Source organism: Setaria italica, chromosome V (assembly GCF_000263155.2).
Source record: "Setaria italica strain Yugu1 chromosome V, Setaria_italica_v2.0, whole genome shotgun sequence".
In the NCBI taxonomy this organism is placed as follows: Eukaryota; Viridiplantae; Streptophyta; class Magnoliopsida; order Poales; family Poaceae; genus Setaria; species Setaria italica.
In genome coordinates this window covers 46091705-46205011 of record NC_028454.1, presented here as the reverse complement: position 1 = coordinate 46205011, position 113307 = coordinate 46091705, and the positions used below count along the sequence as shown (strand labels likewise).

The window sequence follows — 113307 nt, the reverse complement described above, 5'->3', positions numbered from 1 at the left end:
ACGGACGGCGCTTAAGTGAGGGCCATGATCATTGCTTGTATACAGGATGTGCATGGTGATACACATCACAACATGTATGTACTACCTTCTATATTAACAAGAGAAGATACATGTAATTACAACCATATATGGTGTGCTTTAGGGTATATTTTAACGACTCATGTATACGGAGTATAATTTAGATAGAGATTTATAGGTTACTTTATGTTATTTTTTTAACAAATGTAGATGCGAGTAATTTTGATGCAACTTCGGGGTTATTATTGTACATTATTTTTTATAACGACATAGCTGGCAACTTAGATGAAGATTAGAGGGGTTATTTTAAAGTATTTTTACAATGAAACAAATGGGTATTTTTTTAGAAAAAAACATAACAAATCCAATCTAATGAATTGATAACCAGATATTTCCGACTTTGCGAGAGAATTTCTACTTAGTTTGACTACGCACAATTGTAGAGCCAGGTTGACTGTGGAGCCTTTACAAGGTCGACTGCTTAAGGCCTGTGGCCTTTCTAACACCATTTCCATCACAAATGACAGCATATACAAAAAGTGACTGCAATTTGGACGTGCACGTGTTTGCTCCATGTGTTGTTGTAGTGCAGCAATACGGCTGTCGTACCCTATACTACAGAAAGTAAAGCCACCGTACAGACCGTGCGTACGCACGCATGCATGCGCGCCATATGCGTGCGTGGACATACATACCGCCATTACTGTAGGCGCTGAAGCTCGAACAGTAGAGGATGCACTGCAGTGGCTCGGACAGCCATTATTAGTTTGCGCTTCCATAAACGGGGAGAAGAGGACCGTGTAATTCTCTCATCAGTCTCCTAGCAATGGCACCAATGGCTAGCAAGGACTCTGCCAGGCCGGATCCGAAGATACTGTAACAGGATAGCTAGACGAGTGATCTATCGATGGGAGAGGTCGCTACCCTGGAGGCAGAGGCAGGCCAGTGGTGGCGTGGCGTCCCTTTCAGGGAGAGCTCGCGCGCGCCGGACGCGGTGAGAGACCTCTCGGCTCGGCGTCGCTGTCGCTTGCCAGCCAAGATGACGACCCATCTCGGAGCCGGAGCGGAAAGGGACGCCGGACATGGCGAGTGAATCGGGGGAGCTCGCACATGTCGAGCCTTGTGATTTATTTGGGCATGCTTAATACTAATCTTATCATGGTGTCAAGTGATTCCTATTTACCTTGACATCTCTACGACGGGGGCTGCAGGGTGATGGCGAAAAGCTGCAGGATAACAGTTGGTTTGACCAATGGCTGTAACTTGAATTGGAGCCTGGCTATGCCTTTTTGTGGTGGTGTCAAGTAGTGAGTGACTACAAACATTTGTCTGGATGCAAGTTCCCATGTCAAGGTTGAAGGATGGATGGATCTCATCTCATCTTGGGGTGGCCAGTGGCGGCCTGGCCGACTGGCAGACAGACAGACAGGCGGTGAAGACACGGACAAGACGCTGCCTGCGCATCTGATGCTGGCTCCGCGGATCCATTTGCAGTCGGTGCGAGATTATGATGTTTATGCTATGCCTTCGTAGCGTCCATCCCTGCTGCTGCTGGAGAGAGAGGAGGTGCATCGTCGTGCATGCCCGCTGTGTGCTATTTTTTTTTTTATGGAAACAGGAGGGGCGCACCTCCTGCTGGTTAATATATTGCAAATAAAGAGAGTGTACAGGAAAACAAAAAGAGCCACCACAAAAGAAGGAGAAAAGAAAAAACTAGGCAGCTAACATCAAAGGAAGAAAGAGAGGTAAGAAGAAAGATTACAGAGAGTTTAGCTATAGTTCCATTAAATTCAAAAGGCTGGGCTTTGCTCTTAAGAGCACTAGAAAGAACTCCAAAATGAAATTCCTCCTACAAGATGCAACTGTAGGGATGATATTATTGAGGATCCAGTTGTTTTTTGTTGTCCATATATTCCAGGCCACTAGGATGATTATTTCCATGAAGAAAGGAACTCCCCGTTGCTGATCCTTTTGATTGTCTGCAGAATTGGTCTTGTAGATATTATTGTCACTCCCATGGAAGTCCAGCATGCCTTGGCAAAATTATAGCGAATAAATAGGTGCGTTGCAGTTTCTGGTCTTTGCAAGATACAAAGATCACACGTGTAGGAATCCAGGACCATTCTTTTCCTTCTAAGGGGGTGTTTGGATACCCCCTCCTAAACTTTGGTGCCTATCACATCGGATGTTTGGATACTAATTAGGAGTATTAAACATAGTCTAATTACAAAACTAATTGCACAGATGGAGTCTAATTCGCGAGACGAATCTATTAAGTCTAATTAGTGATAATGTGGTGCTACAGTAACCATTTGCTAATGATGGATTAATTAGCCTTAATAGATTTGTCTCGCGAATTAGACTCCATCTGTCCAATTAGTTTTGTAATTAGCTCATGTTTAGTCCTCCTAATTAGCATCCGAACATCCGATGTGACCCTGCTAAAGTTTAGCACCTCGTACCCAAACACTCCCCGAGTAAATCTCTAGTGCTCACTCGATCCTTGACGAGTAATTAGAAAAAACCTTGTGCTTCATCTGACATTGTGATTTTCAAAACCAGCGAAATACTAGGTGAGTGCTTCTGTGTCCAATTATTGCTTTGTAGACTTTTGTTGTTGAAAATAACTCATTTCTCCAACTGTAACTCCATAAATCTTTGCCGATTGTTTTCCAGAATAAGGGAGGGATCCTGAAATTGCTTGATGTGCTTGGATTGATAATGGGAGGTGGAAATTTAATGATGGGGCCGACTGCACTAACACTTGTTTGAGGGTGATGTTTATGTTTTTGGCAAATGAAAAAAGTTTAGGATATTGCCCCCATCTTCACAAGAAGCCCTGCCCCTGCTGGTCAGATCAGAGCATTGGACCGCAACGATCGATATCCATCTCTCCTCTGCGGTACGTAGTGTCCTGGTCCAGACTCTCCGTAGCTGATGGAGCTACTCGTAGTTTAATCTGAAAACATTCCCCCGGATTGAAAGCGTGTATAAGAAAGGAAGGAAGGAACGGGGTACAGGGCGGCCGTGCCGGCCGGGGCCGGGCAGGTCTCTCCTCCGGGCTCCGGCCGGCTAGCTAGCCTGCGTGTTCACTTGTCAGCATGCAGAGCTACTAGCTAGCTAGCTAGCTAGCCGCTAGTAGAGCTTGCAGGTCGTACCGTACCTGCGCTGCACGGGAGAAACATGACATAACTACACGACTGGCTACTCACCTCAGATCATTTAGGTGGCCAACTAATTGCGCCACAGTGCCTAATGTCTCCGGCCGGATCCGTGTCTTAACTCCAAGATCCAGCTATGTAGCCGCAACTGCAAGTGCCAGGACGATCGATTCGATGGAGAGGCCCATGCCCATGGCGCCATAGACGACAGGGACAGATGCAGACAAGCAAGCCGGAATGAAGCTGCTAGCTGCCTAACCAATTACAACTAGTAGTACTATACGATCGATCATCGGCTAAATTAACCTTGGGCAAATTAAGCAGAGCATGGCATGGCACTGGACCATCGCGATCGCTGCCCAGCTGCCGCCGTCGCCTTCGACGACGGTGTGGTGTGCAGTGGTGTGAGAGACGGAGACACGTACCTGGGAGCTGGAACTTGTATGTATCCGATGGGATCGACCGATCAGTCAGCAGCTAGCAACTTGACGACCCATGTGGTCTTTGCTTACAATCGCGTGATCCATCGGCATCACGCATCAAAAACCATCCTTTTCGATCAAAGGCTTAAGGCCATGGCATGGATTTCAATTCAGACAGCGAGCTTCAACTTCAGTAGTAACTCGTAACAAGGCACACATGTATGAGGAGATCCTTGCAATCCAGCTTGCAGAGCCTTGCAACAACCTGCTGCTGCTTATAGACATCCAAGACGAGACCTTTGATCATCGAGCGGTCTGAGTGAGGCCACGCCGCGGGCGTTCCCTGCAGGGACGAGAAGTAAGCAAATGGACAAGCGACATGTGCCGCCCGTCGCTCCAGGCCCCGACCGGTGCAACTGTTGGGGGCGTTTAATTTGGAGCGGCTCGCCGGCGGGGCCGGGGCGGAGGACGACGCCGACCGTCGTCCCGGCGAGATATACATGCCGAGCGGAATCGGACAAGCTCATCTGTTGGGTCCTGCACGCGCCAAGGAAGGATGCCAAATAAAGGCGAAGTTCGGGCACCTGCTGGCTGCTGCGCGACTTCCGGACCCATCCAAGAGCCGGGCCCGGCCGGGCGGTCACCGGCGTGTGCGATCTAGCAAGCGCCCAGCGGTGAACTGATCGATATACACGCGCGGATCGGGGTGAGGTCGATCGGGTCGACGTGACGACGCTGCGAACTCTCTCGTCCCTGCGCGTCATCAGGGTCCGTGCACCTTGGCACCGAAAGATGACCTGCTCCGCTACTATCGATCCATGATCTCACCTCGGCCACCGCCCTCCTTACCGACTTAACCTTTTACATTTTCATTCCACGAATAAATATAAATTTTAATTTGGTCTCTCTAAACTAAATATGCATGTTTGAATTAATAATATCTTAATACTCCCTCCGTATCACGCCGCCAAGTCAAATCAAAACAGGTTAAAATACTTGTCGTCCTAGTTCAACGCGTGGTTTGCCATCTTTACCCCTCTCTTCTCCTCTTCTCGCCACGGCCTCCAACGTTGCCCCACCCTATCCTTGATGGGCGACGCTGCTGGCCCTGCTGCCGTCGACGATCACCCCTGCTCCACGGCCGCCCACCCTGTACTGTTGTAGCTGCACATCCACCATGCTCATCCGCCCCTGCCGCCTGCATCGCCGACCTCTAGATTGACTGCTTCTGTATGGACCCACCCATCTCTGACCTTGGCCTTGCACTGCAGTTCCACGTCATGTCCCCTAGGTTTCATCTTCTCGCTCCACTACTATACAACCCATTGCAGAGAATTAATCGACATTACAATTCATTGAGCATAGGCTGCAACATGTTGAGCTCTCCTGCATTGGCCGCCGTCGCCAAACTCGATGACTCCCCTTGCATGACGTGGAGTGGCTTCCTGGTGACAACCACTCTATATTTTTCGATGCCAGCATGAGCTCGTTGTCGACATGAGGTGGTGTCATTTGTTTCGTAGAACTCTTGCGTTGTTGTAGTCATGGGGACAAGTGGCGGGACTTCGCTTCGGAAATAGATGGGGATGAGTTCATAGGGGCAAAATCATAAACTCCAGCTTTCCTTAATTTCTGCTAAGTGGTTGGAAACATCAAGTATCATTAAGGAGCACTTACTTAGATGTTAGGATTTGAACCTATGTAAATGGGATGTCGTACCGACTGCTGACATAACTTTTCATAGCAGGGTTAAACATTAAAAACGTGTTTAGTTCATGAAGATGCAATGTAATTATTTGTACTTTCTTAAAAGAAGGTATCGTAGTAGTAATAATTAAACTAAGGAGAGTGATGGATCAGGTGATGTATGGTAATGATGGTTTTCGGACATCACAGGACACAGGGTGCAAGAGTGCCCACCGAATCTGACTGCGTTAATCATGCCCACGTACCCGCGTAATGTTTTCTGCTGTTGCCAAGCGTGTAGTGTGTACTGGCTAACTGGCGTGCATGGAGAGCCTGCAAGTCATGTGCCACGAGTTAATTCCAAGGACTCTTCTCCATCAGCATCAAAAGTGCAATGTAGCATCGTTGGCTCGTTGCGTTTGACACCGTTCGCTTTCATGGACCATATGTAGTACTTACGGTCGCGCCATGGTAATTCCCATTGTTAACTGCTGCCAGTTTTTCCTACCACGCAGCGCCTTGGAAGCATGATGTGTAAAGCCATTAGAACAGCTCCAACCCACCTCCTATTTTTGACCTCCTATTGCACCTACATGAGAGTCTCTCATCCAATTTCTCTCTCCTACTTCACAATGAACTCCAACAACCCCTCATACTTGCTCTCATATAGTCAATTCTCTCATTTTTTAAATATCAAATAACTACCACCAAACATGACTAATCAAATTCCAGTTGCTTGCATCAAATACGTTCACCCATCTATTCATCTTGCTCCCTGCATTGCAAGATCCAGGCATATATGAATAAAATTGCAAAATCCAAATGCCCTGTCTTCCTTTTTCTTGCCGCCGCTAGCAGCTGTAGTGCAAACAGCTTGGGCCAGAGCGCATGCGGGCGGGCAGCCGGCCGGGCACACGCAGGAGAGCGGCAACAGGCGTGAGGCGGCCGCTGAGCTCCCTCACCTCCACGACGCCCTTCCCTTCCCCGGTGAGAGTTGCTCTTGGGTGGGACGAGAGGTGGGTTGGAGTTGCTCTTAGGTGTTTTGCTTGCGTCAGCCAGCTAGCTAGCTTACTGGTCAGCTGATCCACATTATTGCTTAATCTTCTTAAGTGTTCACTGTATAGGTTAGACTAAAATCTTGTTTATTTTTCTCGAGAATAAAAGTCCTCTCTATTCTGAGTCGTCGTCGTCCAGGCAATTAGCCATGTCTCATAATAACCTGTGCCGCACAATGTTGAATTCGTTGAGAGTTGAAATTAAAGGCCTGGATCCCCTCTTGTTCACTGATCTTCAAATAAACTACGCACATAGAGGAGACTTTTTCGGTCCTTCACAGACTCATCTGTAGATGACCTGAATGTACGTATTGCTGGTAAGACACTTTCTCAATGCTGCTTCCTGCTCCCATACGTACATTGATTTTTTTGGTCTCCATAGAAGGGAGAAAACAAAATCAGAGCCTACCTTTTTACTGGTTCATCGGCCGGCCGGCCGGGACGACCACCAGAAACTTCGAACGGAGACAAGTTTTTTTGCTCTCGCTCAACTAAGCTGCTGACTCCAGTGCCTCACCTGCAGCTTCAGGTCATCGTTCTTGCGTGCAAGCATCGCCGACCTCTCGCACGCTTGCAATGTACCCAGTACGCTTGCAATGTGAGTTTAACTCCCCAATGCACAGTAGGACTGTTAAGTGTTAAGCATCGGGCACTACTTTTTCAGCATTTTGTTTTTGCAAGCAAAGGGGCCTCAAATAGGACTGTTAGGTGCTACTTCTCCATCTAGTTTCATGGTTGGCTAATTTAATTTTAATTTTTTTTCCAATTAACGTGTTAAAAAGTTACTAACCTGTAGAGCTTACCACATGTAAGAGCATGTGCAAATAATTTGCGCCTTATTTGTCCGGAGATGCTTCTCCAACTTGTCGGATGGTGATCTGACAAGACAGTTTGAGTGGGAATAATTAGGTCAAGATGACGTTGAGGCACCATAGGTAGAAGTTATCCACTGCCTTTTCATTTCTACCGGCCGCCCCGGCCTGCTTACTTTGAAATGCAAGAATTTTCTCAGGAAGCATGATAGTGAGTTCAAATCCCGCAGGAATCCTTCAAAGAAATCTCACGTTACAAATAGGTCCTAGCTAGCTAGGTTACTGATCTCTGTAAACGTGAAACCTAACTAAGACTTTAAGCTAACCTATGTGCCTAATAATGTTAGTTAATTTAGTTAATTATGGCCTATCCATAATTTGTATAGTTTTGATAAGGATACTATATACGCCTCAGGGATTTTTTTTTATCTTTGGAACGTTAGTCAGGTAGGATGTACTAGACCTGTGCATTTTACAGGTCGGGTTGGGCTCGGACTGGGCTGAAAAAAGCCCGGTTCATTTCGGTCCGAACAATATGTGCCCACGGCAGTTCCATGAGCGGTTGAGTTTTTAGACCGGGCTCCGACTTTCCGTTCTGTTTTAGCTGAAAAATAAATGGAATTAGTTGTTTGGTCGAGCTCGGGCTAGCATGAATTTTTTCTAGTTTGGTTTTCGCTGATCACCCCTAGCACGACAGCTAGCGTGGGTGGGGCAAAACCCACCGGGCCCGTGGGCTGGGCTGGGCTCAAAGTGCTCATGCCTGGTATGTGTCCTAAAGTAAATTAAGGAAATGCTTCTAAATTCTAATTGAATAGCAAAAATTTAGGTTTAGCCACAAATTATGCTTCGGATGCAAGCTTCAAAACATGTTCGATGTTAGTTCCATACAATTATTGAGTTTAAAATTAAAAGAAGTTTCAATATAATATTCATGTACACGTGTATTTTGACTTATAGTGGAAATCTTAAGCAACATTTTTACTCAATTAATTTTCAATCAGCTTCAAAGACACTTTTTATCACAAAAATCAACAATTCGACCAGTTGTGGCTTGTGTCGGTTCAGACCAGTGGAAGTTTTCAAAGTTTGTGATTAATAAATCACCCCAGCTTGAAAAGGACAAGATTATATGCTCCATCGAATCTATTGTCCAGATTTGTTACTCTAAAGTTTCGTTAAAATAACTAACTGCGTACAACTACCCAACAACTAGCTACAACAAGATCGGTGAATAATTTAGCCAATTAAGTACCATCAAGCAAAGAATAGAGTTTTAAGATGCTAATCAACATCTTAATTTATACAGCTCAGTTATCATATTATTAAGGTATTTGTATTTACCACATTTTATTCCATAAGATAGAATTTCATCTTGCGTACGCGACTACATACATCGAACTTGACTCTTAGACTTCTAACTCAAATATTCATCCTACAGAATAAACAATAAGTCGTAGAAAAATGTCAATTATTATTGTGAATTATAACATGAATGGATTAGGACAGCTCCATTGATTAATTACAACTTATGCAGTGTTTCTGTAGTAGCTGCGACTCCACACTTTCAATTGTTTTCAATCAATAACTATATAGATGCTTGCCATGCCACTTGCTGTTGTTGATGGGAGTTTTGTCTGATATTTGTTCCCATGTTCTTTATCTCCAAAGAGCAATCTGCTCGAACTATATTAATTGTAGCGATCAAAGAATATACTCACACCGTTATCTGCACCTTTTCTTATCTAATCCAATCCTGGCGAAAGAATGAAAAGGGGGAGGAAAAGAAGGAAAAGAAAATGATAGAACTGAAAGTCAATAGGGCAACATAAAGAACATGTAACTTTTGCAACCAACGAATCGTTATTATAAACCGAAAAGGTAATTAACAAAGATCTCTTGCTAATACTTTATGTTCTCCCTAATCATCACCTAATAATGTTTGGCATCATCATTTGGGATTAACAAACACATGGCGAGGAATCTTGTCCAATTAGTCAACAGAAAGAATGATCGCTGATAGCAGCTTATGTGTACAGGGAAAGCGCCTTCAGTACTATTTCCCAACCCCCTTTAGTATCAGTTGTGCAATCGGTATTGCTACTTGGTACTAAAGGAATATTAAAAAATAAATAAAGAAAGAAATCAGAGTGCCGGAGCCCCGGCCGCACCCCGCCGCCGTCCGCCCGAGCGCCAGAGCTCTGACCGCACAGCACTTGAGCCCCGCACCATAGAGAGAGGGAAGGAAGGAGGCGGCGTACCTACACTACTCAGCCACCTCCACCGCTCCTCAGCCCGCCGGTTGCCGCCGCCGTCGGATCTGATGGAAAGGTGGACACTACTCCCAGATCCACGCGCTCCTTGCTCCGCCACGCCTGCTGACGATCCGCCGCCGCACCCTCCCACCGGAGCTTCGCCGCTCCTTGCTCCGCCACGCCCTGCCGACGCTCCGCCATCTTGCCACGCCCTCCCTTCTTGTCTCCGCCGGTCCTTGCCCTGTCACCGCTGCTCGCCACATGTAAGAGGTGAGGGGCGAGCGGAGGGAGGAGGAGAGGGGCGATGACAATAGGGGCGGCGAGGGGATCGATCTATGTGGGGGAGAGAGGGAGGGGATTCAGCTGGGGAGAGAGGGGATTTGGTGGGGAGAAGAAGAGAGAGAGGCGCAGGTGAGAGGCCGGATGAGGGGAACGAGCGGATAAGTACGTGTGGGGAGGAGAGTGAGCGTGGGGTGAGAGAGAAAAGGGGGGCTGACGTGTGAGGGGAGGTACCCCTTTAGTACCGGGTAGAGGTTTAAATGGTATTAATGGGTGACCTTTATACCGGGTGAAGCCTCCACCTGGTACTAAGGGGGTCACAGGCTGACCTTTAATATCGAGCCAAAATGCAACTGGTACCGAGCCTAGGAATGAATGCTGAGTCGCCTACAACCATATCCCCTGCATCGTATACACATACACACCTATCTGAAATTCTGAATAGATAGATGCTGTCTTCCTTGTCATGTTGCACGGAAGGTAAAGGGCATGCCTGGGCCGATACGCTACTTGAAAGCTTGCAGGCGTGCATTCTTTTTTGGGGAAGCTAGGTGGGACGCAATTATCATCAAATCATTTTATTGGCAGGGCGTCACTCTTTTGCACATATTTTTCTGCCTAGTAATTTGACTTACTACAAATTCTAATGATATCATGTACTACTATTTGTTTAATTCAAATAGTTTGATAGTTTGGAATAATTGTGATGTTCCACCCACTAGCTAGCAATAACTTGTTCACAACGGCTTCCCATTTTTTGCAATATAATAGCGACGCACAATATATACATGCATGTGTCGTAGCTTGAACCATGCATATATGCATAAAAATAGTCTATATCTTGTTCCTTCTAAGCAAGCAAGCATGGCTTTCTCTAGTATTATGCTGCATTTAGCAAAAAAAAAAAGGATACAAAACCCACACAAATCACAGTATATCACTCTCACAGGCTCACAGCATGTCTTGCTGCAACAGAACAGTGGGGTTTCTTCAAATCTAATAGACCCACAGCTGTGTCCGGTCAGAGCAGATACTTCAATCACATACTGGTAGTACTTGATTTGTGACATTCACCGGTCAAACTGTCAAAGCAAGCAGCTGTCTTAATTTTCTTCACACGCTACTGAATTATTTCCGGGGCCCTGAATTGTAGTAGACATGTACGGTGACTCCCTCCCTCTCTCTCTCTCTCTCTCCAGGATGCGATGCAATGCAATGCAATTTTAAACGCACCATACTGAAGTAGTAGAGTTGTAGGAAGCAATTATTTATGCCCCCAGGCGGGCCGGACAGCCACCCACATTGCCCTCCTTCCTCCATACATACACCTCAAACCCCTCCCTGCGAGACAGCCTCCAAAAAAATCTGGAGCACATACAGTAACAGTAGCCCAGGCCACCACCTCCAGCTCTGGAGAGAGAAAAGGAGGAGAAAAAGGAGGGGACAATAACTCGATTGGGAGAAAGAGAGAGATAGAGAGAGAGACATACAAGTGAAGGGAGGAGGGAGAAGAGAAGTGGTCACAGACAGAAGAGAAGATCAAAAGAGATCGGGAGATGCAGCGCGAGTTCGAGCAGCTGCAGCAGGAGCACAGCCAAGAAAGCAGCAGCTGCAACCGCTTCCACTACCCTGACTCCCTCTCTCTCTCAGGCTGAGGAGAAGCTGCTCCGTCCGTGCTGGCCTCCGTCCCTCTCTGATCCGCCGTCTAATTCTTCGGCAGCTCCACCACCCTAGCTTAGCACTCGCAGCAATTGAAGGCTAGCTAGCTCGGGGCGCGCGGCGGCCGGCCATGGAGGACACCCTCAAGTCGCTGTCCATGGACTACCTCAACCTGCTCATCAACGGGCAGGCCTTCAGCGACGTCACGTTCAACGTGGAGGGCCGCCTCGTGCACGCGCACCGCTGCATCCTCGCCGCGCGCAGCCTCTTCTTCCGCAAGTTCTTCTGCGGCGGCGCCGCCGCCGACCAGGCCGCCGCCGCCGCCGCGCCGCCCGGAGCGCTGCTGCTGGACCACCTCAGCCCGCGCTCCCCGTCTGGCGCCTCCGCCTCCTCCCCGCGCGGCGCCGGCGTCTCCGCGGCAGCGGCGGCCGCGCCGGGCGCCGTGATACCGGTGAACTCGGTGAGCTACGAGGTGTTCATGCTGCTGCTGCAGTTCCTGTACAGCGGGCAGGTGTCCCTGGTGCCGCAGAAGGGGGAGCCCCGGCCGGGCTGCGGCGAGCGCGGGTGCTGGCACACCCACTGCGCCGCCGCCGTCGACCTCGCGCTCGACACCCTCGCCGCCGCCCGCTCCTTCGGCGTCGAGGAGCTCGCCCTCCTCACCCAGGTAATTGCGGTTGTTCTTCTTCATTGTTTCCGTCGTTGCTCTTGAAAGGGAAGAAAGAAATATAAAAAAGAAAAAACAATTTCTTGTTGCTTTTTTATCTGTCGCCACTGCTTAGCTTGCTGGGGAATTGAGGAAGGAAGGAAAGGATTGCGGGGATCAAGATGGGAGTTGGGGTTGGTTATGTTGGGATTGCCAAGCATTCTGCAGCATTGATTTGATCTCTGTACCCCTCCCTGCTTCTGCTTTTTAAATGAAGTGAAGGATGACTATGAGTTGCAGCTGCTGTGCAGGCAGTGGTCATCGTCGCCGTCGCCGCCAGCAGCAGCCTGCGCACGCGTGCGTACCTGCAGCTTCTTGCTTTCTTTCTTTCTCTCTTTGTCCATCTCCATCCATCTTTCTGTCCGTCCATCCGTCGGCCTGCTGCTGCTGCTGCCGCGCTCGCATCGCATCCTTTCGTCCTCCTCCCTGTTTGCTTGCTTTCTCCTTTCTCTCGCCCTTAGGGTTCGTTACACGGAAATTTCTCTTTTCCTTTCCGCTACTGTAGGCGCATCGCCCTCCCATGTTCGTCTTCTTTATCAGGAGCATTTCTATCTCTCCTACTAATGCCATTGCTTGCTGCCGCACTTCTTTCCCTCTCTTTTATGGTCACGCACTGTTGCCGCGCAAGCAGCACAGATCGATACGATAGAGATGGCTTTCCGTAGCGCAAACTGTGCAATTAGCTAGCACTCCCGTCAGGAAAAAGGAAACTAAAGATCCCTCTTTTCCCACTGATTTGCAGTTTTTTTGTCTAGGGTTTCGTCATGCTGGGTCTAGCGTTGCTTGTTTAATTCCTCTGGTTTCCCCCAGAACTTTGCTCCCCCAATCAGCACCATGATGCTCCCATACTGTTGCACCCCTTCTCTATATTTTATGCACAGGGCCAATCCACTATGCTTATCCGATTCTCTCACTCTCCCCTTTATATTCCACCGCATGCTGTGCTCCATGCCTGTGTGCTTTTGCAATGCGCTAGCTACTCACAGTGAAAGCCAGCAGCAAGGTCACTCGCACTGAAGAATTTGGTGGTTATTGCGCTTGCAGAAGCAGCTGGCCGGAATGGTGGAGAAGGCCTCGATCGAGGACGTGATGAAGGTGCTGATGGCGTCGCGGAAGCAGGACCTGCACCAGCTCTGGACCACCTGCTCCCACCTCGTCGCCAAGTCCGGCCTCCCGCCGGAGGTGCTCGCCAAGCACCTCCCCATCGACGTCGTCGCCAAGATCGACGAGCTCCGCCTCAAGACCTCCATGTCCCGCCGCTCGCCGTTCCTGGCGCACCACCACCCGCACCACGCGGCAGGCATCGAGGCCTCCTCCGCCGGCGAGCTCGACGACCACCACAAGATCCGCCGCATGCGCCGCGCCCTCGACTCCTCCGACGTCGAGCTCGTCAAGCTCATGGTCATGGGCGAGGGCCTCAACCTCGACGAGGCGCTCGCGCTGCACTACGCCGTCGAGAACTGCAGCCGGGAGGTCGTCAAGGCGCTCCTCGAGCTCGGCGCCGCCGACGTCAACCACCCCGCCGGCCCAGCCGGCAAGACGCCGCTGCACGTCGCCGCCGAGATGGTGTGCCCCGACATGGTCGCCGTGCTGCTCGACCACCACGCCGACCCCAACGTGCGCACCGTCGAGGGCGTCACGCCGCTCGACATCCTCCGCACGCTCACCTCCGACTTCCTCTTCAAGGGCGCCGTGCCGGGCCTCGCGCACATCGAGCCCAACAAGCTCCGGCTGTGCCTCGAGCTCGTGCAGTCGGCGGCCATGGTCATGTCCCGGGAGGACGCTCACACCGCCACCGCGGCGGTCAACGCCGCGCCGATGTACGGCGAGCCTTCCGGGGGCGCCGGGGGGGCCGTGTACAATGCGAGCGGCACCAACTCAAGCATGGTGAATCTGAGCTTGGACAACAGAATGGTGTATCTGAACCTAGGGATGGACGCGCAGTTCGGCAAGATGGGCGACGGCGGCGACGGCGATGACGGCGGGAGCAGAGGGCAAGGAGGCCCGTCGTCTTTGTTCTCCCCGCATGGCTACCATTGACAAGCCGGAGCGTGCAGCTGCTCTACTATCTCCTTGTAAGCTTAGAACTAATTAAATTACATGCTATTCATATCCACATTACAGGAGATGATGAGAATCCTTTTGCCCTATCATCCTCTGACTCTTAGTAGAGATTTAGAGAGGGACCATGCATGCAAATGATGCATCACAAGAGTATCTTGGTGAGTTAATCTTTCGGTTGTCTTGTAGTTCTATTGGTGGGGTGTTGTTTTGGAAGTCTTAAGAGGTGTTAAGTAAGAGGTAAAACTGTTTTTGTTGATGGGTCATGTGCATTGGTTATGCATAGAAAAGAATGCTATAACTTGACTTATTAGCTTTACAGTATCTTAATTTGTCTCAACCATACATCTTTCAATCCAATCCTTCAAAAGTCGCACAAGATTGGGCCATTCAATTATCATGTGGTGTTTGACTTCCAGATCAGATCCATTCATGAAATATTTTCTTTCTTTTTCTAAGAGCCATGCATGCATATCCCCTGTTTTTTTCCCCTTAAAAATTTCAACAACATTTTAGCCAATATAAAAAGGTTGTGACAATAAACCTTACTTGTGTATACATTTAACCACATTAATAGGGAGCTACTGTCTCTACTTTTTTGTGTATGTCTGTTTCCTGTAAATGAGTGAACATGCATGTAAAGTAAAGGAAGCTTTTTATGACAAGCAGCCGAAAATCCCATTGCTGCTTTCAACTGTTTGGAGATTGTTGTCTTTTGGAGTTATTTGCGGGGTGAAATATTTTTGTGGGTATTTGGCGCGATGGGGGTAGCTCGCCGGGGCCGGGGGTACGCAAACACGAGCATGTGGGGGATATGAAGAGGGAGACAACGAGAATCTAACTTGAGCTGTGAATGATGGAAGCGATCGATGCCGGTCAATGTTTTAACCCCACAACCCCTCCCCGTTTGTTCTTATTGCAATTCTGGTCTCCTTCCATGCATGTTACCACTTGCAATAACCTGTTTGAAAGACAGCTATGGGGACTTCAATTTCTCCTATTGCAACTCCTTTTTCTCTTTTGTTTATCTTTTGTCGATCTTGGTGTTGGTTCCCTCTGTTTTTGGAGGTATACGGGTTCCTCTCTCTCCTTGATCAACAGTGTGTGAGAGAGAGTGACATGCATCTTGGCCAATGGCAACTTTTGACCCAGGGATATCAGCTTATTCGTTAGAAGAATGAATAAAATTATATGTCCGGGTTATTTTTAAGATGAATTGTTTTAGATGAATGGTGAATAAAATTACCTCAGCTGCACCGGGGAGAGAAGTGAGAGCAGAGGTGCAGTGTGTTCCCTCTTTTGCGCCATCTCTCCTTGATCAACAGTGCATGACTATTGCATGTATTGATTATGGAGACTCTCCGACCCCTCCCTCTGTTGTTTCTCTCTCTAGTCTATTGCAACGCTAGCTTTCCACGAGACATGGCCTATCTATCTTTATGGCCCAATAGTGCCTGGGCTCACACGCTGCTAGGAAAATAGTGGGGTTTGCACAGCTGTGGACAAACGGATCCCTTGTCTTGCATGTTGCATGAGCGCAACACTGAGTGTGACTACACACACCATGCATCCGTGTTACATGCGCATGCTGCCGCTGCTCTCTCTCTCTCTCTCTCTCTCTCTCTCTCTCTCTCTCAATGTGTGACTGTGTGAATAACAAAGAGAGATCCCCCCGACCCTGTTGTTCCTGTACGTGTGGCCTCCTCCCTTTAATTTGGCTCCCACCTTTACTTTCCATTTGTGTTACTGGTTTGTCTCTTCACAATGTAAAAGCTCTCTGCAGCTGGGTGTTCCTGTTACTTCATTATTTGATTCTGTAGCGAGCCAGGTAAGTTTTGCATGCGTGTTAATTTGACCCCCTCCTGCATCCTCCAGAAATTAACAGTTTATTTAGACCAAGAGATGTTACGTGTGCAAACTGCGTACGTTGTAAGATGCTGCACATCTGTATTATCATATAGCATTCCTTGTCTATTGTAGTATTGATCTGTGGTTTGTTAGGGTACGGGTGTTTTGTGTGTACTAATGCATGAATAAAAAAGCCCATAGGCATGTGCATAGGTTCACAAAACAAAATCAGATTCATTCATTCTTAACACTATTCTAATTTGTATCCTAGCAGCTTGCTGCTATAAGATATATAGCACAAAGGGGGCTATCAGCATCAACTAAGATAGTGTGATGGAGAATCTGCGAGAAAGGATTATCTTGGTTTATTACCTTTCTTAACTTAAAATTTATCTTGAACTTTTCCTTATTTTGGACTTTCTACTGGTTCATTGTGTGACCTGTCTGCATTTGAGAACACCGTTATTTTGTTTCTTTGTTATAGATATTGTAGGTTTTCAGTCCCTACTTGCCACTTGGTGACTTGTGAGGTTATATAAAAATTTTTATAATCTCAACTTGCATGTGCTGCATAACTGACTTGAACATTTTTTTTTGGGTTTGTGCATATTTGAATATACTACTGTATGATATGTTTATCTGGTGGTGGATGTGTCTCTAAGTAGATATCAAATGTTATCCTGAAAAGATACAAATGCATGTGGCTAGATAGCACAAAAGAAATGGCGTGTTCATATCGCTTGAGTATGTTTCTCATGTATACTTCTTAATTATTTGATAATATAATTTACTATTCAGTACATTTTTATGTAGAAATCTTGCATTTTAAAAGGGCCTATAAACTAATATTGCCCCATGTTAATCCTGATTTTACAATCCTTGGCATTTCATCGACTTAAAATAATAATGTTATCATGTTTATGGCTTGTATGTCATTGTACTAAAACCACATAACTTCATAATTACAAATTATTATTACTTTTAACATGTGATGATCATATGTGTATAGTAGGAAGAGACCATATCAGTTGGCATTATAGATACATCAACCATGTTAACATTTGTGTTGGGCAATTGTTTCACGCATGTTGTCTACCATATTAGTCCAACTTCATGAAACATCTAAATTATTGTGCTATTTGTCCACATGTATGGCCGTCCAATAGCGTACTATTTTCTTTGTATTTTAGTATGGTCTCTACAATCCTCTAGTGTGTTGGTGTTTTTTTTTTTTTTTTTTGGGGGGGGGGGGGGGGGGGGGGGTAATGGTAGATGCAGGTCATCTAGAAACATGCATTTGGGTTGCTTGGGTTAGTTCATCGCAATGTTATAGAATGGTTAGAAGTAGGCATGTGGGTTTGGCTTAGCTAGTTTTCATTATGGGTACTATACAAGCAGGTGTATTGAGGTGCTTGTAACAATAGAGGTGGGCAATTTAGGAGCAACTATTGGGGTTACATTGGGTAGTGTTTATATTAATGGGTGCGGTGGATAATTTACAAGATGGTTTGTGAAAATTAGATTAGTACCATTGGTAATAGTTACCATGGCATGCGTCTATTTAGTGCTTCTCTAAATAAGTGCTCGCAAAGCTAAAATATTGAAATTGAATATGACATCTCATTTGAATACGCAATTTCTAGCTAATGTACGATAGCGAAATCTAAGTGAGAAGTATTTTATATGTATTGCTTTTTGGAAGAATCTAATAATAACCATGTAGCAGTGGATGCACGTCAGCTTAGGTTACCGGTGGATTGTCCCGCGGTTGTTATCTTTGTACCTTAGCCCCACCGTACTGCAAATGGGTTCATCAGATCATGTTCATATCAGGTGAGCGGTTTCTTAGGGCACATTTGGATGCTACGTACCCTCTGCCTACCCTGCTTAGGACTGCGCGCTAAACCAGATTGGCTGGCCAAATTTTGGCGACGAAATAATCGGTCACTGACCCATTGTGTGCATGGGCTGAAAAATGAATTGCACATTAGTGGCCTGGCAGCCATCTGTGTGATCCAAACGCACTCCTAAACTTGAAGATTAAGCAGTGAGCCGGCCCGCCAGCCAGAAGAGGCCTACGTACACATGTCGAAGCGGCCCACCAGGGCTCAGAGGCCCACGTATCTTTCCTTTTTGTACCATGAAGGCCCACATATGGTTTTTCGCTGGCTCAGAGATTGCTGTAAATAACTGGTGTCTTCTTCTACAGCATCCATCCTGCCACCCGTTCAAAAATTCCATCCCGCCGCTGCCATTGCTAGCTCGCCATCTCTCTATCAACCTTTTTTTTTTACGAGGAGACATCTCTTTTTATCTCAGCTGCTACATCAACATGGGATGGCACACAGAGCTTTCTCTCACCTCTCTACAGATCATCAAATAAAAAAAGAATGTGATTCAGCAGGTCCCCATTGTTGCTGCACTCTTCACCATCCATAAACGGGAGGGTTGAAACTCAAAGAATTCAGAATTAGTAACAGCCAACGGCCAATGGACAAAGGACCGGAGGAAAACATGGTACACATTTTTTTAAAGAAAAACCATGGTAAAAAATGGTAAACCACCACTATCATGCTTCTTCTAAATCACTCGTCAGTGCAGCACACTGGCGGAGACAGTGTTCTTTGTTTTTGCTCTCGGCCTCCCGGACGGTGAACGCAACGCAAGCCGGAGAAAGCACTGAGGCCTCCAGGCTCCAGCAGGTGGCAGGTGCTGACGTGGAAGAGCTGAATTGCATGTACAGGTTAATGGACTCCTGCAACTGGAAAATATTGGTAGTACTCCCATCTCTGGAAAAAAAAAACACTAAACGACAACATTTGCATCTATCACTTCTTAGTGGGAAGAAGGTATATGTGCCAAAGACTCGGCATTAAACAATGTCAGTGCAAATTCTTCCGGAGAGAATATGTAATTGTCAGATACATCAAACACCACACTTGAACTAGTGGTTGAAAAACTTCAGTTGTGAATATAATACAGCGATTTTTTCGGATACGGCGAATCTTTCGCTAGATTTACCTTTGAGACTTGTGTTTTATTTTGTATATGTATCTTCTTTCGGTACTTATTGTTCGAAACTTCATTCTTTCCCCACCTTCTTTATATCGTATAACCATAGGACCAAAATGGCAATCAAGTTGTAGCCTAAGAGTCTGTTTGGAGAGGAGGTGCTAAACTTTAGCACCCCACTTTTAGCCCCTTTTTAGCACATGGGTTCCCAAACAGGGGTGCTAAAGGGTGTGTGCTAAAGTTTAGCACTCCTATTTTCTTTAGCACATCCAAGGGATGCTAAAAGTTACTAAACATGCTAAAAGTGGTCCCCTATCCACGATTTCCCACCATTGCCCCTCTTCCCCTCCTGCAGCGCTCACTTCTCCCGCAGCCGCCCCTCCCGCAACTCCCATCCCGCCGCCATCCCCTCCTGCTACCATCCCCTCCAGTCAAGCGTCGCGCCAGCCCCAGCCGCCGAGGGCCCCTCCGGCTCCTCCGCGTCCGCCGCACCACCGCCAGGCTCTCTGCCAGCCCCCCAGGTGCGCGGCGCGGCGACTGCACGCACACCTACGGCGACGGCATTCGCCCGGAGAACGATAACAACCTCCGCCCGCTGCTCACGTTCAGGCGCCTGCTGGTGCTGCTGCTGCCGCGCGGCATCCGTTGCATCCAAAGGTGCCGCGGCGGAGGCGGAGGCGGCGGCTCGCGTGGGGGATCTGACGAGGGAGAAGGGGATCGGCCGACCCAGCGGTGGGAGCTCGTTGTCCCCGCCGAGGGAGCCGTGCCTGCGGCGGTGCTGGCGCACAACCACGGCGTCGACGTTGTCGTTGCCACTGCCCCTACCCACGCTGGCGGGCGCGGCCGTGCACCAGCACCAGTAGCCACCGGTATAATTGGCGATTTTGAGTGGGATGATAGATGAATCGATTACGGGAATTCTGTTGGAGCTTGGGATTGGAGTTTCAAAGTTATGGCTCTTGGTTTGGTTGTTTCACTGGAGTATAATTGGCGATTTTGCTGATGGAAATATGATGGAGGGATTGAGCAAAGGCAGTTCATGTTGACATTCTGCTGCTGCTGCTACTCAGTGCATATTAGAAGAATTATATGTAACAGACTGGCAAAAGTTAAAATATTTGAGGCAGCTGTTGTGGCATTTGCAGTGCATATTCCAGTGGTAAGTTTATGCCAGAGAGTTGGCGCAAAAAAAAAACGCTAGAGGGAGAGGGCAGTGCGCGCGCCAAGGAGGAGGGAAAGGAGGGGGTACTGTTATCATTTATTTGCCACAAAAATACTAAAGTTTAGCACACTATCCAAACAGTCCAAGGTGAAGATGCTAAAGTTTAGCATCAGATTTCCAAAACAGGGCCTAACTAGCGTGACCGTTCCAGTTAAAAGCACTAGCCTAACATGTGCTCCTGTACAGGTTGGAATTTAAGAAGCATAGTATTACATTTTTACATTAAAAAATTAGATCTCATAGCTAACCGTCGAAAATTGTTTATATGTCCGATAGCATTGTCGTTGTCGGTGGCCAGTTATAGTTTGTTATGTTTTGGTCAAAGTATAGAATTTGCGATTGTGCTGAAGTTTCACCAAATTCTGTCCAAAATTGTCAAATCGCATCCAAAAGTTTTCGAACCAGAGTGAGGTCTGTAAAACAATCTCACTGGTGGTAAAGAAATAATAAGTCCTAAACAGAACGAAACAAAAGCTATCTTAGTGAAAACTCTTGATATGGTATAGTTGGGAAGGATCAAATATAATTCAGCAAGACCCCAATCCTCTCGCTATTTACCCGTGCACATCGATGTGACGATGGTGAAACCAAGGCGTACATGCTCAGATCGCAGCCGCTCACGATTAACTTGGATGTACTAACTCCACGACAGAACGCTTAATCCTTTGATCTGCAACTTGCAATGAAAGAACAACGTTGAAATGAAGCCGAAGCAACGGCGTGCCCGGAACAAAGTGGAATCCACTCTCTGGTGGATCCACAGGAACGGCTGCTGCTGGGAATCGTTGGAAAAACTTTTTATGATGTGGTGTGAACAGGCAAAGGTTGATGAGCTTTCGCATCTGATCTTTTGATCTCCGTTCTGGAAGGAACCTGATTCCCGGTGATCTGAACATCTCATACACGTCAAACTTTGTTTCCTCCAATCGAAGGTTAGAAAGAAAACAAAAAAAGGAAGCTTTAAGAGGTGCCACTTGGAACTTTGTTTCCTCCAATCCTCCGTGCTCCGGCCGCCGTCGGCGCGAGCTCAGCCACGAAATTCAACCCACCGCCGGCTAGCCTTTTCTACACCCGCGCGTGTCCCTCTTCTCTGTTCAACAAACTTTGATTCGATTGCCGTGCAAATGCGCAGCCTTCTTCCTTCCGATTACGTACACGAACACAAGAAATGAAGGAAACAATAATAGTAGCCACACTTTATCGGTTTCGTCAAAGCTACATGGGTCGTGTTCATCAAACAGGGAGGGAATTGGCGATTTGTCAATCCGTGGCTGCGCGCTGGAAAGGCCGGGACACCCTTTGCCACCCTCTGCTCTCCATGTGTTAGAGGATTCGTCACAGGTCTTATCTGTAAGAGAAAGACCAGGGCGGCAAGGAAGGCACCAGCAACCAACACACTGCCCTGCAGCAAAGGCTATATAAGGGGCAGCTTGTCTCGTTGAGATCCCAACCAAGACAGCCACCTTTACCTACGAGTTGTAGAATGTGCATCATCCTGCTCTAGAGTCTTCAGAAGCAAGAAAGGATGGAGAACAACAGCAACAGCCAGCCGCCTCCACCACCAGGTCAGGTTTCTGAATCACTTATATGGGCTATGGCCAACACAGGAGGCTACAGTTTCTTGGGCACCTAGCTTGTTGTCTCTGGCTTGATTGGTTCTGAACTCGTTCGTCGTGCCATGCTTGGACGCATATATGCAGGCTACCCGACCGCGTCAGGTGCAGAGCAGCAGGGAGGGCGGAAGGGGCGCCGGGGGAAGACGACCTCTCGCGGAGAGAAAGGATTCATCGAAGGATGGTAATCTGTCAACTGATTAAAAAATTAAAACTTTACGATAGTAGTCGAAATCTTTTGGAGTTTTACATGCAGTTGATCTCTCCGATTAAAACTTACTACTTGATGTTTTGATTTCAGCATCGCGGCGCTGTGCTGCTGCTGGATCTGCGAGATGTGCTGCGACTGATAAGCCGCCGGCCTTCACCGTGCTGCATACAGAGCGTCCATTCTGAAAGCAGAGGCCTCCGCTTTCAGAAGGGAGGCGTCGCGTCGTGTTGATCTACTTACGATTCCAGCTGTTGCTTGATGTTTGCGTAGGGAGCGAGCTTATTAATAACTGAAGAAGACGACGATGCATCATCAGTGTCTCTGTGTTGTGCTCCAGTAGTAGTACTTGTACCTCCACACCACACCCTGTATGCTACCGTTGCTTGTATTGAAGGTGCCGGTCTCTTCTTCCCAACATTAAGATAACCCAGGTTCATTAATACCACCAAAAAATAAGTTTAAGTATTGGTTCATTATTACCCAGTTAGAGCAACTAAGTAAGAACTACCCTACATTAAGATCCTACATTAAGATAATCCAGGTTGAACAAGGTGCTAGGCACACCTTAAATAGGACCCATCATATTTATATACTTAAAGTGCATAGCATATGTGTATTGAACATGAAAGTAAAGGTGGTTTGTATAGGATCAAATTGTGATTAAGGGCATGACTTGCTTTCCTGAACTTGCTCTTGCTGCTCAAAGTCTTCAAAGTCTTGCTCTTCGAATCCCTCGAACTGCGATCCTTCTATGCGCACCACACAAGTACATACAAGCAAACAAAGGGCTAGAATAAGAAAACATTACATCAAGCAGTAGCAACAAAGATAAAACTAATCTATGCATCAACACGAACTCATAGGCGCAAGCATCGTTTAAAACGGATTTAAAACGCTAAAGATATGAACTAAACAAGGTTCAAGGGTTTAATTGCGAGAAAACTAAATTCAAGAGGTTATACTTAAAGAAATCGAGGGCTAAAACCTAATTAAACATATAAACCGAAGGGCTAACATGCAAAAAGACCAAACAGGATGGCCGGTAAAACAGAAGAAAAAGGACTTAGATTGAAATACTTTTGAATTGGATGTATTTCAGGTGCGAAAAGAGAAAATAGCGAGGGCCTTTTTGCAAAAGCAGCGCAAGCGGCACGGGTTGACTGTATTGACCCGGTTCAGATCGGATCCGGGCTGTCGGCGCCCAATCGGACGACTGTGATCGACTGGAAGAAGACGGGCGGCAGCGGCGGGCAGCTGCCTCACCGGAATCGAGCGTAGCTCTAGTGACAGTTCATGATTCTTAACGGGGACAGGCTCGGGACGAAGCTGGCGGCGTGACGAACCGATCTAGGTGGTTCGCACGGTGGCTGAGGTGACGACAGCGTGAGGCGACTCGGCGGAGCGGCTCAGCAGAGCGGCGGTTCTCTGGCGAGCTCATGCGTGCGAAAAAGAGCACGGGATCTACACGAGTGGCTTCCTTACATCCTCGCGGTGCTCCGGGCGGTGATCTCGTCGCCGAGAAGGTGGCGGGTGTGCCCTTGTGCTCGAGCTTAGGCGGCGGCGGTGCTAAAGCTCAAGGCGGCGGGCGCTAGGGTTTGGTGGGGGCTTCGGGGTCTGTAGGCGGCGTGGTTTTATAGCCTGGGGGCTTGGCTTAGCGTGCGGGTCCAAGGACGGAGGCGGGGGCACGCATAGGGGCGGCACATACTCGAGCTCGAGTCCGGCTCGGGCGCGGCGTGGCGGAACGAGAGGGGTGACGAGTGGGCGCCAGGCATCAGCGGGAGAGGTGGACGCGGCCGGTGCGGTGAGGGGCTAAGGCGGGAGTGGGCCGGCGGAGATGGGCCAGCCAGGAGGAGGCAACTGGGCCAAGCTGGGTCCGCGTGGCTTGTGAGGTGCTACTGATGGCTTCGGAAAGAAGAACAGGCCAAAAGAGAAAAGAAAGGAGAAAAGAGAAAGAAAAAAGAAAAAAATTCCTATTATTTGAAAAGGAATTCAAACATGAATTCAAATACAAATTTAAATTCAAACAACCAAAATCAATGCACCAGTATGAATGCAACAATGAACTCCTATGATTCATTAACTTATTTTAGAAAAGATTTAAATATCTAAGAAATTAAATAAAATCTTAGATAATTCTTAAATCCTTAAACACAATCAATTAAATTTTAGTAAATTCTAACAAATTTTATTAATTTGCAAAAGTTTGAAAATTAGGGTGCTATACCTCATGGGCCGTTTGTTCGTACAAATTGGGCTGTATACAACTGGGCCTCAGCAAATGCTGCGGGCTAGGTGGATCACGCGTATGACGGGTCAGATTTCTCCAGCATTTCGGATTTCGCCAGGGCCATGTTGGGCCAGGCCGTTTGTTCGTACAAATTGGGCTGCATACAACCGGGCTTCAGCACATGCCGTGGGCTAGGTGGACCACGTACGCGGACGGTGTGACGGGCAGGAATTTTTTTTTATTTTTTTTATTTTAGTATTTTGTAAAAATATATAGTCAAACAAAAAAATTGCAAAACTAGACTGTTGTCGCCGGCTAGGTCGGCAGAAGGACCTTCCCGCCGGTCCAGGCAGCGGTTGGGCCGGCGGAAGGACTTACCGCCAGCCCAACCGGCGACAAGGGGTAGACCCCTCCGCACCACACTTTCAAAAAAATCATAATTAATTAATATCAACTCGGATGGAGATAAACTTTATACTACAACTTTGTAGTTAAATTTTTTTAATTTGATGTTATATTGGTGCCCAAATAATCGACACAAGTTTCAGATCTAAAATTCAATTTTTAGATCTGAAATTGGGCAGCACACTTTCAAAAAATGATAACTAATTCATATGAGCTCAGATAGAAATAAGCTTTATATGAAAATTGTAGCCCCAGACGATATTTACAACTTTGTAGTTCAAAATGTTTTCATCTGGAGCCATTTAATTGCTGAAATAATCGATATAAGTTTCAGATCTAAAAATTGAATTTTAGATATGAAACTTGTGTCAATTATTTGAGAAAAATAAAAAAAAATTAACTAACAAGATGCAGATCTCGTTGAGATCTACAATTTTCATATAAAGTTTATCTCTATCCGAATTAATATGAATTAGTTATGATTTTTTGAAAGTGTGGTGCGGAGGGTCTTCGCTGGCCCAACCGCCACCTGGGCTGACGATAAGACCCTTCCACCGGTCCAGCCGGCGATAATAGTCTAGTTTTGCAATTTTTTTGTTTGACTATATATTTTTACAAAATGCTAAAATAAAAAATATAAAAATAAAAAAGGGATTCTTCCAGCATTTCGGTAGTAGATAGATGGTCTGTTGGGCTGGAAGGCGTTTTCTTCTGCTGGCGTTGGGCCTAACGTGAAACCAGGCCTAGTCAAAAAAAAAAAACTGATCGGCTGACCTAGCAGGTACCTGTGCTACCACATTACAACATCAACTGGAGCCTTTTGCCTTTGACGGTGGTCCAGTCAGCACTCAGCACCGACGACTCGACGAGCTCTCTCTGACTTCCTTTTCTCAAGAACCGGTCAAAGGCAAAACGCGTACGCAGCTATGGCCGCGAAAGCGAATGACACCTTGCCAAATCCGCCGTCACGATCGCGACGTGCTAGCAGTTGTGTTCCTTGGCAAACGAACACACGAAAAGGGGTAAAAAAATTGCTAATCTCCACGAAATTAAATGAAGATGGAATCATTTGATAAAATTTGAGCAAGTTTGGTGAGGCTTCAGCTCCTTCTAAAATGAGAGGGGTTGGAGGATTTTTTTAAGCTCGAACTTCTCCATATAAAATGGCTTCGGCTCCTCAGTACTTCTCCATATAAAATAGTTTCGGTTCCTCGGTACTCTAGAAGTGGAACTATTTTTATTATCAGAAGTGGAACTATTTTTAACGAGGAGAACCGGAGTTGGAACCTACTCCTTTATCTCTGCTGCATGGTCGCTATCGCTATTTGGCTAGGTGAAACAGCACGGCCTCATTTCTGACCGCGTCTGCGTGGAGGCCCGGGAGGGACAGCGAGTGTTACGGCCAGGTCGTCTCCTCCCCTCCTCCGCCCATGGACGACTTGACCTCTTCGCCGTCTCCACCACTGCCCCCGCGCTCCCACCCCCACGCTCTTCCCTCCCGCGACGCGCGCGGGCGGTTCCCACAAAGCTACCACCCACCCCTATACACAGCGGTTGCTGCCACTGCCGGCCGCTCTTGCTCTTCTGCTGCTTCTCGGCGCGCTGCCTGCGTACTGCGATGCAGAGGGCGGCGGTCGACGTCGAGGACCTCCTGGTCCGCGTCAAGAACGGAGAAGACGCCGACCTCGCCGCCGTCGCGCGGGAGGTGGCCGCGCTCGCCGAGGAGGGCAGGCTCGGGGAGGACGACGACGAGGACGGCCTCCTCGTGCCGGCCCTGCTCGCGCGGCTCGCTGCCGCGGGGACCGCCGAGGCCAGGGTCAGCGTAATGGCCGCGCTGAGGCGGCTCGCGGGATGCGTTGCCGGCGAGAGCAAGGTGAGACTGACACCAGCTCGATTTTGCTCTCCTCTTTCATCTGCCTGCGCACACTTTGTGTTCGATGCTATGCTCCCGTAACTCCCGACGAGTAGTTTGCTAGTGCTTCGATTGGTAAGCTGGATCATAGCTCTATACCTGCATTTCGCAGTGTTTTAACCTTTACCAAGCTGCATTTTGTGCCACTAGGTTTCGGGAATGGCATGCTGTGTTGCAGCTCATATGATGCTCGAATCGAATTATGCTCAACACGTTCATTGTGTACTGCGCTTTGAGATTTTTCTGCTAGCCTTAGTTTGATCATATTTGCTCCATGGCGCTGCAGGAGAGGTTGGCAAGCATTGAGGCGCTTTCAAGCGTTGTTCGTTCCTTGTCGAGAGACATCGATGAGAGAAGCGAAGCGATTGCAGTGCTGTTGGATCTGTCAGACATCCCACAAGTTCGCCAGAGGATCGGCAGGATCAAAGGATGTATCGTAATGCTGGTCACGTTGAGGAATGCACATGAATCAGGCACCAACGATGATGCAGAGAAGCTGCTGCACATCTTGTCGTCCAACCCACAAAATGTGCTGTTGATGGCAGAGGCTGGTTATTTTCGACCTATGATAGAGTACCTAAAAGAAGGTATTAACCCCTGCACCATGCTTCAACCTGACACTTTTCAGCATATATCTCTAATAATAAGCATCTAGAATTAGGCATTCGAAATATCCCATTTCATACAAAGCACTCCAAAAGGTGAAGAAATTTGGCCTCTGATAAGAACAATAACCACTTGGAAAAAAATGGAAGAGAGCGAGAAGGTTATAGCACGAGGGTACAGGCTAACTCCTAGTTCACTTGTCAAATTTATCTACCAAGAGTTTGGTTCCTGTCAGTCCTTTTGACCTCTTCTTCACCAGACTACAATACTTTGCACAAATTCTCAAAGCAACTTATAAATTGGAGTACCATGTTTAGTGAAACTTTCTTCACTCTATCTAACCATATGATCAACTACATTATTCTCCTATTTACTTTGCAGGTTCTGACATGAACAAGGTCCTAATGGCTACTGCTATTTCAAAGATGTTCCTATCTGAGCAGATGAAATCTTCCCTCGGTGAAGATGGAGCTGTTGAACCCCTTGTGCAAATGTTTAAATATGGAAATCTTGAAGCCAAGCACTCAGCCTTAGGTGCCATACGTAATCTTTCTAGTTCTCTACAAAATGCAGAGCTTTTGATAAATTCTGGAATAACAGGACCACTGCTCCAGCTCCTTTTCTCTGTGACATCAGCGCTCATGACCCTCAGAGAGCCAGCCTCAGCTATACTTGCAGCTATAGCGCAGTCTGAACGTATTCTACTTTATAAAGATGTAGCCCCTCAGATGCTGTCACTTCTTAATTTGTCGAGTCCAGTAATTCAGCTTCATCTTCTAAGGGCCCTAATTAGTATTTCTGGGCACAATAATGCTAAAAGGGCCAGAAGTAAAATTAGACAAAATGGAGGGGTACAACTGCTTCTGCCGTTCCTAACAGAGAAGAATGTGGATATCAAAATTGCTGCTCTGAATTTAACATTCCATCTATCGAAAGATCCTTCGCAAGAATTGGCTGAACAGTTCAGGGAGACCCATCTAGATATTTTGGTAAAGATCATCTCTTCACCTACTTCTCGAGATGAGAAGGCTGCAGCGGTTGGTATCCTAAGCAACCTCCCATTGACAGACAAGAAGATAACTGAGATTTTGACACGAGCGAACTTGCTTCCTATTCTGATCATCTTATGTGAAGCAAACATCACAGCTTCTAGGACACCTCAAAGGTCGTGGTTACTCGAGGGTATTGCTGGTGTATTTATGCGGTTCACAGTTACCTGGGATAAGAAACTACAGAGCTTAGCAGTTGGATGTGGGGTGGTTCCTTGCCTCATCAAATTGCTTTCAGAAGGATCAGTAGATGCCAAGTCCAAAGCAGCAACATCCTTGGCTCAATTGTCAGAGAGTACAATGACATTGCGTAAGTCAAAATCGCCAAGGTGGCTTTGTGTTCCTCCATCAGCTGAATCCTACTGTATAGTTCACAGCTGCCAGTGCACTGTCAAAAGCACTTTCTGCTTGGTAAAAGCCGGCGCCGTCAATCCTCTGTTGCGAATGCTGGAAGGCGAAGAGCGTGAAGCAGACGTAGCAGTGTTGGAAGCACTGGCTACCCTTATGCAGGATGAGATTTGGGAAAATGGTAGCAGGGTGATAGAAAGGGCATCAGGTATCCATGCTCTGCTGAGAGTAGCTGAAGCGGGCGACTTGAGTTCCCAGGAGAAGGCGATATGGATGCTGGAGAGGATTTTCCGGCTTGACGATCACAGGGAGCGCTACGGCGAAATCGCGCAGGCTTTGCTCATTGATCTGGCTCAGAAAGGAGACCCTTCCCTGAAACCGATGATCGGCAAGATACTGGCTCACCTTGAGCTGCTGCAAACACAGTCTAGCTACTTTTAAGCGCTGAGATGTTGATGCAGTGACACCGGTGGGAACTGGCACGAGTAGCCAGGCACTGGCAGAGTGCTGTTAATTATACCGGGCAATGACATCTGATGTCTTGAAGAAAGATGGTCAATCTGCAGGGAACGATTTCTCGAAGCAAAGGCTACGTTGAGCTGATGTGAACAGGTTCCAAGTGTCGCATCTTACTACTTCATCAGAAACTTTCCTTCAGGACCTCACCAGATCGTGCGCTGTGAAGTGTGAATAGCTGTAGCTTCAGTGTATGTCGTTTATAGCAGATTGGGCGAAAACTGAAAAGGTACTGTTGTTCTTCTTGTAGATCCAACGAATTTCGCTTGAACGAGGAAGAATAGAAGATGTAGGTTGTGTAGTTAGCCATGTGTTGTCTGTCACTCCTCGTTCGTCTGTAAAGTGTAAAGTGGTTGCAGATGGAGTATAGCAACAAATTACCATTGTTGTGCAGCTAACTTGTTCAACAGCGAAAAATGTTAAAAGTTGCCATTCACCTGTGAGATGTTTGCGACACGTCGTGATCGTGATGGTGCGTCCACCAGCATAATATTCGCATAGAAACACTTTGATTTTTTGAAAGATAGACACTTTGATGATTTGATGAGCCGAACACCTGTCACCTGCTACCTCTGGAGTTGATCCTCGTGGTAGCGTACCCTACCCGTGTCCTATGAATCCGGTGGGTGGCAGCCGGCGAGCCAGATTTGCAGGAGCCACAAGGCGACGAAATCCGTTTGCATTTTTACCATAAAACCCCCGCTGGGTCGTCAGAAATCTCACGTCGGCCCCTGCCAGTCCCACAGACCACCAGAGTCCACCAAGCCCCGCTCCGGCGCTCCCCAAACTCATCTCCCTCGCAATGGCCGCGCCGCCTCTCCAGCCCGTGCCAACCCCCGCGGCCTCGAACGGGGACGCGTTCCGCTTGGGGTTCATCGGCGCGGGCAACCTGGCCGAGAGCATCGCCCGCGGCGTCGCGGCGTCGGGCGTCCTCCCGGCCTCCGCCATCCGCACCGCGCCCCACCGCCGCCCCGAGCGCGGCGCGGCCTTCGCCTCCATAGGCGCGTGCCTGCTCGACACCAACACCCAGGTTTCTCATTTTCTTATCCGTATTCCATCCCTTTACTCTTGATTGCGCTTATACTTCTTAATCCATCATCACTGTAAAGTCCCAACTCTTAGAACTTTACGCGAATTTTAACCCCTTGTTAGGTTGTCGATGAGAGCGATGTGATTGTCATCTCCGTGAAGCCCCAGATCGGTAAGTAGCACCATGCCCGTATTTCTCGGAGATGTTGTTTTCAGGGGGTGAAAGTAGTTGATTGCTCCGTGTACCATCCGTTGCCGTGTCGTACCTGTTCCCGTGATATTTGTTTTCTGCTTCTATTCATTATTTTGATACTATGCGCACATTGAATTGCAGTAAAGCAGGTTCTACTTGAACTGAAGCCACTGCTGTCGGATGAAAAACTTCTGGTGTCTATTGCTGCCGGCATCAAGATGAAAGATTTGCAGGTCAGCATGCTTTTCGAAATCCTCTCGTCTCAGTCAACTTGATTTATATGGATGCATTTTTTATACATCGGTATTCCATTTTACCAGGAACTAACTGATGACATGTGTTGTAAATGGATAGTTCAGTACATAAAGCCCCTGCTTATGCCCATTCCCAATCTCTTGACCCTACCTGAATAAAATGGATGAGTTATGTTCTGGATCAGTCACACTAGTTTCTTCCTGAGTTTATATTTGCAAGGCTCTGTTTCCTGGAATTTCAAATTCATAGATGTATTTTGTTTCTTTTTTCTGAACTTGGATTATTTTTTTGGACTCGATGGGCGTATTTCATGATCAGAATTTTCCAAGAAAGAATTGTCATACAAATCTATGATTTGCAGTACATAGAATTAATTTGTATGGCTATATTGGATATATTGGTGTTCAAAATAATTTCTTAATAGACCTAATTGAGCTTATAATCAATAGTGCTCATTTTAACTTTCAGTTGATTAGTAGTTATTGCTTCATCTTCCGGTATCTCAAATTCTTAATATGACCATTGCTACTAACACTACAAAGGAACTGCTTACCCCTATCAGTATTTAAGCTGCGCTATCTCAGTACTAATATAGTTGTTTTATCTAGGTCAACATGTTGTATGCTATGCTGGAATACTATATCCTAAGGCCCTACACCGCTCTCTTTTCATTTCAGGATTGGTCTGGTCAGCGGAGAATTATTAGAGTAATGCCCAACACCCCTTCAGCTGTAGGACAAGCTGCATCAGGTAGCATTTTCTGACAACCCACCAGACACCTTTTCCAGTATAGTTAGGTTTGTACATTTTTAACCTATCAACCATAGGTGAAATGTAGTATGCGTCTTGGATGAATGAAATTTGCTAGGCAGCATCTATCATGAAAGGGATGCTTTGTATGCTTAATAGTTCCGGTTATAGCAAATTTGGCTTCAGGACGCTTCCACCGAAATTTTTGAATACTTTTTTAGTGCTAATAGATGGAATTACCAGGGAAGCTAACAAGATGCAACAGTTTCTGATGTCTTTGCTTCTCCTCAGTGATGTGTTTGGGAGAGATGGCTACTCAGAAAGATGAAAATCGTGTAAAAAGTTTATTCAGTGCCATCGGAAAAGTTTGGACAGCTGAAGAGAAATATTTTGATGCTGTAACTGGCCTGAGGTATGTAGCTGATTATGTATACATGTGATCAGTTCGAGAATGAAGCTGAACTTCCTTCTTTTTAATACAGTGGTAGTGGCCCGGCCTACATTTTCTTAGCAATAGAGGCCATGGCTGATGGTGGAGTCGCTGCTGGGCTTCCTCGGGACCTTGCTCTTGGTCTTGCATCTCAAACGGTGAGTGTCCATTCCATTAAGATTGGCTGTGATCTATTCTTTGCATATGATTCTAAGTAGGGACCCCCTACTTCTAAGTCACAAGGCTCCTGATGTTTTTATTTTGCCTCAGTAATTTGAGTTCCTTTATGCTTTATATATTCAATTTCATCCACCATTGCCTTTTGTTCTATAGTGGTTTCTGTTTATCGTCTGCACTTTCTCATTTACCATTTTCATCTATTATCTGCTATTAGGTTCTTGGTGCTGCAACCATGGTGAGCCAGACAGGAAAACATCCGGGTCAACTGAAGGATCAGGTCACTTCTCCAGCAGGGACTACTATAGCTGGGGTTCAGGAGCTCGAGAAGGGTGCATTCCGTGGAACGCTGATCAGTGCTGTTGTTGCTGCCGCAAAGCGTTGCCGTGAGCTGTCCTAGATTAGGTTGAAATTCATTTTGCCGGATCTCAACGGTTGCATTTTGTTGATATATTCGCGTTGGACGGCTAGGTGTGAATTGTTGGGATAATAATTTCTTAGCAGCTTTAGAGCGGCCGAGGTGTAATCGGTTAAACATGTTTCGCAGAATCAGGTGGCATACAGTTAATTATCTGTTTCCTTGCTAAAATACAAAGCCTGCCTTCAATTTTAAAAACTACTAGAGGTTGTTTTGGCTTTTCAATTTTTTTCCCATTAAGGGCATTGCCCGAATTTCATTACTCCAGAAAGTAACGAAATTACAAAGTTTTGTTCAACCAACCGGAAGTTCAGAAAGTAAAAGCAACATGTTAACTGACACCAGGAGATCACAACACTCAGGGCCTGTCACCTGGGCACCAACAGCTACAGGTTTTGTCAAACCAACACCTATCTGAAACCGGGAACAAAAGGAAGCCTACATACACCAACATCACTAAGCTTAACAGGTTTCCACTTGTTTTGTGGAATGTAGCTTCCAATGGGGGGACTCTGTTCTTCATCTACTGTATCAGCACCACTCCATTGTCTTCCGGCGTGGCCTCCAGAGGATGAAAGTGAAGCGCCGCATCCTTCAGAGCATCCGCTCCTGCCTCCAGATTCTCCTTGTCATCTAGTTTTTGCATACCTGCCCGATAAGAAAGAAGAAGCCAGTTGCATACCTGCCCAATACGATAAGAAAGAAGAAGCCAGACATATAGTCTCAGTAGGAGATTTAATGAGTTTTTTCTCAAGCAAGTTTTGTTTCTGGAAGTCCATAGAGCCCAGCAAATGGCTGCTAAACCAACCATATAATGTTGCTTGAACCGAGGCAAAGTGTTTCTCACCCAAATCCAATATTGATCAAGAGAGGATGGTCTACAATTAGTTCCTAAGACCATGGCAATTATGCTCCAAACATATCTAGCTAAGGAGCAATAAAAAAAGAGATGGTTTACATTCTCATCATCAGAGCAGAAACTACATCTCTTATCATCCTGCCAATTCCTATTTAGCAGGTTATCTTTGGTTAAAATGGCGTTTTGCTGGACCAGCGACATAAAATTTTTGATTTTCAGCGGTAATTTAGCCTTCCAGGTTTGTTTATGCGGCACTTCTATTTCAGAACTATACATATGTTTATACATAGATTTCACCGAGAAAATTCCAGATTTCTCCCAGCTCCATTTCGGGGAATCCTTTTCATTTGATAAGGCCCATCCCGTTAAAATATCTCTCAAGCTTCTAAACTGTGTTTTGACTTTTCTATGTCTAGATACATAATAATATCTATGAACCTAGAAAAGTCAAAACAATCTATAATTTGGAACGGAGGGAGTAGCAAAGCTTCTTGTCAGGAACAAGAGAGGGAAAATTGAATCAAACAATACATTTCTTTTAGTAGTTTTTCACAGGCCACAGAAGTTTATCACTATCGATGTACATACATAAGCAGACACGAAGTTGCACATCAACAAGAGTTTTAAACTACAGATTTTAAAAGCACAGCATATTGCATCTGCTCAATAGTCTTGAAACAGTTATTAAACTGGATTACAAAGTTAAGACAAGACTTGACAAGGTTTTCACGGTAACCTGACATTACACATCTCATAGTCATAGTCCCCTAGTACTATACAAATACAATCAACTTTTTATGCCTTTGGCTACGACAGAACAATTCACATGTAATTGCGAGAATACCGTCGATCTTCAGGAGCCCACTTATCTTCATATCTTCCAAGCGAGTATCCCGCAGCAGGTACATCAGCAAGATGTAGAGGATCGGGTTCTATGCCATAATCAGTCAGTGGTCGGTGCTCAAGAACCTTATCGTGTTCAACAACAAAATCTGGAATTTCAACCACCCCCTTCCTTATATCCACCCAGAGATATTCTAGACGACTAATGTACTTGATTTTCCAATACAACCTGCAACAGAATAATTAACAGAGGTCAGGAAGGTGTATCCAAGGTGAAACATCATAGCCACCTGTACACAACAGGTCAAAAAAACCAATCTAATTCATAAAAGAGCAAGCGATGAGATAACTGAGAGCAGTGCAATGTTTATTCACAGTTCATGTGGCACAACAGGAACAAGTTGTCCTATTCTACTATTCTAGCAGCTGGCGACTACATTTAAAGCTTCTATTCATAAGTTTATCTTATCACCTAAAGGAAAATGAATAGCATGAATATGTAATGTGTATGAGTATGACAATTTATACTTAGGGTTTAGGATACAGCAGGAGGATTACATTCAGTCTTGTGACATCCTTGTTTTGTTTGCTACTTCAAACTAGTAGTGCATGAGATCTATACAAAAGAGTACTCACCCTCCACTTAAGAATAGCCTGCCAAGTGTGGCAATGGCCAGCCTGGAGCGAAGTCCGGGATGCAAGAAGTAGAAAACTTGAAGCCGTTCCTTGTATTCAGGTGGGAGCTCCTCATAAATCGTCCTCAAGATTGACATCCCAGGGTTATTGTCATCTGACTGCACAGTACTGTGAATGTACAAGATGCAGAATGGACCCTCTGGTAATTCAGTGCGGAGCTTGAAGAACACATACTTCTTCAGGCGTTCACCATCAATTACTGGAGCTGGAAATCCAAATTCCAAAGTAAATGACACGTTAGCATTGACAATATAATGAGAAGAATCTGGAGACAAATATCATGGTAAGCTTGTAGCAGCAAAGCTTGTCGTCCTTTTAGTAGTAATAGCAAAGGAATAAAACGATCAGGTCTACTGCTATCCTTGTGGCACTAACATCAAGCTATTCCGCAAACAGTTACAGCATAAAATGATTAGAACAAAAAAATATAACTCCCGGCGGCGGAGGAACTTCAGTACAACAGAATAAGCTACAGCCTCAATCAAACTTTTCATTTAATACATGTAGAAAATATTTAGATGTTCTGCTGGAACTCTAATAAATTTATGATCACTTGAATCAAATGATCTACGTATCGGATCTTGGTGAAGAGCTAGCACTGGCATGCATTGAGTAGAAGTTAATTCGTACATAGTTCTGAATCTATAACAACAGTCCATCATCAAACCATTTTTAGGTGAAATAAGAATCACATCTAGCAAGTAGTCCACTTGATAGTTCATGCCCAATTACACCTCAACGCAGCTATAAATTTTCGGCCAAGACGAGATCTAGTTTGAACGAATCGTTACTGGAAAGTTCACACCTAAACCATCAAGCGCGTCATGTATTTGTATCCCCAATCACTAACTGACTAGCTGACAAAAACCCAAAGAGAGCGGGTGAAGGACTGTAAAGGGGGCGGTTGATGAAAAAGATGGGGGATGATTCGCGCACCCGGGAAGAACTTGCCGACGACGCGGACGATGGTTCGGCCGGCCCGGTCGGTGCCCTGGACAAGCACGACCTGGAGCTCCTCGAGGTCGGAGAAGCAGGCGTCGGCATCTGAGAGGTCGGGGAGGCAGTCATGCCACTCCTCGCGGTCGGCGGGGGTGAGGAGCGCGGCGCCGGCGTCGGTCGCGAAGTCGGAGCCCAGCACGAGGACGGAGAAGTCGCCCCCACCGCCACCGGAGCCCGACGCCATCGGTTGGTTGGCAGCCAGCCGCTCCGACTCGGCAAGCCGGCCGTCGACGGACAGCTGGGCTGTGGTTAAACTCGAGCAGACACCGCAGGCCTTAATTTTTTGCGGGGCCGTGACGCGATTTCGGTGGGGTCGGGCTTGCTAGGCCCATCCTTTATTTATGGGCCGCAACTCGGTTTGTGTGCTGGGTGGGTCGGATTTGAAGGCTGCCTTGAAAATAAAAAAAAGGCTGCGGCGGGTGATCGGTCCGAACCGCGACGCGGTTTGTGGGGCGGGTGGGTCATTGAAAGTGTAAGAGCAGCCGCAGTGAGTCGAGGTTTCATTTTTCTGTTTCCTCGTCAGGACAGGCATCGGAGGTTAGCGCACTGCAGGACGCGATGCTCAAACTAAAAAAAGCTAGCATCGATGATTGCAAGTATAGATTATAATTTCCATCGGCAGCTGTACCGCTGCTTTACCTGCTCACGGTCCAAAACAGGAGATGGAAACAAACGTCTGAAGTTTCTGAACCTTGTGCGTTTCTGCAATTTTGGCCGATTTGCCTCACATTTGAGTCTGGTTCATTTCTGCAATATAGGCCAATCTGCCTCAAATCTGAACCTTTTGCATCTCTGCAATTCCGGCCAGTCTGCCTCAAATCATAACCTGGTGCATTTCTTCAATATAGGCCAATGTACCTCGTATCTGAAGCTTGTGCATCTCTGCAGTTTCATTCAAACTGCCTCAAATCTGAACATGGTGCACTTCTGCCACAGCTAGAGGGCAATGGTCCGTTACAGGTAGATGCAGTGGAAATTGGTCAGCATTAGCTCATCATTACCTGCATGCCATCACACCACGCGGAAATCAAGGGAACGGATTTTCTCTGCCTACAAGTATCATCCCATCGGCCCGCCAATTGACCAGAGTGACCGCAGAACGCGCCCGGGCTGTAGATGCCAATGGCCCTTTGCTCATTCCGTCCCCTTGTCCTCCTCCTCACTATCTTCCTCGCCGCCTTCGCCGTATCCACACGCGCAACGGCCGACGGTAAGGCGCCGGCGCCGCCACCGGCGGACAGCATGTTCCTCCGGGCTTGCTGTGCCAACACGACGAACGCGTCCGCCTGCTACGACTCCCTCATCCCGTTGGCGGGATCCTTCCACGGCAACCGTGTCCGCGTCGCCCGCGCCGCCGCCGTCCTCGCGTTCGCGCGGCTCCGCGGCTTCCACGACGAGCTGCGCCGCCTCCAGCCGCGCGCCGGCGCCGGGAGAGTCGTGGACATGGCGCTGCAGTTCTGCGCGACGTCCGCCGAGGTGTGCCTCGGCAGTGAGGGAGACTCGCTGGCCGAGCTCCGGCGTCTCGAGACGGCCGCCGGCCGGAGAAGAGGGGAGCAGGCGGAGTGGGATCTGTACAACGCTAGATTATACGTCGGTGGGATAGGGCCCTGCGCCACGTTGTGCGTCGATGATTTGGCGAGCATCGGGGACGCGGTGCTCGCGTCGCCGGTAGGCAAGAAGGTGGTGGCCTGGGCCGCACCCGTGCTCCTCTACGGGGATATTGCAGCGGACCTTGTCGATTCCATAAAGTTGGGAATGTGACGCCATGTCGCACCCTAATGTGTGTTTGTTCTGAATAATCCATCTCCGGCTGAAATGCAATTTGTCTGGTGAGTGGTGACCGTGCCCAGTCGCTCAAGGATCAGGGCTATTTCCTGGAGGGTTCGTACGTTCAGATGAGGTGGTCTTCTGCACGATAATAATAACAAGCTGCAGATAAAAGCAGACAAGCAGTCACCACTGCGTCAAGAAAAGTGCTGGCCTCTTGTCGCTTTGTTTCAACAATCCCCTGGTGGCAGCTTCCTCGCTTAAACCAAAACTGTCAGTTTATCGCTCACGGGTCATGAGATTTGATGGAATTTCAACACTTGCTCTTTTACTTCTGAACGTTGATTGCCTCCTGAAACATTGTATCTTTCTGTGTCCCAGACGCCACTGGCAGCTATGTTACACGGATACAGATACGGTATCCATATTGGACCGATACGGATACGTGGATACGGCGTTTTTCTAAAAATCCTGATACGCGGATGCATTTCATTTTTTAATAAATAACAATAATGCATAATGAAATCGATGAAATCGGTAAAAAAAAATCTTTCATCAACGAATTCGGAACAACTATATCATGAAGCAAGCAATTCAGTCATACTAGTTAAGATTTTGCAAGCCTGACAGATCCTGCTCGCCGTTGACTAACCGTGTGTCCACTGAACTACTGGATCACCCGCTTTCGCCGCCGCGGATGTCTGCTGCCGAGTGCGCCAGGTGCAGTTGGGCAGACATTTCAAGAGGATCAGAATGGGGAGGAGGCTGTGTCATTTTTCTGAACTATCAATCATGTTGGCAAGAAGAGGAAAAGGATCTAGGAGACTGCCAGATTACGAATGCATATGATACTGTTCTTGTCGACTTTATTTTCAGTTTAACCTAGGATCATGTTGCTCGTTATGTCAATCATGGAGGAGTATTAGCTTCCTGTTATCTATAGTTTTAGACTACTCCCTTCAGTTCAAAATACCTACTATCTTTAAAGTACATGTTGTCGTACGACTTTCTAGCTATCTAATTTTACCCCTCCAAGTCCTTGTATGTAGTATCAATTAATATGCAAACTTCAGAAACGATTTGATGAGGATAAAATGGTCATTTCTTCCTACCTACTAAGACTGAACGGCAAACTATTTTGAACCAGAGGGAGAGGGAGTATCTGATGGGTTCACAGTTCATGATGTTCCCCGTGTCTCGGAATTATGAAATAGTAATTTTATTTGAACCATAAGCAGGAGTTGTGCCTATGAGAAGGAAGAAATTGATACAAGCAACACCTAGAAAAGGGGTGTGCAAAAACTGACAAATTAAAGGGCTACAGGGAAGAGAGAGCTCCAGTTTTATGTCTGGTCGGTGCTCGGTGGAACTCTAGCTACCACCCCAAAATGCAGTGTGAATTATCCTATGCTCCTGCCGCGTTTACGAAAAATGTTGTAACTCGACAACTATAGCTTTGGTCGGTTGAGTCGTGTAGGCAATCAGCATTTAGAGATTGAGAAGTTAACGCTGCATCTGCACATGTTCCGGCCAGTTCTACGTTGCCGTGCCCGTGATCCTTTGAACAATGTCGCCGTGACCGTGAGCCTATATATACGTGACCGCGCAGATCGTCCAGTCCGGGCAGTTCAGAGAAACCGGAAGCAATCAAACCTGCAGCCTCAGCCTCTGCAGTGTAGCATCACAAGCCCCCAAAGGGCATAAAGCCGGACGGGTTCAGAAGCTGCGATGGCAAACCAGACCGTCGACGTGGTGGTGGCCGCGGATGGCAGCGGCAACTACACCACCGTGGCCGCTTCCATCGCCGCCGCGCCGGCGAACAGCGACAAGAGGCACGTGATCCGCATCAAGCGGGGCGTGTACAAGGAGTTCGTCGTCGTGGGCCAGGAGAAGCGCAACGTCGTCCTCGTCGGCGACGGCATGGACGCCACGGTGATCTCGGGCAGCCGATGCTGCGCGGACGGCTACGACACACCACGCACTGCGGTTCTGAGTGAGTACGGTTCGGTTTGATCAAGGAAAGTTGTGCCTGATCAAACGCTAAAATGTTTGTTGCAAATTTCGATCTCCCTGCACGCAGGCGTTCAAGGGAACGGCTTCATCGCCCGTGACCTCTGCATCGAGAACACGGCCGGCCCGAGGAAAGAGAATGGGCAGGCGGTGGCGCTCCTGTCGCAGTCGGATCAATCCGTGCTGTACAAATGCGCGTTGCGCGGCTACCAGGACACGCTGTGGTGCGCGCGTCCGTCCTCGAAGCAGCTCTACCGGGAGTGCACGATCTCCGGCACCGTCGACTTCATCTTCGGCGACGCCGCAGCCGTCTTCCAGAGCTGCACCCTCCTGGCGCGCCTGCCGATCCTGGGGCAGGAGAACACGATCACGGCGCAGGGGCGAGTCAGGGCCGGCGACGCCGGCGGCTTCTGCTTGCAGTCCTGCACCGTGGCGGCCGACGAGGATCTCGCCGCCAGGGGAGCCGTGGTGCAGACGTACCTCGGCCGGCCGTGGAAGCCGTTCTCGCGCGTGGTGTTCATGCAGGGCACCATCTCCGACGTCGTGGACCCCAGGGGGTGGCTGCCGTGGGAGCGCCAAGTCCCCCCTGACACGCTCTACTACGGCGAGTACGGGAACGAGGGACCTGGTGCCGCGGTGGGTGGCCGGGTGAACTGGCGCGGCGTCCACTCCAACCTTGACGCGTCCGAGGCATGCTCCTACACCGTGGAGAGGTTCATCAAGGGGAACGATTGGCTGCCGAGTACTGGGGTGGAGTACAAGCCGGGGCTCTGACCGCGATTAGGCGCGTATGCGTATCAGTTTACCAGTCACACCTGTTTATACTCCAAAGTTGTGCTTAGTTGTATATACTCCAAAGTAAGTTGTGTTTAGCTTTTATATACTCCAAAATTGTGTTTAGCTTGTATATAAGTTTAGCTGTCCCCAAGGAATTTACTTTGTGTTCCCAAAAGTTCGTGTTGCTGCTCTGATAGTACATAAGATAATAAGTTGGTGTTCATTTACTAGCTTTATCAGGTAATTTTATTAATTGAGGGCAAACTGCCATGTACTCAATTTGTTCGGTTCAATTGCTGATCCAAAGAGCAAAATAAAGATGGCAACGGGCACAGAATGCCCGCATGCCCGCGGGCATGGAACCTGGTGGGCAAGGATACGAGCACCACTTCTTGCTCGTGGGCACGGGCATGGGCACAATCCTAAACTCAGAGGATAGTTCTTCGCGGGCAAAGAAATTTGTTATCCTCGCCCGCGTATCCGCCAGACCCACTCCACAGATCTGACATGTGGGACCTACAAGCAAAGCAAATATGTATATATACACAATTCTAAGGTTTCTTCCTGATTCAATCCACACCACACCCCACCCATCCACCCCAATCCCCGTCGCCGCCCCTTCATCTCGGTCTCTCGGAGACTTGGATTCTCGCCTCACGCTGCACTCAGCCGGCAGCCGCCCTCGCCGCCTCGAGCCGTCACGCGGGCAAGGCCACGACCACGAGGGGTGCCCCTGCGTGACCGCCGTCACCCATCCAAGCCGTCCCCCCTCCCTCGTCCCTATCCGGCCGCCCGCCCCTAACGCCTAAGCCTTGTGACCATGACCCTCCCTGTCTCCGTCGAGCTATTCTTCGGCCGGCAGCTTTCCTCCATTCAAGCAGCGTCCCCTGCTCCTTGGCGGACGGCCAGATCTACTTGTGCCTCTGTCTGCGCCAGCTGCCAAATATAGGTAATTTCTTGCCATTCACTTCAATGGTTCAACTAATTTTGTTTTGTAGACAAGATTGGGTGTAGGGTTCTTGCAAGCTAGAGTGTTGATTTGTGTCGTTTGTTGACATGCAGTTGCAATGGCAACCCCCAGTATCTCCCGAGTGCAAGCTTCTCATGGGACTAGTGCCTCCGGTCCTCTTGTGGCTGCAGATGCTAATGTTGATAGAGAGGTTCTTGACGTATCTGAGGGAGAAGATGATGAAGAAATTGATGTTCTGTTATCGTCGAACAATGTATGTTTGGCTGGTTGCATCTCGTCTCTCGTATGCATGTGAAACAAATAATCTGTGAACTGTTTTCTTTTTGAGGAAACATGAGGGGCATGCCCCTGTTGAAAATAAATTAAAAGAAGCAATAGCTCAAGAAAGGTACAGCTTAGTTTAAGGGTTGGAAGGAAACAAAAGGAAAGAAAAGAAACATCCAAGTAGGCAGCAAAGCAAAAGGAAGCGGCAAGAATTACAAAGCGTTGAGCCAATCTTCCATTGGCTGCAAAAGGCTGGGACACGCTCTGTGCTTGAGCAAACCAAATGCTGAAACGAAGATAGCTTTGCATTTCTGAACTAAGGGATCAGCTGCATTGAACATCCAGTCATTTCTAGTTGCCCATATGCTCCACATCAATAAGATTACGATTTCCATAAAGAAGGGCTTTGCGAATCTTTGTTTGATCTGTTTGACAATCCTCAGAATTGACCTTGTTGGAGTGAAACTAATCCCTATGGAGTTCCAGCATGCTTTTGCAAAGTTGCATCTAAAGAAGAGGTGTGCTGCTGTTTCACTTCGTTGAAGAATACATAACTCACAGGTGTATGAATCCAGGTTCATATTTTTTCCATCTTAGTAAATCCCTTATACTAAGTCTATCTTTAAAGAGTAGCCAACGGAATACTTTGTGCTTCATTTGACATCTTGACTTCCAAATCAATCAATATGCTGAATGCACAATTCTTTATCCCATTAAGTTTTTATACACTTTGGCTGTGGAGAACTCCTCATTTTCCCATATGTATGACCACTGGTCTTGCTCTGAACTTGGCTGTGTCTCATTGATGTGCTGTTGGAGGATTCCAAATTGTGTATGCGCTTATGTTGTTAGGGGCAAGTCAAAGTTTTGTATGAATTGTGATGTGCTCAGGGCTCCTGAGGGTGATATTCTGATCTTTGGCAAAAGATAGAAGCTCTAGGTATGCTTGTGATGGTATTTCACCATTCCAGAGGTCCTTCCAGAGAAGAATCGTTGATCCATCAACCACTATGACTGTTGCCAACCCTTTGTATTTATCGACTAGTTTGACAATATCCTTCCACTAGAAAGAACCTTTGTTCTGCTGCCCCGGCAACTTACCATTCCTGTAATAGTTTTCCCATACTAGTTTGACCCATGGAATGTCCAAGTTATTGTAGAACTTGTGAAGAAATTTGAGTAGCAGCGCCTCATTGTGGGTACCAATGTTTACCACTCCTAGCCCCCCTTGTTTTTTGATACACATACCATTGGCCAAGCAGCCTTTGAGTGTTTTTTAGAAGTTATATCACCTCCTCACCATAAACAGTGCTTCCTAAGCTGATCGAGCTGTTTTATCACTCCTTTATGTAATTTCAAGGTGAAGGCATAGAAGACTGCCGAAGAGGAGAAAACCGAGTTCACCATCTCTAGTTCCCTCCCTAGCTCAGGAACATGGAAGTGGAACCTAATTTCTTTTCGATCTTCTGGATGAGTGGTAAGAAGTGCTCCATCTTGGGTTTAGTGGTTCCAAGGGGTAGTCCCAAGTAGGTGAAAGGTAGTGAACCCTTCTGACATTCAAAACAAAAGTCTCTGCTAGACTCTGCAATTTGGTTTCAGAGATGTTTAGTGGGACCATCACAGACTTTCCATAATTAACTTTGAGGCCTGTTGATACTGCAAAGTTGTGTAGTAGGTGTTTGAGGTGTAGGAGTTGTCGTGGGCATGCTTCCATGATGAGCAGTGTATCATCTGCATATTGGATGATGGGGAAATCTGCTCTGCTCGTTGAGGTATTGGTAAGTTGAAGTTGACTAAATCCTTTTCTCTATTTACAATAGTTTGAAGGAGGTCAGCTGCTAGAACAAACAAGAGTTGGTGATAATGGGTCTCCTTGTCTAACACCACGTTTGCAATGAAAAACCTTCCCTGACACCCCATTTAGCAGGACCGATGATGTGCCCGTCTGGAGGATGGCTGTTATCCAAGAGATCCACTTGCTGCCAAACCTTTGTGCTTCATAATCTCCAGGATTGCTTTATGCTTAATTTTATCGAATGACTTTTCGAAGTCTAACTTTAGGATTACCATCTCTCTTTTAGATGATTTGCAGATATGGAGGTATTCAAATGCCCAGGCTAGACAGTCATGAATTATCCTTGTTATCAATGTGTGAACTGTTGAGTGACTATGTTTAATGTTATCAATGTGAACAATTTGTTGTGAATCTATATCTTCATATCTCTTGTAATGCACTATGGTTTATATATATGCTCAACCTGGATGAAATGCCCACAGATGGAGGGCGCGGGTGTGGTTTGTTGCCCGTGGTGGGTGGAGGGCGCGGGCGCGGGCGAGAGATTTATCTGGCAGGCCGAGCGTAAGAAGGTAGTATCCGCAGGCACCACGCCTGTTGCCATCTTTACTCACGGGTTGGCAGTAAGAAGAAAATGAGTTATTTTTCTACTTTTTAACTGCTAGCGGGCCCTACAGAGATCAATGCTTTCAACACTATGATAGCGTTTGGTTCAGCATTTTGTAACGTAATTAGATTACGGAGGACCGATACCGATACCGTTAAATGTGTTTGGTTTGCCGTAGTCAGTAATCAATTACCGTGTAATCAGATACTGGCTTGCACAAGTTCGATCCCGCCAGTCCATCGCTGTAATTGCTTCACGATGCCGATGCCACTAGCAGACTCGACAAAGTCTCTAACACTTGCTCGTGTTCCACCATCTTCCTCCCGTGATGAGCAGCTCCGCCCTCTCGTCATTCCATGCGGAAGAACTATGCTAACAGCCTGCGCACTGCCAAGGAATCGTCCCTCCGGCCCTCTGATTCTCCAATTTCATTTGTCACTCGTGGTCGGCGCGGGAAATGGCCACCCCCCGCACCCAATCCCCCTCCCTCGCCTCCCTGTTTTGGAGAAAGGAGAAGCTTTTTCCCCTTCAACCCCCTTCCTTCCCTCCTTTTTTCACCCGACCCCCCTCTCTTCAGAATTTGGACTGCGGGTTGATTCCATAAAAGTTGAGGGACTTTTTTTGTATAATGACCATGACGTACGAAAAAAATTGGGGACAAACCTTACTTGCTTTAATATTAGGTAGAGATACGCGCATCACATGTCCTCAACTAGCAAGGGACAAATAATGCCTTGAACGGTGTTGGGGATCACCCGAAAAGACGGTCACCCTCGAGGTCGCTTGAATTGGTGTTTCCTGCACAGCCCTATGAAACACTTAACCTCGGGAGGAGCTCCGTAGCTTCGGACGGGAAATGCGGCACTGAGAAGCAATTCCGGCCTGAAGTCAAGACGCACTAACCATTCTTTAAACTGAGCACTTCCAACTTCAGGCACCAAAAGCTAACCGCGAGTGCCAAGTTGCTTGCTATCTTTGCCGGACCGCACCTTCGTGACAGGGAGCGAAGCGCAAGGTTAGGCGTATCTCGGTCATGAGGCCAAGGCAATCTGGACTCCCAAAGTTGAGTTGATCTCAAGTACGAGGCGACGGCTTTGGATGCGAGATCAAGTGGTGTGATGGCGTTGAAGCGCTCAAGGCGGAATTCGCAGAGCCTTGTGAGAGCGCAATTCACGGAGCTATCGGGCGGCGTGAGAAGCGTGACCTCCAAATGACCTTTGTGTAAAGCATATTCTGGTAATGTATTGGTTGAGTAAGGGTGTTTGCGGAATGTAAAATGCCCTCCGGGACACTATAAAAGGGGAGTCCTACCTCGTTGTAAATTTTGCGTTCACTGTTGAATGAAAAGACGGTTCAAGTATCATTCCTGCTCCGTTGTGTCCTAACCTCGCCAGAGTTTGAGATACAACGATTAGAAAGATGGGAGAGGTTAGGGGTTGACTAAAAATGGCATACGCGATTTTGGTGGGCCCCGTTGTGTAGTGGGCGGCCGAAAGGCCTTGAGCTCGCGTCGTGGTTGGTTTTTTTTTTAAAAAAAAAGGGACCTGCTTGGGTTGTTGGAAAACCCCTCCCGCGGAGACTAGCTAGGCCCATCCTTTTTTTATGGGCCGGGACTCGGTTTTATGTGGTGGGATTTCCTTGAAAGGAAACGAGGCTCTGTCGCGTGGTCCCGCTTGATGGGGCGAGAGGTCTCCACTCAAAAAAGCACGATGCGGTTGTGTGGTGGGTGCGGGGATGCGGGGGATTCGCAAGAGGCGATAAAAAACAAACCATCAGCCGAATGGGTGCTGCGGGATAGTTAAATCAGTATCATGAGTTAATAGAGGAGTGGTACGGTTAACGAGCACAACAAATAGAATATAGATTCACAACATGCATACAAAATATGACAAAATTGATGACATCACTCGAATGCAAAACAGTCTACAAACCAAAAAAACTCTATAAATTTTAAATCGTATATTCAAATTAATTTTTGGTTACACTAATGGATTGCAAACAAAAAAAAATCTACAGACCCAACTTCGGGACGGAAAAAAAAGTTCGAAATCAACTGCAGCACACGTGATATATAGCCATGACGGATTTGAAGGCGTCCTTCGAAAGGAAACGGGAACGAGAAAAATATGACTGTGGCAGCGGTGGACAGAAGTCAAGAAGCATTTTTGGGCCGAGTCGCGACGCGGTTTGTGTGGTGGGTTTTGAAGAAAAAGGAAAAGAGCACAAGAAAAATTGGCTGCGGCTGTGGACAAGAAGCGTTGGGCCGAGCCGCGACGCGGTTCGTGTGGGGGAGGGAGGGAGGGATTTCAAGGCGTTGGACAAGAAGCATGAAAAGAAAAGATGGATGCGGCGGTGGACAAGAAGCATTGGGCCGTCCTTTTAGTTTGGGCTGGTTTTCTCTCTGCTTTTGTTTTGGACAAGAAGAGCAGCCGGCTGTGATCTCGACACTACCCAAAAAAAAAAAAGTGGAGCAGAAATAGCAAATGAATGGAAAGTGTCACAGTGGCAGAACCGCAGCAGTCCAGCACCTACAATAGGCTACAGTGGCAGCTGCACTTCCAGGAAAAGAAAAGAAAAGAGAAGAAAAGAAAAGAGGAGTCCATTTCGGATAGGGAATCCTCGCCGCATGTCAAAAGAGGGTATAGTGGTATAGCACGAGCACCAGCAGGCAGCCTCGCGTCCTGCCACGTTTTGGCATAACTAGCAGCGCTTTCCGGCTGCCGACGAACGAATCCATCCTCTTTCCTCCATCTGCCGGGTAGAGATCAGTCTCCAGAAAAACTTGTGTTGCCGATAGCCCGGCTGCTTTGGTGACAAGACAAGATGGCAGATTATTTTAGATCGATAAGCGTACGGTCAGAAGCTGGAACCGTACGCTTGCCTTGTCACAACAAGAGCAAGAGCCTAGTAGGATTATCAAGTGAAAAGCGAGCTTATTTCGTGCGCGCCTCGCAGTCATGGTCTCTTTACAGCAGATAAAAGAGAGCGTTTCCCTCAAGCGTGACTGCAGTCCAAGAATCACAGCAAGAAAGAAAGATCGTGTCATGCGTGACGCGATGCTGCGTAAGCCATTCGTTCTCTCTGGGCGATTCCGTGAAAGTTCCGACAAGGCGACCTTTGGCCGGTGTCTTCCGACACGTTGAAATTCTGGGGCCAAAGTCCAAGCCGCTGTTTTGTTTTTTCCAAATGTCCAAAGCTGTTGAATCAATACAGATGGAGAGGTTTCAGAGCGTCCAAACATGGGAATACACGGTCCAATGAAACGATGGAGTTCTTCAGTCCACCCAAACCGTTTACACATAAAAGTCAGAGGCGAGATGCCTCTCCACACTAGCTACACACCATGCTCGCCGTCATCACCCATCATTCCATCAACGACCTTTACGTAACTCGTAAGGTATCAATTCACGTTCATGTAGTGGCACTTGGTGTTTTTCTTTTTGCTTTTTTCTTGCCAAATGCAATCGTTGTTCCTGAATGTAACCAACGACAACTTCATGGTGGATGCCATCAAATGTTTGCGTTCCTAGGAAAGTTTATGCATTTCATCATCCAAAAACGGAGAGGGCACACTCACTATGAACAAAACAACGCATCACCGACTCGGTCCGACCTCAACACAAAATCTAACGCGACACCACCGCCCTACTAATTACTAAACAACAAGGACCAAAATAATACGTGACAAGTACGTGACGAGCACCTGACGCGAATACCACGACCGGATCTACGTCTCCTTCCCACAAAATACGGGAAGGACTACAGGGCGCCACCGCCACCGCCGACGCCGACGGCGCGCCGTGTCGGTGCGTCGTCGTCGTCTGGGTCAGTCGAAGCGGCGGCCGCGCCATGCGGAGACGGAGAAGATGGCGCGGTCCTGCCAGCACAGGAAGAAGGACCCCTTCTCCTCGCGCACCTTGAAGCCGTCGCAGCCGAGCCCCTGCGCCGCCCGCCGCGCCTGCAGCAGCGCGTAGTAGCTCATCGGCACGCGGCCGAACCCGGCGCCCTCCATCCGCGCCGCCCACCGGTCCAGCCTCTCGTGCCGCTCCCGCCGTTCGACGCCGTCGCAGGCCACGATGTTCTTGATCTCCTCCCCGAGGAGCCACCGCTCGACGCGCGCGCGCTCCACCGACCCGCGCGCCGCCACCACCTCCAGGCAGTCGAACAGCGCCGCGTAGTAGTTGAGCGCCTCCACGAACCGCTCCGTCAGCGCCGCCGCGTTGTGGCTCGCCTCCTGCTCCGTCAACACCATCAGCTTGGGCGACAGGCCCCACAGCGCGCCCAGGAACGCGTCCGCGCGCGACGTCGACGGGGACAGCCCGGACTCCGGGCTGCGCCGCTCTGTTTTATTGCTACTATTATTGTCCTTGCCGGCTCCGGCGGCGGAGTCGTCGTCGGAGGCGAGGAGGCAGTGCAGCTGGAGGCTGGAGGTGATGGCCAGCGCCTCGCCGGTCTTCACGCGGAGGGACTCCACGTCGAGCGCGTCCAGCCGGCAGACCACGGGGTTGAACTGGAACGGCACGTCCAGGCGCTCGGCCTCTTTGGTGAGCGCCATGGCCGTCTGGGCGAGCACGTCCTTGTGCTCATGGACGGCTGTGAGGCGGAGGTGCGGCGGGCCCTCGGGGCGCGCGGCGAGGAGGTGGAGGAGCTCCAGCCACTGGGTGGCGTCGGCGCCGCCGAGGTCGATGACGTGCACGATCTTCTCCGACTCCATCGCCTCGAGGATGCACTGGTTCGCGGCGGCGCCGGCGATGCGGAGGAACGGGCAGAGGTCGAGGAAGTGCCTGCGCGCGGCGGCGAGCTCGGCCGCGGCGGGCGCGGCGCGGGGCAGGAGCAGCGCCCGGCACAGGCCCGGCCACGCCCGGAGCGCGCGCCGCGCCAGCGCCTCCGCGAAGGCGGCCGCTACGCGCTGCATGGCGTCGCCGTCGGGCGCGGCGAGCGAGGCGATGTGCTCGAGCGCGGCGTTGGCGGCGTCGAGGCGGCCCGCGGCGGCCGCCGCGGCGCAGTTGAGGAGGAGGTGGATGAGGCAGAGGCCGCGCTCGTCGGAGCGGAGCTCACGGAGCAGCCAGGGCGGCGTCGGGGCGGCCGCGGCGGCCGGGTGGAGCGGCATGGCGGAGAAGTTGTGGAGCGGGGACGATGTGACCGACGACGAGGAGCCTTCGTCCTGGACCATCAGCCTCGGCAACTTTATCGAGCAGCAGGCAGAGCAAAGGTTCGGGCTTTGTTGGTGTTTCTTGTGGATTTATACGACCGAAATGGTATGGCTGAGGAACATTTGATGGGTGGCTGGCTGGCTGGCGCTGAGGTTTCTCGTCTCCTGACAGGAACGGCAGCGCCAAGGCCAAGAGGGTAAAGTCAGTGGGAGTAGGCGAATGCGACCTGCCAAAGCCTGCAAGCAGCCCTGCATGCAGAGAAACGGTGTGAGGAAGGAGACAGAGCAAGAAATTAGGGGGGAATCCACCAATAATAATCCAAGCGCAACAAACCAGATTTTTGGATTGGTATGGATTGAGCAACGAAATGAAACTCTTTTTTTTGAAATAAACGAAATGAAACTCTACAGTATCGTATACGGGCATATATGATATATCCACACACACACGCAGCACAACGCAGCGAGAAAGAACAGGAGGCAGGGAAGAAGAAGCGCCAAAGCGGAAAGGCCAAGCAGGTGGCAACAAGCAGGAACTGCTCGGGAAACAAAAATACAAGCCGGGGAAGGGGAAGAGGACAAAGGGAAATCACTGGTGGTGGGCAGCAGGCGTAGCAGGGGCGCCATTTATTTCTGCACTCCTCGTGAGATCAGGCAGAGCGGCAGCGATAGCTTTATCGTATTGTATTTACAACATGCTCATCAGCTCCATGGGAGCCCATGGCTGGCTCAGAAGCAGAAGCAGAAGCGAACACAAGAGAAGAGGGGAATGCTTTGCTTGCTCACCTCGGGTCGGGAGTCTTGCACGCGCCGCGGCCGCTCGCCCTTGCAGTTGCAGGAGAGGAGAAGAGGAGGGGACGAGAACGAGGCGCCGGCAGCAGCAGCAGGGGAGACGGAGGGGAGGACGAAGGCAGGTGGACGACGACAAAAAGCGAGGGGTTTTGTCGGCACCCGCGCGAGCCCACGCCGGTCTGGCCTCGACCTGACGACCTCGCCTCGATTTTGTTCACCACCCGCGCGAGCACCCCCTTCTATTCTCCTCAATCTACGTGGACGCACTCGCCCGCTACGCCACAAAACAAAACCGCTTTTGTTCTTTTCTCAAGCAAACGCCTCCTCCGAGTCCCTCTCCTAAACCCTGGCCGGATCCTCTTGCAGCCTGGTGAGGTGGGCATGATTCTCGTTCCTGAGGCGATGCGTGCTCACCTCTTCTGCTTCATCTTATGGCCGGCGTCTTCGATTATGCTTGTACAGCTGTACTACTCTACCTCTGCTCACACATGACTGACACATCCAAAAAAATGCTTTGCCAATTGCTAGAGGATCGATGAAAAATATCAATTTTTGTATGAGAAAGTATTTTTTTTCCCTTTGCCTACCATGAATCTTGCTATTCCGGAACGGGATATGGCTGGAGGTGAAAAAGTAAAAGAAAAAAAGGAAAAACGTGATGGCCCATCCCATGCGTAGTCATAGCGTATACTTCCTCCGTCCCAAAAAGAATTCAACTCTCGCTTCTTGAGAAGTCAAACAATTTTAATTTAACTAATTTTTTAAAAATAATACTAACATTTATGGTACAAAATAAAATAAGTACCATTAGATTAATTATAGAATCTATTTTCATACTAAATCTATTAGATTTAAAGGCGTAGATGTTTCGTAATTTTTTACAAATTTGATCAAAATTAAAATTATTTGATTTCTCGGGAAGCGGGACGGAGTGAGTAGCAGGCGTAGCTTTTGGCGTGACATATTAAATTGGGAAACCCCACGGCCCTCGTTATTCCTCCAACGCCGCAACACGACGGCGGCGCCGCAACAAAACAAAACGCCCACTTCTTCTCCGGGCCTCCCCCGCTTGTTCTTGTATCTTTCCTGCCCCGTCCGGGCTTGCCGCTGGCTTTATTCCCTAGTACTCGTATTTCCCTTCTCTCCGTGTGGCTGCAGCTTTCACTGTTTCACAATACCCTTCATTTCCTTTTTTTTTCTTTTCCTGCGGATAACATTGGTTTCATGAACAGAACAACAAGAGAAAAGACAAAGCGCATGTATGTAATTTAGAAAGAAACTACTTTTTTTTTGGCTGAGAGAGAGAAGTAAGTCACTAGCGTTCAAGATGGGCCAGCGTGCACGGACTAGAATAAATGCTTTTGGCGATGCGTTTGAAGCTATAGACAAGGGGAGCAGGCAAAGCTGAACACCAAGGATTGGCAGGAGGGGGAGGAGGAATGGAGTATACAGTACAGCATGTATGACAGCATGAGTGAGGATGTGAGGTGCACGCGAGCAGGGCGGGCGGAGTTGAATGCGGCTGCCGGGGTGCGTCCAAATGCGGCACTCCAAACAAAATGAGCCATCCACGTCCACGTCCACCCGCGGCCAAAATGAGCCTCCATCGAGAGGAGGGAGGGTGGCGGAGGAGGGCAATGATGCGGTTGAGCTCGGCAAAGCTCCAGCATGCAGCGAGGGGGGGCCGTCGCGTAGCTCGTCGGCGTGGCGTGCGGGCCTGCTGCCTATTAAAAGACGAGACGAGACGACCGTGGGACTAGGATGGGCAGCCGCGGGTGCGCTGCCGTCGGCCGCTCGCTAGTGGTGGTGGAGTGGAGGCGCCGGTCGCGCACCAGCACCGGACGGCCACACCACCTCGGTCGAGACGAAGACGATGATACCCCCCCTCCGGCCCGGCCATCATCCCCATAGAGGTAGAGACGATTGTCGCCGTCGCCGCCTCAGATTCTGTGCGTCCGTTGCGTCGCGTCAATGCACCTGCAGCTGCAGCCTCATCTTGGGTTGGGCTCTGCCTGTCGCTGCCATGCAGCGCATCCACTGCTTTCCTTTCTTCCTCGACGAAATCGCTACCTTGGCGTGCTGTACGAGGTCGCTTGCTGCATTCCTCACTCAGTACGACTAGTAGTTTGGATATCAGCTGCTAAACTTTAATAATGTCAGGTCGAATGTTTATATTCTAATTAGGAACATTAAATATGAGCTAATTATAAAACTAATCGTAGAACTCCTGTGCTAATTTGCCTGTGCTAATTTGCGAGACGAATCTATTAACCCTAATTAATCCATCATTAGCAAATGGTTACCGTAACACCACATTGTCAAATCATGAACTAATTAGACTTAATAGATTCGTCTCACAAATTATCCTAGCACCTGTGCTCTTTATCGTACCGGCTTCGTTACTGAGCCGTACCTGTATGGTACCACCGTACCACTCACTCGTCACCCAGCCTCTCCCTGCCATACCTGTGCGCCAAACAAGATGTGCAGACTCTCTCTCTCTCTGCCTGCCGCTGTATTTAATGGTTGGCCCTAATACGTCTCGACCATCCAGTGCGAGCCACACTTAGCATCTGCTAAACCGCAGTGCTGTAGGTAAATTTCGTGACCAAATATCCACTCGTGTTCTATTCTTCTCCCATACATGCGCGCAGGCCCTTTTGGGAGGCCATATGATGATAGCAAACAGCACGAGGCATACCTGATCAAAGTTAGAGAAGTTTGACTTAGATAAAGTTAGAATGACTTACGACGATTTGGAGCAGAGCGAGTACCAAGTAGCTAGATTGATGCAGCCTTTCAGCCTAAATCATGTCCATGTGCGCACCTAACACTACTTTCATCAGATCAGCTTGGGTGAAGCCGTAAATAAGATACGAAGCTAAAAGAAGGGCACAACGCCATCCGTGCCTTGTGAGTTGTGACTCGTCAAAGCAAGCAAAGCGCTCCCTAGATAAAAACCGCAATGCTGGGCAGGCAAACGACAACAGACACGTGGTCAAAGTTTGAGGAATTTAACTTACGATAAATCTAATGGGCTACGATTTGAAGCGAAGCGAGTGCTAAATAGCTAGACAACTGTTGCCTTATGAGGCTAGCTGGGTCATGTCCATGTGCGCCTCTCCCCCGCAAAATCTAACACCCATCGAGTTCCATTTCGTAAAAGAGAAGGGCATGGCACGATGCATCCATGCATGCGCTGTGACTCTTCAAAGCTAGCTACGGCCTAAATGGGTGGGTGGGCAAATCGCACCACCCTAGATGCAAGGTTGCTTGTAGGTCAATCAAGGAGCTGCTACTGAAATCTCATATGCATGCATGTGGTTACAACTTAAGAACGGTCCTGGGCTCAATTATAGATCGACCCTTTGTTTCGGTTCACAAAAGCTAAGGACTCCATCCGTAGCAATTTTTGTGTTGGTTCTAATAAGTCATCCACTTTTATATCTTTGTTTGACAAACAATATCTCTAATGATAATTTATTCAAACAGAAAAAAGCTACAGGTTGTGCCAATGCATTATTAGCTGTGAATACGTATTCATTTGACTAGCTAGTAAGAATGGTAATCCATACACTGCCATGTCTGGCTGCACGGAAGCATAACACCCGGGCGGCTCTAGCTGCTATGTATATAGGAGAGTTTTTGAAGCTGGCCGTGCGCCGGCGTTCTTGCCGCGAACGCGACTTTTTGGTGCGTCGTTCGCAGCTGCTACGGAGTAGTGGTTACCATCAAAGTCGCGGCAAAAAGTCAGATGAGAAAGCGTCAAGAAACCAATACAGAATTTATTCACGTGGAATATACAGTGCTTTAGGAGAAGGACGTACGCTTAGTCCTATCCAATTTCTAGTCTGCTGCGCTGTCCGCCGTCCGTCGATCGGCATCAATGTGGAAGCGGTGCTTGTCCTGTTGTTAATTATCCACGGTAGCTCATCCGTATCTTCGTCTTCGTATACTTCCTCCATTTTAAATTGTAAATTGTAGATCATTTATAGATATTATTTATTATGCATATAGATATACGCATATCTGATATAAAAAAAACTAGTACTACATAGCTATAAAAGAAAACACAAACACAAACGAGCTAAAAAACACACAAATGACTGAATGAGCTGGCTGATGGAACAAGAGCGAGAGCTATAGGCAGAGGCATGCGTGTGTGAGTTGCTGCACCTGCGCACCGACGGATGTACGGAGGATCGGTTGGGAGTGGGTGCCAAAGGTTGCGACTTGCGCGTGTACCACTTCGTTCGCAACACGTGGGCACGGAGATTTTTAACTTATCGGTGAAGACACACGACCACGGACTGGTGGCCGGTGCCGGAGCAAAGCTGTGGGCAGAATAGCCAGGCCAGGTGGAGGCGCTGGTGAAAGGACGGGCCAGATTTTCTCCCACATCACGTTTGCACTAGCTTGCACCAACGGCAACGGGTAGCAAGTAGATCGAGGATCGAGACTAGGGGTGTTTGATAGTAGTGTTGCATGAAAGAGTAGTGTTGCATGAAAGACTAGGGGTGTTTGATACTAGATGCTAAACTTTAGCAGTGTCATATTGGATATTCGGATGCTATTTAGAAAAACTAAACATAAGTTAATTATAAAACTAATTGCAGAATCCTGGGTTAATTCGCGAGACGAATCTATTAAGCCTAATTAATCCATCATTAGTAAATGGTTACTGTAGCACAACAGTATCAAATCCTGAACTAATTAGATTTAATAGATTTGTCTCGCGAATTAGACTCCATCTGTGCAATTAATTTTATAATCTGCCTATGTTTAATATTCCTAATTAATATCAAACATCTGATGTGACATGTGCTAGACTTTAACGGGTAGTATAAAAAACGCGTTGTCATCATTCTACCTTCTTCAGACTCACCAGCAAACTGAGCCTCCAAAAGTTGCTGGAAATCGTTAGAATGTTTTGGTACAAGCCATTTCATTATTCAAAAGTTTGTTTCGGTACAAAGAGAAACCCTGCACTGCTGGCCTGCTACGCATAGGTACCTTCGTGGCTGCCTTGCCCTTGCGTGCATATATAATCGGTCTAAATTCTTGGCTAACACAACACCACGCACAACCGCCACATGTTAGCTAGGGAGAGTACACAGACACGGTTGCCTTTTTTTTCTCTCCATTTGTTAAGCCTCCCTAGCTAGGAATCTTGTTTCCTAGTGGAATTGAACTCTTTTCTAATCCAGTTCCTACATGCGCTGCTGCACTGTATCATACTTTGAATATTGAGCAGCTTAACTTTAGCTTCCCCTTGCATTGGTCTTCTCTTAATGCGCGCCGATTTTTTTTCCTGTCATTTCGTGCGCGACTGAGGTGTCTGATTTTGACCATACCGGAGTAATGAATGACGACTTGAATTTTTGAAGCCAAACTTGTCCTTATTGCAAGCTGGCGGACGGGTCCAAAGCATCGCGTCGTTGGAACCCAAGATCTTGGATTTTTCTTCCATGAAAGACAAGGTATCAAGCTACCACCTGAACTGTTGATCGATGCCGCAATGGTTTTTTTTTTTCTCAAATAGTTTTTTCTTCAAAATGTTTAATAAGACAAAGAAAAAAAAATATGAGTCTCTGATCTCTTGTGGGTAGGTTCTAGAAAAGGTGCCACGAGTTTGTGATGAGCAAGACCATTACTTATTCAGCTATTCGTCGATTTATCACTACAATAAAGATATTGGCAACTCATGATAGAGTACAGCAACACATTACTTTTTTACATGACTTTACTCTTGACATTTGACACTACATTGAAGGGCACCCTCTAGTAGTCCAGGGATTTATCATTTTACCACCAATAAACAGCGTATTGTTCATGATTAACATAGAAATGGAAATGCATGTCAATATATTACTAATGTTTTCCTTTACACTAATCCTACCACTATAGTTACCTCCATTTCTCTCCATAAAAGAAATACGATTCACTATGGTCACCAATACATATTACCTTAAATACTATTTCAATGCACACAAATTGCAATTCTTAACAATTTGTAGTTTTCTACTAATTGTTCATCCAAAAGAAAATATTAACCATATGACATATATACTTTTACTACATACATTTATATTGAAAATGGTCATTTAAAACCAATTGGACAGGGGACTGCAATACCGACTCATCAGCGTGTAATAAGCTCATCAATATGATTGACCGTTGTACATGTTAGTATTAATGAAGCAACTAACAATTCTACTATATACTAGAAATAAGAAAGCTGCATGACGTTATGACCTTGCAAGACGCTCCTCCACACGGATCTCTCTCACAAACTTACGCACTCCCTGCGGCGTGGCACCATCGCCGGCACTGGCGCCGGCCTCGTCGGAGGAGGAGTTCGTGGCATCACGGTCGTCGCAGAAGATGCGAACCAATTTGCGGACCAACTGTTACGCCAGGCGCGCCAGCATGGATATTTTCAGCCGCCAGCTCCTGCTTGACCTTCCGCTGCCTCGCCGCCGCCGCAATCGCTGCTGCCTTGTGGGTTGCTTCCACCAGACTGATCGTTGACATGTGAGAGATATAGGGGAGTTGTTGAGATAAGGAAGGAGAGAAGGTATGTATCTCTTCCGCAAATTTTAGGATCCGCTATTTAATTTTTGGATTTGGCAAACAACCCAATCATTAAGGATATCTCTTCATTAATAAATTGCCATTTGTTCCGAGATATTTCTCTCCTCGCAAAATCTTCCCTCTGTTGGTTTTTTTGCACGTTTTCAAATACAAATTTGGGAAGAAAAATGTATAAATCATAAATTTAGTCAATACAAGGGCCACATGTAAGAGTTGTGTTGCATAAAAAAAATATAAGTCCGTTCAGTTTGAAGATTCAGAAAATAATTACAATCCTTTACATTTTAGTATTAATGAAGCAACTAACCATCCTATTATATTATATACTAGAAATAATAGCTATATTATATACTAGAAATAATAGCTGCAGGATGACTGCTGATAGGTTCAAACTAGGCAAGTGAAAAATACCCGACCCTTAGTTTATTTGTTTGTCAGCGCACAAACCATCCCTATCCACATCAAATTAACTCATTTACTCATCTCACTCTGCCACTTAAGCAAGGTAGTGTGGCTGGACTTACATGTAGATCCTGCATTAAGAGTTGGATCCTAAACTTAAACCTCCCATTTAATATGTGGATCTCACATAGACTAGAACTAAACTCGTGGGTTAAACCATACGAACCAAAAAAACACATCTCAACCCACCCTAACAGCCTAACTCATCTTTTTTGTAAACCCAATACACCCAACCCATCAGATACTACACTCATTTGGGCCATCCAATCACGACTCACCCTTGTAAAACCCATTCCAACCAGCCTCATTAGCGGGGCCAGTTGCAACCAACGAACCAGAAGATCCAAGCCTAATAAGTTTGCACCCGTCGGCGGCCGCTCGGCACCACTTGCACGCTCCCATCTCTCGCCATTATTCTCTCCCGGTGAAGAACAAACAAGCCAGCAAGAACGCTTCGCGAGGAAGAAATACACGTCACCTACTGCTAGTGCTAGCAACAAGAGGAGGCATGGCAAGGGAGTGAGGTCAGGTCAGGCGAAGCGAACAAGACGGATAGAGAGAGCGGCCGCATCCGTAGATATGGATGGATGGATGGATGGATGGATGGATGGGGGTAGCATTAGCAATAGCGAGCAAGTAGAGCGGTAGCAGCCAGCAGGCGTGCACGCCAGCAGCCGTGGGCTGTGGCGTTGTCGCGGCGCGCGCTTTTGGCCACCCGGGGGGGCGTCGGCACCCGCGTGTCCGCAAACCGATTCTTTGGACGCATAGAAACAGGCCAAGCCGTCGCCACCGCCCACCGCCACCTGACCTGGGTTGGTTTGGTTGGCTGCGGGCTGCCTGGTCTCCGGACGCGACCGCTCGCTTGTTCCTTGTGGACGCAAACGGATGGATGCCGGGAATTAAACAAACGGATAGGAACAAGCGCAAGCAAGCAAAGGCCCGAGCCAGATGCCGACGGTTATCGTCTGGCTTGGACTTTGATGCTGCCAACGCCGTGCCGTGCGTGGTTTGGTTCCGGGCGCAGCGCGGCGACAAGCGGAAGCGGAGGTGACGGTGGGGGAGTGGGCGCGCCGTGGCGTGGGGGCTCGGTTTGTTTGGACGCGTCCCGCTCCCTGCGCCAACTGCCAAGCCAAGCTTTGTCTGGCTTCGGTTGGGAGGAACCGGGTGGATGGCGGGGCGACGGGGGCGTGCATCAGCTGCGTCTATCCGTGGCGCTACGGGACGCCCGCGTCCGCTTGGCGCCACTCGCCCAAGCGGTATGGCGTGCCATTTTCTCCCCCTCTTTTCTAGCGACACCCGCTTGTCCACTTCTGCTCCTGCCATTTCTACTCCAGTACTCTTGTCTCTGGCTCCTAGAGTCCGTTCCTGGTTATACCAACTACCATTAGATTGTCATTTTGTATTGCTAATGATCTATCAAGTACTTATTGGGTATATGAAAGTCTCCCTCGGATTAAGAAATTCTGACGCCCGCCCGCCCCGCGAGAGGGATGAGAGAACGGAACCTGATTCTGGTGCAGGCCGCATCAGGCGATGATGTTGGCATCCGTTGCCACTTGCCAGCCGGGTCCTAGCGATTGCGCGAGATCTCCCAGCACAGCAACCATCCTTTCCGGAACAAGTTCCCTGAGAACAAAGACCAACGGCAGGCACCGCGCCGTGAGATCCACGCATGAATGAATCAAAAGTTACCCAAATCACACTGTTACCTGATCATAGCAGGAGAGCCTCAGCCAAAGCTGACCAAACAAGCATCAAACACCGACCAGACACGGCGCCCACCATGAATTGTTCCCGGCACATGGATGAACCTGTTACTCTGTAGGCAGCTATGCGTGGTCCGTAGCTGCAATCTTTATGCTCCCTGTCGACTTCCATTCAAACAAAGCCGAGGCAACACCAGACATCGCATGATCCAAGCAACTGAGTAAGAGATATTTATGAGATACTAAATCACCTCATCCCGTGATAATCCCATATCTTACAATCTAGAGACCACAGCCAAGTACTCTAAACAGGACGCGAAACTAAGCTAAGACTTTTCTTAGTAGCGACTGACTACATTACATACTCTGAAACTCAGTGTTCGATGGCACCATTTGCTTCAGAACATGAAAGCCATGCAGCAGGTAAATAGCTAAGGGAGCTAGTGAGCTATACACAAAAGATGGAAAACCAATCACCAAGACGGTGATACAAAAGCCAGTTACGCCAGTCTGAAACTATTTCTGAATATTTCGTCCACCGCCACAGAAAAGCTCGAAGATGCTTCGGCTTGCTCCTGCATCCACCACCTCGCTCTTGTTTTTCAACATCGCCTCTTGGGTAGGGGTATCACCGTCCTACAACATTGTAAATGTAATTTTGAGTTAATAGAAATGTGTTAGTATTTTTGCGATACACAGTACTGGAACACAAAGAATATGGACTATAGTACAGAGATTTGTTCCGAGTAACTGTTCTGACTGTGAATGAAAACAAAAGCAAAGAAAGAAGGGAGAGGGCGTACAAGTATGTAGTATGCCTGTGCCAGTAAGAAGGGAGTTGGATAGTGCTCTATAACAGCTAGTGCAGCTTCTTCTGTTACTTGTGGCACCTGCATTGCATGCATATTCGATTATGATAGTTTTTTGCATTCAACTATGGCATTAAATGAACCAGCCGAATAAAGTTCATGAAGGGGGCAAATACTGCTCAGTTACCTGCATAAGTTGAAGGGCAAATATTTGGCTCACTGTTGTCTTCTTAAGATCACAGCACTTCCTCTCAAATTCATCATAGGTTGGGCAAACAGGAGAAGTTTTAGCATGAATTGAGAAGTTTGCATCATAGTATTCCATTATCGAACGTGTAAGATGGCCATATCTCCTCTGAGTATCAGCATACCCACTGGTTCTCTGAACATCAAATCCGTCAAGAATCTCAGTAGTGAAACAGCTGAAAATAAATAGTAGTGATCAATTAAAAAGATATAAATCTGGCACAGCACTTTGGTAGTTAACAAGTATAGACATCACATATTAGTGAGAAAAAATAACAGTAAAATTTCAACAAAGGGATAGATGTGCTAGTGTTCAGCACAACATTGTGACTTGAGCAGTATACATACGCTGTTTTAATCCTCTTTGTTGCATTTGGACTGTTTGGATCACCTTCGACAAGATATATCATCTTCCTTAACCCGCATCTCTACAAAGATGCAACATATGAAAGTATCGCATCATGTCGTGGCTAAAATAAACAAGATATGTTAAAGGAACTTGGTAAGCACTCCAGGTCCATTAACATGAATGAAAAACACAATTTGTCTGTGAAAAGAATCACAGTATACAGACTCATGCTGAAATCACCATAAACTATATCATATTATTGCCTAGGATGAATATACTTTATGCTTTTAAATGCAAGAGAACTAAGAATAAAAAGTAACCTCCTTAAAGGTTAGAATAGGGCCACATGGGACTCGCCAATGGCATTCGACAGGTGCAAAGATGCAAACGCCTTGAAATGGAGCACTCCTCGTTTAATTCAACACTTCTTTAGGTTCACAAATGCATATAGTTGCTGAATGACTGCCACATTTGCCTCCAAAATCATGACAGTAAACACATACATGATTCAAACATACAATATAATTGCAGCATATGTAATTCAATAATTCATTGATGAACAGAACAACACCTTTTAATCCCAAGCAACTTGGGTAGGCTAGAGATGAAACCCAACATGAGCCACCAACAAAAAGGAAAAACTTAACAGTCCAAGCTGAAGGTACAAATAAGGAAGATGGGAGTGAAGGTTCAAGGCTTTGTAACAACTGAAGCAGATGAAAGTTCGGAAGGTACCTTCAGCCTTAATTTCTGATCTCTGTATCTGTTGTCTTCAATTGAGCCATCAAAATCCGAAATCTCTTTCCTTTCAACAATGAAATCAAGAACATACTCCGTGCGATCCTTTCTATGACGAGCAATCCAAATACCATCTCCCACAGGTAACTTTCTAACCTGGATGACAAGGTTGAAACTGAGAAATCAACGACACTTTCTCTAGCACATTACACAAACAGATCAGTCAAGCATTACACGTCAACCTTTTTTTATGTTGGAAAAGAAAAAAATTACAACATTCATAACAAAATTAAAATCCAATGAGTTGCAAAATTGTCCAGGATGCGATATTAGACACTGATGCCACCTGCCACATTGACACAAGGAACAAGCACTGTAGGCTGAAAGCATCCGAGCAATTGGGACAGACAAAAACTGAACCAAGTCATCTTGTTATTTCTACAATTTTTTCCTTTATTTTATGCCATTTGCCTTCTCATTTTAATCAAATTCTATTTATTTTTCAGAGTTTTTGTTAATTGTCAGAGATCATTGAAACTGATGAAACTAGGATTCCAATGGCATGTTTTTGAAACAAACTATGTAGTAGAGAAATAAATGTGAGGGAAGGACAACGTAGTGGCACACAATTTAATGTCATATAAGAGATATCCTTAATTAGTAGAACTATATCCCTATTTTCATGTCTATGGCAGAGATAAAGTAGGATATGATGATGAAGATTGTGCATAACTCTGATTCCTACTAACCTCGACAGGTACGTGGATCTGTGATCGAATGATATCAGCAATTTTTGAACGAGACCTGCACAAAAAGGTGACAAACATGAGAACCAAATTCCATGCATAGCAAATACATCGAATAAAACTCCAATAACAAGACGTTCAAAAGTTATTGCAGTCATAATAGTATTGTCATATCCACCTATGGATAAAGATTATCGAAAAAGGGAATAAAAAATTACCGTTTTTTACCTAATAATCTGTGAACCCATGGGATTCAAGTCACATATTAGAGTTGTGAAAAATAGTAGGTAAATCACACCGGCCATACCAACCTTGCCGTGATGATTTGAATAGATTTTGAAATATGTGCTGCAAATGGCCTCTTTTCTTTTAGTATTATGCATTGGTTGAGATATCCCAACTAAATACCAAAGATAACTACAAATCTACAATAGTAGGTACAAAATTTCTTTGCGAGTGGGATATGATGATACAGACCCGAATTTTTCACGATTATCCAATATGAACACAACTTCATAAGCTTCAAGAAATTTTTCATTGGATTGACGAGGTGGCATAGCTAGTATAGGGTCGTCTGTGAATGCAGTACCCTTGTCTAGCATATTGAATTCAGCACCCTGCTTGTAGAAGATAAACAATATCACAATAAGAAATATTAAGTAGGGGGAAAAACTATGATGAGAGTTTTTGCATCAAAAGTCAAGCATACCAATACCATTGTACTAGAAGATTGCAGGTTGAATATTTGTTGGGATGGAAGAGGAGAAATAGAAGCTGAGTAATCTGGCCATCCACAATCAGTAGTTGGTCCATTGCCTGAAAAGAAATGTAGGAATCAACTGAGAACTATCTAAAGCAAGCATAGTGATATCAAGAAAACAGAACTTGCAGGTTTTCAATTTTGGTGGATCACCCCTTTCAGTAATTCTTGAGAACCCACAACTAGCAGCAGAATGAACTGTAATGCAGCGGAACAAAAATGCAAACATTGTTCTATGAGAACTTATGCAATATTAACAGAAAATTGACAAACACCTTTAAGAAGACTGTCTTTTCTACAAGGTTCTTCTGAATTTTTTCTATAAGATTCTTCTGAATCTGAATCTGAATCTGAATCACAGCAAATGCTTCCTTCAGCACAGTAATTCTGCAAATGATAAGAGAAACCATGAGTTAGAAATGTATCACAGCATCTAGCACAATGGAAGAAAATATGCCAAAGTAGGGTTTCCCCTACTGTATCAGTTCCAAAAAAGAAAGGATGCCAGTAAATTGAAGAAATACCTGCTCAAATTATGCATTATTTTTAATATTATATTTAAATTACAAGTGTGAGTAAATCTCCAATAATAGTATCATAGGGATGTATTGCAACTAACAGAAGCTCCTTATAAATTGGAAAACTTTTGATCAAGGTACAACTAGCAGGCTATAGCGCCGATTTAGCAGAGCTATGGCGTTTTATAGGCAGTGGCACTACGATACGGCATATAATGCTGATATTGCTGCTAAGATCGATATTGCGGGAATTAGCGCCGCTAAAATGCGTAGCAACCTGTAGCGATTAGCGACGCTATGGTCGGGTGGGCAGCTGCAGGCCAAAATTCAATTGCGAGCCAATTTCCAGCAACTGTTAGGCCCAATTCCAGCCCAAAGCATTGAATAGAAATGCTGGCTCTATCCTGACACCCTAGCCCTAGACATTCCCCTCATCCCCGACCAAAAATTCGTCGTCGGCGGCAGCTACTTCGCCTGAGAGAGAGCAGTGTCTGGCAGGTGCTTCGCCGTGGTTTGAGCCTGACCCCAGCAGCTACTTCAACTCAGCATCTCAGCAGGACGGCCCTCTCAGTCCCTCCCTAAGTGCTTATGCAATATGCTGCTGCATTATATTTTCCTGTATCCCTGTTACTTTGTTATGCATGTGCGTGACTGTGTCTATGTGAGACATTGAAACTGTGTTTATGTCATATATGTGATATGTGTGTGGACTGTGAAACTGTGGATTTGATCATTTGAACTGTGCACTGTGAAATTGTCAACTGTTATGGTCTTGTAGGCATGTACTCTTATCTGGTTGAACAAGTGGTGCTGTGAAAATGGTCACATACAGATGTTATGGCCATATTCTGCCTGTTTTTTTTTTTTTGGCAACCAGCTAAATGGTATAGTGCTACTATAGCACCCATAGTGTTTTTGCAGGGCCTCCGCTAAAGTTTCATAGCCCGTGTTTTTGTAACTTGCTTTTGATTGAATATAGGAATAGCTCTTTGGCCAAAAGAATTTAAACAATTGAAGTTAATTTTACTTGTCATGTTATTGTTGAACCTACAAATATTCTGGTGGACCATGTAAGTATGCAGAGTAAATTGACTACATAAAAGGCTATGCGCTTTGAAATAATGCATAACATAAAGCCTGGCTCTGCTATTGAAGTTTGAAAACTGAAAATCACTTTTATTTGTGTCAGGCCAGGAGCCAAGACTGAATAGTATAAAATATAAAATTAGGAAACCTCATAAAGATAACAACTCAATAAGACTATCAAACCACACCATTGTGTCTTTCATCATACCTAAACATCGAGAAGATTCTGCGAAATGGTTCGTATGGCTATCTTAAAATTGTTAGCATGGAAAAAAAAACAGTGTTAGAAAAGGGTAGGCCTTACAGTAGTTTGAATTTGACTTGCAGCAGATGCACTGTGAGAACTGTTTATCAGTAAAGGTCCTGCAGAATCATCTAATCCAGACCGTGAAAGGCAATCACGAGCAGTGCTTTCCCCTTCTTTAGTTAACAAGTACCTACAAAATTCACCAAGCCAACACCAAGCTATGCTTAACATCTCAGAAGAATGTTGATGCTTGATGGTAAAAAATAAAACTAGAACAGAAGATACATGACATACAGATTGAATAAACTACAAGAGACAATTTTCCTGTTGTTGCCCAGGATGAAACACAGAAGGAAACGATCAGTGCACCAGAGGGAGATAACTAAAAGACCAAGATAGGTGAGAATGGGATCCATTTTGTGACTTAATTGGTAGGTCTCAAAATCATCACAAAATGATGCTGGGCGTGCACAAGACTGTTAGACACATGTTGCACAACCATATTGTGGGCTCTACAGGTGGCAAAGGGCTATCAAATAGGTTAATCGACCTCTGCTATCTCTATCTCGATAGAGTCGATGCTATAATGGAGTAATTAACCTTAACAGACATCTTCCCGTAACATTTTCAGGAGATTAGAGAATATTAGGCAGCCTAGCTAATGTACATGATAAAATCAAACAGCAAACAGCCAATATATCTGCTAGCATACAACATCACTTTACTGTGTTAACATATCAAGTTTCCTCACAACAAATAAGAAAAAAAAAACGCAAGTGCATTGATGTGATAATTTCTAGCCCTTGCCCATTGGGAGCAATCTGGTGGCTTCTTAAACATTGCTTTAACAGTGTGAACATTCTTCGGATGAAAAAGCTTGATAGCACCAATATCCATCAATCCTTTAGCCCATCCAATCATCAAATTATCCTTTTAGAAACCTCTTATTAAAGAAAATGTTACTATTTATAGTTGGCGTTGATGCCATAGTGCAATATAATGCAGCACCTAATTGCAGAGACCGTACACCTATGTTACATACTCACAAGTCACAAGTTCTGGGGCCTGTTTTTCTACTACAGCGTCTCTTAAATATGAGGGTCGATGTGTGATCTTCTGTATAGGCAAGTACTTGTTTTGCCAAAGAAAAAAAAATGTGGAATAGGTGCATAGAGCACACAACATTGCTCCACCATTGGCAACGATTAACCGTTTGTAACAACATTCGCAAAATCCAACAAGTCTTCATCAAAGAAAAAAAAGGGTCATATGTTAACACAGGCATGGAATTTTGAGACTATTGTCTTACTCTGCTGGGCTACGCCTCTTGATGACAAGTCCTTTAGAGAGCAATGTCTTCATGCAGCTCCAGCCAGTGTACCAGTCCTTCCCAAAACTCTGTTTTGCTTTACTTTTATTTGGACTGCTCAAAATAGGATGCAGTTACTTAATAATGCACCAAAAATAGTAGGTGCTATCTATAACAGCATGAATTTACTGCAAAACAGTACCCAATCGCGTCTTGCGACAGACCACTGGCTTCGGCAGCATCGATGAGCTCTTGTTTCATCATAAATTCTTTCCCTCCCATCTTTTCCCTGTACGGAAAATCAATTGTTATATTCTCTTGATATTTTCCTGAAAGTGGACTTTATGAGCATAGGGCCAGCTACCCACCCTATGACGTGGCACACTCTCAGCCATCGGATCGGCACCGGAGGGCTGAGATTGAGCCACATCACTTGAGAGAGTGGGTGGGCAGTTGCCCCTATGTTCACAAAGTATTTAACCTTCCTTGAAAACTATGACTATTTGGTCTATGAAAAATATACTTTTCTTTCATGGGAAAAAAGGAGGTCAAATATTGAAATATATCCCAGAGTAATCGTACCTATGGAGTGTGATCAGTATTGCGTAAGCAGCAGTGTTCTTCCTTGGCAAATAACATTTTGGTCCTCTTGTTTTCTTTCCTGCAAGAATAAACTACACTTTTGAAACTTCACAGAAGAATATGAATGGGTAGCCTAAGAGGAGGATTTAAAATCAACCATATAAACAATTACACCCTTTCCTGCAACTTTACCTTTTACGGAAGATAAGTCCTGACTGGAGTTTGCAAAGAACCCTTCCATAAGCCTTATGATCCATTGCCCCACACCCCTGAATAATGTAGAACACAACATAGATTAATACATTAAGATGCAATGCTATATCGAAAAATGCCATATGATACAGCAAAAGTTCAAATTATACTCCTAATGTAGCATAAGTGAGAGATCAAGCATTTCAGACCTATATCATTATATATAACATTAACTTGCAAAAACTTCAACCTTCAGAAAATGGTGACCTACAAATCGACTATGTTTACAGGGGGAATCAAATCACATTGTACGATACACATTGTGGCCTAACAAAGATTACAGTGTCATTGAACATTCCAAACGCAATTTGTACATTACAGCCCAAGATGTGAAGATAACCAGTGGGGTCCTGAGATGTTGGAAACAAGCAGAACTGGGATGAGCCCCTAGTTCCGATTAGCAAAATGAGCACCCCTGCCTACCAAAATTACAAACCGATTCATGCGACTTACAGAATTCAACTGTTAGGACCAGGGATGAGACCCTGATTTGGTTAGCTAAATGTATGCACCAGCATGGCAAAATTACAAAGTAAATCACAAGTCTCGCAGCATCCACTATTAGGCACCAGAAACAACAACATACAATACAACAGAGTTCTCTATCCAATGTCAGTTCGAAATGAAACATCCTCACCAACACAAGGCATCCGCTCAGCACGAAACAAAATCAGTCAAATCCTTGCCTTAATGCAGCATTTCACCCCATCAATTGGAGGGCAGGGAGAGGGGGACACAAGCAGAGAAAGGACTTACTTGATCTTCGAGAAGTCCCTGAGGGTTCGAATGGGGTCCTTGGCGGCGCATAGGCTTCGATTGGCCCTGGCGATCGCGAGGTAGTTGTTCTCCGAGAGTCCGTCCGGTTCCTGCATCAACCTCCGCCACTTCTCCAGAAAGTAGCGGGACAATGCCTCGTTCTCCGGGTGCTCCACCTTGAGTTGCTTCGGCATCGGCAGCGCCGGCTTCGGCTGCTTCGGCGCCGGCGGCCGCATCAGCGAGGGATTGGGGCTTGCGGTGGAGGGGGAGGGGGTCGCCGGGTTGCGGGGATTTTGGAGGGTGAGGCTAGGGTTTGGGGTTTCGAAGTGGGGAGGAGGAAGAGCCCGCCATTGGGGGTGGGGTTTGAGGGATTTTTGAGTTTTGCTGTCGGGTGCTTTGAAATTCGAAGTTATGAGTTCCCGTCCCCCCGGGTAACATTTTGCCGGAATTGCCCTCGAGTGCTCGGATCGTCGCAACGCTGGGCTGGTCTGGCCTGCCCTGTTCCAGCCGAGCAGGCCTAGTTGCGCTCACGGTGTGCTTCAAGCCCAATATTGTTAAACAAGGCGAGTTGGGCTCCATGCGTTCGTTTTTTTTTTTTACTTCTTCGGTTCTTCCACGCTCAGAATAAAAAGAGACATCCCAGGAGCTAGCTGAGTCGCTGAGAGAAAGAGGTTCAGAGAGCACAAACATTTTTTTTTTGTCAGGAAAGAAAATTAACATTACGCCTTCATGGATGTTGGGTTTTCAATCATATGTCTGCTGCCACCTAGTGGTATGATTACATCTTGTACAACCTGAAGCCACAGCACAAACTCGGAAAGGATCAGTGTTCGGTCGAACCATTTGGCGTCTGAACATGAACGCCGCCTTGCGATCAAATATCAGATAAACAAGGGAGCTAGTGAGCTACGCGTACAAAACATGACCCGTGATCACCAAGATGGTGACATGCAAAAGCCAGTTAAGTTGGGTCAGTCGGAAACTAGGCCTGGAGATTACATCCATCACCCCAGACAAGCTTGAAGACGTTTCTGCTAGCTCCTGCGTTTATCACCTTGCTCTTGTTCTTCAGCATCTCCTCTTGGGCACGGGTATCACCTTCCTTCAAAATCATAAAGGAAAATTTTAGTCCACAGGCATGCCAATGCATAATATGATAAGGGTAGTAGAACACCAATCAACAGTTATGGAGTGTCCTGCAGATATTTGTTCAGCCGATGAAACAAGTGTGGTAGCTTGTAAATTAAAACGCAAGTTAGAAGGGAGAGAGGACTGACAAGCATAGAGTACGCCCTTGCGAGTGAGAAAAGAGTTGGATAAAACTCTACAACAGCCAGCGCAACTTTCTCTGTTACTTGTGGCACCTGCATTGCATGTATATTCAGTGAGGATGACCTTGCATTCAACTATGGCATCAAATGAAGCAGTTGGCTAACTTTTGTTAAGGGACAAGTAACCTGCATAAGTTGCAGAGCAAATATTTGGCTCACTGTTTTCTTCTGAAGGTCACGGCACTTTCCCTCAAACTCATCATAGGTTGGGCAAATACGAGCACTCTTAGCAAGACTGAAATTTGTGCTGTAGTAGTCAACTATTGATTGTGTTAGATAGCCATATGTTCTCTGGGTATCGGTATACCCACTGGTCCGCAGAACATCAAATCCTTCAAAAATCTCAGTGGTGAAGCAGCTGAAATAAATAACGTGATGCAGTTAAAAGGCCAAACATCTGATGTCTTAAATACTACACGAGTACACCACATATTTGCAAGGGAAATAACAGTAAGAGTGTAAGATGTAGAACAAAAGGGAAAAGGTGCTACTGTTCAGGCATAAAAGTTATCAATCAGGTGAAATGAGCAGTGTTCATACGCTGTTTTAATGCTTGCCACAGATCCGTTCGAAGTGTTTGGATCACCTTCAACAAGATATATGAGCTTCCTTAGCCCACAATTCTACAAAGGCACAACAGATAAAAGCATCTCATCATGTTGCTGCTAAAATAAAGAAATTCTGCTAGGGAAACAAGTAAACCCTGAGAGTCCTTTAGTTGCTGGTAAACACACACATGATTTAACATAAATTTAATTGCTGCATATGATTGGTCCATGAACCAAATGAGGCCATAGAAAGTAAAAACTCTCATGGAATATTTAACAGTTCAAACTGTGCAAAGAAGGGGTAAATGAACATTCAAGGTTTATAATAACAAGTCATTGCAAGTTCAGACAGTACCTGCAGCCGTGATTTCTGATCTTTGTATCTGTTGTCTCTAATTGAACTAGCTAGGTCTGCAACATTTTTCCTTTCAACAATGAAATCCAGAACATACTCTGTAAGAAGTTTCCTATGACGAGCAATCCAAATGCCATCACCTACAGGCAAACGTTTAACCTGCATGAAGGTTCAAACTTCAAACAGAAGAATCAACAACCCTTTCTGTGGAACATAACACAAACAGATTAATATAAGCATCACACCCTTCTTTTATATGTTCAAAAGAACAACCCACTTGTAATATCACCAACAGGCTTTGCGTTGTGGATATTTATAAGAAAAGTATGATAAAAACAAGTTGCAAGGTTGTCAACAACATAACAAAGTGTAGGCTGAGATATAATTCATTCACCCATTTTAAGAATTTAAGAAAGGGTGTAAGCAGGACATAAATAAGATTTAAATGAAGTCTGTTTATAACTAACCTCTACCGATATATTAAACTGTGAAGAAATGTTATCAGCAACTTTTTTTGAAGCAACTTTTCTTGAACGAGACCTACACAAAAAGGTAACAATCATGAGAACAAATTTTGATGTGTCTCAACTCTCAACATATACATAATTCTTGTATGAGTAGGATATGATCATACAAACCCGAAATTCTCTCGATCATCCAGTATCAAAACAACTTCATAAGCTTCAAGAAACTCTTCATTGGATTGCCGAGGTGGCATGGCTAGTATAGAATGGTCCACTAATACGGGGTCCTTGTCTAGCATATTGAATTCAGGAGAACCCTGATGGAGAAAAATAATAATCAGTATATTTCAATTGGAAAAAATGGGTGTGGTAGAGCTGCACATGGGGAGGGAGGGGGTCAAGAGTCAATCATACCGTTTTACCAGATGATTGCAACTCAAATGTTCCTAGGAATGGAGGAAGAGACTGAGCATTCTGACAGTTCAAGTTAGCAGGAGCCTCGTTGCCTGCAAAAGAAGTACTGAAATTGTAAATGAAAAGAACAATAGCGTACAACACTTTTATTTTGGGTATTATACATCTAGATAGCTAGCATAATGCTACCAGGAGAACCAGAAGCAGCAGTCTTCTTCTTTGGCACACAACGCTTTGGTCCTCTTGGTTTCTTCCCTGTAAGAATAAACAACCCCTTTTCAGATTTCAAATACAATGAGAATGGATGCTTGGAAGAGGAAAAAAAAGATTTTCAAAGGGCATGCAGTAAACCATGAAAAAGATTTACCATTCTCTCCTGCTACATTACATTTTGTAGGAGATAAATCCTGGCTGGACTCCGCAAAGAATCCTTTCATGCAACGTATGAGCCATGGTCCCACACCCCTAAAAACAATGATAGAAAATCCATAAATTAATACTTCCAAAATTACTTATTCTAAAATATAAATTAATACTTTAAGATGCAACACTGTATAAGAAATGCCTTGCAACCAGAAAAACAAATTTATAGTTATATCATATATGCAGCCTAAGGACAGAGTCAAGCATTTCAGACCAACATTCATGGATAACATTAGCTTGCAAAAATTTCATGCTTACCAAAAAAAATAGAAGTGTTCAAATGGTATATGTTACAGTGGGAAAGGGATAGGGTCAGGGACGGTAAAAAATAATCAAAAGAATGTAAAGTTTCTCAACAATTTTGCTGCAGTTTGAAGCAGAGGCAACATTTTGACTAGAACCGCTCCATACATTTATGAAATAGCAAAAGGCTCTGCCGCTCTGGTGACTTATGTCTCTATATTGAACATAGAAAACGAAAACAAAAAACCATGAAGTACATATTAATTTAAACTACAAAGTAGTGTTGTAGAAATCATCAGGTTGCAAGCAAATTCCAAGTTGGACTGCAACCCAAAGCAGTACATTAGACATATCCAGCTACATATATAAAAAAAGATTTAGAAAGTTCAGAACTGTAGTACCATATAGCACCTAGATTATCTCTTTCGCCAGAAAGAGGGGTTATCAACTATAGGTCCCTAAAATCATAGTGCACATTGCAGCTTGCAGCCTAAGGTTACGGGTACTAAACATATGCAAAGCAAACTTCTGATATTACAGAGTAACCACAGGTATCCTGACAAAAAAAAATTTCCAAAGAAAGCAGGAGCTCTGCCATTCAATTAAGGAGTAAGCAAACAGGTCTTACAATAAAACAAAATCTGACATGCCGAAGGCAACCAGCGTGCCTGCATCCAAATCTACGACCAACTCTTTGGCCTTATACAGTTCCCCACATTCAGAAAGTGCCGAAGAGAAGCCTATGACCACCTGTTTCCATCTAATTACAACTCGAAATGAAACATTTTCGCCAACACAAATCCTCCGCGCGAAACAAAATCAATCAAACCCCAGCCTCACGGCAACATGCACCCCAACAACGCGCAAAAAAAGAAAGGATTGGAGAGGTAAGAGGACAGCATTTAGCGTACTTGATCTTGGAGAACTCCTTGAGCGTCCGGATTGGCTCCGTGGAAGCGCAGACGTTGCGGTAGGCTTTGCCGAACGTGCGGTCCAGGTGCTCCTTGAAACCGGCCGGCTGCTCCCTCATCGCCAGCCGCTTCTCGTGGAGGGCGCGGGCGACCTCCTCGTTCTCCGGCAGGCGCACCTTGTGCTGCATCGGCGCAGGCGGCGCCATCCGCGGGAGTCCGGGGCTCCGGATGGAGAGGGAAGCTGGATCGGAGGCTAGGGTTTGGGATGGAGGAGGGATGGGGAACAAGCGCGCCGATGAAGTGGTTCGACCGTTTGAGCGATTTGAATTTCGCGATCGGGGGTTCTTGAGTGCTTGCTTTTGTGTCGAGGGATTTGCAGATTTGCCGAAGAAATTGCAAGATTCGCAGCGAGTCCTCGGCCGGAGTGGATGGATTTACTGCAAGTCTGGACTGGGCTGTCCTACTACAAGCCCAATGAAAAGCAAAAGCCTTATTGGGCTCCAGTTTTTACATATGGAGTGTGCACGCGCGCGCACTTCTTACATATTCCTACGTTGCATTTATTTTGTTTTTGTTTTTTTTACAAACAACACGTGTTGATTTATTATTTATTGACGTGGCATAGTCCGTAGCAAATTACAATGGTGTGTTAATTAGGGAAGGTAATCGGGTAGACCGGCGACTTGTCCGGGTTGAACAAGCCGAAGTGCCTCTCGATCTCCTCCCCCGGCTTCTGGTTCTCGTTGAACATGGCGAACACGTACGTCTCCAGCACCCCGGGCCTCTTGGGCGTGCCCCGCCGGACGTGGTCGATCACGCCCTGGTTGTGCGCCCGCGCGTTCTCCACGCTCGCCGCGAACCCGCCGGCCGACGGCCACCCGCTCTCCGACACGACGACCCCGACGCCCGGCGCGCCGGCCTTCTCCAGCGCGGCGTAGATGGCGTCCACCATGGCGTCGAACAGGTTCGTGTAGACCAGCCCGTTGCCGTCGTCCCTCACCGTCGTGCCCGGCCGGAACGTCGCGAAGTTGAGGTTGATGTCGCGCGGGTTGTCCTTGTAGGCGAAGTAGGGGTAGACGTTGGCGAGCAGCGGCGCGCCGGTGCCGGCGAGGAACTGCACGATGGGCGACATCACGGAGGGGTCCCTGAATACGCCTCTGGACGGCGGGAAGGTGTCGGTGAACACGTCCATCTTCACCGCCGTGGACACCTTGATGCCGTCGAGGCCAGCCGACACGAGCGCGCCGCGCACGTTCCGCATGGCCGGGAGGAGGATCCCCGCGGCGTCGCCGGGGGGCACCTCGTTGCCGACGGCGATGTAACGGATGATGACGTCCCGGCTGTAGGGCTGCACGTGGGCCTGCACCCAGGCGGCGGCCTCGGAGGCGCTGCCGGCGAGACGGCGGACGTCGCCGATGCCGCCCACGTCGAGGATGAGGGCGATGCCGCTGCCCCGGAGCGCGTCGAGGGCGCCGTGGTCCGGGCCGTAGATGCGCATGGCCTTGATGTTGTTGGACTTGTAGAGCTCCACCACGTCGGCGCGCGACGGCAGGTTGCTGCCGAGCATGCCGTAGCAGACGCCGTGCACACCTCCCATTTCGTTTGTGCTTGCTCGGATATCCTTTTGCACGCTTCTGAACAGGAGAGTAGCAACCTTATATAATGTACAATAGCCGCCAGAGATGTTTGTATATACGTTCATGTAGTACAAGCACAATGTATAGTCTGCTAAATTTGACGAGATCAAAGGTCAGAGATGACACGTGATCGATTGCCAGGTCAAGCAATAGGCACGAACTGAACATGGTAGATACTGACTCTGACTGGAGGCTTGCTTGGATGGATGGAAGCAGCAACAAGCAAGTGTGTGCGCGTTGAAGCAGCTGATGTGCGTTGCTAACCCGCGTCAAATTCTGATCGTGGCCGTCATTGATGGATAGGAGGGCTCATTTCACGAATATATAAACATGGCAATGTGCTCTCCAACTTGGCCTCATGTTGTGCCAATCACGATCAGCTCATCCACCAATCCAATAATGGATCGATCACATGATCATGTTGCTGGCTTGTTTAGTTCTCCATTCCAAGTGATTTGGCACTTGGAAGTTGCGTATGTCGTTATCTTGTTTGTGTCCTTTCAAATTACACCTCGTCTGTCATAGTATACGATTATATTGGCCGTCGGCGCATTTCGTGTGGATTCAGAAAGAGCACATCACATTTTTTTTCATTTGCTTGTTTACACTTCAGAGGATTCAGCAATGGATATACGTGAACTAACCAAAGAAATAGCATTGCTAGAGAACTTGATGCCACCCTGGCTGAACATCTCGATGTTTGGGTTAACTTTGCCTTATCTTCACGAGCAAAGAATCTAGCTCTTGACTTACTCCCGGCCAAGTTTGGGCTTCGTCGTGATCGGTACAGGTTTCCCTTGGAGTTGTTTGGTGGCAAAAGCGTATCCCGTCTACAACATTTGCAGCTTAGCTTTGTGTCCTTTGAATCACCTTCCCACTTCTGTGGTTTTCCCAACCTAAAGAAATTTGATCTGCATGTGCTGCGTGTCACTCGTAAGGATCTGCACATCGCCATTGTGATATAAGCAAGATAGAATTTAGTGCCATGAATCTGCAGACTTTTGTATACAGGGGGCACTGGATTCCTTTTCACATTGGTCATGCTTTGGCACTGAAAGATGCAAGGCTCTATTTTACTGACAAGATAACTCTTGAGTTTGCTCTGACCGTGCTTCCCAAATTGCTTCCAAGTGTGCAGAATCCCGTCTTGCATTCGTCCTTGCCACTTAAGGTTTGTTTCGACAACTTGTATCTTTGAGTTGGTTTCTCATATCTTCCTGTTTTGATTACCCTTAATTGTGTTTTCTGTCCTTCAGACACCGTGGCTACAAAGAAACAGTTCTAAGTTTCATCAGCTGAAGTATCTGCAACTTAGGTTTTTTGTGCTGATTAAAGATCTCAGTAACCTTCTGTCCTTGGCCTTGTTCTTGAGTGCTGCTCCTTTCATCAAAAAATTAGAGATGCATGTGAGTATTCTCATGGGTTACTTCCTTGCCCGTTAGTTAGTTGTTGTATTTCATGTTATTAGTGACATTTGTAAATCATCAATGCATTGCCACCATCATGGTTTGTTTTCGTTTAACGAATGTGCCCGTTAAGCTATTTAAGAATTGAACTGTACATGTTGACAACTTTGGTTATTTTTTTTGAATGAACGGGCACGAGAGTGTGCCTATTTCATTGATAGAGTAGGAGATACAAGAGCCAAAAAAGCATAAAAAACGGACGGCGAAATAGTGCGGAAAAAGAAAACAAAAGGACTACTCTCGCCCTAGAAGTAACGTTAGATCTTTGGCTCCTGCCACCAGCTAAGTTGACGCCTCTTCTTTGATTTTCTCCATAAGCGTCGTCGTTGAGCTCTCTCATATGTTGAAAACACGCGCATCTCGTTCCTTCCATATCTCGTCTGTTGACAACTTTGGTTATTAGCACCTACTATTGTGCATTGTAGCGTTTTAGAGTTGGTGATCCTCTGCTGTTGACCTATCTTGTTCTTGGCTCCCAAAATGTTGCAGTTTTCAGTCGTCTGTGCCTTGCCACATTGCTCAGAGCTTATCAGGAATCTTCCAAGGTGTGCACATTACTATCTAAAGAACCTGAGCATCACAGGATTTGCAGGATGCACAAGTCAAGTTGAATTGTTGGTGCACATTGTAGAAAATGCTCCAAACCTAGAGGCTTTGACTATTGATCGAGTTACTTACCTTGGTAATGACGAAGAATATGAAAGGCAATCAAGATCCAAGGCTCCGGACATTGCCAGGAGACACCTTGAGGGAAGAACATCACAAAATACAGAGGTGTAGAAGACGACTGGTGTAGAAGACACCGTCACTTGGAGATGGAACCTCTCAGGTACCTATTCAACGAAATCAGCTTACAAGGTTTTCTTCAAAACCGCCATCACTTTTGCTGCAGCAACACCTATCTCGAAGGCTTGGGCACCTCTCAAAGTTAAATTTTTCATGTGGCTTGCGGTCAAGAATCGATTGTGGACGGCAGAAAGGAGGCAAAGACGTGGGCTGCAAGACCAAGCTGCTTGCGCTCTATGTGATCCAGAGCTGGAGACTGCTGATCACCTGTTCTCCAATTGCTCTTACTCGCTGCAAGTATGGCAAGAGATCAGTGGGTTACTGAACATTCAGAACTACGTCCTAGCACAACGAGTCTCCCTGCTTGATTGGTGGATGCAGAAAAGAAGAGGCATCAACGCTCTCAAATGCAAGAGCCTGGATTCAGCTTTTATGCTAATCTCATGGAAACTATGGAAAGAGCGAAATGATTGAGTGTTCAACCGATCGCGGGCCAAGAGCGTTGCACGGCCGGTCAATGAAATTTCAGAAGAGGGGCAGCTTTGGTGTGCCTTAGGTGCACAGTACCTCGCCGCTATTGGTTGGCCGGCGTCAGTACGGGTGCTGGGCCTGCCGTAGCTGCCTCCATTAGTCGCTAATCGACCTTTTTGGTTGTTAATGTTTTGATGTAATCTCTTTGTTTGTAACAGACCATGTGCATGTGCCTGGTTGGCCCGTGTTATATATTTAATTCTTCTTTTTAATACAAAGATAAGCAGCTCTTCTGCGTATTCACGAAAAAAATATAGAGGTTTGTATGATGTAAGATATGTGTGTGTGCCTAGTTGGCCCGTGTTATATATTTAACTCTTCTTTTTAATACAAAGATAAGCAGCTTTCCTGCGTATTCACGAAAAAAATATAGAGGTTTGTACGATGGAAGACAATCTGCTTGAAAAGGAAGCTCGACTGTTGGCATGATGCCTTTTCTGTAACTTGTTTTGTAATTTATTTGCGAATAACAATGTAGTTGTATGGTAAATTAAGTTTGATAAGCCATAGAATTCAGTACATTTTGATTGTGGTGTGCCCTGCAACTCTAATGTATTGCAGTTTTCTTTCTTTTTCTTTGCCAACATTTCCCTTTCTTTTGGGTAGCAAAGATGTTTGGTATGGAAATAGCATCTCCAATTATTTTTTTGCTGGTCTCATCGTGCTTGTGCTCATTTGAATGTGGTACTGTCCCGTGGTGCTAATCCGCTCCGATCCGGCCGTCAGCTCAAGCACAATGCCAGCAGTGGAAGAAACGAACCGGCGAGAGCCCGGAGCTGTCATCTCCTTCCTGTCAGTAGAGTTCGACGAAGCGTTCACGGCTAGGCCGGCCACACCCTGCCGAGCTCATTGTGTTGTGCTGCAGCCAATTGGAAACATCCGTCTGAGGGATTAACCAAGGCTGGAGATGCCCAGCATCGATTGATTCCCAACATTTTCAATAGAAAAAAAAAACGTGTCTTTCATGTCTACCAGTAGAGCAGCACGCGAGATGAACATTTCTCTCATGCCCATGATCAACCACGCGTTTCACATGTCCATGATTGATAGGGTACTCCACGCAGGGTCCACTCTATTCCTCAACCAAAAAAAAAACAGAGATAATGGAGTCTGTATCATCGGTACCAGCAACGCTGATGCAGTGCAGAGTGCAGCCACTCACTGCACCAGCACGTCAGTTTGCCTCCCTTGCTAAAATTGCTAAAATTTAGCACAAATTTAGCACCTGTATGGGATATTTGATACTAATTATAATTATAAGTATTAAATATAGATTAATTATAAAATTAATTGCACAGATGGAGTCTAATTCGCGAGACGAATCTATTAAGCCTAATTAGTCCATGATTTGACAATGTGGTGCTACAGTAACCATTTGCTAATGATGAATTAATTAGGCTTAACAGATTCGTCTCGCGAATTAGCCCAGGGATTTTGCAATTAGTTTTATAATTAGCTCATATTTAATTCTCGTAATTAGGATCCGAATATCCACTGTAACACTACTAAAGTTTAGTCCCAAGCTATAAATTACAGGCTATGTCTTTCGAAAAAGAAAAAGAATTACAGGTTACAGAGCACAACTGAAACATATGCCTTTTTTTATTTTTGCAGTTACTGCACCAAGCACAAAAGGCTGGCAGCCGGGAGGTTGAGCATAACAAGGTGGTAAAATGATGAGTTCGAGCAACCAACGCGAGTGATCAAGGGCCTGTTTGGCAACCATGTGTTAAAATTTAACACCTGTCACATCGGATGTTTGGATGCTAATTAGAAGTATTAAACATAGGCTAATTACAAAACTAATTGCACAGATGGAGTGTAATTCACGAGACGAATCTATTAAGCCTAATTAGTCCATGATTTGACAATGTGGTGCTACAGTAACCAATTGCTAATGATGGATTAATTAGGCTTAATAGATTCGTCTCGCGAATTAGCACAGGGTTCTGCAATTAGTTTTATAATTAGCTCATGTTTAGTTCTCCTAATTAGCATCCGAACATCCGATGTGACACTGTTAAAGTTTAACACCTCGTATCCAAACACCCCCCAAGTAAAAGTAACCGAATCCAATGCCACATCGCCTCACCTCGTGCTCTCACGTGCGCAGCGGCCGCGAGACCTTCGCCTTCACTCCCGAATCCGTTTCCAGCTTGGCGAGCTTGCGCCACCGCTGTCTGGCAGGAGGGGAGGCCGGCTTCGCCGCCTCCGGCACGGGTCTCTTGCTCTTCCTGACGCGGCAGACCACCCAGTACTCGTCCTCCTCCCCTTCCTCGTCGCGGCGGCGGTAGCACCCCGGGTCCGTGATCTCGTACTCATCCATCACCCACCCGGTGCTCCGCTGCTGCCCGGCGCCGGCGCCGCCGGGGCCGCCCCGCGTGTAGAAGCAGAACTTGACCCGGCTCCACCGCACCACGACGCCGAGGTCCGTCACGGACCGGCCGGCGCGGGTGGAGCTGTGCATCCAGGCCCCCGCGCCCGCCACGGCGCGCCGCACGAAGGGACGACGCCGCCCGCGCGCAGCGAAGAAGTGGCCCTGCTCCCGCAGGCCGTACCGGGCCAGCAGCTCCCACGGCGCCGCGCCGCACGGGTCCGCCTCCAGCACGGCGCCCGCCACGCGCGGCGGGAACCCGCGCAGCTGCGGGCGCAGGAAGTGGAGCACCAGCTCGTCCTCCGTCGGGTCGAACCCGTCGACGACGATGTCGCCGGCGGCCTGCTGGTCCTCCGCTTCCTCCGCCTCGGCGCTCAGATTCACCTCCTCATGCTCCATTGCTAGCAACGACCAGTAAGCTTTGCAAGTCAATCAATAGAGGAGACGAGGCGTGGAAAAAGAGACAGGCAGATTCGGAGACGGAGTGGTGGAGGGCACCGCACGCGGCTCGTATTGTATTTGCTTGTCCGTTGTCCTGTGCCGGTCGGACAGGCTAGGCCCTCTTGGGCCCCCGCACAAATAGCAAGCGTTTGCGAGCCCAGCACGGACCATCACGCTCAATCTATCATTAAGATTCCTCTTCATAAGGAAGATCCAATGTTTATCTTCTATGCACTGTAGAAGAACCTTCGGCGCCGCGAGCACCCGGATGTCTGAAGGGAAAGTTCCTCATCAAATGCTCTATTGTAACATAAAAATAAAATATCTGCAACATCGAAAATCTGCAGTTGCAATATTAAAAAATATAAAAAGAAATAACTACGTTGTTCAACTTTAGGATAAAAAATTTCCGCCGCAATATGAACACTATGTTTCATGCAACATTCATTGTAAAACATGCGAAAATAATAATTACAACATTGATATTAACTATTGGAACGAGTCATCCTATTCTTTTAAGATTTTGGACGTTTGTAGCATTACCCGAGAACCTTCGCACAAACTCGGTACATTGCAACATCAGATTGCAACGATTGATCAAATCCAGAGCCACAACATTGACTTGGATAGGAGGTTGCCGATGTGATATCAAACAGAACAGCCCCAAATTCCAGGACTCGGACGGTTAGGACTTGGATTCGGATTGAGCACCAAACAAAAGAATAACCAAACAAAGGTAGCCCCCCCTAGGCTTGTACCCGTCGTGTTCGTGCGAGCCCGCACAACCGCGGCAAGGCCCCAAGGCGATGGTGGAGAAGACGACGAATATGCCCGCGCCAAGCCCCTGTGCTGTCCTCCCCGTCTGCGTGGCTCCGGGGGCGCGGGTTGGACAGGGAGGCGGCGTCGCGCCCGCGGACATTACATTGGTCCCGACGCGGTGCCATCGCCCGGCCGGCGAGGGAGTAAACGGACACCGTGGTGACTCGTGGCCACTCCTGACAGGGCTTCCGTATGCAATGGCGACCTTCGGCCGCGACGACGAGACGGCGGTGGCAGACGGGCGGGCGGGCGGGCAGCGGCGGTGCGAAAGTTTCAGCTTAGTATTTTTCAAATTAGTCCCTAGCTTGGATCACGATCCGAATTAGGGGCTGAAATGCAAAATTCCGGGTCCTATATTTTACAAATCAGTCCCTAAATTGGATGAGGGGGTTTTATGAAAACTGTAGTCTTCTTCCTCCCCTCGCGCGTCCCCCGGTGGAACCCGGCGAGCCCCGCACGCGGCGACCGCGGGATCGGATTTTAGATTCTGCTTCTGCACGCGAGCCACTTCGACTTCGTCACCCGGTTTTGGCATGCGGTCTTCGCAGCTTCAACAAGAAGGCACTCCTCAGCAATCATACAAGTGCTTGGTCGTGTATCAACCCAAAGTCCCAAACCCCAACCCCTTGCCTCAGCAGACGTCCGGGCCATGGACGCGTGAAGTTGCGGCATTGTGGGGGAGGCGCCCGCGGTAACCGTAGGTGGAGGTGCCAAGTTTGGAGGAGGAACTGCCTTGCCGTTGGCTTCCACTGTTTCAGGTTCATGCCTCCTCATTCTGCCATACAAGCTTCCTTCCACAATATCGATAGCAGAGTGTTCCATCATAATTTCTGTTGCTGATGCAGTGTGGTGTGCATCATCTGCTTGCTAATTTGACGGAATGGAGTGTCAGACAAGAAGATAGGGCAGATCATAACTCCTGGGATGTGGATCGCAAATGATTCCATTGGAATATACAGTGCTGTGTCAGTTACCTCCAATTATCTTGATAAAAAATTGATATCACCAGCATCTTCCAGTGGATACAATAACCTTGTTGGAAGTTAATCCACTAGAGTGGAATAACAATGGATGTGATGCACACCTTTTATGCGAAGATCGTGTGTTTGCTTTTTGTCTCAAAAGAATGACATACAGTGGGATCAGATCGGACTAAGCAGATCAGGAGATGGTTGGGACTGAAGGCAACAGTTCAGTATTTGGCTTTGGTTAATTGAGGAATGATGATATTAATTTGTGCTGATTTCATGCCTTGTGAAGTTGTGATTGGAATAATTTCTTGCATCATGATTCATCATAATCCTTAAGCTGCAACTAAATTGCTTCTTTGGTAATGTTCTCGTTGGATCATACAGCTCCAAGGGTGTTGGATCCTGCCAGTAACAAGCTTTTGAGGCACCTGCCGGAAACTTCACCGAAAGGGCTTCATGGCAAATCAGAGCCTATTTACATCATGTTGGCTTTTAGCAGTGGTCTTAATCGTATTATTGCAATGACAATATGTACAGTACAATCAAAGGAGAAGAAAGACTGATAAGGTGTTCTATATTCAATGAGAAAGACTGATAAAGTATTCTTTGTCTGATGAAGAGCCTTGAGCTTTCTGACAATGATATGACTGGAGAAATTCCTCCTGAAATCGAAGCTGCTGTGGAACTCAAAAAAGGATTCTGTATCTGTCAAGGAATCTCCCTCCGTCCATATTCCAGATACGATTGGCAGAATACATTCGATTCCCTTATTCTCTCTCATTGGACCAACCCTTGCTGGTTTTTAATTACTCAGAGGCTCAGAGCATAACCGATTAACCATCACTGCACTTGCTAAGCAACCTCAACATGGGTAAACACAAACTCTCCAGGACGACAAATCCGGGTTCTCAGCTTCCAGCTCTTGGTGATGAAGATCCATACATATATGCAGGCAACAACCATCTCTGAAGTCATATAGATTCTTACAGCTGTTCCGGACACAAGCAAGACCTGATTGATCGTGAAGAACACACGTATGGCTATGTCCCTGATGTCTTGCTGTATATATTTCAAGACCTTGTTTTGAACTTGGATTCACAGCTATTTTTGGGCTACATGTATCCTGTAAGGCAGTCAACAAGTGGTATTTTTTTAACTGAGAAATCCTGTGACCTGATGGTGCTACCGCTACTGGAGATAAAGGTGAGCAGGGCATCAGAAATCAGAACTTGCAAGAGCCAAGAGCTACTGGAAAGAAGACACTGATGCTCGTCTCATCTGCAATAATGTGTGATTGTTTATCTTGAGTTTTTTCTATGAATTCTTGAATCTTGATAGCTGATACTGCCCCCATGTGTTGAAAGGCTGAAGTGAAAAATCTGAACAATACATCGTCATCCTTAGGAAATAATTTTATTTGAGGAATTCACCTGGGAACACCACTGACAAGCATTTCAATGTGAACAACCATTAATCCGTTCTAATCAGAAAAGAAGGGGATATAAATTATAATTCACAAATGTTGAGCCTTTTCCATCCAATCAAAACCTATCAAATAAAAATCAGAATATATATTCAGCCATTTACACAATTACACCCACTCTATGGCTACTCTTTATGTATCCTTGTATGCTCTCCTCTTTTTAATAAAAAATCACCAACTCCGGCAGTGTCAGACAATCCGCACTACATGCTAGACCAGAACAATATCAAACAATTCATTTTGAATTTTGAAACAAACACATTTCATCTCAAGAACAGAGAGGCCTTGTCATTCTGATTCTGATCCTTGAAGAAGCACTTGTCTTGCTGCTGCTGCTGCTGCTGCTGATCATTGCCGTCCAAACCACCGGGCACCCACCAAACTCTGATGCTCTTGTCAAGGCTCCCGCTGTACACCATGCAGCCATTGCTCACCCTGCACCAGGAAGCCTGCAGGCATTTGACTGGACCTTCGTGGCCTCCGATGGTGCCCACCTTGGCGAGCTCGCCGCTGCTCTGCCGGCCCCACAGGCCGATGGTCTTGTCGGCGGAGCCAGTGCACACGAGGTCTCTGACGATGCATATGCAGAGCACGGCCATGTCGTGCGCCTTGACGTCGCACGCGAGGGTCCACCGGGCGGCGCTCCTGCTGCCGAGCCGGTCCCACCCGACGACGTGGCCGTCCGATCCCGCGGCATACACCCGGTGGTCGGCGCCGACCGCGAGGGCGTTCCAGGAGACGCCGTCGCGGGCGACGAGGACGCCCTGGAGGAAATGCGAGGCCTTGCCTTTCTCCCAGGCCTTGACGCGGCCGTCGGCGGAGGCCGAGTAGACGACGCCGCCGTCGGCGGCGACGGCGTTGACTGCGTCGTCGTGGGCGCGGATGGACTCGAGGCACTTGAGGTCGGCGGTGCGCCAGACCTTGAGCGTCTTGTCCCAGGACCCCGAGTAGAGGACGCCGTCGTGGACGGCGAGGCATGAGATGCTGTCGGCGTGCTCGATCCAGAGGCGGCGGTGGTTGCGGCGGGTCTGGACGTAGCTCGCCTGCCGGAAGATCCGTCCCAGGTAGTCCCTGGCGGTGGGCAGCGCGGCGACGAGCTTGAATGCGTTCTCGGAGCGGCGCGACACGCGCCAGACCCGGACGCGGCCGTCCTGGTGCGCGGAGAAGACGCGCCCGCCCGCCGCCGCCAGCGCCTTGACGGACCCCTCCCCGTGGCCGAACCGCGCGAAGCGGCGGAGGTCCGGCTGCTGCCACGCGACGATGTCGGCGCCCGTGCAGGCGCTGAGCAGGAACTCCCCGCAGAGCGAGAGGCAGGAGACGGAGCCCGGGTGGTCCCGCAGCACCGCGAGCGCCTTGCACCCGCCCCGCTGCGGCGGCGGCATCGGCGGCGGCGAGGCGGCGGCGTCCGTGAAGGAGGACGACGACGACGTGGAGCCGAAGGAGGAGGTGGAGGAGAAGGAGGAGGAGGAGAGGTGCGCGGGCCGCGGTTGCAGGGGCGCGGACATCACAACGCGGTCTTGGTCCCGCATTGCCATGGTTAGCGGGGGGAGGAGGGCTTCTCGGGGCGCGCGGGGGGGAGGGGTCGGCCGGCGCAGAGACGTTGGGAAGGGGAGGGCAGCGATGGCTATAATAGCAGGAGAGGCCGCGGCGCTGGCTTGGCGTTGGGGACAGAGGGGCGCGGGGCGCCCCGGCCGTTTTAAGACGACGACCAGACAAGCCTAGGTAGCCTGCTGTTTTTTTTTTCCCTTTCGGAAAACAAAGACAGGGAGAGGAAAGGTAATTAAAGGCGGCTGTGTGGGCCCGGGGGCGCAGGGGCGGTTCAACGGCTACTAGCTAGCTAGGCGCGCGGTGCTGAATGCTCAAGAGTCAAGACTGTCGTCGACGTCCAGGTGAGCTGCTTGGCCACTACGATTTCAGAGTTCCTTTCTTTTTTCCCCTGAATCAGGCAGCACAAACGGGACGTGAATTTGTCTACTGATCTTCATTCTCGTCACTCATTGGGTGTTTAAGGACATGAATCGCCTGTTGCTCGAGGTGTTTAGACGCCGATTAGTTTACTCGTTGGGGCAATCAGGGCTATCGATCCGCCATGATGGAAAACATGCGCGCAACCAGGGCCGTACGCCCACTATGGACGATGCACAACGAGATCAGAGGTCACATGCGACCACTACGAAGAGCACTCTCCCGTTTCCTCTGCCCTCGTTCCGACATCTGGCCTCCCCTCACTTCTTCTCGGCGTGCCGCATCATGAAGCACTTAGAAAAATCATTGGTTGATTTTGGGCAACAACACCGGTGCACTGAACGGCGCAACGCAACGATTGCCGACTTCAGCTTCGCGGCGACACAACGAGGAGGGATGGTCGCCGATAGATGTCAATTTCTACGAAAGACGGAAACTTTTTCGCCATGAACATGCACCCAACTTTGTGTCTGGAGTTCCCTTCAAGGCTAGCTAGTCCTTGGAATCCTAGTCTACCGAACGAACTCGCAGCTACTGCCACTACTATTTCTCCACCGACCAGAGCCGGACGGCATGAAATGCAACCACATCTGCCAAAGGATGCTACTGCTCAAGCCTCAAGAACACATCATATCATGCATCGCAACAGTTGCTTGTGCCGGGCAAGCTAGCTAGCTTCAGGTACGTGCCATAGCTTGCCGGCTAGCTTCACTTGCAGAGAACATACACACTAGTAATCTACTCGTATGCCTGACAGGTTACTCGCAACTACCTGTAAGCTTGTTCCTCAAACCTTCGTTTAGCATTCGAAACAAACTCAAATCACGTGTGAAACAGCTAATGGCTGGGAGGGAAATAAACTAATTTTATTTGTATCAGCTTGTTGCTTGGTGCGTTGACAGCACACGGGGCGCTGAATTCCCGAGCAAAAAAGCTTGCCTGCGGTGGTCTCACTCGGTGCGTGCCGAAAAACAATTTGGGGGTAGCAGTACGCGCTGCCTACGCACGCTAATGCGTTAGGTTCAAAAGCTTTTCAAACATTTTTATACACGACGCGCCAAGCAAAAGTCGAAGCACGGAGTTTGATTTCGAGCGTAGTATATGCATGCCCCGCGCATGAAGCAATTGCCGCCCTTCGGTTGGAGTTGGAGAACACCTTTTCATTGCGTTCTCTCTCTCTCTCTCTCTCTTTTTTATACATACCAATCGACAAAGCTTTTGGACCGGAGAAATGTTCGTGCGGAAGCAACGGGAGAAGATGGGAGAGGGCAGGTAGAGCTCGATTCGCAAACGAGCGTTTGAACTGGAGGTTTCTATCATGGCAACGGCGAAAGAACGTTTGAAACCGTCAGAGAATTAGCCGAAACCTCCGGAAGGTAATGCCAGATGAAATGAGTACTGCAACGAAGATTGTATTAGCATCAACGTTAACGCCCAACTTTTTGTGTTGCCCAATGAAATGAGTGATGCTGCGCGGATTACGTGAGCATTTGACGATTTCACCAGGTCGCCAGGTGGCATGCCAACCTTAGCATGGAGCGTGTGACAGGTTAGCTTCCACTGCTCCTGCTCCGGTCTCCTTCCACATAGACATGGATGGGTGATGTCATAGGCAGATCTAGCAATGGTGAAAAAGCTTCTTTCTGGAACTCCTCATGGCTCGAAGGAATGGCTCCCAAAGATATAGCACCAGACCTGTTCAGATTAGCATGGAGAAAGAATCACACAGTGAAGGAGGATCTGCAGAATCATAATTGGACTAGAGGGCTCAGCAGAATGAACACAGTTGAACAAATGGCACAGTTCATATACTTGTGGGAGAAAGTGCAGGACGTACAGTTAACTGAAGAAGATGATACAATAAGATGGAAGTGGACTGCAGATGGATTATATTCAACAAGGTCGGCATACAAGATCCAACTTCAAGGCACTTATGCAAGTATGCAACCATACAGGGATCCTTCATATGGCAAGCACACGCTGAAGGAAAACAAAATTTTTTCGCTTGGCTGCTTATTCAGGAAAAGATTCTCACTGCAGATAAGTTACTTGCTAGAAACTAGCCTTGCTCCACAATCTGCCCACTATGTGATCAGCTACCGGAGAATGCGGTCCATTTAGCATTACAATGCCCTTTCAGCAAACTGTTTTGGTTCATGGTGGGTACCAGCCTGGGGATGGGAGACTTCTTTGCTGAAGCATCACAATTTCAACATAATTTCCAAGACTGGTGGAATGGGGTCCTAATTAGGATAAAGAACAAGAAACAAAGAAGGTCGGTCGCAGCGGTCATCATGTATACAATTTGGAATATATGGAAAGAATGAAATAGAAGGATTTTGCAGAACTCCTCCATGCGGCCGAATCAAGTTCTACAACTCATTCAATCAGAAGTCCTTACAAGAAGGAGTGCTTGTGGAACTGATCATATTCAGGGGGAGCTGATAGAACTAGTGTAGCAGTCTAGGCTTGCTTTGGCTTTCTAGAGTTCTTGAGCCATTCAGTTTCAACAATGTAATCGCTAAAACTGTAATCGTACTTTCTAAACTCTTTCCTCTTAAATGAAAGGCAGCGCTCCTGCCATTAGTTCGAAGAAAAAATAGGCAGATCTGGTGAAATGGAAATTATGTAACACAGCAGCGTTCAGATTTTGATCGCAGTTCCTTAGCTTGCTAAGCCGAGCTAAACACATTACTGGGAGAATGAGAACAAGTGTGTTTTCTATCGCTAATCCAACCAAAACTTCACTACCGATCCAAAAATAAAATGAAAAACCACACACCATCAAACACAAAGTATCGGCCCGCAAGCAAGCAAGGCCCACGAAGAAGGAACACCAGACAGATGTGTCAACTAGCAGCTGCAGCCCATATGATGAGCCGAGTTCCAGAGCGTTTGTTCTTTAAATTTGGCCCATGAAACCTTCGCTTGCGGGCGGCAGGCGGCTGTTGCGGACTCCATCAATCGCGTCCCGTCGCGCTGCCTGCTGTGCGCTCACCCCTCCTCGGCTCCTCGTCTTTTTCTTCCTCCCGTTCTGCTCTCTTCCCCCCCTCTCTCGTGCCCTTCCTTTCCGGCGGCGACGGCGACTTGGCGAGCGGCGACGCCCTTCGACACGTCTCCGCCGGGCCCTTCCCCGGCGACGAGCACCCTCACCAGGTATGCCCGCCCCCTCTCTCCCCTTCCCGCTATGCGAAACGGGGCGCCCCAAACCCTAGAGTAACCTATCTGCGTTCGGATCTGACCCAATCGCAAGCATGTACGTGTATCATACCTACTAACTTCGATTCTCTTGCAAAATTCATCTGGTGTACATGTGTGCACCCATGTCCTATACTGGGGCCGCCCCACCCCACCCCAAGTCTTCCCCTGTGTGATTTGAGGGATTAACCGCGGGATTTAGGGTTGCAGTTTTTTTTTAGCTGTGGCCAAGGCCGTAGGATCCTGTGCTTAGTAGGGAGTGGCCCGTTTGGAATTATGATTTTGGCATTGGGGGGCAGAATGTCTGGAGAGGAATTCTTTTTGGCTTACTGACCGCTTAGCTGATAAGGAAATTTTGGACCTCGCCATGAGCCCAATGGGGGCACAGGGGAACACCAAACTGTAACTGCTGGATAACTGGGTAGAAGGAGTCGTTGCAAGGCGAGGTCAATTCAATGATTCTGCACTGTAATAATTTCTTTTGCCACAGTATTCACTGCATTGTTTGTCCGAATATCGATTTGCTGTAATATCCTTCCCGCCTTTTGCTCACGCATTAGTTGGCATCTTTTGTGACTTGGCTAACCCGCCACATGTATCAATATTATTTTTCTCGGATATCCTATTGGCATATTCTTTATTTTTTTTTCATCTGGCGCAGATAGATACTTTTCTTCTCCAGCATTAAAACTTTGTGTTACCATTGGTATTCACCGTATTTTTTGCCTGATCATCTAGTTGCTGTATTATCCTTTCCTCCTTTTTGCTCACGCATTAGTTGGCATCTTTAATGACTCAGCTATCCCTTCACTGGTATCAATATTATGTTTCTCGGATATCCTATGGGCATATTCTCTCTTTTTTTTTGCCGTCTAGCGCAGGTAGATACTTTCTTTCTCCAGCATTAACTTTGTGTTGCCGTTGGTATTCACCGTATTTTTTTGAATGAACATCGAGTTGCTGTTTTGTCCTTTCCGCCTTTTGCTCACGCATTAGTTGGAATCTTTTACGACTCATCTAACCCTTCGAGGGTATCAATGTTATTTCTGTTGGATATCCTATTGGCGTATCCTCTCTTTTTTTAGTCGTCTAGCACAGATAGATACTTTCCTTCTCCAGTATTAAAACTTTGTGTTGCCATTGGCTGTATTGTCGATGATTAAATGCTTTTCTTACTCCAAAATTGATATGGATATCCTCTGACCTACCATTAATCATATAAGCTTTCAGATCCAGTGAAGATTGCCAAGTCTACGTAAGGTGTTTAAGAATTATAAGCCGTTAATCTTCAGAACTGCGTTGCTGAGAGTTTTCCTGGACACAGGAGAATAAAGGTCCAACGGTTTTCTTTGATATTCATCTGTAGCCAGTGTTATAATGGCTACAAAACTTGTGGTAACTGATCAATCCTTGTTTCCTTTGTAAGATTCTATACACATATGATCATTCGAGGAATAATGAGGATGCACAATTAATGCACTTAGGTTCTTGGTATCCCCTGGGATGTTGACACTGAAGGATTACGCGAGTACATGGCCAAGTTTGGAACTCTAGATGATTGCGTTGTCATGAAGGTTTGCAATAATTTCACACCCAGATTGAGTATCATCATATACCATACTCTTTATATTTGCTTCCTCACAATTCTGTGGCATTGCAATTTCAGAAGTATTTGATACTTTTTGTATGGAAACTCTTGGTTAGTTGGTTATTTATCACATATTTATTTTCAGCAAGGATGATTTGCTTAGGAATAGGTAATTTTGTGTGGCCATATGGCCGTGTCCTGTGGATTAATTTTTTGTCCACTTGATCTGCTTGAAGTTTACTATTTCATTTTGAATTTGATATTCAAGGACAGTGAAAACTAAAAAGTGTGCAACTATTTACCTTTTGTGTGTTCATCAGCTCATTACATGGTTTGATAACTATATATGCTGATTGCCATGCTGATTGACCACCATGTTTCTTGCATGTTAAAAATAACAGGAGCGGTCTTCTGGGCGATCTCGTGGTTTTGGTTATGTAACATTCTCATCAGCTGATGATGCCAAGGTAGCAAAATATAAAAAGACCACTTTATTTCCCCCATGCAGGCTATTGCATAATAAATTCTACGCATAGTGCAACCATTTACTAGAATCCATATGCAGCGATTTTGTAGCGCCAAATTCAATTTTCTGAGTCACTACATCATCCTTTCAGAATGTTCTTGAATCTGAACATGTTCTTGGGACCCGGACTTTAGAAGTGAAGATAGCTACTCCAAAGGTAAATAACATACAAAAGCTTTCCTTTATTTTGTGTAACTGGCTACTATTGATATGTGTCGAGATGACGTTGAAATGACTATAGTGCAATTTTCTGTGAACACAGGAAGAAATGAAATCACAAGGAACAAAGAAAGCTACAAGGATATTTGTTGCTCGAATTCCACAATCTGTTGACGAGTCGATGTTTCGTAGGTGAGCTAGCTTTGCTGCATTTTCTTCATTATTTATTTACTTATTGATTTGTTCGAGTTTGTCTAAACTAGGATGCTGTATTAACAGGCATTTTGAAGCTTTTGGAGAAATTCTTGATCTTTACATGCCAAAGGTTAGAAAAACTAAAACTTGTTTTACATGGAACATTGCATCTGGTATCCTTCAATAGTGTTAGTACTGTTTCTTACATATAAGCACATGCTTGTTTTGCTGCCCTGTTCGGCCTATTAATTCGCAGAAGTATTGAGTAATGTAATATTCAAAAATGTTATCATTATTGCCTTATGCAAGTGTGGGACACCACATCTTAATCTGGTTATAACCTAAGGGCCTTCAAATAAATCATATGTGGTTTACATCTGTGCCTGTAGGATTTAACATGCAATGTTAAACATAAATGTAGTATGTTTGATAAAACTAAATCCCTAACTTAGTCTTAACATCCTGAGTTACATGCAACATTTGTGGATTTCTATAGCCTTATCGGCGAGGTATCATTCGTGTACTGGTCTGGGACTAAGGGGAGTGCTAGGGAAGATGAGGATTGAATTTATCTAAGCACATTCACAGCGTTTTGAACAAGATAGACATTGTACTTGCTACCTGCATTAAGATGGTAGTGCAGAAACTTTGTTTTGCATGAGTATTTTGCTCCATTGTTCATAAAGCAATTTAGTGTAGCATTCAATGGTTATGCGGCGTTGCAGGACTGGAAATAAACTACAGCTGTACATGACAAGATTTTACTAAAATTTGCACTCCGCACTCTTATCTCCTGTGTAGGAACATGGTTCAAAAGGGCATCGTGGAATTGGGTTTATCACGTTTCAGAGTGCAGGTACATTTACGGATACCTTCCAGCTCATTATATGTGAATAGAGTTCTTCGGTTGAGTTGAGGGGGTGGCGCACAACATCTTTAACAGAAACTGAATGATAAAAGAAGTAGTTGCCTTATGTTTTGGTGTAGCAATCACGTGCCAACCTGTACCGAGTAAATGCTAGAGTGATATTTAACGGTCTTATCTTGTTAAAATTGTTCTTTAGCCAAGGATGTATTTCTATGTTAAATGATTGCATTCATAGACAGTTGTTACTCCGTCCATTTTCTTTGATTTTCCCTATTTTTGCTGACATTTGATATGTTAAGGTTTTGGGATAGGATTTAGTCATAGTAGTTCTTTCACCAGTTATGTATTGTTGTTTGTGTTCTGCTCAGTTTTGAACATAAAAGTTGTTCTTATGCTCATTCTCCTGAGCCACTTTCTTGTTTCTGCATTATGTCCTTTTCACATTTTCTAATTTTAGATGTGATTTAACAGAATCTGTGGACAGCATCATGCAAGAGTCACATGAGCTTGATGGTACAACTGTAGTTGTTGACCGTGCAACTCCAAAGGTACCTTACTCTGTTCTGAAATAGAGCTCGATTGTGATCAAATTGATTTACTAGCTCCAACTAGGTTATCTAGTGGTACATTCGCAATTTTTTTAAGTGCACTGTGTACACTAGTGATCACCAACTACTTAGGTGCCCACTATTTATAAGCAGTTAACCACCTGAAATAATATGTTTGTATCAGGATGAAGATGTCAGGTACCCCCCAAGCAGGGCATCGCAGTCTCAGGGTGGCTATGGTGCATATAACGCTTATATTTCAGCTGCTACCAGGTATGCAGCTTTGGGTGCACCAACACTGTATGACCATCCAGGATCAGCTTATGGAAGTAAGTCTTCTGTTATAAATTTGTCTCAGATTTGAACAAGCAGCTACTATTCTAGTGGACTAAGTATTTCACCATTGACTTGCATCAACCAGGAGGGTATTATGGATCCTCTCAAGCAGTTGGCAAGAAGATATTTGTTGGTAGGCTTCCACAAGAAGCAAACACAGATGACCTAAGGCATTACTTTGGCAGATTTGGTCGAATCGTAGATGCATATATTCCAAAGGTGAGGCTAAGGCTGCTACTGCTTGTCATGTCATGGCATATTGTTTATATTAATGAAGTTTTCAAATCCCCTTGTAGGACCCTAAAAGAAGTGGCCACCGAGGTTTTGGTTTTGTCACCTTCGCTGATGAGGGTGTGGCAGAACGGGTAGCTCGCAGAAGCCATGAAATTCTGGGGCATGAGGTAAGGCCTCTGGCATTCCCTTACTGTTGCATAGTATAAAAACAGTCTTGACCTTATCTGGGGAAGAAATGTAATACGATGTTCCGCTGTTTCAGGTTGCAATAGACACAGCTGCACCGCTTGAGAACGATTCAACTGGTGGTGCTTACATTGATCCCATGGACCTTTATGGTGCTTATGGTTCAATGCGATCTTTTGGCAGGTTCTGTGGCAGTCTAGATTACAATGTAAGCACTCTCATGTTATATAGTATAAATGAAATTGTTTGATTAGGTCCTGCGAAACAGTAATCTTTAAATTCTTTGGTGCTGTCAACCATATTTGCGTATTTGGCATCATCTGATGATCAATCCATGTCATGTTCCAGTATGGGTATGGCCCCAGCAGCGGAAGCAGCAGATCAAGAGGGGATTGGCGATACCGACCATACTGAACATGCTGTGCGTCTCGTTACTGTCAAGTGCTGTCTTAGTTCACCTCTAGGGGGGTGGGGGGCGCGGGCGGAAATGCTTGTTTGAGAATGCCAAGTGGTACCTCGAAGTGGTATGTTAATCCTAAAGTGGGGCGTGTGGAACTTATCTATTTGTTCATGTTGTAATTTTTGACATGGAAATGCTTTGGTGCTATTTCTCTGTCGCAATTCACATTGGTGCTAAAATATGAAGGCAGCCTTGTAGTTATTGTGTGGAATTGCTGTCTGTAATAATAAAAATCTTTTGCAAAAACTGATAAGCGATTGCCGTGCGCCCTGGCTGAACAACCGACTGATCGTTCACGGTTGATCGCACATGCTAATATACTAGAGGCTATTCCTTATGAGCCACTGAAAAAGTTCACAATTCCTTACGTGCCATTAAAAAAGTTTTGTTGCCTTTCCAACCGTCGTATCAATTTTTTGGATACCTCGGTGCCACTGCCGTCCATTACCGTCAGCTCTGTTGCCGTGAAACTCCAATTGCGTGTCAGTTCTTTTCACAAATGGCCATTTGGCCCTTCCACCGTTTCATTTCAGTTCACCGGTCATTATTCAGTCAGTCAGTATGCCGCTTCGTCTTGCTTGATGCCCCTCTTACAGCTTTGGGCCCATCTGTAAGCCTCGACCTGGAGCTGCTGCCCCTCATCACAGTCGCTGGCGCGGTCAGGTTCTGGAGGCAGAGGGCTACACAGCTCCACGCGCGCAGGGTGCCGAGGGAGACCTGCTGCAGCCTGCAGCAGGAGTGGCAGCGCGCCCTCGTCGGTCGTCGCGGAACCACGGGAGGAGGTCCGGGAATGCGGCTAGGTTCCGGAGCGCCCCAACCGCCGTGGCCTGGGTGGCGGATGTCCTGCCCGTGCAGGCAACGAGTAGCGTTGCGGGCGGCGCTGCTCCCGCTCACGGTCGCGTCGTGGGACGCCGCGGCAGCCCGGCACCGCCGGACTCTAGCACGCGGCAGAGGTGGGGCACAATTTGCACAACGACGGCGGAGGTGTGGCGGACTGCTGCGAGTCTGCAACACCAGGAATTGGCACGCTGTGTCCGAGGACACGAAGACGGCAAGCACGGAGACAGCCCACTCGCGGGAGGACGGGAGGAGTCGAGCCGCGCCGCCAGCGGGAACACGGCGCTGGCGAGGGCGGCCGACAGCGCAGCGAGCGAAGTTGGACGGCTGGGGTCCCCGAACTCCGGAGGCTGAGCCCAAGATGAAGAAGAGTGCAGGCCGGAGCGATGAGCGGCGTCAGCTAGACGAAATCGTGCGAGGCAGAGAGAAGAGAAGGGGAGTAGAAGGCCAAAATGGACATTTCGGCACGCCGTGAGCTCCCGTTCCCACTGAACAAAATTGAACTGATGGCACCAGTGGCGTCAGAACTTTCCTAGTGGTACATATGGAATTACAAACTTTTTTTAGCGGTGTATAAGGAATTGCCTCAATATACTATCGGTTTGCAAGTTCATTTTTGTGCTCGTTAGTGTGACTGTTCTCGGTGGTCCTGGCTGGGACGTTTGAATTTGAATTGTTGAACATTAGCTAGTTTTGGGTGGGATACGAATAATAGTTGCACCCGTCATTAAAATTCAAGTTGAATTCAGAGCAAGTAGAGCTGAAAGATCTGAGCGTGAGGATCAACTGAACTGATGCAGCTGACGGTACACCAATCATCGCAATCATACAACTAAGTTACCCCCTTCAGGTCAGTCAAGAAATGCGAAGTGCAATCATCGGTCGAAACGGATGGACTTGCCCAAGCGGTGCAAGTGCAACCCTGCGTTGCTAATTTTCACAGTTCCGGTCGTTCTGTTGACTTTGACTGCTACCTTGTTACGCATGAAGAAAAATCTCTAATAATTCCAGGTGAACTGAAGCCTACTGCTAGGCACAGACACTACTAGTAGTGAGCTCTAGTGGCCCTGTCAACCCGAGTCCCGGGAGCAGCGAGTAGCTAGCAACCTGCACTACGTACACTGCTGCAGCCTGCAGAGTGCCTTTGGACACCGCACGATGTCTCCTCGCTCCGCCGCCGAGCTCGAGCTGCCCGTCGCCGACGCCGACCGAGCGCGGCTGCAGCAGCTCGGATACAAGCAGGAGCTCAAGCGCGGCCTCTCGTACGTGTTCTGCACACCATGTAGTTTCGTTCCAGGTCCCTCGAGCAATTTCTTACCCAGCTGGGTCTCACGTCGTCGTAGCCTCCTCTCCAACTTCGCCTTCTCCTTCTCCATCATCTCCGTGCTGGCGGGCGTGACGACGACCTACAACACCGGCCTGCGCTACGGCGGGCCGGCGTCCATGACGCTGGGCTGGCTCGTCGTGGCGGCGTTCAACGGCTGCGTGGCGCTGTCCATGGCGGAGATCTGCTCGGCGTACCCGACCTCCGGCGGGCTCTACTACTGGAGCGCCAAGCTCGCCGGCGAGGACTGGGCGCCTCTCGCTTCCTGGGTCACCGGATGGTAACGCACGACTCCGTTTTTTTATCCACCTGTTGAATTAGGATACCTTTTCGTTTTATTTATGTTACTTTCACAGTGAAGACGACAAAAATGACGTTTTCTCTAATGATCGTCCGTCAAGTGCTAGTTACTATGTTTAATCCTGTGTCATGTTGCGCAGGTTCAACATCGTGGGCCAGGTACGCTTTCAGTTCACTGAATCCATCAGCTGCTAGCTACAATTCTTAGGCAGCCAGCCAACTTGGACTAGGTTCCAGTGTTACGTCTGCTTGATCTTTTGAGTCAAAGGTGTAGACTAATTAAGCATTGAACTGTAAAATTAAAATTACAACGCATAGCCAATGCAAAGACACCATATATGGTAACGGATCATCCAGTTAGACGTACGGTTCTCTCTAAAAGATATTTTTTCGTGAAAAGGTTGCCTCTAAAAATGAACATCCAAGATTTTTGGTATACTCATCAGTAGCGTGCCGTAACAGCAGTCAGCAACTACTGCAGCTGAGCTCAATGCAGTCAAGTTGAGCAGAACTGTCCTCTGGCCGCTAGTGCACGTCATTCCACTGGCATGTCTCCGATTCTCTACCTGAATCATTGGAAGACTGAAGCATGGGATTATCTGAATCGTTATTAGTCAGGAGTCAGGACATGACTCATGAGTCCATTGACACTCTACTTTCTTTGGGTAACCTGTCACACACACAGTGGGCTTGCACCGCGAGCGTGGACTTCTCGCTAGCACAGTTCGTCCAGGTGATCGTCTTGCTTAGCACCGGCGGAGCCAATGGCGGCGGATACATGGCCTCCAAGTACGTCGTGCTGGCCATCTACTGCGCCATCTTGATCCTACACGGGCTGATCAACAGCCTCTCTATCCACTGGCTGGCATGGTTTGGCCAACTTGGAGCCTTCTGGAATCTTGCAGGTATGTGGAAATGGATTCTTTTTTTCTTCTTCTTATATTTTCATCTACGAGCATGTGTGGATGCACCCATACATACACGATGGTTACGGTGACATGATCATAACGCAGGTGTATTTGCCTTGACGGTATTGGTTCCGGCGGTTGCTAAGGAGAGGGCAAGCATGGAGTTTGTTTTCACTCACTGCTACACCGACAATGGTGTGGGGATCCACAGCAAGGTTTATACACTAGCCATTGGTTTGCTGACAAGCCAATACTCCCTCCTCGGATACGACACATCCGCCCACATGGTAAATAGTAGTAAATCCTCATGGTTGCTCTGTTGAATTTCAAATGTAACTCTAAGATTTCATCTCCGTGTGCGTGCGCCCGGTTGACCAGACAAAATACGCAGGCTAGTAGTAACACACAAGATATTAGTTGAAGGTTGAAGATTACTTTGATCCTTGTATTTGTTTACGAATAAATGCAGTCCGAGGAGACGAAGAACGCGGCCTGGAGTGGCCCCATGGGGATCGTCGTCTCAGTTGCCCTGTCGAGCGTCTTCGGATGGATCTACCTGGTGTCCCTAACATCCATCGTCACCGACATCCCCTTCCTCCTGGACCCAAACAACGACGCCGGCGGGAACGCCATCGCCCAGGCCCTGTACAGTATTTTCCACAGGAGGTTCGGCAGCGGCGTCGGGGGGATCGCCTGCTTGGCCGCCATGGCCGTCGCCATATTCCTCTGCGGCACGGCGTCGGTGACCAGCAACTCAAGGTGCACGATCGCATGCTAACAAAAGAAACTAAGGGTAAAACATGGCCACTAATGCAGTACTGCAAGTGCATTTATGCAGGATGGGGTACGCCTTCTCGAGAGACGGCGCGATGCCGTTCTCGCGTGTCTGGTACCAGGTGAACAAGCAGGAGGTGCCGCTCAACGTCGTGTGGCTCTCCGTCTCGATGGCGTTCGTCATGGCCCTCACAGTGCGTGTGATTTCGTCTCTCTAGAACTACATGCCACGATGTAGGTAGAAAAAAAAATATGTTCATGTCGTTTCATCACGTTTCTGTTGATGAACAATGGCAGTCGCTGGGGAGCCAGGTGGCGTTCCAGGCGATGGTGTCCATCACGACGCTGGGGATGTACATCGCCTACGCGCTGCCCATCTTCTTCCGCGTAACGGCGGCCCGGAGCTCGTTCGTGCCGGGGCCGTTCCACCTCGGGAGGTACGGCGTCGCCGTCGGCTGGGTCGCCGTGGCCTGGGTGGCCCTCGTCACCGTGCTCTTCTGCCTGCCGGTGGCGTACCCCGTCGCCGTGGGCAACTTCAACTACACGCCGGCGGCCGTCGGGGGCGTGCTGCTGCTCAGCCTCGCCGCGTGGGCGCTGCACGCTCGGTTCTGGTTCCGAGGGCCCGTCACCAACGTCGACGCGTGAGGTGGCCACTACCGCTTGTGCTCTAACGTTTGTTTCATCAGTCAGGGTCTGCAGATGCGATTCCATGGCTTTTTATGTATTGATTGTGTTGCGTGGTGATGTATGATCATGCGCGTGCCATGGAAGTGATTGTCGAGTCCACTCATCGATCTTCTTTAATGACTTATTAATCTTTTCTTTAGACAGCAAAATCGGCTGGAAAACATCCATTTTACTCCCCTCACCTATACTTTATCTGCTCAACCCCATGAACAAATTTTGACTTACTTTAACTGTTTCATTTGTCCAATCTACCCCTAATTAGATTTCTCTTTTTTATTTCTCTCTACATGAGTTGAATTTTGTGAGCAGATATAAAACATGATGCTTTATGTTAAAAATTATACTAAGAATTTTTTATGGTTATTTTAATAGGTTAGGAATATTTAATACGAAATTGATCTTAGATATATAAAACTGTATGAAAGTAATCATGAAAAAATTCTAATATATTTTTCTAATGTCGACAAAATATGAAATTAAAACTCAACTTTTACGTGAAGAAATAGAAAATAATAAATCTAATTAGGGGTAGATTGAATCAAATGAAATAGTTTAGATGAGTAAAATGAGCCTAAATTTTCTTCAAAGGGTTAAGCGGACAAAATAAACAAGTAAGGGGAGTAAAATGAACTTAATATCTAAAGTCAAAACCAAGCAAGGCCCAAGGGTGCTGCTGCCCAGCGATCGCTCGTAAGTAGGCCAAGGCCAATGGCCTGTGAGCATCCCAGTCTGGATTCGGCCCATTAACGTAACAGGACTCGCACTAGCTAGATAATGGCGCTACGACCAACTGACGTGTGCGATCATGTCATCCGTCTTTTACGTCGTCCTCCATTTTCCAAGGATGGAAGTGGAAATACTTGCTACCTTGAAGCATGTCATGGTTACAGCCAGTACACGGTGTATCGCCGCCTACTTGCGAGCTGACGGTTCCACGGACTAAAATTCAGTACATGTCACATCGAATGTTTAGATATTAATTAGAAAGATTATACATAGATTAATTACAAAACTAATTGCACAGATGGAGGTTAATTCGCAAGACGAATCTATTATTGGCTTCATAGATTCGTCTCGCGAATTAGCCTCCATCTGTGTTTATAATTAGCTTGTTTAGTTCTTCTAATTAGCTAATTAGTATCCGAAGATTCGATACGGGGATTAAACTTTAGCTTAAGATCAAGCACCCCGAGTCAAAGCATGTCGAATCATACGAAAGGGATTCGCTGGACTTAGCTTGCACGTGCTGGCCATCCCCTGGCGATTTCAGTCGCGTGTGCTGACTGCTACTGCATCTACTACGACAGAACGGCACTGACCCTGTCAACCGGAGACTATAGAGACGAGAGCATACTCTGTCGCCGCAGCCGCAGAGGGCGATGGGCACCGTCGAGGCCGGGCTGCCCGCGGCCGATCATCCGGCCGCCGACGCCGACCGGGCGCGGCTGCAGCAGCTGGGATACAAGCAGGAGCTCAAGCGCGGCCTCTCGTAAGTTTCTGCACAGCAAGCTCAAGCAGTTTCATCAGTTCGTTCCTTCTTCTTGTCGCTTCTGATCCCGTTCCAATTTTTCTAACAACCGTATGGATTTCCTGCTAGTGTTGTTTCCAACTTCGCCTTCTCCTTCGCTATCATCTCCGTGCTGACGGGCGTCACCACGACGTACAACACCGGTCTGCGCTACGGCGGCCCGGCGTCCATGACGCTGGGCTGGCTCGTCGTGGCCACGTTCAACGGCTGCGTCGCCTTGTCCATGGCGGAGATCTGCTCGGCGTACCCGACCTCCGGCGGCCTCTACTATTGGAGCGCCAAGCTCGCCGGCAAGGATTGGGCGCCCCTCGCTTCCTGGATCACCGGATGGTACTACGTTCTCTTCAGATTTCGTTTTTTCTCGCATCAAATCTCGCGCCAAGTAATAAGGAACAATCAAATTCAGATATGCTTCCACTTATCGTCTGAGACCATCCGGACGGTTCAAGGGGGCATTTAGATACTTAGATGCTAAAATTTAGCAATATCACGTCGGAGTTCGAATGCTAATTAGGAGGACTAAACATGAGTTAATTATAAAACTAATTACAAAATCCTGTGCTAATTCACGAGACGAATCTATTAAGCCTAATTAATCCATCATTAACAAATGGTTACTGTAGCACCATATTATCAAATCATGAACTAATTAGGCTTAATAGATTCATCTCGCGAATTAGACTCCATCTGTGCAATTAGTTTTTTAATTAGCCTATATTTAATACTTCTAATTAGCATCCAAACATTCGATGTGACAGGTGCTAAACTTTAGCACGGGGTATGCAAACGGGCCTAATTCTGCTGTTTTCACCCATGATGGCAAGGATGACGCCTGTTTTACAAGTTCTAATTAAGTTTTATCTTGTGCCCTGTTTTACAGGTTCAACATAGTGGGACAGGTACTAATCCACACTCCAACCTCACAGGATCCGTAATCTTTGGACATGACCTGCTGTGCAGACATTAGTTTACTATACTGTAATCAGGACGCTGACTGACACTCTGTTTCCTCTGATGACGTGCAGTGGGCTTGCACCACGAGCGTGGATTTCTCGTTGGCGCAGCTTATCCAGGTGATGATCCTGCTTAGCACCGGCGGAGCCAACGGCGGCGGCTACCTCGCCTCCAAGTACGTCGTGCTGGCCATCTACACCGCCATCCTGATCGTGCATGGCCTCATCAACAGCCTGCCCATCCAGTGGCTTTCTTGGTTTGGGCAGCTCGGAGCTTTCTGGAACGTAGCAGGTACGTCCAAGACCAACGATCATATATAGTTCTATGATTGTTAATTTCAGGACTTGGGATCGATGGTGATCTGACTAAATTGCAGGTGTCTTTCTCCTGGTGATCTTGATCCCATCGGTGGCGAAGGAGAGGGCGAGCGCGGAGTTCATCTTTACCCACTTCAACACACAGAACACCATGGGGATCCACAGCAAGCCTTACATCCTAGCCGTGGGCTTGCTCATGAGCCAGTACTCCAGCATCGGATACGACACATCTGTTCACATGGTAAAGAAAATAAAATCGTGGATGCCACAAGCATGTTCCGCGTCATCATCGATCACATTTCAAATCATTTTGTCGCTCTGACATCCGATTACACAAGTGCAGACGGAGGAGACCAAGAACGCGGACTGGAACGGGCCGATGGGGATCGTCAGCTCCGTCGCACTGTCCAGCATTTTCGGATGGATTTACCTGCTGGCTCTGACGTCGGTCATGACTGACATCCCCTACTTCCTGGACACTAGCAACGACGCCGGCGGGTATGCCATTGCCCAGGCTCTGTACACCACCTTTCACCGGAGGTACGGCAGCGGCGTCGGGGGTATCGTCTGCCTGGGCATCATCGCCGTCGCCGTCTTCCTCTGCGGCACCGCCTGCGTGACCAGCAACTCGAGGATGGGGTATGCCTTCTCCAGGGACGGGGCGATGCCGTTCTCGCATGTTTGGCATCGGGTGAACAAGCAGGAGGTGCCCCTGAACGTCGTCTGGCTCTCCGTGTCTGTGGCGTTCGTCATGGCCCTCACGGTGCGTGGAATCTCATCTCTGAACTGCAACCGATTACACCACACAAGCATGAATATAATATGCAATCAGTCCTATCTGCTTCTCTTCTCGACAGTCGCTGGGGAGCCAGGTGGCGTTCCAGGCCATGGTGTCCATCACCACGCTCGGTCTCTACATCTCCTACGCGCTGCCCATCATCTTCCGCGTGACGACGGCCCGGAAATCCTTCGTTCCAGGGCCGTTTCACCTCGGGAGATACGGGGTCGCCGTCGGCTCGGCCGCCGTCCTCTGGGTGGCCCTCGTCACCGTGCTGTTCTGCCTGCCGGTGGCGTACCCCGTCGCCAAGGACAACTTCAACTACACGCCGGCGGCCGTCGGGGGCGTGCTGCTGCTCACCGTCGGCGCGTGGGTGCTTCACGCCCGGTTCTGGTTCCGAGGGCCCGTCACCAACGTCGGCGAGGCGTAAGGTAGTTGTGCCTGTGCGCGTGCGGCCTAACAGTGTGGTGATGTGTATGAGAATTGAGATCATGAACACGCTGTACCATCGATTTGCAGCCTGTTCGCTTCAGCTTATTCAGCCGGCTTATCAGCCACCAAACAGTGTTTTCCTTTCACAACAAATCAGCCGTTTCAGCTTTTCAGCCTGCTTATAAGCTTTTCAGTCGTTTCGTTTGAATCATTTCTGCCTCGTCGAGTTCACTTGGAGTCCCAGTATGGATTAGGACCTTCTCGGAAAGAAATGCTTACAGGTAATGGCTACAAGTACAGTGCATATGCATCGCTCATCGCAATCACAGGCGCATCCCCTTCAGTCAAAAGATCCAGAATCCAATCATATGAAAAAGGATGTTAATTAGCACTCTGACATGCCGGAACGAGGCAACCATTCGAGATTTCCTCTCTTTCCGTTGACTCCTTGGGCATCTAAGATTAACTTTAATTAAGAAGCTAATAATTTAAGCGCCATGGAACTGTCACCCTGTCCTATCAGCTAGAGTAGTGGTGCAGTACTTCTATCAGGAAGCAAAGAGCAGCAACATTCGGTCGTCTGCCTGCGGCATCAGGCAGGCCACCAGCGGAGAGGATGACGACGATGGCCGTGCCTCGCCGCTCCCTGCAGGAGCTCCCCGTTGCCGACGCGGCGGCGGCCGATCCAGACCGCGCCCGGCTGCACCAACTGGGCTACAAGCAGGAGCTCAAGCGCGGCCTCTCGTAAGTGCTTCGACGATCCCCATGCCATGCGCTAGCGCGCTACCCTCCTCTTTTTTTTTTCCCGCTTAATCCTGAGTGTTTTCATATGTGGATAGCGTCCTCTCCAACTTCGCTCTGTCCTTCTCGATCATCTCCGTGATGATGGGCGTGACGACGACGTACAACACCGGGCTGCGCTACGGCGGCCCGGCCTCCATGACGCTGGGCTGGCTCGTCGTGTCCGCCTTGAACGGCTGCGTCGCGCTGTCCATGGCGGAGATCTGCTCGGCGTACCCGACCTCTGGCGGGCTTTACTACTGGAGCGCCAAGCTCGCCGGCAAGGAATGGGCTCCCCTCGCGTCCTGGGTCACTGGATGGTATGTTCTGTTCATAATTTTCTACTCCCTCCGTTTCAAATTACATGTATTTTTGGGTTTTTTATTTATAGATGTTCGTAGGTGCATCTAACCATGTATTATATTTAGATGCATACAAATATCTAGAAAAGTTTAACGGTCTACAATTTGGGACGGAGGGACTAATATTAATCTCATTTTACCGTATTGTATACATAGTTGGCGAAAAAAATACCTATACATTTACATAGATAATCTTGTGCCCAGTATAAGAAACGAACAATTATATCACACAATGCTTCTGTATTTATTTATTTAAAAATATATTACATACATAGACGTTTATATACACGCACGCAAAATCACCACTATAATTCTTAGATTAAATTCATAAAAATAAGAGCACCTATAGTGAGTCGATGACTCAAATTCAAATAGGTAGGTTTGTTTCAACATAAGAAACCTACTATCTGAACTACGGTGAAATCAGTTCCCGTATTTTGTGGTTGGTAATGCCAAATTAAAAGAAACTTTTAGCTAGCCTGTCTAATCAAGTTTATATCTTGTTTCTTGTGTCATGCAGGTTCAACATTGTGGGGCAGGTACGCGCCAGGTCCTTGGGAAAACCATAAAGTCTTCCCATGATTTGTTTTGGTGCCTACTATTTATATTTATATGCTAGCTAGTATACTATATTATTGGTCATGCTCTCGTGTTTGGACTGCCGTCTGGCTGCACCTATTAGCATCCTGGCATGTGGCATTGTTGTTTCCATACGCAAGCCGGCAGGCCGTACTTTCAGGTTTTATTTGGTTATTAGGTTTGTCAACTTTCAAGAGTCTGAAAATTCCTTGACGCCCTTTCAAAAAACAGGAATTCCTTATCTGACACTTGAAGATGAGTTAATTCCTTTCTTGATCCTAAATTTTTTTCCTTCCTAATATAACACCAACTTCTAGATTTCATTCCTTATTTGACATTTTCGTCACTTGTGTTAGTCAAGTCAGGTGAAATGATCTCCAAATCACCTCCAAAAATTATAAAATTTTTTAGTGATACAACAAATGTATGAACCCATATTTATTAAAAGGACAAGTATACCTTTATGATTTTAAAATTAAAATTCACTAACTTAGGCTACCTTTATAAGTTATCTGAATTTTTATGGCACCAAAACACTTTTAAAAATTATAAAAAATAATTAACATTTCTCACATCAAATGCTGGAACTTATTAAATTATTTCCTAACAAAACTTACATAGAGAATTATGAAGAGCCATAAATTTGGAAAAATTTAAAAGAGCCTTGTAATTATCTATGTAACTTATTATAGAAAATAATTTTATAAATGACTCCATCTCATGTAAGGAATATTATTTGTTTTTCCATAATTTTTGGAAAGTATTTTGGTACCATAAAAAATCAAATATACTTCAAAAGTAATCAGATTGGGTGAATTTTAATTTGAAAATGGCAAAGGTACGTGTTCATTTTTAAGCAAAAATGGACTCATCTTCATTTGTTCTATTATCAAGAAAAGTTTTATGAATTTTGGAGGTGGTTGTTTTGTTCGACTTATGTGACAAAAGTGAGAAAATATCAAATAAGTAATAAAAGATAGAACTCAGTGTCGTATTAGGGATGGAAAATTTTTCAGTGTCAAGAAAGAATTTTTGTCATCTTCTAGTATCAAATAAGGAATTTTCTTGAAAATCCTTCAGTGGCTCAGTCTGCCAGTCACATATCACTCTAATTATGTGGCTTATAATTGCAATATTAATAATTGGACATTTAGAATTTTGATGTTGATCTAACGGTTGAAAATCTGATCGAGGTAGTTCGCTCTCAATCCTTTACTAGTGGTATGGTACCTAAGCCATATGCAAGCGCATGAGTTGCAGGCACTAAGCATATTATATTGTTTTCTTCCTGTCAGGACAAAGCATGGCGTTGTACCCAACGATATCATCTCCCAAAATGAAATTTGTTCATATTTTTTTTCTTTGTTTGTTTTTCCTTTTTGCAAGTCACTCACCCACCACAGTGCCTCAAGCCCTCAATGTTGATAGTGGGCACATTGCCTAGTATGAATGGGAGGTTTGAACTCAAATGGACATATATTAATAGGATGCTAGGAATTTGTGATGAGATGAAAATAGTCAGAATTTCAGCTTTACGATCTAAATATTTTGAAATAATTAAAATGGTTAGAATTCAAAAGTTTGACTGCAACATTGACCATTTCCTTGACAAGAGCTAGGGAGCAATTAATCAATGCATTAATCATGTTTGTTAATTAACCTTGGTGGTTGAACTGTCACACACAGTGGGCTGGTACCACGAGCGTGGACTTCTCTTTGGCACAGCTCGTCCAAGTGATCATCCTGCTCGGCACCGGGGGACTCAACGGCGGCGGCTACATGGCGTCCAAGTTCGTCGTGCTGGCCATCTATGGTGCCGTCCTGGTCATACACGGACTAATGAACGGCCTCCCTATCCAGTGGCTGGCACGGTTTGGCCATCTAGGCGCATTTTGGAATACCGCAGGTATACCTTATTTCTCACAAATACACGCAGGATTTGAATTTGGATTTATATATTCATAATGCATGTTAGGTGTATTTGTTCTGGTGATCTTGATTCCGGCGGTGGCTAAGGAAAGGGCAAGCTCGGAGTTCATCTTCACACATTTCAACACAGACAATGGCATGGGGATCCACAACAAGGCTTACATTCTTGCCGTTGGGTTGCTGATGAGCCAGTACTCTGTCATCGGCTACGACGCGTCTGCACACATGGTAAGCACTGCACCTGCACGCATGGCGTACACATCAAACTGCTAATCGATCGCTCCGTTTACAAGTGCAGACAGAGGAGACGAAGAACGCGGCCTGGAGCGGGCCGATGGGGCTAGTCACCGCGGTCGCTCTGTCGAGCGTGTTCGGATGGATTTACCTACTCGCTCTGACATCATTGGTGACGGACATCCCGTACCTCCTGGACCCCGGCAACGACGCCGGCGGGTACGCCGTCGCGCAGGCTCTGCACGGCGCCTTCCATAGGCGGTACGGCAGCGGCGTCGGAGGGCTCCTGTGCTTGGGAGTCATCGCGGTCACCACCTTCCTCTGCGGCTCTGCGTGCGTAACCAGCAACTCGAGGATGGGGTATGCCTTCTCCAGGGACGGGGCGATGCCGTTCTCGCGTGTCTGGTACCGGGTGAACAAGCAGGAGGTGCCCTTGAACGTCGTCTGGCTCTCCGTGGCCGTGGCATTCGTCATGGCGCTCACGGTATGTGATCCAGCTCATATCTGAACTTCAAGTGGTCACATTAGTGTACAGCACACCATACATGCCATGTCAAAAAAGAACATGATCCATCTCGACCATTTTGTGCTTCTTCCTGACAGTCGCTGGGGAGCCAGGTGGCGTTCCAGGCAATGCTGTCCGTTGCGACCGTTGGGAATTACATCGCCTACGGGCTGCCCATCTTCTTCCGTGTGACCGCTGCCCGGAAATCCTTCGTTCCGGGGCCATTTCACCTCGGAAGATATGGCCTCCTCATCGGTTGGGTCGCCGTCGCCTGGGTGGCCCTCGTCACCGTGCTCTTCTCCCTGCCGGTGGCGTACCCCGTCGCGGAGGACAACTTCAACTACACGCCGGTTCTCGTCGGGGGCGTGCTGTTGCTCAGTGTCGGCTCCTGGGTGCTCCACGCCCGGTTCTGGTTCCAAGGACCCATCACCAATGTTTCTTAGAGAACAGGAGGGGCAAGCCCCTACTGATTATATGTTAATAGGACAAAAAACCAAAAAAAGTTTCAGAGTATGACAAACAAAACATGAATAAAGAAGAGCTAAAACTAAAACAATAGACAGGTTTCATGAAAATTACAAAGATTGCACCCAATCAGTCATAGCAGGAATCAAAGCAGGACGTGCTCTATGGAGTAGTAAGGAGAATTCAAATTTGAATTTCCTTTTGCACAAGTCCACCGAGGGATCAATGCCATTAAACATCCAATTGTTCCTTATTGTCCAGATGCTCCAAGTCATCAGAATAATGATTTTCATGAAGAAAGGTATCACAAGCTTATCCTTGATGAGCCTGAATATTTGCAAGACCGGCCTAGTGGTGGTTACAGAAACTCCAATTAAGTTCTAATAGGCCTTGGCAAAATTACATCATAGAAAGAGATGTACCATTGTCTCCCTCTTCTGTAAAATGCATAAATCACAAGCATAGGAATTGAGGTCCATACGCTTTCTTCGGAGAAGATCTCTTGTATTGAGGCGATCCTTAGCAATAACCAAATGAAAACCTTGCATTTCATCTGACATTTGGACTTCCAGATCTAACGATATGTGGCCCTCTGTCCAATTAAAGCTTTATACACTTTAGATGTTGAGAACAAGGTATTTTCCCAAATGTACGTCCAATGATCTATCCCATCCACAAATGATATGTTAATGCTCTTGAGCTTGAGCTGTGAGAGGAAGGTTAAACTTTTGGATGAGTTCTGGCATATTGACAGCAGCTTTGAAGGTGATGTTGGAATTTATGGCAAAGGAGAAAAGTTTAGGATAAGTTTGTCAAGGCACAGTTCCATTCCAAAGATCCTTCCAAAAGAGTACTGTGGAACCATCTCCGACTGTCACTAAGGCAATGTCTTTATATGCGTCCAATAATTTAGCTATATCCCTCCACTAAAAGGATCCTTTTCGGTATTGACCCAGTAGATGACCCATCACCAATGTTGACCTGTAACATGGTCTCGAATCATGGAAGCTCGGTTTCCTGCTACGGATACGGGTACGCGATTCTCCGATACGCTATTTTTTGAATAACACCGATAGGAGGATACACTAATATATATTTTTAATATAATATATAATAGAAATAAAAATTAAAATACATACATAATTTGTAAGCATCAATTAAAAGAGGTTATTGGTGTAGATGATTGCTTATATTTTATATAATAATTCATTATACCCTCTATTATTCTTCCTCGTTAGTGCGGTGAAAAAAATGTATTTATAGGTAGAATAAGGGTTTAGGGGTTCTAGGTATAGGGGAAGAATCGGCAAGGTGTCAACAAATCATCGGAATTATTTTATTTTTTAAAATATATTAAAATATTCGATACTTGTCCGACAAGTATCGAAGGATCATCAACTGACAGTATCTAATGAGTATCAATATCTGATATGAGAGCTTTCGCAAGTATCCGCACATCGTAGTTCCGACTACGAGCTGTGCAATTTGATCTGTGGTCGTATGTATACATTATGGATGTTTTGTGGCCTTGTGGTAACCAAGGTTTGGGATTTTGCTTTCCATTTTTTGTCCCAGCGAAAAACATCGAATTTGGACTGAAATATGTATCTTTTGATGAATACAACGAAATTTTGAGCAAATACTAAATTTCAGCCATGACCAAAAAGATCAAATTTTCGGCCAAAATTTTGACCACCGGTAGTAATAATCCATAATAATGGTGTATGCCACTATAGATGATCTGTTTCATCTCTTTACAAGCATGAGAGGAGAGATGCCCAGGCTCGTGGTCCAGTACGCCATGGGCCATGTGTTCTGAGGAAAAGAAATTCTCTCGGACTGGCCCATCAAGTAATATACGATGATTAGGAAGAGATATTAATTTAAAAAAATTAAAAATATATGGTTATTAATTCACTATGCTCTGATCACCGGTAACCATAGTAGGCATTTGATCTGTTCTATTTTATAAACAAAATACTCGCATATATCATTATAAAAATTAGCCTAAAATAATTCCCAAAATATATACTAAAATTATCCACATCCAGCATTAAAAAAATAACCCAAAGTAACCATTCACATCTTAACATAAATCGCCTACAAATGTCACGAAAAATATGCTAAAGTAGCCATTAAACTTGCATCATCTACAACCTAAAGTGGCTATAAATCTACATCTAATTAAATCACTTATTCCAGAAAATAAGTAGCACTATTCTTTCGGTGGTGGTAGGTGGCGTGCATATTGTAAATAAGAACATGTGCAGTCAGTGGCGGAGCTTGAGTAGCTAATTTGGGGGGGGGGCATCCATGGTAATCTGCTTTAAAAATCAATGAACAATAGCAGATTTACTGTTCATGCAATGGAGATTTCCATTGGTTAGGGGGGCCATGGCCCACCTTCCAGTGTGTGCGGTGACTTTATGGAGATCAAAATTTGTTGGTTCAGTCTTTTGGATAGACGTGCTACGTGCTACCTGACCCGACTCGGCAAAAATAGCTTGATCTTACTAACCCACCCAAAAATGCATTGGACGGGATCGTGCTGAGGTTTTCGACCTGTTGTGTTTACTAGGCTAGGCTCGGGCCCATAATTTCAACCTAAAACATGAGAAAGTCCAAAAATATCCGAAAAATAAACCAGTCCATGTCACGCAAAGGGAGGAAAAGTACGAACAAGAATGAAAAAGATATAGAAGAATAATAATTGGTAAATTAAAGTTATCACTGTTTGAATAATAAAGATTACGAAGCCTCCATACAAGTATTGTGTCAATATGAACAAATGCGCGAGAAAAGATAACAAAATTTAATTTATTAGGTATTGGTCCTAGATTATTCACAAACTTTTAATATTTATATCCCTTAAAGTTACTAGACCTATCTTGTAAGAGCACACATACAAAGTAGTCTTCACCCCGCACACGCGCGCGCGCGCGCGCACACACACTCTATCAAACACAAACACACACACACACACACACACACACACACACACACACACACAAAGTATTTTATCCCCTTCTGTAAAAAGTATGCGGAATTAGACGTACGTCAGCACCGCAACACGCCGGAGCGGCGCTGCCGATGGCTCTTTTCCACTCCGTCTGTTGACTCCTTTGTGCATCTAGGACTAATTTACAGAAGCTCACTATCAAGCGCCACTGACCCTGTCAACAACAGGCGTAGTATGTAAGCAAGTAGCAGCGACCTGCAGCCAGCCCCGACAGAGATCAGGGAGTGCTCAGCAATACTAGATAGCTGAGAGCAATAATGGCCGTGCCTCGCCGCTCCGTCGAGCTGCCCGTCGCCGACGACGCAGACCGGGCTCGGCTGCAGGAGCTCGGATACAAGCAGGAGCTCAAGCGCGGCCTCTCGTACGCGCTTCGATCGATTAATTTCCATGCAATTTCATTCGTCTTGCGTTCTTTTAAATTCGCTTTTGAATGATGGAGTACATGTATACACAGTGTCATCTCCAACTTTGCGTTGTCGTTCTCCATCATCTCCGTGATGACGGGCGTGACGACGACGTACAACACCGGCCTGCGCTACGGCGGCCCGGCCTCCATGACGCTGGGCTGGCTCGTCGTGGCCACGTTCAACGGCTGCGTGGCGCTGTCCATGGCGGAGATCTGTTCGGCGTACCCGACCTCCGGCGGTCTCTACTACTGGAGCGCCAAGCTCGCCGGCAAGGACTGGGCTCCACTCGCTTCCTGGCTCACTGGATGGTACGTGCTGTCCATCCTAATATCATTAGTTCATTATGTACGTGAAGAGATGCTAGCTACTGCATAGTTTGTTCAGAATATACGTTTCCAATCAATGATTTTGTTAGTCGTATTTCAAAATATAAAACAAAAAGGAGAGAATTTTCTGATCATACATATAGCATGTCTAAAGTTCAGTTTTCTGCCATGTTGTACAGGTTCAACATCGTAGGACAGGTACATTCCAACTTCACAGGACTCCATCCGTTCCAAATTATAAGTCATTTTAGTTTCTTTAGTGTATAATTTTTATTATGCACTTAGATATATTGTATGTCTAGATGCATAATAATATCTATAAACTAAAAAATTAAAACAACCTACAATTTGGAATCGAGGGAGTAGCAATTTTTAGAAGTATCGCTCGATTCCATTCAATAAAAGAAAATAGTATTGCTCAAAACCTTGATAGTGTGGCACGGCATGTGGCACTGGCAGTCTGCAGTACTAGACTACTAAAGCACTAAATCACCTTACTGAATACTAATTGACACTTGATTACTCATCAGTGGGCTGCCATCGCGAGCGTCGACTTCTCGCTGGCGCAGCTTGTCCAAGTGATCATCCTGCTTGGCACCGGGGGCGCCAACGGTGGCGGCTACATGGCCTCCAAATACGTCTTGCTGGGCATCTACGGTTGCATCCTAGTCCTACACGGCCTTATCAACTGTCTCCCCATTCAGTGGCTGTCATGGTTTGGCCATCTCGGAGCCTTCTGGAATACCGCAGGTAGTAATGCATTCACACCATCGGATCCATACTCTTTCAGTTCCATGATAACAGATCAAGGTTTAATTTGGATTCTGATCAGTGGCCACTCGCTTGCTTTTGATCGATTGTAGGTATATTTATGCTAGTGATCTTGCTTCCAGCGGTTGCTAAGGAGAGAGCGGGTGTGGAGTTCATCTTCACCCACTTCAACATGGACAATGGCATGGGAATCCAAGGCAAGGCTTATGTTTTAGCTGTGGGGATGGTGGTGAGCCAGTACTCCCTCCTCGGCTACGATACATCTGCTCACATGGTACGTCATATACTTCCTCCGTTTCAAAATGTAGGTCGTTTTGGGTTTTCTAGATGCATAGGTTTTGCTATGCACTTAAATATAAGAATATAAAGTTATGTATAGATACATAATAAAATCTATCTTTCTAAAAAAGCTAAGACGACCTACATTTTGGAACGGAGGGAGTAACATTATATTGAGAAACTGACCATTCAATCACAGTAATACAAGCTGATCAAGGTTGATCATTCCTTTTAAAAATTGCAAATTAATCAGTCAGAGGAAACGAAGGAGGCTGACCGGAGTGGCTCGATAGGGATCGTAGCTTCTGTTGCTCTGGCATCCATGTTTGGATGGATTTATTTGGTGGCCTTGGCATCGCTAACGATAGACATTCCCTATCTTTTGAGCCCTAGCAACGATGCCGGTGGGTACGCTGTCGCTCAGGCTCTTTACACCACCTTCCACAGAAGGTACAACAGCGGTGTTGGGGCTCTCGCCTCCCTAGCCATCATCGCATTTGCCATCTTCCTCTGCGGCATTACATGTGTAACCGCCAACTCAAGGTACGTGAAATAAAACTATTAAAATTCAACATAACTTTTGCTAAGAGGTAGCCTAAAAGCCACTACTACAAATTAGTGCAGGATGGGGTACGCCTTCTCCAGGGACGGGGCGATGCCATTCTCCCGCATATGGTACCAGCTTAACAAGAAAGAGGTGCCCATCAATGTCGTCTGGCTTTCAGTGGTCATCGCGTTCATCATGTCCCTAACGGTGCGTAATCTCTCATTACTATCTACTCCATCCGTTCTAAATTGTAGGCCATTTTAGTTTTTCTAGATTCATAGATATTATTATGCATTTAGATATAGTGTAAAAAATACAAACAACCTACAATTTGGAATGGAAGTAGTTAACTACGTGTGCCGTCAGCCATTGATACAATAAGATCCACGACTGTCTTATTTGTCTACATGCTTTGATATATTTTCTTGCCAGTCGCTGGGCAGCCAGGTGGCATTCCAGGCTATGGTGTCCATCACGACAATCGGTTTGTACATGGCCTACGCATTGCCCATCTTCTTTCGTGTAACAACGGCTCGGAAGTCGTTCACTCCAGGTCCATTTCACTTGGGAAAGTTTGGAAATGTCATCGGATGGGTTGCCGTTGCCTGGGTGGCCCTTGTCACCGTGCTCTTCTGCCTGCCGGTGGCGTATCCCGTTGGCGAGGACAACTTCAACTACACGCCGGTCGCTGTTGGGGGCGTGCTATTCCTCAGCGTCGGCACGTGGTTGCTCCATGCCCGGTTCTGGTTCAAAGGGCCCATCGTCAATGTCGACGCCTAATTTTGTTCTCTCCAGCGGTGGAGCTCAAAAGTGAAGATTTAGAGGGGCCAAATGTAAACGACCGAAATATTTTTAAACACGCCGTTCATGGCTCTATTTTTCAAAATATAATACATACATGCACTTACTGCTGTAAACACAAGCATGCCCACCCTACCTATGCCGGCATCAAGTTTGGTATTGCCTAATAATAACATAATTTGATTGTTTCTTTCAACACAAGATAAAATACTGGTGCTCGTGCAGCATAGAAGCGGTCCATCGTACTAAAAATATGGACGGAAACCAAGCTCATAACAGGACCAGGTCCATTGGCTACTCCCTCCGTCCCAAATTACTATTCATTTTGCCTTTTATAGCTACACAACTTTTATTATGTATTTAGACATAATATGTACCAAGGTGTATATCGAACGTTATGTATCTAGAAAAGTCAAAATGAATTATAATTTGGGACAGAGGGAGTACATCATTAGTCTTAGGTTAGGCTGAATCGCACAAGGTCAGATGGTGTGCGTGGCCTAATCAATCTATCGCGTGTCCGTCGATCTTCTCTAGTATTCTTCCTCAAACGATCGCCACCATGCCACGACAACTTTCCTCTCATCATTTATACCAATGAGCATGAAACTCAATGTTACGCGTGATGTCATTGTAATCTTATATTTTGCTCATGTGACTTATGCTGCCAATGGTCTCCACTCCGTCTTTTCTATCTCACTGTTCACCGTACACATGGCAATATATGGTTGGACTCGGTGAGCAAAGATGTCTTTCAATTCAAAACTTTAAATTCAATTTTCTCTTGAATGGTAGGTAAATTTGAGTTTTTATGTTGCCAAAAAATTAATAGAACAAAATAGCATCCAATATAAACTGTGGCTTTGTTAAATTTTAAGCTTCCATTCGATGTTAGCAGTTTTGTATTTGTCACTTCCTTGCAAGCGCCAGGTAGCATAGAATAGTCCAAAACAGAAAACAGAGTGAGAGTGGGATGTCATGTTT

The 113307-nt window shown here is 46.7% G+C and overlaps 16 protein-coding genes and 1 long non-coding RNA gene across 27 annotated transcripts; 10 read left to right on the top strand and 7 right to left on the bottom strand.

Moving 5' to 3' along the window:
* The first annotated feature begins 11000 nt into the window (after window positions 1–11000).
* On the top strand, window positions 11001–14374 carry LOC101765438 (BTB/POZ domain and ankyrin repeat-containing protein NPR5). Its single transcript, XM_004971188.4, has 2 exons — window positions 11001–12008; window positions 13092–14374. Exons 1-2 carry the CDS (start codon window positions 11475–11477, stop codon window positions 14085–14087), a joined length of 1530 nt encoding a protein of 509 aa, XP_004971245.1. The 5' UTR covers window positions 11001–11474; the 3' UTR covers window positions 14088–14374.
* A 7182-nt stretch (window positions 14375–21556) lies between these two features.
* On the top strand, window positions 21557–22668 carry LOC101765042. The gene is made up of 3 exons (XR_001164005.3): window positions 21557–21755; window positions 21891–21987; window positions 22105–22668. It is a non-coding gene; the product is annotated as an uncharacterized LOC101765042 (long non-coding RNA).
* A 3345-nt stretch (window positions 22669–26013) lies between these two features.
* LOC101764623 (U-box domain-containing protein 43) lies at window positions 26014–29518 on the top strand. Its single transcript, XM_004971186.2, has 3 exons — window positions 26014–26519; window positions 26845–27145; window positions 27546–29518. Exons 1-3 carry the CDS (start codon window positions 26265–26267, stop codon window positions 29000–29002), a joined length of 2013 nt encoding a protein of 670 aa, XP_004971243.1. The 5' UTR covers window positions 26014–26264; the 3' UTR covers window positions 29003–29518.
* Window positions 29519–29760: 242 nt separating this feature from the next.
* On the top strand, window positions 29761–32530 carry LOC101764215 (pyrroline-5-carboxylate reductase). Of its 2 annotated transcripts, none has more exons than XM_022826557.1 (7): window positions 29761–30107; window positions 30230–30278; window positions 30441–30532; window positions 31163–31304; window positions 31596–31716; window positions 31787–31892; window positions 32129–32530. In XM_022826557.1, the coding sequence occupies exons 1-7, from the start codon at window positions 29880–29882 to the stop codon at window positions 32309–32311; spliced, it is 921 nt and encodes a 306-aa protein (XP_022682292.1). In that variant the 5' UTR covers window positions 29761–29879; the 3' UTR covers window positions 32312–32530. The 2 variants fall into 2 exon arrangements, with proteins under 2 accessions (XP_022682292.1, XP_004971242.1); XM_004971185.3 differs by having other exon boundaries at window positions 29775–30107; window positions 31232–31304.
* Window positions 32531–32554: 24 nt separating this feature from the next.
* LOC101763290 (protein GDAP2 homolog) lies at window positions 32555–35964 on the bottom strand. 3 transcript variants are annotated; one of them, XM_004971182.2, is made up of 4 exons: window positions 35664–35964; window positions 34668–34932; window positions 34033–34260; window positions 32555–33011 (listed from the first exon to the last, which is right to left on the bottom strand). In XM_004971182.2, the coding sequence occupies exons 1-4, from the start codon at window positions 35908–35910 to the stop codon at window positions 32963–32965; spliced, it is 789 nt and encodes a 262-aa protein (XP_004971239.1). In that variant the 5' UTR covers window positions 35911–35964; the 3' UTR covers window positions 32555–32962. The 3 variants fall into 3 exon arrangements, with proteins under 3 accessions (XP_004971239.1, XP_004971241.1, XP_004971240.1); XM_004971184.2 differs by having other exon boundaries at window positions 32555–32977; window positions 35664–35963; XM_004971183.2 differs by lacking the exon at window positions 32555–33011 and having other exon boundaries at window positions 33701–34260; window positions 35664–35962.
* An 884-nt stretch (window positions 35965–36848) lies between these two features.
* LOC101766545 (uncharacterized protein Os08g0218700/LOC_Os08g12160) lies at window positions 36849–37487 on the top strand. Its single transcript, XM_004972284.3, has one exon. The coding sequence runs from the start codon at window positions 36849–36851 to the stop codon at window positions 37485–37487; it is 639 nt and encodes a 212-aa protein (XP_004972341.3).
* A 1734-nt stretch (window positions 37488–39221) lies between these two features.
* LOC101766137 (probable pectinesterase/pectinesterase inhibitor 32) lies at window positions 39222–40384 on the top strand. Its single transcript, XM_004972283.2, has 2 exons — window positions 39222–39486; window positions 39574–40384. The coding sequence occupies exons 1-2, from the start codon at window positions 39222–39224 to the stop codon at window positions 40275–40277; spliced, it is 969 nt and encodes a 322-aa protein (XP_004972340.1). The 3' UTR covers window positions 40278–40384.
* Window positions 40385–47383: 6999 nt separating this feature from the next.
* LOC101755443 (scarecrow-like protein 3) lies at window positions 47384–50237 on the bottom strand. Of its 2 annotated transcripts, none has more exons than XM_004971163.4 (2): window positions 49855–50237; window positions 47384–49317 (listed from the first exon to the last, which is right to left on the bottom strand). In XM_004971163.4, the coding sequence occupies exon 2, from the start codon at window positions 49087–49089 to the stop codon at window positions 47743–47745; it is 1347 nt and encodes a 448-aa protein (XP_004971220.1). In that variant the 5' UTR covers window positions 49090–49317; window positions 49855–50237; the 3' UTR covers window positions 47384–47742. The 2 variants fall into 2 exon arrangements, with proteins under 2 accessions (XP_004971220.1, XP_022682001.1); XM_022826266.1 differs by lacking the exon at window positions 49855–50237 and adding an exon at window positions 49403–49809.
* An 8607-nt stretch (window positions 50238–58844) lies between these two features.
* LOC101765716 (crossover junction endonuclease MUS81) lies at window positions 58845–67399 on the bottom strand. 2 transcript variants are annotated; one of them, XM_022826577.1, is made up of 15 exons: window positions 67021–67399; window positions 66205–66281; window positions 66013–66091; window positions 65633–65719; window positions 65431–65544; window positions 64179–64311; window positions 62546–62657; window positions 62220–62326; window positions 61988–62127; window positions 61514–61568; window positions 60762–60920; window positions 60026–60105; window positions 59619–59853; window positions 59426–59512; window positions 58845–59258 (listed from the first exon to the last, which is right to left on the bottom strand). In XM_022826577.1, exons 1-15 carry the CDS (start codon window positions 67254–67256, stop codon window positions 59139–59141), a joined length of 1821 nt encoding a protein of 606 aa, XP_022682312.1. In that variant the 5' UTR covers window positions 67257–67399; the 3' UTR covers window positions 58845–59138. The 2 variants fall into 2 exon arrangements, with proteins under 2 accessions (XP_022682312.1, XP_014660723.1); XM_014805237.2 differs by having other exon boundaries at window positions 58846–59258; window positions 62226–62326.
* A 321-nt stretch (window positions 67400–67720) lies between these two features.
* On the bottom strand, window positions 67721–72074 carry LOC101755856 (crossover junction endonuclease MUS81). Its single transcript, XM_004971164.4, has 11 exons — window positions 71710–72074; window positions 70500–70597; window positions 70322–70387; window positions 70133–70224; window positions 69893–70035; window positions 69722–69794; window positions 69255–69413; window positions 68892–68974; window positions 68478–68709; window positions 68298–68384; window positions 67721–68122 (listed from the first exon to the last, which is right to left on the bottom strand). The coding sequence occupies exons 1-11, from the start codon at window positions 71913–71915 to the stop codon at window positions 68003–68005; spliced, it is 1359 nt and encodes a 452-aa protein (XP_004971221.1). The 5' UTR covers window positions 71916–72074; the 3' UTR covers window positions 67721–68002.
* A 110-nt stretch (window positions 72075–72184) lies between these two features.
* LOC105914452 (glucan endo-1,3-beta-glucosidase GV) lies at window positions 72185–73336 on the bottom strand. The gene has a single exon (XM_012846095.2). It carries the CDS (start codon window positions 73304–73306, stop codon window positions 72359–72361), a length of 948 nt encoding a protein of 315 aa, XP_012701549.1. The 5' UTR covers window positions 73307–73336; the 3' UTR covers window positions 72185–72358.
* A 4724-nt stretch (window positions 73337–78060) lies between these two features.
* On the bottom strand, window positions 78061–79050 carry LOC101756256 (NAC domain-containing protein 2). The gene has a single exon (XM_022826369.1). It carries the CDS (start codon window positions 78900–78902, stop codon window positions 78231–78233), a length of 672 nt encoding a protein of 223 aa, XP_022682104.1. The 5' UTR covers window positions 78903–79050; the 3' UTR covers window positions 78061–78230.
* A 3165-nt stretch (window positions 79051–82215) lies between these two features.
* Window positions 82216–83891, bottom strand: LOC101756655 (protein JINGUBANG). Its single transcript, XM_004971166.2, has one exon. The coding sequence runs from the start codon at window positions 83750–83752 to the stop codon at window positions 82481–82483; it is 1272 nt and encodes a 423-aa protein (XP_004971223.1). The 5' UTR covers window positions 83753–83891; the 3' UTR covers window positions 82216–82480.
* A 3269-nt stretch (window positions 83892–87160) lies between these two features.
* LOC101757070 (RNA-binding protein Musashi homolog 2) lies at window positions 87161–92817 on the top strand. Of its 4 annotated transcripts, none has more exons than XM_012846091.3 (15): window positions 87161–87338; window positions 88611–88635; window positions 88705–88775; window positions 88865–88954; window positions 89370–89435; window positions 89586–89651; window positions 89757–89845; window positions 89933–89978; window positions 90650–90704; window positions 91188–91264; window positions 91449–91593; window positions 91686–91819; window positions 91897–92001; window positions 92097–92228; window positions 92369–92817. In XM_012846091.3, exons 3-15 carry the CDS (start codon window positions 88758–88760, stop codon window positions 92432–92434), a joined length of 1089 nt encoding a protein of 362 aa, XP_012701545.1. In that variant the 5' UTR covers window positions 87161–87338; window positions 88611–88635; window positions 88705–88757; the 3' UTR covers window positions 92435–92817. The 4 variants fall into 4 exon arrangements, with proteins under 4 accessions (XP_012701545.1, XP_012701546.1, XP_004971225.1 ...); XM_012846092.3 differs by having other exon boundaries at window positions 88611–88640; XM_004971168.4 differs by having other exon boundaries at window positions 88604–88635.
* Window positions 92818–94374: 1557 nt separating this feature from the next.
* LOC105914450 (amino-acid permease BAT1 homolog) lies at window positions 94375–101472 on the top strand. 3 transcript variants are annotated; one of them, XM_012846090.2, is made up of 8 exons: window positions 94375–94579; window positions 94661–94921; window positions 95082–95100; window positions 95627–95846; window positions 95955–96136; window positions 96319–96608; window positions 96688–96817; window positions 96921–97449. In XM_012846090.2, exons 1-8 carry the CDS (start codon window positions 94476–94478, stop codon window positions 97266–97268), a joined length of 1554 nt encoding a protein of 517 aa, XP_012701544.1. In that variant the 5' UTR covers window positions 94375–94475; the 3' UTR covers window positions 97269–97449. The 3 variants fall into 3 exon arrangements, with proteins under 3 accessions (XP_012701544.1, XP_022682102.1, XP_004971226.1); XM_022826367.1 differs by lacking the exons at window positions 94661–94921; window positions 95082–95100; window positions 95627–95846; ... (2 more) ...; window positions 96688–96817; window positions 96921–97449 and adding exons at window positions 98908–99168; window positions 99719–99737; window positions 99864–100083; ... (1 more) ...; window positions 100453–100872; window positions 100967–101472 and having other exon boundaries at window positions 94387–94579; XM_004971169.3 differs by lacking the exons at window positions 94375–94579; window positions 94661–94921; window positions 95082–95100; ... (3 more) ...; window positions 96688–96817; window positions 96921–97449 and adding exons at window positions 98624–98799; window positions 98908–99168; window positions 99719–99737; ... (2 more) ...; window positions 100453–100872; window positions 100967–101472.
* Window positions 101473–101874: 402 nt separating this feature from the next.
* Window positions 101875–106386, top strand: LOC105913477 (amino-acid permease BAT1 homolog). Its single transcript, XM_012846077.2, has 7 exons — window positions 101875–102063; window positions 102159–102419; window positions 102982–103000; window positions 104727–104946; window positions 105016–105197; window positions 105268–105687; window positions 105807–106386. The coding sequence occupies exons 1-7, from the start codon at window positions 101936–101938 to the stop codon at window positions 106149–106151; spliced, it is 1575 nt and encodes a 524-aa protein (XP_012701531.2). The 5' UTR covers window positions 101875–101935; the 3' UTR covers window positions 106152–106386.
* Window positions 106387–109449: 3063 nt separating this feature from the next.
* Window positions 109450–112302, top strand: LOC105914443 (amino-acid permease BAT1 homolog). The gene is made up of 8 exons (XM_012846076.1): window positions 109450–109553; window positions 109647–109907; window positions 110105–110123; window positions 110456–110675; window positions 110789–110970; window positions 111229–111518; window positions 111600–111729; window positions 111955–112302. The coding sequence occupies exons 1-8, from the start codon at window positions 109450–109452 to the stop codon at window positions 112300–112302; spliced, it is 1554 nt and encodes a 517-aa protein (XP_012701530.1).
* Window positions 112303–113307: the final 1005 nt, after the last annotated feature.

Bases quoted from the DNA above. Each gene is read 5' to 3' on its own strand.
- LOC101755443 (XM_004971163.4), bottom strand. From the start codon at position 49,089: ATGGTCCAGGACGAAGGCTCCTCGTCGTCGGTCACATCGTCCCCGCTC.
- LOC101766137 (XM_004972283.2), top strand. From the start codon at position 39,222: ATGGCAAACCAGACCGTCGACGTGGTGGTGGCCGCGGATGGCAGCGGC. The intron at 39,487-39,573 runs GTGAGTACGGTT...CCCTGCACGCAG, and splicing joins ACCACGCACTGCGGTTCTGA to GCGTTCAAGGGAACGGCTTC.
- LOC101755856 (XM_004971164.4), bottom strand. From the start codon at position 71,915: ATGGCGCCGCCTGCGCCGATGCAGCACAAGGTGCGCCTGCCGGAGAAC. The intron at 68,710-68,891 runs GTATGAACACTG...TATTTATTTCAG, and splicing joins GTGGCAAGCATTAAAACAGC to CTGCTTCACCACTGAGATTT. The intron at 68,123-68,297 runs GTCAGTCCTCTC...ATGATTTTGAAG, and splicing joins CAAGGGCGTACTCTATGCTT to GAAGGTGATACCCGTGCCCA.
- LOC101765716 (XM_022826577.1), bottom strand. From the start codon at position 67,256: ATGCGGCCGCCGGCGCCGAAGCAGCCGAAGCCGGCGCTGCCGATGCCG. The intron at 60,921-61,513 runs GTTAGTAGGAAT...CTTGTCATCCAG, and splicing joins AGATCCACGTACCTGTCGAG to GTTAGAAAGTTACCTGTGGG. The intron at 59,513-59,618 runs GTAACTGAGCAG...CATGCAATGCAG, and splicing joins TTGCCCTTCAACTTATGCAG to GTGCCACAAGTAACAGAAGA.
- LOC105913477 (XM_012846077.2), top strand. From the start codon at position 101,936: ATGACGACGATGGCCGTGCCTCGCCGCTCCCTGCAGGAGCTCCCCGTT. The intron at 104,947-105,015 runs GTATACCTTATT...AATGCATGTTAG, and splicing joins CGCATTTTGGAATACCGCAG to GTGTATTTGTTCTGGTGATC. The intron at 105,688-105,806 runs GTATGTGATCCA...TCTTCCTGACAG, and splicing joins CATTCGTCATGGCGCTCACG to TCGCTGGGGAGCCAGGTGGC.
- LOC101763290 (XM_004971182.2), bottom strand. From the start codon at position 35,910: ATGGCGTCGGGCTCCGGTGGCGGTGGGGGCGACTTCTCCGTCCTCGTG. The intron at 34,261-34,667 runs GTGAGTACTCTT...ATTCTGTTGCAG, and splicing joins AGGCTATTCTTAAGTGGAGG to GTTGTATTGGAAAATCAAGT. The intron at 33,012-34,032 runs GTATTCTCGCAA...CGTATTGGGCAG, and splicing joins TGGGCTCCTGAAGATCGACG to GTATGCAACTGGCTTCTTCT.
- LOC105914450 (XM_004971169.3), top strand. From the start codon at position 98,690: ATGGGCACCGTCGAGGCCGGGCTGCCCGCGGCCGATCATCCGGCCGCC. The intron at 98,800-98,907 runs GTAAGTTTCTGC...ATTTCCTGCTAG, and splicing joins GAGCTCAAGCGCGGCCTCTC to TGTTGTTTCCAACTTCGCCT. The intron at 100,873-100,966 runs GTGCGTGGAATC...TCTTCTCGACAG, and splicing joins CGTTCGTCATGGCCCTCACG to TCGCTGGGGAGCCAGGTGGC.
- LOC101764623 (XM_004971186.2), top strand. From the start codon at position 26,265: ATGCAGAGGGCGGCGGTCGACGTCGAGGACCTCCTGGTCCGCGTCAAG. The intron at 26,520-26,844 runs GTGAGACTGACA...ATGGCGCTGCAG, and splicing joins GCGTTGCCGGCGAGAGCAAG to GAGAGGTTGGCAAGCATTGA. The intron at 27,146-27,545 runs GTATTAACCCCT...TTTACTTTGCAG, and splicing joins GATAGAGTACCTAAAAGAAG to GTTCTGACATGAACAAGGTC.
- LOC105914443 (XM_012846076.1), top strand. From the start codon at position 109,450: ATGGCCGTGCCTCGCCGCTCCGTCGAGCTGCCCGTCGCCGACGACGCA. The intron at 109,554-109,646 runs GTACGCGCTTCG...ATGTATACACAG, and splicing joins GAGCTCAAGCGCGGCCTCTC to TGTCATCTCCAACTTTGCGT. The intron at 111,730-111,954 runs GTGCGTAATCTC...TTTTCTTGCCAG, and splicing joins CGTTCATCATGTCCCTAACG to TCGCTGGGCAGCCAGGTGGC.
- LOC101756256 (XM_022826369.1), bottom strand. From the start codon at position 78,902: ATGGAGCATGAGGAGGTGAATCTGAGCGCCGAGGCGGAGGAAGCGGAG.
- LOC101764215 (XM_022826557.1), top strand. From the start codon at position 29,880: ATGGCCGCGCCGCCTCTCCAGCCCGTGCCAACCCCCGCGGCCTCGAAC. The intron at 31,305-31,595 runs GTAGCATTTTCT...GCTTCTCCTCAG, and splicing joins TGTAGGACAAGCTGCATCAG to TGATGTGTTTGGGAGAGATG. The intron at 31,717-31,786 runs GTATGTAGCTGA...TTTTTAATACAG, and splicing joins GATGCTGTAACTGGCCTGAG to TGGTAGTGGCCCGGCCTACA.
- LOC101756655 (XM_004971166.2), bottom strand. From the start codon at position 83,752: ATGGCAATGCGGGACCAAGACCGCGTTGTGATGTCCGCGCCCCTGCAA.
- LOC101757070 (XM_012846091.3), top strand. The intron at 89,436-89,585 runs GTAGCAAAATAT...TCATCCTTTCAG, and splicing joins CATCAGCTGATGATGCCAAG to AATGTTCTTGAATCTGAACA. The intron at 89,846-89,932 runs GTGAGCTAGCTT...CTGTATTAACAG, and splicing joins GACGAGTCGATGTTTCGTAG to GCATTTTGAAGCTTTTGGAG.
- LOC101766545 (XM_004972284.3), top strand. From the start codon at position 36,849: ATGGCCCTTTGCTCATTCCGTCCCCTTGTCCTCCTCCTCACTATCTTC.
- LOC105914452 (XM_012846095.2), bottom strand. From the start codon at position 73,306: ATGGGAGGTGTGCACGGCGTCTGCTACGGCATGCTCGGCAGCAACCTG.
- LOC101765438 (XM_004971188.4), top strand. From the start codon at position 11,475: ATGGAGGACACCCTCAAGTCGCTGTCCATGGACTACCTCAACCTGCTC. The intron at 12,009-13,091 runs GTAATTGCGGTT...TTGCGCTTGCAG, and splicing joins AGCTCGCCCTCCTCACCCAG to AAGCAGCTGGCCGGAATGGT.